This window comes from Lithobates pipiens, unplaced genomic scaffold (assembly GCF_037356315.1).
Source record: "Lithobates pipiens isolate NorthernLeopardFrog02 unplaced genomic scaffold, aLitPip1_a1.2 Scaffold_13, whole genome shotgun sequence".
In the NCBI taxonomy this organism is placed as follows: domain Eukaryota; kingdom Metazoa; phylum Chordata; class Amphibia; order Anura; family Ranidae; genus Lithobates; species Lithobates pipiens.
The window spans coordinates 139,276,261-139,420,439 of NW_027507718.1; the positions used below are offsets into that span (position 1 = coordinate 139,276,261).

Consider the following 144,179-nt stretch of genomic DNA (forward strand, 5'->3'; position numbering starts at 1 on the left):
ACACCACAGTACAGTAGCTATATATTTAGCTATGATGTTGACTCATAAATATTTTTTGCTCCTCAATGCAAGCATAACAGTTCCACTTTAATAACGTTTGACAATGCATATTACAATACAGTTACGCAACCGAGGAGCTATTAAAGATCTGTTTCTAGATTGTACTAATTCTAAATTTCCCCACACTGCAATATTAAAATTAGTCAGTAAACCATAAGGATGTGGAAATGTTGGGTATTTGTTAGTCAAGCATAATGTAGCAATGTTCAGTTAAGATTGTCAGTTGCTGTGGCTTATTGCCAAGTCAAATAGAGTTCAATGGAAAATGTGGTTTGTGAAAAAAAAAGCCAAAGAATATACAAGAACATACTTGTGAAGAGATAATACATTGGAAGCTATTGTGTGATAAATGTTCCTGGTGTAAATGATGAGCCCTAATTTACCTAGCTGCAATAGCAATTAAAGTGTCGTTAAACTCAAATCATGAACAACTGTAAAATGCATGCTATATGACATTGTGTTCATACCAAGGTTGCCACTTGTCCAGGATTCACCTGGACAGTTCGGGTTTAGAATCATGTGTTCGGGTTTCAGGTGGACTGAAACCCAGACACATTGTTCAGACTGGGCTGTGGCTCCTCAGAACCGAGATAGTTACACACAAATCTGCTACCATCTTGGAGCTGCGGGCAGCTGTCTGGCTGTAGGTTTGCTTCATAGGGGAGCAGGGTGATGATCTCAATAGCAAATTGGCCACAATTGCTGTTCACTGTGGCACGCAATGCGCACCACATTACTACTCTCCTTGGGGCACCTAAAGGTGTCCTAGGAGACTAAAGTGTTTGGGGTTTGGCTTGAAGGAAAGGTGGCAACCCTAGTTCATACTCAATTATCCACTAGAGCATTTGTTTTCTGTAGATTAAAAAAAATTATGGTTGATTCTGCTGTTCATTGTCCCTCCCTATCTGTGTCCCTGCTGCAGACTGAGATTGTGTAGGCAAGCTGTTAACATCTACTGAGCATGCTCCAGTTTGAGTTCCATTCCAAGCTGTTAATTTTCAGCTTTTTTAATCTGTGCAGCCCACATGATCATAGAGTCACACACAGTGGTAAATGACACTCCCCCTCCCTGCCTCTATGTTCTCATATTGCTAAGGCCCCTTTCAGACTTGTGCGACTTTTCCTGCGACTTGGGACTGCATAGTCACATGACAAGTCATACCCCATGATTTCCAATACATACCATTCACATCTGTGCTACTTCAAGTCAGTCCCTGCACTACTTTTGTCCAACTTTAGGTCCATAGACCTTAAAATTACACAGGCACTGCTTCAAGTCGTGTGACTTTCGCGTCCCTTAAGTGTGAAAGGGGCCTAAACCCTATGGTGGCACGATGGAGGCTTCTATTACTACCACTTAGTACCAGCACATACACGCCATAGGCACAGGATGGAGGAGTGTGGCAGAGCCGGTGATTGGTAGAACCTTCTCCGGATCTCTTTACAGTGTGAACAAAGTAAAAGCTATTGTCACTGAACTTAAAAACTCTGCCTACACCACATTATTGCAAAAAAATATATATATATATATATTTGCTATGACATATAGCTTTGTGTGAAGCTTAAAAAAACTTTGTTGCTTATAAGTGTCTATTTTTATTCTGTATTCTGAAAAACGTTTTTTTGTCATATAACCGACAGCACCAATCAATGCTACGCAGACACAGATACATCAGCAGTACTAGAAACTCCGCTCTCAGAACTTTCCCTTTGGACGGGAAAGACCTGGGAAACATCATGTGACCTCTGAACAGCAATGATTAAATAAGGTACTCTTATGGTATACTGCGCTGCACTCGTGATGCGGCCAAAGCACGGCAGAGCAGTGTGAAATCGCCCTAAAGCACCATTTAGAATGTCTTAATTTAATTGCAACATCCATCGCCATTGGCTGAAGCTGGTGAACAGGACCACACATCACTTGATAGATGAGGACACCTTGAATTAAGGTAAATATGCTTTAATTTATTAACCTTAATGTAATTGTAAAGGCATTTTTTTTTTATCTTAATGCATTCTATGCCTTCGTTGACCCCCAGTATCCAGGTTGAATAAAGTAACCATGACTCCTGCATTCAAGGACCCTATGGACAGGAGAGCCGAGGCAGTGGCCCGGTCCATATTTACGGTAGTGGAGTCAGCATTACGACCTATACTGGCCACGGTCCTGGTGTCGCAGATGCTTACTGGGTGGGCAAAGCTATTGCACAGGGAGTTGGAGAAGCAACAGTGCTCCCCAGTCTGCATAGAACTAGCAGACCAGTTGGTGCACGGCCTTAAGTATGTCTGTGATGCAGCCCTGGATACAGTCCCCCTGCTCTCTAGAGCATCAGTATCAGCAGTGGTGCTACAGTGCCTGATTTGGCTGAAATGCTGGTCTGCAGACCAAGCATCTAAAAAAGCTCTGGCGGATTTATCCTTCCTTGGTGAGAGGCCATTTGGAGCTTCGCTGGATGACATCATTAAGAATGTTACAGATGGGAAGAGTACGTTACTCCCACAGTCCAGGAAGGGTAAGGAGCCACGCCGTAGGCAAGGGCCCTCCTTTTCCGCTCAGAAACTACTTTTTCGCCCACCCAGGACGACAGGTAAGCGTTCCCAGTCCGACAGGGCGTCTGTTGATCGGCAAAAGTGTCCCTGGTTCCGCAAGGCCAATAAGCCTGTGAGCATGAACGTTTGCCCCCGCCCGACACTCAGGTGGGGGGGTCGTCTTCGGGAGTTTGCAGCTCGGTGGACCTCACTGCTGTCCGACCAATGGGTCTACGAACTGGTTTCATCGGGCTACAAGATAGTGTTTCTTTCTTGTCCACCAAACAGATTCCCTCCATCATACCTTTACTCCCGGCCCACCGGGGTGCCCTGTTGGGGGCGGTAAAGGACCTGCTTCTACATAGGGCGATAGTGCCTGTTCAAAAGCTGGAAAGGTTTCAGGGATTTTACTCCAATCTGTTTGTAGTCCCCAAAAAGGAAGGTTTACATCCAATCATGGACTTAAAAACCCTCAACTGCTTTTTGAAAGTGCAAAAGTTCATCTCTGGATATCCAAGACGCATACCTGCATATACCCATATGCCTCAAGCATCAGAGGTTTATGTGATTTGCAGTTGGGGAAGAGCACTACCAATTCGTAGCTCTGCCTTTTGGCCTGGCGTCAGCACCCCGAGTCTTTACCAAGGTGTTAGCTCCAATTCTGGTGCTGTTGAGGCAATGTGGAATCACAATCGTGGGTTACCTAGACAACCTCCTTCTGAAAGCAGCTTCTGCCTCAGAATTAAGGGAGGATGTGGCAATCACCATGCAAACTACAGGAGTTTGGTTGGGTGCTGAACCTAAAGAAGTCTGTGTTGGTGCCGACTCAGCGCCCAGAGTACCTGGGCTTACTGCTGGACTCCGTGGAAGCGAGATTATTTCTCCCTTCAGGCAAACTGCAGACTCTCTGAGCTGCAGTGAAGTTGTTGATGAACCGCAGGTGGTCGCCTCTGCTTTTCTGCATGCGAGTTTTGGGTCTCATGGTAGCCTCCTTTGAGGCACTACCGTATGCCCAATTTCACATCTTGAAGAGGGAGATACTGCCAAAATGGGACAAATCTCCGTTATTCCTGGATTGTCAAATTCGGGTGAGCCAGTTAGTCAGGGACTCTCTTCTCTGCTGGCTGAGGTCTCTGGCCCTATGGTCTGGGAGATCGTTCCTTCCTCTTCATTGGATGGTGATCACAATGGACACCAGCCTGACCGGCTGGGTTGTAGTGCTGGGGGTACAGTCGACCCAGGGCCTCTGGTCATGGGAGGAATCAACGTTACCAATCAACGTGCTCATACTTTGGGTGATCAGGCTATGCCTCTCCACATGGTCAATGAGGCTACATTGGGCGATCAGACTGTGTCTCTCCACATGGTCAATGAGGCTATAAGGGCGCCCAATCAGGATCCAGTCAAACAACACCACGGCTGTGCCATATGTCAACCATCAAGGAGGAATGAGGAGCTTGGCCGCAGCACGAGAGGTCACTCACCTCTTTTGGTGGGCAGAGCGACATGTGCCCGCCATGTCGCCATATACATCCCGGGCTTAGAAAACTGTCAGGTGGACTACTTAAGCCACCAGATGCTGGAACCAGTAGAATGGTCATTGCACCCAGAGGTGATTAGGCTTCTTTGCCTGTGGCGGGGCACACCAGATGTGGATCTCTTGGCCTCTTGGCTCAATCGAAAGGTACAGAGGTTAGTGTCCAGGACAAGAGACCCCTGGGCGGACGCATTAGAGGCTCCATGGGAGCAGTACCGGCTGATTTATGCCTTCCCTCCGCTAAAACTGTTACCACGTCTGCTTCGCAGAGTGGAGGCCGAGGGGATTGCAGTGATACCGACTGCCCCAGATTGGCCCCGGCATCCCTGGTACGCTGACCTAGTACGCCTGGTGGTGAATGCTCCTTGGCGATTGCCGATGCGAGAGGACCTATCGCAAGGTCCGATTCTACATCCTGCTTTACAGTTGTTGCTTTTAACGGCGTGGCTGTTGAAAGCCAGGTGCTAAAGGATCGAGGTCTGTTGGACTCTGTAATTTCCACTATGCCGAAGGGCACGGATATCGTCTTATCGGAAGATTTAACATCGTATGTGGTATGTGGAAGACCTATATCTCCGTGGCATGTGTGAGGAGATGGGATCTCATCCGCGCACCTATTCAGTTTCCAGAATCCTGCTGTTTTTACAGCGAGGAGTGGATCAGAAACTTGCCTTAAGCACCATCAAGGGAGAGATATCAGCCTTGGCTGTCTTTTTCCAACTCCCCTTGACATCTCACTCACTGGTAAACACCTTTGCCCAAGGGGCTTGGCATGTAGTCCCTCTGGTTCGACCACCTCTACCTCCGTGGGATCTGAACCTGGTGCTATCGGAGCTTCAGACCGCTGTTTGAGAACATCAGGGAAATTCCCTTGCTGACTCTTTCCCAGAAAGTTGTCTTTTTAGTGGCCATTACATCTGCCAGGAGGGTTTCTGAGTTGGCGGTATTGTCTTGAAAGTCGCCCTATCTGGTTATCTACAAGGATAAAGCGGTGCTTCGTCCGCAGCTCTTTTTTCTTCCAAAAGTGGTTTAGGCTTTTCATCTCAATGAGGACATTGTGCTACCATCCCTTTGTCCTAAGCCGACACATCCAAAAGAAGTTGCCCTACACTCCCTGGATGTGGTCCGGGCTCTAAGGCCGCGTACACACGCGCGGACTGTTTGCCCAACCTTGTTCGTCAAACAGTTTCGGCAAACAGTCCGCTCAAAATTTGCATGAGCGGACTTGCCCACACACGAGCGGACTGTTTGACGAACAAGGTTGGGCAAACAGTTCGCTCAACTTTTGAAATGAACGGACTCGCCCACGTAAGGAGGAGGCAAATCCGCCCATTTCGAGCGCGTGTACAGGTAGGCGGGGCCCGCGAAGGAGACTTCGCGGGCTCCGCCGCCTGGAATGGGCTTAAAGGGGAACCCCAACGCCGAAAAAAATTGGCGTGGGGGTTCCCCCAAAGTCCACACCAGACCCTTGTCCGAGCACGCTACCCGGCCGGCCAGGAAAGGCCGGCCAGGCTCGCTCGCCCCCCTTTCCTGGCCGGCCGGGTAGCGTGCTCGTACAAGGGTCTGGTGTGGACTTGGGGGGAACCCCCACGCCGATTTTTTTCGGCGTTGGGGTTCCCCTTTAAGCCCATTCCAGGCGGCGGAGCCCGCGACGTCTCCTTCGCGGGCCCCGCCTACCTGTACACGCGCTCGAAATGGGCGGACTTTCCGAGCGGGAACAGTCCGCTCATTTCGAAAGTACAGCGGACAGGCCCACACACGGGCGGACTGTTCGCTCAAACACAGTTTCAGCGGACAGTTTTTCGGAATTTCCGAAAGACTTTGTCCGTCCAACTGTCCGCTGAAACTGTCCGCTGAAAGCCCACACACGAGCGGACTGTCCGCCCAAACACTGTTCAGCGGACAAGGTTGGGCGAACAGTCCGCCCGTGTGTACGCGGCCTAAGGGTTTATCTGTCTGCTACGGTTCCCTTCCGGAAGTCAGACTCTGTTTCGGTGAATGGTCCAAAGAAAGGTCTGGCAGTCTTGTCGACCACCATTTCGCGGTGGATCAGACAGATCGCGGTCCAGGCTTACACTTTGAAGGGGCAGGTGCCCCCCTTCCCTGTCACAGCCCATTCCACCAGGGCAATTGGGACCTCCTGGGCTTTCCGACATCAAGCATCTGTTTCCCAGGTGTGTAAGGCAGCGACTTGGTCGTCCATTCACACTTTTACGAAACTCTACAAAGTTGATGTAAGCGCAACCTCGGATGCTTGCTTTGGCCGCAAAGTTTTGCGGGCGGCTGTGTAAAAGTTGAAATATACACTCCTTTCTTTTTAAAGTTACAGTTTTGCTGAAAGTGCATTTTTTGATGCATGCGTTGGCTGCAATTTCTAATGCGGTCATTTCAGGTGGCAACTTCTCCATTGAGGCGTTCTCCTGGTTGTGGGTGAAGTTATGGGTTTTTTTTTTGCGGTTTCCAACCCTCGTTTTGACACTGCTTGGGGACGTCCCTACAGTCAAGATTTAAAGGAGCTGTGTCCGCCAATGAATGAAAGAGAAAATATGATTTCATTGACGGACACAGCACCCACCCCTCCAATTTTTACGTTGTACTGCTTGTTGATGTACTGAGCTGCAGGAAGCAGGGTGAGGGGTTATAGCCAGAGGGACCACCCCCTGGGCGGAACTATGCAGTTCTGCGTTTTTTACATGTGTTACATGTTCTGTCTAGCCCTCTCCTGAAGGTGGCATGATAACCCTACAGTCAAGATTTAAAGGAGCTGTGTCCATCAATGAACTTCAGAGAAAAGGATTTTACGGCGAGTACAAAAATCCTATTTTTTTTTTTTTTACATACACAATTTCTATGTACATGGACATTAATATATTTACCACTGAAAGCTGAAATGGATAATCTCATGATTGGCGAGTCTAAAATCAGTTGAACGATCCGGCGGACTTGACAGACACCTCCATTTCACCACCCTGACAGGAATGGAGAAAGAACCAGTGCAAGGGAGGGAGGCGGAGAGGACGCTGACCAATTGGGCACCACACAGGAATCACAGGTAACACACATAAGCTAGATGGTATGAGGATCTCATTAAGATCCCATGCAACAACCAGGATGGACAGATACTACTATTACTTGGCTAAAAGTGAGTAATAACTCAACCTAATCTCTGTGCCTGACTACTTAGGCAAGATAGCAATTGACTTAATCTAATTCACATTCACCTTCTCGATTATTAGGTTCTTCTGGCTTCTTCCCATGAGAACCTATGTCCTACTTGCTATTTGCAAGTCTCATATTATCCTTCATTGCAATCTGAAGGCTCATTCCAGTCATATAAAAAGTTTAAGGTAAAATTAAGCCACTTGTAATTATATTCTTTTTTTATCTTATTTCACCTTTTGATCACTTGTATTTTTTGTTTTGACTACCCTTATTAGCACATTAAAATAATTCAACCCATTTGATTCCCCTTACAACGCCACATCAGCATGATTCATGCAACCCCCCTTTCCCCATTCTTTCACATAAAATTGTATATACTGTATATATTATATTAACACAATACTGACTACGTTTGTTTGTAACCAAGTAAAACAATTCTTTCACAACACTAAATAACCCAGTCAATATTGTTTTTATTTTTATTTTGGATGCTTTTCACTACATTTATAATATTCTATGGAATACACACGAACAGTTACACATTATGATATAGGAATTATACAATTTATTATTCATTATCATTTCAATATCACCTTTTGGCACACCAATATATAGAAGATGTATTGCCTCAAGGAATATTCTAGAAAAAGGAAGGGGTGGGTATCATCATCCTAATTGGAATAGTGGAAAGAGAAGGGTGGATTAACATGGACTACTCCATAAAAAAAGCTATGCAACACCTGTGGTGATTGGTGGACTCTCCCAATACCCAGTGATTGGACACAAAATGAAATAGATAAAATACAATATATTTATTAGAAAAAAAAAAATACATTTATAGCAAGACAGTCAAGGACTTTCTATAATAACATGGTTGCATACAATTAAAACATTACAGAAGACTGCACCCCATCTGATAAGGGGGGGGGGGGATTTCAAGTTAGACTTACCGGTAACTTGTTTTCCAATAGACTTTCAGGACAGCACCTGAGAGATCAAATTTTTTTTGTGTTGCGCTGCTGGGTTATATGTATCCGGGATGGGGGAGGCTAATGGGAAGGGGAGGGGGGGGAAGGGGGGGGGGAAAGAACAAAAAAAAGGGGGGGGGAAAGGGGTGGGATGGGGAGATAAGGGGTATATACTGTGACTTTGGTATACAGCAGTATTTGAATTTCCAATCTGGTATTTTAGCAGACTGATCCACAAAATTCTGCAGTTCTTAATAAGTATGGTAGATAATAGTCAATAGTTACCTGTGCAGGTTTTGATAAGAAATAGTAAGTTATAGCCAATAGTCAATAGTAGATTGCGCAGTTATTAAAATAGTAAGTTGTAGCCACAGGGAAAAGAGGGTTTCTTAGCACAAGCAGGTAGGCAGCATGTTCAAGGGTAGAAGACACCTTTAGGAGATATACAAACAGAAGACAAAAAACAGCGCCAACCTAAGTGCAGTATTTCAAATCACAGGTATTTATTCACAAAGTAATAGACTCACTCTCTGTTGGAGTAATTCAGGCATATCACGTTTACGTGGAAGAGAAGTTTGTGGGGGACATCACAGGGCTCCCGGGGAGAAGCGGTCCTCTTAAGCTGTGGGTTCCCGTCCGGTGGCACGGTGGTTCCCAGCGTCTCCGGCTCGGTGTCGCAGCGTCACGGAGGTCAGCTGATGGATTGTTCAGGGTCACGCTGTGATGACGTCGTTGCGCACGCGTTCGGAGCATGCGTGCTCCAGATGAAGGAGCACGCATGCTCCGAACGCGTGCGCAACGACGACTCATAAATAGAAATTCTCTGAATAATCAACATTCATTCAATTGTGCTTCCATGCAAATGTGAACATCATGTTCTGATCTTTATTGGGGAATGTTATTTTGTAAATAGAGTGTTTATGTAGTGAGTTTACACTTTTCATTAAACAGAGTATGGATAACACAGGGTAAAACGGAAAGGTCATAAATGAACTGCACGTTATCTGGACAAAATGCTTGGGGAGATAGTGATGTGCTCCTGCTTAGGAGATGTATGTTAGCTTGGGGGGCTGCAAACTCTGCAGGGCTCGAACACACTCTTGCTGCTATTCCAACTCTTCACATATTTCCACACAAACTTCCCTCCTGGCATTAAACTTTGCCAGGTATTGTGCTCAGCTTACCAGCCCAAACTGATGTTCCTCCCTCAGCTCACCTCTCTCCCTGCATGTCCTGTGAGCAGAATAGCTGTGCTCCTCCTCTGGGTCAGCTAGCTGTGATTGACAGGTAGATCGAAATGGAAGCTGTCATAGGGCCCCCTACTGGCAATGCCTGAATGGTCAGGTGTGCGGCACTTACTATTGCGAGCTGTGTCGGCAGCTGCTGGTGTAGCACCTGCCACACAGCTCACATACTGTCTTGCAGGACATGACTGCTAACGGGAACTGAGTTCCTGTTCTAGGAAAAAGTACAGGAACTCCGTTCCCATGCGTTCCCGCAGGACTTGAGCCCTGGATAAAAAACATTGTCATGAAACAAAAATGACAGTAATGCATAGAGTAATATGCAATATTCAATATAATGTATAAACAGTATAGCACTTCTCCTATAGCCCAACAAAAATTCAAGATAAATCCCTTCTTCAGGAGAATTGGAGAGATAGTAATTGGAGATGCTCTGAAATATACAGAACAGACAATTTCTAGATTTACAGAACCTGGCAAATGTTGAACATAGAAAACATCATGACCATAAAAACGTAGATACCAATACTGTTTCATGGAATAGAACATTAAAAGTTTTTTTAGAGGATACCAGATAGAAGTTGAGACATATATCCAGGCAGAAAAGATTTTTGTCCAAACATGGGACATTAATCCTCAAGACTTGAGAGATCCCTCACAAGGGTCCCCAAAAACGAAGTGAGTCCTCACAACAGGGGCATGCAAGCTAATATGGGTACACTTGTTGAAAAAGATCAGTCCTATAAAGCAAAAATAACCAGGAGTAAAAAAAAAAACTAAAAAATATTTTACATAGAGAAAAGGAAGACAAAACAGGAACATGAGATATGTAACATGCATCAAGCATTGTTTCCATTGTATCAATATTTTAATTTTCTTGGTATAAAAAAAACTAATATTCCTAGTTATTATAGAGAAACCAAAGAAGGAAAAGAAAAATTGTATAGTAGTTAACGTTGCATAGGATAAAAGGCTGTTTTTAGATACCTTGGTGGAGAAATGGCGGCGTTTGTCTCACACAGGAACCCCAGAAGGTAGCACCCACCATCACCCACTGTGGGGCAGCAGGTGACGGCAACGAGCAGGGTCCTTGATGCATCTCCTGCCTCATCTCCCGTCCTCTCCTCCTGACAGGCATCCAATAGCGGCACCTGTCGTTTCAGCCAATCAGGTGACAGGTAACAGACCCGAGCACCTGATTGTTGGCGAGGCGGTTCAGTGTTAGGAAAGCGAATAGTCACTTGTTTTCCTAACACAGCGGAGTGGACTGCGAGTGGCAAGCATGGTGCTTGCAGTTCACCTATTTTGCAGCCTATTAGAGCTTTGCGATCCACGGAGCTTCTGACATCACTTCCGGTTTACCACTGGCACAGTGAAACCGGAAGTGACGTCTTAACTCGGGAGAACAAAGCACCTCCGAGTGTAATTTTCCATTACAATTGCACAATTGATGGCCTGCTTAACTCCTGTATGGCCAGCTTTAGAAGGAAGATGGAGGACAACATATAGCATTGGAGGTAGTGACTGATGAGAAATCAGTGCTGGTCTCCCCTTATTTACATGCATACATAACAGATATATATGACAATTCAGAATTACCATTCACCACATTCCCTTCATCACCTATGCAAATGTATTCACAAAGAATAGATTCATGTGCCAACCATTTTTTTTACTCTGTGCCATTATAAATGTATGTTCTAAATTTTAAAAATGCATTTTTGTACAGCTGTTTTACCTGAATAAATTCCTTTTGTTGGATTGGGGGGCATAATCACACACTGTACAATGTAATAAAACACTAGTGTCGTGTGCAGTGCAGGAGGACAAGGCACATGGCCCTGGTATCTTGCTACATGATAGGGTGTACGCATTTTACGCACACACACATACAGAAAAAAAAAGAAAAGGGAATGGTTTTAAAAGAGCAATCATAAAAAATGCATTTTATATTTTACAGTAGCTGCTGGGAGTGTGTAAATCTGACAAGCCTAATACTGGCTGTCAGAAGGAAGTGATCTGCTGATTTTGCAGCCACTGGATTGCTTCCACACACCCTCGTCACTGTACCTACTCCTGCATGCCCCTGCCATTTTTCCTTAACTCTGCATGTCCATCCGCAGACCCAGGACAAGCATGGCAGGTCCTGCCAGGTAGAGGAGATAGAGACCAGAAAACATCCTTTTGCTGACATCCCCTTCCTGTTACTGACCTGGAAGCGGCATCACTTGTATACCCCGTGTGCACTGCATTAGACACACTGGAGGACAGGTGAGAAATCAGGGATCTTTTAAACCCCTGCAGTCTCATTAACCACTTAAGCCCTGGACCAATTTGCAGCCAAAGAACCAAGCCCCTTTTTGCGATTCGGCACTGTGTCGCTTTAACTGACAATTGCGCAGTCGTGCGACTTGGCTCAAAAATAAAATTGGCATCCTTTTTTTCCCACAAATAGAGCTTTCTTTTGGTGGTATTTGATCACCTCTGCTGTTTTTATTTTTTGCGCTATAAACAAAAATAGAGCGACAATTTTGAAAGAAATGCTAAATTTTTTACTTTTTGCTATAATAACTATCCCCCAAAAATATATAAAAAAAACGTTTTTTTCCTCAGTTTAGGCCGATACGTATTCTTCTACATATTTTTGGTAAAAAAAAAAAAATCGTAATTAGCGATTATTGATTGGTTTGCGCAAAAGTTATAGTGTTTACAAAATAGGGGATAGTTTTATAGCATTTTTATTAATAATTTTTTTTTACTAGTAATGGCGGCGATCAGCGATTTTTATTGTGACTGCGACTTTATGGCAGACACATCGGACATTTTTGGGACCATTGTGATTTATACAGCAATCAGTGCTATTTAAATGCACTGATTCCTGTGTAAATGACACTGGCAGCGAATGAGTTAACCACTAGGGGGAAGTGTAGGTGTTATGTTTGACGTTATGTGTTTTTTTTATTGTAGGGGGGCGTGGTCTGGCATGTGATGTCACTGATCGTCTTTCCCTATAAAAGGGAAGAGACGATTGGTGACAACCACAGTAGGAAGCACGAGGAGAGGTTTGTTTACACAGACCTCTCCTCGTTCTTCAGCTCTGTTACCCGATTGCGGGAGCCCAGCGGCGATCGGGTCCGCTGGTCCCGCGGCCACGGTCACGGAGCTCAGGCTAGGCACTTAACCCATGGCTAGGCACTTAAAGAGCAACGTACAGGTACGTGCTTGTGCCCAGCCGTGCCATTTTGCTGACGTTCATCGGCATGAGGCGGTCCTTAAGTGGTTAAAGAGAACCGGTCACCAAAAAAAATAAAAAATTATCACATAGGGGACTTTTTGTCCCGTGTGATAAAGAAAAAAGTTGATAAAAAGAAAATATGTTAAAAACAAAATTGTAACAAATTACAAACACCTAAAGTCCTCCTCCACCTACACATACATGCAGGTACGAACGTTAATGAATGCGTCAGGGGGCACCTATGCACAAAATTTTTTTATTGCATTACACATTACATATCACCACACACATGTCAGAGGGAGCAAAATAATTCCAGGCCCATTCATGGTTAACGCTATACTGATAACCTGAAGGGGTTTTTAAAGCATTGCCAATGGAAAAGATTTTGTACTGATGTTTGTCACTGCTTCACGTGCACACATAATTTTAAGGTTTGTCATGTTGGGTACCCTTTTACTTAGCGCAACCTTATCTTTTAAAATTGGGTAATTTATTGCGTTTATGTGCCCTACAATGGACTTTGCATTTTTACTGAAATCTTGAGATTCATAAACTATTGCACTAATAACGTGTGACACAAAAAATTGGATCTACAATAATGTTATTATTACAACTATGTTAGAAAGATGGAGAGATACTTGAACAACACTGATTAAGTCATGATCACTGGGCACAGTGTCCTATTGTTAGGCCCCATTCACACCTGAGCGTTTTGTAGCTTGAAGCCTGAAGCTCCAAAATGCTTGAGGGGAAAAAATCCATTATTCTCTATGGAGATGGTTCACATCTCCACTCCAAGTCACCTGAAGCCCTACACCTGAAGCTCAAACAAGATCTGGACCCTTTTTTTGTCGCACCAATCGGGCAGATTTGGGCATTTTTGGAGCAGGAAGCAGATGACAAAATCTAAAAACATAGCAACAAATGATGAAACGGATGATCATTTTTCCTATTGGCTAATAAAAAAAAACGCCAAAGCTCAAAAACACCACATGGAAACGCGCAAATACACGTGTCAAAATGCCTGTAAAATGCTGAAAAATGCTACGCTCAGGTGTGAATGGGGACTTATGGCCAGTTCACACCAGAATGCGGTGCCAGAAAGGCATGTTCCATGTGTTTCCTGCACCGTGTTCAAAGCACACTGCCTTTGTGATTTACTGCAGGTGAGAATACATTGTTAATCCCAAAACAGGGACCGCAAATGCAGTGGGTTTGTGGACACAAGATTTTATGGTACTGCAGTACCATGCAATTTGGCACAGTGTATGCACTGCATTCTGTGCAGTCTGATGCAATTTGCAGCCAGGGCCAGACTTACATCTCAGAAGCTTAAAGGCAGATACTGTAATTCTGACGCCCCCCTCCCAAAAAAAAAAAAAGAAGAAGAAAAGACCGTAAGACCAACCTTTTTTTCTTGATAAAAGATTTTTACTCAGAACAAACATTACAAGAGAGTGCAGAGTTTAGGAGTGTGTTTGCAGAAAGTGCAGGGTTCAGCAGTGCATTACGCACAGAATGTAGGGATCAGGAGTGCGTTGCGCTCAGAATGCGGGGATCGGGGGGATGGGAGGCGAGTGATGTGAAGGGCAGTAGAGTACATTGCTATAGGGGTGGCCCTGCCCATAGCAGTGTCCTCTGCCCCTTCACATCACCTCCCCCCCACCCACAAACACACACATTAGTGTCCTCTACCCGCAATAGAGTCCTGAGCAATGCTGCCTCCCGATTTCTGTTGTGTACACAGGTAGGACACTGCTGCTAAAGGGGAAAGGGGATACCATGGAGGGATGCATAGACCTCTACAGGCTAGACAATGGCACCCTAACTGACATTAGTTATTGGGATGAAATCCTTTGATGCATTGTCAGGCCCTACGCTGGTGCAGTGGGTCCTGGCACGACAATGCCCGGCCTCATGTGGTGAGAGTATGCAGCCAGTTCCTGGAGGATGGAGGAATCAATACCATTGAATGGCCCCCACGCTTGCCTGATATAAATACAATAGAACACCTCTAGAACATTATGTTTCGGTCCATCCGATGCCGCCAGGTTGCAGCTCAGTCTGTTCAAGAGCTCAGTGATGCCCTGGTCCAGATCTGGGAGGAAATACCCCAGGACACCATCCGTCATCTTATTAGGAGTATGCCCAGATGTTGCCAGGCATGCACACATGCACGTGGGGGCCATAAAAATTACTGAGTTCCAGTGTGAGTTGCTGCAATGACATTTCAGGAAAATGGACTAGCCTGCTGCATCATTATTTCACTTAGATTTTTAGGATGTCTTTGAATTCAGCCCTTCTGCAGGTTGATCATTTTCATATCCAGCTGATGTGGAATACTTTCATTCCGAACAAATTACCCAGTCAATATCATGATAGATATCCAGCATGATATATTTCCCCATTGAGATCTGATGCGTCTTCAAAGTGTTCTTTTAATTGTTTTGAGCAGAATATATGCTTTGGGGGGGTTTATATGTGCTTACAGTCAGTTTTATTTTATATGGTTTTAAACCTTTATACAAATAAAGATTGTTGCGCTGACTCAAAAAAAAAAAAAAACAAAAAAAAAAAAAATGGCAGCTCGCACTATATTGCAGGGAACAATATGCACAATATAAATAAGAAAATGTGGCGCACAAAGCAAAAAAAATTATATATAAACACATTTAAAGTAACACATTCATGTGTAAAAGTCCAAAACAGGTACTGAAAGTTCAGTGAATTCACAACAGATCTCCCTCCACCTCATTCAGCAGAGATAAGGATAGTAGGGGTCCCATCACCGTCGCCCAACACGACAGACCCTTACCATCAGTGCAACGATAATGCACAAATAGAAAAACCACTCTGCTCCACTACTCCTCACAAGCAGTACACTGGAACCAGAAATCTCTCCAATCATGAACAGATATTTAGATTCATATGCAGTTCAGCAGTCATGTGGATAGAGAAAAATAACAACGCTCATTAAGAAACGATGCCCAATTAAGGAAAAACAATTCCACTCACATTTAAGTTGATTAAAACAGGCAAACAACTGAAGCGTCCAGCGTTTCAGTGATAGTCGCTGTAGTGCAGTCTGTCCATGTCCCACGTTAAGGCAGGCTCTGCCCAACGTTTCGACAAAAAGTGCATAATCAGGGGCATATAAGAATAAACGGCTGCTGCACCTGCTTAAAAAAAGCCAAACTGTAGTGAGGGTTTCTGTTTGTCTTTCTTAAACCCATCAACATTACATTCAAGGCATACTGCGAATGATAACCGTCAAACTTGTTTGTGCTGAACTGTTATTCTATCACATAGCTTGTGTCATAGCTGATTACATGTGCAGCCTGGCAAATACAGACTAAACAGAGGCTAAGATGGCAGCTTCCTAGACTGGAAAATATAGGATAGTTTAATTCTGATTTAACCACTTGCCGACCACTGTACGCCGATATAAGTCAGAACAATGACAGCGGTGGGCAAACGGGTGTACCTGTATGCCCCCTTTAATTGGCAGGGCTAGCAGGCATGCGCGCCCGCAGCGTATAGCTTAACCGTGCCTGCGGAACTCTATGTCCGCCGGTCCCCTGGCGATCGTGTCACAGAGCCACAGAATGGGGAAGTAAACAAGGCAGTTCCCGTTCTGCCTTGTGACACTGCTCCCTGTCATTGAGAGCAGTGATCGCCATCATGTGAGTTGAAGCCCACCCCCCCCAGTTAGAATTACTCCCTAGGACACACTTAGCCCCTCGATTGCCCCCTAGTGTTTAACCTCTTCCCTGCCAGTGCCATTTACACAGTAATCAGTGCATTTTTATAGCACTGATCGCTGTATTTACACAGTAATCAGTGCATTTTTATAGCACTGATCGCTGTATAAATGACAATGGTCCCAAAATAGTGTCAAAAGTGTCCGATGTGTCCGCCATAATGTCGCAGTCACGATAAAGATCGCAGATCGTCGCTATTACTAGTAGAAAAACAAAATTATAATAAAAATGCCATAAAACTATCACCATATTTTGTAGACGCTATAAGTTTTGCATAAATCAATCAATATACGCTTATCACGATTTTTTTTTACCAAAAAATATGTAGAAGAATACATATCGGCATACAGGGGGCTTCACATACAGGGGGTTCTTCCAAAGAAGTGGGGTTCTTTAAATAAGTGCCACTTCTTCTCTTGCACTTCAGCGAAAGCAAACCACAACAGATTGCAGGTGACCTCATTTCCAAATTATCTCACCTGCCTCTGAAACATGCACTCTATCTCTCCTCCTTTTCACAATTGCAGCCTCTCTCCTCAAACTCACCTTTCTTCACCCCTCCTGCTCCACCCCACAATCTGTACATATCACCTTCGCTTCTCCCATCCCCCTATTACTGTACTCATCACCTCTTTCTAACTCTAAGCCCACTTGCTAACAAACACCCCAGGATTCTGAAGCATGTCCCCCCTCATACAAATCATATTCTCATATTACCTCCCTTACTTTTCTGCTTCTCCTAACTGCTGGAGATATTTCCCCTAACCCTGGGCCTCCCTTATTTAACTGCACCCACCACCCTACGGCAGTAGTCGCAATCTACACCCTCTGGCAGTAGTCGCAATCTAGCCTCCGTTCCTCTTCTTCCCAACACCAGCCTCCCCCTCTCTTGCAACCTCTGGAAGGCTCACTCTGTCTGCAACAAAGTCACTGCTATTTATGATCTCTGTCACCAATTCTTTTAATCTACTTGCTCTCATGGAAACCTGGCTCCACGAATCTGACACCCCTTCTCCTGCTTCCCTCTCCCAGGGTGGCCTTCACTGGACTCACTCCCTTAGGCCTAATGGACGCAAGGGAGGTGGAGTGGGATTCCTCTTATCGTCCCAAAGCACCTTCCAGGTTATTCAGTCCCCTCTCTCTCTTTCCCTCATCATTTGAAGCTCACCCTACGTTCTCTTCAGAAATTCCCACAATCCTTCTCAGTGATTTAAACATCCTGGCTAACACAAACACTCATGCTACTTAACTTCTTAGTCTAACCTCTTCATTTGCCCTGAAGCAATGGGTACATGCTTCTACTCACTCTGATGGCAACACCCTTGACCTTGTCTTCTCCTACCTTTGCACTCCATGCAACTTCTTAAATAATCCTTTTCCTCTCTCCGACCATCACCTTATTCGTTTCTCTCTCTCCCCGTTTTCCCCCACCTTTCCCTCCAATCGCCTAACCATCACCCGTAGAAAATTTTGCAACTTCAACTCTTCTCTCCTCTATTCTGCTACTGACCACCTCTATGACAAAATCTCTTCCCTGTCCTGCCCCAACCAAGCCACTACCATCTACAATAAATCCCTGTCTTCCACCCTGGACAAGCTCACTCCCCTCACTACATGCAGAATTAGGCCTCGACCCCTACAACCCTGGCAAACAGATGACATTAAAATTCTCAAAAACGTAGTCACGCTTTTGAGCGTCTGTGGCACAGGTCTCTCAAAGACTTCAACCAATACAAATCTGCCCTCCAAAAATACTATTCTTTCCTCCATACTGCCCAGCAGACCTATTTTACAACTCTTATTAACACCTTCTCGTCCAGTCCCCGCAAACTTTTCTCTACCTTCAACTCTCTACTTCTTCCTCCACTGCCTCCACCCACTGACTCACTCACTGCCTAGGAGAGTGCTATTCACTTCAAAAACAAGATTGATACAATCCGTGATGAAATCTCCACTCTACAGGTATCTCCCCCAGTTAAGACCCCATTACAACAGGTACAATTGACAATCCCCTTATTCAAATCTGCTACTACAGACAAAGTTGCTAAACTCTTCTAACGCTCACCTAACCACCTGCCCCCTGGACCCTATTCCCTCTCAAACACTACGGTCAGCCTCTGACTATCCTACACTCTCTAACTCATATCTTCAATCAATCCTTCACCTCTGGCATTTTCCCCAATGTTCTAAAACATGCACAAAAGCAGTCCTTGGACCCTACCAAGCTTAACAACCTATGCCCTATCTCCTTGCTCCTTTTCCTCTAAACTCCTTGAATGCCTGGTTTACAACCAACTGATTGACCACCTCATTAAATATAACCTTCTTGATCCCCTTCAATCTGGATTTTGCACTCAACACTCTTCAGAAACTGCTCTTTTAAAACACACAAATGACCTACTAACTGCAAAATCCAATGGATGCTATTCTGTACTCCTACTTCTGGACCTTTCAGCTGCGTTTGACACAGTTGACCAACCCCTCCTCCTCAAAAAACTTGACTCCCTTGGTCTCCGTGACTGTGCTCTTCAGTGGCTCTCCTCCTACCCATCCCAACGCACCTTCAGTGTCACTTACCATTCTACTTCCTCCACTCCTCTTCTCCGTCTGGGTCCCCCAAGGTTCTGTTCTTGGTCCTCTTAGTTTCAATCTACACCTCTTCTATGGGTCAGCCTCTCATGGCTTTCAATATCATTTCTACGCTGAAGACACAAATCTCTCCACCCCTCATCTCACTCCATCAGTCTCCTCACGCATCTCTAATTTACTAACAGACATATCTGTATGGATGTCACACCACTTCCTCAAACTCAACCTGTCTAAAACTAAACTTATAATATTTCCTCCCCCACGTGCCTCTTCCCCTGACTTATCTGTCAAGAGCAATGGCACAACCATCTACCCATCCCCATGTCAGCGTGCTAGGTGTTATCCTGGACTCTGAACTCTCCTTTCGGCCCCACATCCAATCAATCACTTTCCAAAGCTTGCCGCCTCAACCTCCGCAACATCTCTAAACTACGTCCCTTTCTAACCAATGAAACCACAATGCTCTTGATTCACTCCCTGGTTATCTCTCGCCTTGACTACTGTAATTCCCTCCTCATTGGCTTACCTTTAAATAGACTATTCCCCCTTCAGTCCATCATGACTGCTGCTGCCAGACTCATCCACCTTACAAACCATACAGTGTCTGCTACCCCCTCTCTGCCTATCCCTCCATTGGATGCCACTTGCCTAATGAATTAAATTCAAAATACTAACAATAACTTACAAAGCCATCCACAACTCTGCCCCCAGCTACATCACTAGCCTAGTCTCAAAATACCAACCTAATTGCGCTCTTCGTTCTTCCCAAGACCTCCTGCTCTCTAGCTCCCTTGTCACCTCCTCCTTCTCCTGAGCCTCGCCTATCCTCTGGAATTCGCTACCCCAATCTGTCAGACTGCCTCCAAATGTATCCACTTTTAGGCGATTCCTGAAAACGTTCCTCTTTAGACTGCACCATTTTCTCCATAAGCTCATCCCCCACAGCTATTACCCTTTTGTATAACTTGACCCTGCCTCCTAGATTGTAAGCTCTAACGAGCAGGGCCCTCTGATTCCCCCTGTATTGAATTGTATTGTAATGTCTTCACTAATGTTGTAAAGCGCTGCGTAAATTGTCGGCGCTATATAAATCCTGTATAATAATAAATAATAATTTCGGCCTAAACTGAGGAAAAAAATTGTTTTTTTTATATATTTTTGGGGGATATTATAGCAAAAAGTAAAAAAATTTTGCTTTTTTTCAAAAAGTGCTCAGGTCAGTAAGGGGGTAAAATCTTCTGGGGCTGAAGCGGTTAAAGTCCATTTAATCCTACATAAACACCTAAGATTACCCTGTCCCGTCAGGTGACAGCACTTCCATGCACTTTCACTGCAGAACATTGTTGCCACCCTATTAAAAGGAAATGGGGAAAATAGAACCAATAGCAAAACGTTATTTTGCAGGTGGGACAGTACCATGGTTTGGATTTGAACCAACAACCCTAGTGCTGCAAGGCGAAAGTGCTAACCAGTTAGCCACTGTGTTGCCCTAGTAGCGATTGCTGTTTTTTTTTGTAATGAATACAGAACTGTAGTACTTCATATTTTATAGATTCCTGGAGTTTAGCATTAAATGCCAATTGTTAAAGTGTAACTAAGGGCAAAACTTTTTTTTTTTTTATAATCTTGAATATTTACACTATATTTTAAAAAAGTATTGGCACATCTGCTTTTACACGCACATAAACGTTAATGTTATCTCAGTCTTTGTGCGTAGGGTTCAATATTGAGTTGGCCCACCCTTTGCAGCAATAACATCTTCAACTCTTCTGAAAAGGCTATCCACAAGGTTTAGGAGTGTGTCTATAGGAACGTTTGACCATTCTTCCAGCAGCGCATTTGTGAGCTCAGCCACTGATGTGGACTAGAAGGCCTGGCTCACAATCTCCACTCTAATTCATCCCAAAGGTATTCTATCAGGTTGAGGTCAGGCCAGTCAAGTTCCTCCACCCCAAACTCACTCATCCATGTCTTAATGGACCTTGTTTATGCACTGGTGCGCAGTCATGTTGGAACAGGAAGGGGACAACCCCAAATGGTTCCCACAAAGTTGGGAGCATGCAACTGTCCAAAATATCTTGGTATGCTTAAGAGTTCCCTTCACTGGAACTAAGGGGCTAAGCCCAAACCCCCCCCAGCACAAAATAATTTGGACCATTGCACAAAGCAAGGACCATAAAAGACATGGATGAGCAAGGCTTTTTTTTAATTTATTTTTAAACATAAATTTTAAGTTTCAAAATAAACAGAAAAAAAGACATTGGTGGTACATCCATACAGATGAGAATAAAACAGTCGGATTACACATCAACATCTAGATTTCTGCCAGCAAACAACCTGCAAAAGACAGGAAGTATACACGGGGGGGAGTCAGTAGCTGTAGAATAAAAGGGCACATAGCGTACTACAAGTAATACACCGACGTGATAAATAGTAGGTAGATAGAAGGGAATTCTAATTGTCAACTCAAACTAATCAGCTGACCTAAACATCCATCTGTCAGGACAACCATAGGAAAAAAAGAAGGAGAAGGAACCTCTGAACCCTACTCAAGAGTCAACTGTCTCGCCTTAACTCAAATGACGGCCAGGCGGCGCACCTATTGTGGCGGGAGGCCGTCATATGACGGCCTCCCGTTTAAACAGGGAATGCGCGCGATCTGTTTCTTCGGTGGCGGCGTGTCACGGAGACACCGCTCGCCACCGAAGGGGGTGAACAGCCATTCGTTATGGCCGTTTACCACGTGATCACAGATGGTCACACCCCAAACATGCACGGCGCATGCGCACGATCGCTCTGCGCGTGCACGTCGGTGGCGGCGTGTTCCCTGGGAACACTGCTCGTCACCGACGCTGGTAAACAGCCATTGGCCGGCTGTTTACCCACGTGATCGGCTGTGATCCTTTCACAGCCGATCACTAAAATGTAAACAAACCGCGGTAACGGGAGGTTAACGGGTTCTCCTCCTCACACACCGATCGTGTGTGAGGAGGAGATTGCGGTAACGTCTCGTTACCGCATACAGTGTACACCAATCATACTGATTGCCCCCCCCCCAATAAAGAGGACCTGTCACCACCCCTCATAGTACCTGTCAATCACAGTCCATCAGAGTACCTGTCACAGTCCATCAGAGTATTTGAGTACCTGTCCCAGCCCATCAGAGTACCCGAGTACCTGTCCCCACCCATCAGAGTACCCGAGTACCTGTCCCCGCCCATCAGAGTACCCGAGTACCTGTCCCCACCCATCAGAGTACCCGAGTACCTGTCCCGGCCCATCAGAGTACCCGAGTACCTGTCCCGGCCCATCAGAGTACCCGAGTACCTGTCACGGCCCATCAGAGTACCCGAGTACCTGTCACGGCACATCAGAGTACCCGAGTACCTGTCACGGCACATCAGGGTACCTGAGTACCTGTCACGGCACATCAGGGTACCCGAGTACCTGTCACGGCCCATCAGGGTACCCGAGTACCTGTCACGGCCCATCAGGGTGCCCGAGTACCTGTCACGGCCCATCAGGGTACCCGAGTACCTGTCACGGCCCATCAAGGTACCCGAGTACCTGTCACGGCCCATCAGGGTACCCGAGTACCTGTCACAGCCCATCAGGGTACCCGAGTACCTGTCACAGTCCATTAGAGTACCGAGTACCTGTCACAGCCCATCTGAGTACCCGAGTACCTGTCACAGTCCATCAGGGTACCCGAGTACCTGTTCCAGTCCATCTGTGTACCAGAGTACCTGTCACAGTCCATCTGAGTACCCGAGTACCTGTCACAGTTCATCTGAGTACCCGAGTACCTGTCACAGTCCATATGAGTACCTGTCACCGCCCTTCAGAGTACCCAAATACCAGTCACCAAACCATCAGAGTACTTGTCACCAGGCCGTCAGAGTACCCGAGTACCTGTCACCAGGCCATCGGAGTACCCGAGTACCTGTCACCAGGCCATCGGAGTACCCGAGTACCTGTCACCAGGCCATCGGAGTACCCGAGTACCTGTCACCAGGCCATCAGAGTACCCGAGTACCTGTTTGCAGCCCATGTCTCATAGAATATACGTTGGGGTGTTTGCTTTCCAAAATGGGGTCATTTTTTGGGTAATTTCACTGTCCTGTGGTCCAGGACCTTCAAAAGTGTGATGGGTTGGAATGAAATGAGATGTGTCATTTATGCTCCTAGAATGCCTGAACGTACTACTTCAATGTTCGGCCTCTCTATGTGGCCAGGCTGTGTAAAAGTCCTACACGTGGTATCGCCATACTCGGGAGGAGTAGCAGAATGTATTTTGGGGTGTAATTTTTGCTATATACATGCTATGTGTTAGAAATATCTTATAAATTGACAATTTTGTGTAAAAAAAAAATGCGTTTTAATTTTTTTCCACATATTCCAAAAACTTCTGGAAAAAAATTAACCATTCAAAAGACTCATTATGCCTCACAGATTATACGTTGGGGTGTTTGCTTTCCAAAATGGGGTAATTTTATGGGAAATTCCATTGTCCTTGTACTCCAGGGCCTTCAAAAGTGTAATAGGTGGTTGAGAAATGAGATGCATAATTATTGCTCGTAGAACGTCTGAAGGTACTACATCAATGTTAGTGCTCTGTATGTGGCCAGGCTGTGTAAAAGTCTCACATACGTGGTATCGCCGTACTCGGGAAGAGTAGCAGAATGTATTTTGGGGTGTAATTTTTGCTATATACATGCTATGTGTTAGAAATATCTTATAAATTGACAATTTTGTGTAAAAAAAAAATGCGTTTTAATTTTTTTCCACATATTCCAAAAACTTCTGGAAAAAAATTAACCATTCAAAAGACTCATTATGCCTCACAGATTATACGTTGGGGTGTTTGCTTTCCAAAATGGGGTCATTTTATGGGAAATTCCATTGTCCTGGTACTCCAGGGACTTCAAAAGTGTAATAGGTGGTTGAGAAATGAGATGCGTCATTTTTGCTCTTAGAACGTCTGAAGGTACTACATCAATGTTGGTGCTCTGTATGTGGCCAGGCTGTGTAAAAGTCTCACACATGTGGTATCGCCGTACTCGGGAAGAGTAGCAGAATGTATTTTGGGGTGTAATTTGTTGTATGCATATGCTGTGTGTGAGAAATAACCTGATAATATGACAATTTAGTAAAAAAAAAAAAAAAAAAAAAATCTTAATTTTGCAAAGAATTGTGGGAAAAAATTACAACTTAAAAAAACTCACCATGCTACTTACTTAATACCTTGGGATGTCTACTTTGTAAAAAGGGGTCATTTGGGGGGTATTTGTACTTTTCTGACTTGTTAGTGTCTCAAGAAATGAGATACACCTGATGTACTGAAGGCCTGATCAGAAGTGATCAATTTTCAGTGATTGGCACCATAGTTTGTAGACTCTATAACTTTCACAAAGACCAAATAATATATACTAATGTGGGTTATTTTTACCAAAGATATGTAGCAGTATAAATTTTGGCCAAAATTTATGAAGAAAAATTACTAATTAGCAAAAATTTATGACAGAAACGAAGAAAAAGGCATTTTTTGCACAAAATTTACGTTTTTTTTTATTTATAGCACAAAAAATAAAAAACCCACTAGTGATTAAATACCACTAAAAGAAAGCTCTATTTGTGTGTTTCATATGGATACAGTGTTGGATGACTGAGTAATTGTCATTCAAACTGTGAGAGCGCTGAAAGCTGAAAATTGGTCTGGTCAGGAAGGGGGTGTAACTGCACTGTATTGAGGTGGTTAAACCATGCGACCCATAGCTTATAGAACTTCTTTGGGCAATTTTTGCCTAAGTATATCAACTTGTAAAGTGGTAGAGCTGCATTCACTAGGGATTTCCAGAGTTGTATAGTAGGAGGTTGGGTTTGATTCCATTGGAGGATTGCCTTCCTAGCATAGAAGGCTACATAGAAAACAAATATTTTTTTCCTCTGGGGTGCCTCCAATGTGTCAAATATGCCTAATAGAAGGGGGATAGGACTACGTGGGACTTTCAGTTTCCCAAAATTATTAATATCTTTCACCACCCCCTTCCAGTATTCCTGCAATCTAAGACAGGACCATACTACATGGAAGAAGTCACTAGACATGTGCATTCGTTTTCGTCCGAATGCATTTTCGTCCGAATTTCAGCTATTTTCGTTTTTGTTTTGACAAACGATAACGAAAGCACAGAGTCCAAAAAACTAAAGATCCGACATAAATAAATGCTTTATTTTCGTTTTCATTGTTACAACAGTTCAATATAGAATAGGAGATTCGATGTGACTTTGACAATAACAATAACAATCTGTGTCTATAGAACCTGTGGTCGAATGTGCCTAACCTTACCTCTATTAATCCAAGATTATATAGAGAAAATATTCGACAGAGAAAAAAGATTTGACAGAGAGAAAAGATTCTGCAAGTTACTGTCCTAACAAGTGTTTGGGGACCCGGGTCTTGCCCCAGGGGACATGTATCAATGCAAAAAAAAGTTTTAGAAACGGCCGTTTTTTCGGGAGCAGTGATTTTAATAATGATTAAAGTGAAACAATAAAAGTGTAATATTCCTTTAAATTTTGTAGGGGGGGGGGGTCTATAGTATGCCTGTGAAGGGGCTCATGTTTCTGGTGCTTAGAACTGTCCCTGCACAAAGTGTCATTTATGCAGGAAAAAAAGTCGGCTCCGTAATACAGAGAACACTCATTGAAAGTCATTGATAAAAAAAAAAAAAAAGCGTGGGGGTCCCCCAAGTTCAATTACCAGGCCCTTCAGGTCTGGTATGTATATTAAGGGGAACCCTGCCTCAAATTTAAGAAAAAATTTGATGTGGGGTTCCCCCTAAATATCCATAACCAGACCCTTTAGGTCTGGTATGGATATTAAGGGGAACCCCGCGTCAAATTTTAAAAAAAAATTGACGTGGGGGGTCCCCCTAAAAATCCATACCAGACCCTTTATCCGAGCATGCAACCTGGCAGGCCACAGGAAAAGAGGGGGGGACGAGAGAGCGGCCCCCCCTCCCTCCTGAACCGTACCAGGCCACATGCCCTCAACATTGGGAGGATGCTTTGGGGGTCTGTGACCCCTCAAAGCACCTTGTCCCCATGTTGATGAGGACAAGGGCCTCATCCCCACAACCCTGGACGGTGGTTGTGGGGGTCTGCGGGCGGGGGGCTTATCAGAATCTGGAAGCCCCCTTTAACAAGGGGACCCCCAGATCCCGCCCCCCCTGTTTGAAATGGTAAGGGGGTACAAAAGTACCCCTACCATTTCACAAAGAAAGTGTAAAAAATAGTTAAATAAGACAAACACACTTTTGAAAAATTCCTTTATTAAAACTAAAAAAAAGATTCCAGCGGTGGTAATCCACTCTTGCTATCCAGCGACGGACGATCATCTCTCCAGCGATGGCTCATCTGAATCAGCACAGCGAATCCATCCTTCTTCTGTCCCCTTGTTAAAGGGGGCTTCCAGATTCTGATAAGCCCCCCACCCGCAGACCCCCACAACCACCGGCCAGGGTTGTGGGGATGAGGCCCTTGTCCTCATCAACATGGGGACAAGGTGCTTTGAGGGGTCACAGACCCCCAAAGCATCCTCCCAATGTTGAGGGCATGTGGCCTGGTACGGTTCAGGAGGGAGGGGGGCCGCTCTCTCTTCCCCCCCTCTTTTCCTGTGGCCTGCCAGGTTGCGTGCTCGGATAAAGGGTCTGGTATGGATTTTTAGGGGGACCCCCACGTCAATTTTTTTTAAAATTTGACGCGGAGTTCCCCTTAATATCCATACCAGACCTGAAGGGTCTGGTTATGGATATTAAGGGGGAACCCCACGTCAAATTTTTTCTTAAATTTGAGGCAGGGTTCCCCTTTATATCCATACTAGGCCTGAAGGGCCTGGTAATTGAATTTGGGGGACCCCCACGCTTTTTTATTTATTTATTTATTTTTTTATCAATGACTTTCTGTATTACGGAGCCAACAATTCATAATAGCTGCGAGTGATTTTAAAGGACTTTTTTTCCTGCATAAATGACACTTTGTGCAGGGACAGTTCTAAGCACCAGACACATGCGCCCCTTCACAGGCATACTATAGACACCCCCCCCCCTACGAAATTTAAAGGAATATTACACTTTTGTTTCACTTTAATCATTATTAAAATCACTGCTCTCAAAAAAAGTTCAAACGAAGTATGCTATATACTAGCTCCGTCGAATCTTCTTTATACATTCGACAGACACCATAAGCCTTCAAAGACAGATTCGACCGTAATTCATGTGGATTTTCGGACGAATGCAATTTTTGAACGAAAAATGTAATAAATAAAAACGAATTTCGGGAGTAACTAAATAAATTAATTTTTCGGACGAAAACGAAATTCCGAAACAAAATATTTTACTCTGCACATGTCTAGAAGTCACCATTATCCGAACCACATTTAGAGCAAACTGCTGTTCTGTTAGGATAGATCTTGGCCAACCGTGAAGGAGAATAGTAGGCTCGATGGAGAAAGTTAAGTTGGGTGAATCCATCTCGTACCAAGATCACCAGGGTAAGATACTGTTGAATACCCTCCTCACAGTCATCATCCACCAACGTGGGAATACCCGCTGCCAGAATGAGAATAAAAGAGACCTTAGACTTATCTAGTGTAACGAATATGTTATATAGGGTAGAAAGGGTTTTTTCACCATCGGGGGACCCGAGTACATTTTCCATTCCAGACATCTCCAAACATGTTAAAAGGCTGGCCGTAGGCCAGCCTGTATTTGTAGGAGGAGCCTGAGAGGGCTATTTAAACCTCCTCCTCTGTTAGGGCTGGGTTTGTTCGGATTTCTGGGTGGAGGCAGCTGCTGCTCATGGGGGGAGGGCGGTCAATCTATCCTCCACCACTCTCTTCCCTGCGTCCATGTCGGCTTCCAGTGTGGGGACGATTCTTCCGGTATGGGAGGAGGGGAGGGGGTGATCGGCTGCCCCCAGCTCCTCTCTCTCCCCATGTGTATCGCTCCGTCTGCCCGCCGTTTCTGCTGGTGTGGGGGGAGAGGAGGGGGGTGATCGGCCACCTCCGGCTCCTCTCTCCCCCATGTGCATTGTGCTGTCCGCCTGTCATGGCTCCTCTTTCTCTCCCCGCCCGCCCTCTCCCCATGTTCATGGCTCCATGTGGTTTTCTCCCGTTGTGGGGGGAGGGGGGGGGGTCAGCTGGCTCTGGCTCCTCTCTCTCCCAATTGTGCTTTTGCTCCGCCCACCGATTTTCCTGGTGAGGGGAGGGGGAGGTAGTCGGCCACCGCCGGCTCCCCTTCTCTCCTCGCAGGTTTGGAGCGCCCGCCATTTCTCTTGGCGGGGGGGAGGGGGAGGTGATCAGCCGCTGCCGGCTCCCCCTCTCCCCTCACACATGCAGAGTGCCCGCCGATTCTTCTGGCGGGGGGAGGGGGAGGTGATCGGCCACCGCCTCCCCTTCCCCCCTCACATGTGCAGAGTACCGGCCGATTCTCCTGGTGGGGGAGGGGGAGGTGATCAGCCGCAGGCTTCCCCTCACACGTGACCCAGCCTGTCCATGCCTTCCGCCCACAGTCTCCCCTCAGCTCTCCTGCAGGGGGAAGGGGGCGAGCGGTCATCCTCCTCCTTACGATCTCCCCTCAGATCCGGGTGGCCAGTGTGCAGCCGCCCAGCGCACATGGGTGGGGGGGGGGTTGGGGGATGTTTATCCACCTCCTCGCACCTACTTCCTGGGCTCAGTCCCCCACCCCCCAAGGAAAACAAAACAAACAAAAAAACAGGGTTTCAAGGATGTCTATGGAGGGTTCTGTCTAAACGAATTATTAGTTTGATATTTGGTTTTAATATACTTGCATATGCTACCTCATTCGTATGGAGAGAATATAAACGCGGGGGGTATGTCCGGGGTTGTTGGGATTTCCCCTAGACGCCTAGAGTATAAGTTTACAAACACACAATTAGCAAATTAAATCTATACTTGTTTTCAGTCAGCATTTTCCGTCATGGCGTTCTGCCCAGCTTTCTCCGTCATGGCATTCTGTCCAGCTTTCTCCGTCATTGCGTGCGGTCCAGCATTTCTATTATATCGTTCGGTCAGCATTTCCGGCATTGCGTTCGGTCCAGCATTTCTGTCACAGCGTTCTGTCCAGTATTTCTGTCCTATCGTTCGGTCCAGCATTTCCGTCACAGCGCTCTGTCCAGCATTTCCGTCACAGCGCTCTGTCCAGCATTTCCGTCACAGCGCTCTGTCCAGCATTTCCGTCACAGCGTTCTGTCCAGCATTTCCGTCACAGCGTTCTGTCCAGCATTTCCGTCACAGCGTTCTGTCCAGCATTTCCGTCACATCGTTCTGTGCAGCATTTCCGTCACAGCGTTCTGTGCAGCATTTCCGTCACAGCATTCTGTGCAGCATTTCCGTCACAGCGCTCTGTCCAGCATTTCCGTCACAGCGCTCTGTCCAGCATTTCCGTCACAGCGGTCTGTGCAGCATTTCCGTCACAGCGTTCTGTGCAGCATTTCCGTCACAGCGTTCTGTGCAGCATTTCCGTCACAGCGTTCTGTCCAGCATTTCCGTCACAGCGTTCTGTCCAGCATTTCCCGTCATAGCGTTCTGTCCAGTTTTTCCTGTCATAGCGGTCTGTCCAGCATTACTGTCATAGCGTTCTGTCCAGCATGTCTGTCAAAGCGTTCTGCCCCTGGACATCTGTCATAGCGTTCTTCCCCTGGACTGCTGTCATAGCGTTCTCACCCTGGACTTCTGTCATGGCGTTCTCACCCTGGACTTCTGTCATGGCGTTCTCACCCTGGACTTCTGTCATGGCGTTTTGAACCAGGATTTCTGTCATGGCGTTCTGAACCAGGATTTCTGTCATGGCGTTCTGAACCAGGATTTCTGTCATGGCGTTCTGAACCAGGATTTCTGTCATGGCAATCTGAACCAGGGATTTCTGTCATGGCGTTCTGAACCAGGACTTCAGTCATAGCGTTCTGCCCCAGGACTTGTCACATCATTCTGCCCCGGGATTTCTGTCAGTGTTTCACCCCCAGGATTTCTGTCACAGTAGTCCGCCCAGCATTTCTGTCACTGGGGTCCACCCCAGCATGCTTCCCAGCATTTCTGTCATAGCGTTATGCCCAAGGTTTTCTGTCTTTGCGTCTCTACCCCATTGTTTCTGTCATAGTGTTCTGCGCCAGTTTTTTCTGGCTCAGCGTTCAGTCTCAGTGTCCTGGCTCAGCATTCAGTGTTAGCATTTCGGCCATAGCGTTTTCTGCCTCAGGATTTCGGTCTTTGCATTTCTGTCTCAGCGTTCAGTGGCAGCGTGTTTTCAGGCATTGCATGTCTGGCCAGGATTCTGCTGTTGCGTCGCTGTCTCAGTTTTTCTGTTATAGCATTTCTGCCAGAGGATTTCTGGCATTGCATTTATACCTCAGCGTTTCAGTCTTGGTTGTTGCTGTCATTGCGTTCTGCCCCTGGTTCTGTTACTACGTTTCTGCATCAGCATTAAGTTTCAGCGTTTTCTGTCATGGTGTTTTCATCATGGCGTGTTGTGTTTCTGTCTCAGCGTTTTCTGTCACTGTGTTGCTGCCAGCTTGTCTGTCATAGTATTTCAGCCTTGGTGTTCAGTCTCAGAGTTTCTCAGAGGGGCGTCGTTCACTCATGGCATACTCTGGTAGTCTTTCGTCTTTGTTGATTGTCATGTCCCATCGTGTCTGTGTCATGTTTTGTACCTGGGTCAGGTAGCTAGGGCTCACACGTCAGGATCTGTCACGTCTATAGATCCATACGGGCTGAGGTTTCGTTTGTTAATTGATTGTTGTCCTCAACCTTCTCGCCCGTATACCACACGTCATACGTTGCATGTTCATTCACCACATCTATACGACTACCCATCATGGCCTGTGGGTACACTAGCCCGGGTTTTTTTTCAATTAATTACCTGTCTCTGCGCTGCAGGTTACTTGGGCTCATTTACCACTTACATGTGGGGGGGCGTGGTCCGTCGCCAGGTTCATTTTATGCGCAGTGGTCTTGACTTTTCTGCTCATGTTTCATTCTTAGTTAGGCAGGGGGGGGGGGCATTGTTGTTCTCATGTCTGGTTGTCTGTCATTTCTCTAGTTTGTGTTTCAGGTTGGGCCGTCTTGGCATCCATACTGATATCAACCATGCTTGCAGTCACTTCCATCAGCCCGGCCGTTGTTGGGGGCTAGTTGATGAATTGGTGCTGATGTCATTTCACCACTGGGCTCACCCTTGGGTCAGAAGCAGTCGCAAATTTTTCTTCAGTTGATGTCCTGTTGTGTTGAGGCCCTGGTTACCGCCCAGGGATGTATAGTCTTTCTAAGGGTGTGTGCTAAGCCACGTCCCCGTGACGGTCCTTGGGTGGTAGGTTGGGCAGATGTCATAATGAATCTGGATTCCGCTCTTGGCTCTGTTCTTGTCTAACATATTGCCTGAAGTTCTACTTAGGGACATCAGTCCAGTCGTCTTTTATGATCTCCAGTCTGTTCCATGTGGGGGGGGCTTGGGTATGTCTGTATTCTCTATTTCCCCGGGAGGGAGTCTGGCCCTCCTTGGTTCAGGATTCTGACTCAGCTGTTAGTTTCAGGCTGTAGCATGACCCGATCGTATCCGGTGGGACCAGGGTCCTGTGTCCGGCGTGGTTCTCCATGTTTGACAATATTATTGCCATGGTGCATGGGCCTTATCCGTTTACTCCATCACATCCATCAGGTATCCAGTTTTTCGCACTCCTGCTAGTGGTCTTTTTGCTACTCACCCTCTTGGGGGGGGGGGGGGGTATGTCTCTGGGCTATTTCACTGGTGTTCATTGAGGTATTTCGCCATCATTTGCAGGGGTTCCTTGGGCCAGGTCTTGTTCCTTTCTCCTCACGTATCCTCTCATTTCGAGCAGTTCATTCTCGGGTCTGGGTGTCGCGGGCATCAGGCTCAATTCAATCTTTCAGGGGATGTTCAGTTGGGTTCGGGGTAGTGTCGTAGGTTCGATGGGGGGTTCCTTCTCATCACCAAGTCAGGAGTCGGTGTGTTCTTTTGCCACAGCAAATACTTTCCGGTTACTTGCTGGATACTTACTGTTGCCATACGGGAGCACACCATTATCCGTGATGGTTCATTACCTTCCCTTCTTCACCTAAATTTTGTCTCTTTTTGCCCTCTTTTCAGGCATACTGACCAGCTAGGCCAAGGCACACCTCAGGCCTTGGTTCTTAGGAGTATCGTATTTCCCGCTTGAAGACTCTTATTTGTAGGAGGAGCTCGAGAGGGATATTTAAACCTCCTCCTCTGTTAGGGCCGGGGTTGTTGGGATTTCTGGGTTCCCACCCACCCATTCCCCCAGTCTTTTCATACATTCTCATAGCATTTTGTTCTTATTCTTACATGCAGGGTATGCCTTCTTTTCAGGCATACTGACCAGCTAGGCCAAAGCACACCTCAGGCCTTGGTTCTTAGGAGTATCGCATTTCCCGCTTGAAGACTCTGACTACAAATAGGGGTTAAGAATTGATCCTGGAAAGCATGGAGTATTTGAAGATATCTAAACAAAGAAAAAAAAAATGTGGTTGGGAAGGTCATGCCGCCTCTTAAGGTTATCGTAAGCATGCAATTCTCTCAGATTGACTATATTACCCAGGGTCATAATCCCGTATGTAGCCCACGGGACCAGATTCGAGCTAGAGCAGAAGTGAGGTAGTAAAGGGTTTTCCCATAGTGGTATATGCAGAGACCAAGTTTTTGGGCTCTCAATCTTCAACTGGACAGCATCCCACGCTTTAAGGGTTGATATTATAGGTATGGTCACATTCATGTTGGAGCGAGGACCTTGCTATATTAAATTGTGCAGCTCAAAATATGAGATGAGCAATACTGCCTCAAGTGAAAAAGCAGGATTGGGCGGCTCCTCCGAAAGCCACCACTTAAGAGTTACGAGGATAGCTGCCCAGTCATATTTAATGAAGCACAGTAAAGCAAGACCTCCCAGCACGTGGGGTAGTTGCAGGGTAGTATTTGCAACCCTAGGGAGCCCCCCCTTCCAGACAAAAGGACAGAACAATACAATGAAGTTTCTTAAAAAATGTATTAGGTATAGGGACAGGGGCCTGTCTAAAGAGGTAGGTAAACTTAGGCAGCACTGACATTTTGACCAGGTTGACTCGACCTACAGGGGTGAGTGGTAGTGACCTCCAGGCAGCACAACGGTGGGACAGTAGGGAGACCACTGGGTGTAGGTTGAGAGGGGTAAATTATTTCAGATCCCGATGGATTTCCACCCCAAGGTATCTAAACTGGAAAACCCTCTGCAGCTGTGTAGGTGCATGTGGAGAGTCTGTATCCCTAAAGAGAAGAGTATAGACTTGCCCCACTTACACATTACAGAGAAGCGCCCAAATCGGTCAATGACCATTAGGGCAGCTTGTAGGGAGGCTTCGGCATCCCTAATGTACAGCAGGGTGTCGTCTGCGATAACAAGATTTTTCTTGTATTGAACCCACCCCTATACCCCGTACCTTCCAAGTAGACCTTGCCTAGCCATGGGTTCGATTGCCAAGGCAAAAAGCCCTGGGGAGAGGGGACATCCCTGTCTGGTCCTTCTATGAAGAGAAAACAGAGGGGAGAGAGTAGTGCTGGTTCATACCCTTGCCATCGGATATCTGTACACAGTTCAGACTCAAGAGATAAAACCTGGTCCAAAACCAAACCTTTGGAGGACCTCTCATAGATACTCCCAATCCACAGAATCAAAAGCTTTTTCTGCATCCAGGAAGGCCACCACTCCTGGCTGGTTGACCCCCTCTGTAAAGGCCAGGACCACGTACAATCTCCCAAGGTTAACGTTGGTCCCCTTACCCGGCATAAATCCCATTTGATCTTCTGCAACCAGGTCATGAATAACCTCATTTAGCCCCTTAGCAAGAATTTTAGTAAGGACCTTGGCATTTGTATTGAGCAAAGAAATAGGCCTATATAAGGAGCACAGCTCCTTCCCGGGTTTAGGGATAACCACTACAATCACTTGAGCACCTTCCTGCAAAGTTTTACTCAGTAGGTTATGTAACCTAGGGCCCACCTCCTCCATATACTGCTTACAGAATTCTGGAGGAAACCCATCCTCTCCTGGGGCCTTCCCCGACTGCAATGAACCCAGGGCCTGCTGGACCTCCTCCACAGTGATTGGAGCATCTAACTGTTTCCTAGCTGAGGCAGAGAGAGCTGGGAACTGCACCTGGTTCAGGAAGCTATGCAGATCTCCTTAGGAATATTTGTGCTCTCGAGGAGTACAACTTGGTAGTAGGAGACAAAGCAGGTGTTAATACACACTGGGTCCATCACGGGCTACAGTAGCAATAGGTGACTGTTCTCTAGATAGCCAGGCCAAAAGCTTCCGTCTTCTCCTCTCATAAAACCTGTTGTGCCTGGGGCCAGTTTATGCTTTTTAGCCTTGGCTACCCTGAGGACCATCACCTCTCGGTATGCCACCTGCATGTCCTGGCCAGTAATAGGGTTGGAGGTTAGAGTAAATTAGGATTCAAGCAGTTGGGCCTTGGCTTTACCTGCAAGGATGATGGCCGCATTCCTGTGTGTCCAAGATATAGACATGTGGTAGCAGCCTCTAAGGTATGCCTTAAAGGCATCCCAGAGACCATCCGGCAAGGCAGTGTCATCATTCACCTGCCAGTATTCCCTGAACAGCCCAGCTATCAGTTTCAATAGAAGGATCCGACAACCAATAGCGGGAAAAATGCCAGAGTATGTCCGCTGGAGGGGGGGTCAAAATCTGTAGACAACACAGGAGTGGTGAATGATCGGATATACTGCATACACCAGGACCCCATTCATTTTGGGTAGTTTGTATGTAACATAAGACACCACCACATAACCATAAGCCCAAAAATATTCGCCCAGCGAGACAGGGCCGAATCTGGAGCAGGGTCAAGAGACAGTCTATCAAGGGAGGGGTTAAAGAGCATGTTGAAATCTCCTGCAAGAAGGATGTTATTGGTGGGGAATTGAGAAAGCATAGATACAAGGTTGTACAAGGAGGTGGTCGCCGAGGGAGGGGGGAGTCCATCTATCAACATGTTAATTATTGCATGAAGCAGTACATAGTGTCCCTCCAGGTCCAGTTTAACCGCCGGCAGTTCAAAATTAAGAAATTTATGGGCCAGGATACTAACCCCAGGGTTGTAATCTGAGTAGGCAGTATGTAAATGGTGAGCCACTCATTGCTTTTTAAGTGCCAGGACCTTACTCCCAACCAGGTGCGTCTCCTGCAGTATGCAGACGTGGGGGCTATACTTCTTGAGGTAGGCAAAAACCAATGAGCTCTTTATCTTATCTTTGAGTCCCCTGACGTTCCAGGACAGGATCTTTAAAGGAGCCATGGCATAGAAGAGCAGGGGTAATCAACGGGTAACACTCTATCCATTAGACCCGGAGTAAGTCCCAAAATAAAATGTGGGTGTGAGAGAATGCGCAGCCTGGAAAAGAAAAGTTAACCAGCAGAGCAGACAAACAATATCTGAGACCTAGGTCTATTGTTATCTGTGATATCAAGAACCATAAAAATAAACACCCCATCCCAACCCACTCCACACCCAGAGAATAGAAAAACCACAGAGTGTTTGAGTACCCAAACCATGATGAACTAAGTCTTTAGGACAGTTTCCTAGGGGGGCGGTGTGTAAGAGGAAGTGCACCAAGCACTCAGTTCCAAATGGTGGGAGCAATAGTTCCGCCAGCATGTAGGCTATAGGTAATGAGGGATCCAAAATTAAAAGGAGTATAGAAAGTATGTTTCTTCAGTTCACTTGGACTTTCACCAAGGCCACAAACTTAGTAACAAACAGGAATTCAGTAAGGGACAGGGATAAATTCTGTAGAACATATAGAACAGGGGAAGAGGGGGTGGGAAACCATCCCCCCTCTCTGCACACAACCAGCCTCCACCATCCACACTCAGCAAGGCCCAGAGCCAGCACCCATGGGTACATGCTGCATATTGGCAACACTATTCTGCATTGTGGCCTATTCCAGGCCACAAAGAGTGCGTGATACAGCTCACCACCCACCAGCAAGATAGATGGCATCCACTGGGAAGAGAGCATTGACTGGGGGGGGGGGAGCACATCCTGCTAGTGTAGCGTATTCCATAAGAAGAGATAGAGAGTCACCTGATAATAGCGGGTGCAATAGTCACAGCTCCAAAAGGGTCGATGGAGAGTCACAGACAGCGAGAGAAAGTAGGCCGTAGTGCTAGGACCCACCACCGAGCTGGGCGGACCAAATCGGTGCAGCACACCTAATCCAAACAACCCATTAGGGCCTCAGCAGTAAGGTAGGGTAGGACCATAGGTGTAAAATGGAGAGTACGGTAGCGCAAGCTAAAAAGGAGAGGGGGGGGGGGGACCGAGCGCTCCCATCCATACAGCAGGTCAATTCAGTGTATACGTGGAAGAGATTCTATCCCCTGCAAAGCCTCTTCTGGGAGGTAAAGTAATGGGTAGACTCACCATCCACCACTCACAGGCAAACCAGAAACAGCTAACTGTACTTCAGGCTTTTGGTGCAGACCTGAGCTTTAACTTGGTTGAAGGTTCTGCGGAGGCATTGAGTTTCCACTGACTAATCAGGAAAGATCATAATTTTTGCATTTTCGTGGCACAACTCGTCCGACTTCCATATCTCCCTCAGCACCAGGTCCCGGAAGTTCAGTAGACAGAAAATAAACGTGTGTGGAGAGGTACCAGGAGGGCCACGCAGGGACAGGATTCCTGCATAAGGGCATTAAATTGTTCCACTCCCAGCGGAGGTGGATCAGGCTGCTCCGTCTGAGATGCCATGCTGAGCCGAGTCAACACGTGCAGTCGGCATCTCTTGCAAGAGATACTGACAGCTGGAGAAGAGGGAGTGGACACAGCCTGCAGTGTCGGATGGACTGCTGCCTGTTAGGACACATCCACCTCATTGTACCTGGTAAGGAGAGCGGATTCCCCAGTAAGATCACTGCAGCCTTACAATTGGAAGTATTCTATAGGTCCATTTACCTCTGGTAAGCGAATAAACAAAGGGGTATGCATGAGGTGGAATGGTGAAGGCGTGATAGAAAATGATTCACAGTATAAGATTTTGTCTGGATCAGAAGCATATCACCACGGCTTGACTTTTTTTTTTCCACTTCACTGAACTGTCAATAGGAGGAGTGGGCTTTACACATTTTTTTTATGCTCATTGCTATTAGCTCTCCTATTTGGAACAGTTGAATATGAATACAAATAACATCAAGCTATCCAGTGGAGCAAGGACTATATTAACTTCTTGGATGTTACTATTTTCCGGGTTGGTGACCAATTGCAGACAAAAGTCTACTTTAAAACTACTGATAGGAACAGCTACCTCCCTATACATAGTGGTCATCACCCCCTCTGGCTGAGGAATATTCCTAAGGGGCAGATGATGAGGGTGAGGAGAAACTGTTCCACTTTAGAGGACTTTGATGAGCAAGTGATTGTGTTGAAAAATAGGTTTCTGGATAAGGGGTATAAGAGCTCCCACCTTGATACCGTAGTGGAGGAGGTTAGATCAACCCCTCGGGAAATTTGTTTAAGAAACGTACCAAAGGGTAAGAAAAACAATGATCATGAGTGGGGTTTTATTATGTCCTTCCATTCACAGTACAGGCAAATTGAAAATATTTTTGAGACCCACTGGCATGTACTGTGTATGGACAGCACATTAGGTCAGGTGTTGCCCCCTAGGCCTAAATTTATTTATCGAAAAGCCCCAAGCTATGGGGATTCTGTGGTGAAGAAAATATTAGATCCACCTGGACGGTTACCGTCCTTTTGGGACAAGGACGGGTTTTACACCTGTAGAAAGTGTAAACCCTGTAGGGAAATAGATAGTCCTTTAAGGGGAATTGAGACGTTTGTATCCCCGGGTAATGATCGGACATTTTCTATTAAACACTTTATTACATGTAACACCACACATGTGGTATATGCATTGACCTGCCCGTGCGGGTTAATGTATATAGGGCGCACTAAACGGCTATTAAAAATCAGAATAGCTGAACATGTACACAATATCCGTATCGGGTATAAGGATCATAACATCTCCCTCCACTTTAAATTACATCATGACCAGGATCCATCAGGTCTAAAATTCTGGGGGATTGACCATGTGGGACCCAATTGGAGGGGCTCCAATATGGTCAGGGAACTGTCCAAGAAGGAAACCCAGTGGATATATTTAACTGAAAGCCTCGCACCTCGGGGGTATTTTTATTTATTTATTATTATTTTTTTTGATTTTTTTCTGATTTTTTTCTTGATCTTTTCTTGATTCTTTCTCGATGTTTCTCTGTTTTTTTTCTTATTCTTATTTTTAATTTCATGTTGTTTTTTATGAGTATATTTTGGCAGTAGTGAGATATATATATATATATATATATATATATATATATATATATATATATATATATATATATATATATATCTTTTTAATAAATAAGATGCGTTGTATTTTATACATAGTACATTACATATGAAGAGCAGTAGGGTAGATTGTAGGTTGAGTAGTGGTATATTCGCTTCATTGGCGATCATGATAGGCAGGAGATGTAGATTGTGCAGCGTAAATGCAGCTGGATTTGTGGTCATTTTCAAGACTGCTTTACTATGCTGCTGCCTTTGTGACTTTTATCCCATCCGGTTATGTGTCACCTGAAGTGAATGTACACTGACATTATTTAATTAGATCTAATTATAATTATATTCTAGTTGCATTATTGTGACTGTAGATGTTTTTTTAGATGGCTCTTATCATCTTTTATAAAAAGGAAAGAAATACTGTACATTGAAATATATGTTGTATATATACTGCATGGAGAGCGGATGTGCCTCCAGGCAGAAGATCCACAGCCTGATGGCCGACGCTGTCTCTGCCCACCCTTGATTCTGATAGGATGAAGAGTTCGGGAGGATTGATAGGTTAAGAGCTATCCAGAAGGCGGGACTAACTGATATTTTAATCCGGAACACTGCACAGTTAAGCCACGCCCCTTTGACAAAGTCATAGTGACGAAACCGGTCAGGGATTGGCTTCACGGCGACCGGAAGTGATGTTCTAGCACGCTGAGACCAGGATAAACACAACAATGGAATAGAAGCCCTATTGCGAGCTTAAATATCGATCCAGGTATTTGCTTGATTAATGCAACAGACTTTTCAAACGGAGTAGGGCTGGCGGTCATTATTGTATGCCATCTGGCTGTGAGATCTGCTATGGGATCAGCTGTGCTTGTCAACTTGAATTGTGAAATGGTATATTGGCTATGTTAAGTGCCTACTGCATCTGCCAAATAAGAAACTGATTTTAATGTGAATAAACTGAAACAACATATAAAGATCTACTTGATGTGGAGCTTATCTTTTTTTCTATGTGCTGCTGCTATTGCTGACCTATGGAGCTATAAATATGGAGTGAAAGCGTGCGTTCAACACACACAACTATAGTCTGTATATCACTGGAGGACGGAATCATATAATCAGAAGTGATTGTGCTGATATTTGGAGTAAGGCTCATTATAGATGAATTTCTGGTGCGTTTAACCCCCTGTGGGAGGGTGGAGGAGTTTGTGTGAAGTGCACTTATTTTCCATCTATTCTCACTGGAGTCACCCACTACGCCCCTTTTATGGACTAGTTTACCTTCTTAGTCTTTGCTATGTTTAGAGCACTGGAATTGTTGGATTAATTTTCTAGTAACAGCGATTGATCAATTTTGTTTATTCCTATCCATGTGAAAATATATATGAATCTACTATGTTAATATGTAGAGCTGATGGGAGTGCTGCTTAGATTATTTTTGAATGAATTAATTTACTTGAGTAGATTGATAATCACTTATAATCTGTTTATTTATTTTTATGTACATTTTTGAGTAGCTGCTGTCTCAGGTGTAAACCTACTATTATTATTATAATTTTATGTTGAGATTTGAAACTGTTTAGCGCCGAGGTGGGAGAAATAGAGGAAGCGCAATTTTGAGATTTTCTCTCCAATTGTTTAATTGAGATATATATATATATATATATATATATATATATAAAAATTAAAAGCGCCCCTGTCCCACCATGCTTACATGCAAATGCGAACACATACGTTACTCCCGCACGCATATGTAAAAGGCGATCTAACCAAACTTGTGAGGCGAACGACAGAGCGAGAACAATAATTCTAGCACCAGAAGTCCTGTGCAACTTCAAACTGGTAACCTGTAAAGGCTTTGCCTATGGAGAATTTTAAGCACCGTAGTTTGCCGCTGTTCCACGGGCAGACGCAAATTTAAAGCATGGCATGTTAGGTATCCATTTACTCAGCGTAACATCATCATCAAAAAATTGGGCTAACTGTAGTGTTTTGTTTTTATTCATGAAAGTTTAGAAATGGCTTCGAAACCCTTCCTAGACCAACACATGTACATTACTTTCTTTCTAATCTGTTCTTGAATTATTATTTATTTTTTTACATTGTGGCATGATGTATGGCTTTTTGTGATCTGTTGTTAGTGTGCTTTACTTTGTCAGACAGCTTCTATTTATGTGATTTCTTGATTCAGCAGGTCTGGCAGTAATCAGGCCTGAGTGTGCCAAGTGAAATTTATCTCAGCTTTCCAAAAAAATTGTGGTTGACAGTTCATTCAGGATGGAAGGGAATTACTTTTTCACATAGGGCTAGGCACATTTGAACAGCTTTTTTACCTTAATAAATTAAATACTAATTTAAAAACTGCATCTTGGATTTACTTGGGTTATCTTTGTGTAATATTAAAATTCGTTTGATGATCAAAAACAATTAAAATGTGAGAAATATGCAAAAAAGTATAAAAAAAAAAAAAAAAAAAATCAGGAACGGGTCAAATACTTTTTTTTTCACACAATGGTGGCGTTGCTCATTGCCAATCCATCAAAGGATACCTAAAAGTGATGGAGTACATTATGTATTTATGGGGTTGTTTTTAACAGCTGGGTTCTGGCTCCATGCTCGGTTTTTAAAAGCCATGGGTAGAAAATCGAAAACACACCAAAAATAAAGTATAAGGGGTCAAGACAGGAAATCTGTACCATTTTTTTTGGTTAAGTCTACCTGGAATAAAAGCAGTAAGGGGTGGGGGGGAAGCATTAAAAAAAAAAGTATATTTTGAGAAGCCCTGAACTACAAGAACCTTACAAACACCCTCAAAATAACTCCCAAGAAAACTAGACCTCCACCCACCAACATGGCATTTATTATGGTATAATAGCTGGAGCTTAACTAGAAAACATTGCCATAGTGTAGTCTAAATTATTTTCTATAGTTCATTTTGTAAAGGCATCGTAACAAGAGCAGGTATGTGAAAATACTAAAATAGCGTTCTGTCGTATTAGAAATCAGGGAGGAGTTGATCAAAGAATCCAATGTACAATAACTGTCCACAGACTCCTGGGAAATTACGACTCACATTTCCCAGGAGCACAGGCGAGTGAGGGAGTGATGAGGAGCTCCGGACCAGAAAATGGCAGATTAGGAGGACTACATAGCAACATGACATGTCTGTCATGTATAAAAAATAAATCATTTCCTACAAATGTTTCTTTATTCACTTCACCCCCGGAGGATTTGCTGCTCAACGACCAGAGCACTTTTTACAATTTGGCACTGTGCCGATTTAACTGGTAATTACGTGGTCATGAAATGCAGTACCCAAAATAAATTTGCATCCTTTTCATCCCCCACAAATAGAGCTTTCTTTTGATGGTATTTAATTGCCTCTGCCATTTTAATTTTTTGCGATATAAATGGAAAAAGACCAAAAATTGTGAATTTTTTTTTTTATCTAATTAAAAATATCAATAAGCGTATATTTATTGGTTTGCGCAAAAGTTATAGCGTCTACAAACTAAGGTACATTTTCTGGAATTTATGCAGTTCTTATTTTATGACCATTTCTTGAGGTACTAAAACGGCAGGGCAGTAAACCCCCCCCCCCCCCCCCCCAAAAAAAATACCCCATTTAGGAAAGTAGACACCCCAAGGAAATTGCTGAGAGGCATATTGAGCCCATTGAATTGATTTTTTTTTGTCACAAGTGATTGAAAAATGACAAAAAAAATTTACACAAATTTGTCACTAAATGATATATTGCTCACACATGCTATGGTTATATGTGGAATTACAAAATACATTCTGCTGCTTCTCCCGAGTATGGGGATACCTCTTGTGTTAGACTTTTTGGGAGACTAGCTGCGTACAGGACCCTGAAAACTAAGCACTGTCTTCAGGCTAAGGGCATCATTTTTGATTTCACGCCTCACTACCTATCAGTTTCAAAAGCCCCCCCCCCCCCCCCAATTACCCTATTTTGGAAAGTAGACACAAGTTGCGGGAAAATTAAAAAACTTTTTTGCCCAAAGTTGTCACTAAATGATATATTGCTCAAAACATGCCATAGACATATGTGGAATGACCCCCAAAATACATTCTGCAGCTTATCCTAAATACGGGGATACCTCATGTGTGAGACGTTGGTTTTCGGTGTCGTGTACACGGCTAGGCTCCCACTCAGGCTTTCTAAGGGTGTAAAATAGAGATCTCCCTACCCATCACAGTTTCGGAGGCAATGAAATGACAAGATAGCACCCCCCCCCCCCCCAAATGACCCCATTTTGGAAAGTAGACACCCCAAGCTATTTGCTGATAGGCATGTTGAGTCCATGGAATATTTTATATTTTGCCACAAGTTTAGTGAAAATTAAATATATTTTTTTTCTTTTTTTGCACAGCATTGTCACTAAATTATATATTGTTCAAACATGGCATGGTCATATGTGGAATTACACCACAAAATACATTCTGCTGCTTCTCCAGAGTGTACAGGGATTCCACATGTGTGGAACTTTTTGTCAGTCTAACCGCGTACAGGACCCAGAAAACTCCAATCACCGCCTTCAGGCTTTCTAAGGGCGTACATTTTTGATTTCACTCCTCACTGCCTATCAGTTTCGGAGGCCGTGAAATGCCCAGATAGCACAACCACCCCCCAAATTACCCCATTTTGGAAAGTAGACACCCCAAGCTATCTGTTGATGGGCATGTTGAGTATATTGCAGATACATTTTTCTTTCCTTTCTTCATTTTCAAAAATAAATGAGATCTGCAAAATACTCACCATGCCTCTTAGCAAATACCTTGGGGTGTCTACTTTCCAAAATGGGGTCTTTTGGGGGGAAGGGAGGGGTTGTGCCATCTTGGCATTTTATGGCCTTCAAAACTGTTATAGGTAGTAAGGAGTGAAATCAAAAATTTTGAAATGCTGAAGGCAGGGATTGATTTTTGGGGTCCTGTTCCCAAAAGGTCTCACACTTGAGACTACTCAGGAGAAGCAGCAGAATGCATTTTGGGGTGTAATTCCACATATAACTATGACATGTTTGAACAATATATTATGATTTAGTGACTTTTTTTTTTTTTGTACAAAAAGTGTAATTGTCCCGAAACTTGTGACAAAATATAAAATATTCCATGGACTCAACATACCTATCAGCAAATAGCTTGGGGTGTCTACTTTCCAAAAAGGGGTCAAACTGTCCTGACATTTTATCACAACATTTAGAAGCTTATGTCATACATCACCCACTCTTCTAACCACTTGAAGACAAAGAAACTTTTTGTTTACTTTGAACCCCCAAACACATATTTTTTGGGGAAAAAACACACTTTTTTAAATTTTAATGCACTAAACCTACTATATTGCCCAAATGTTTGATGAAAAAAAAACAAGGATGATCTTTTGTTGAGTACATGGATACCAAAACACGACATGCTTTAAAACTGCACACAAAACGTACAGCGGTGACAAACTACATACATTTTTAAAAGCCTTTACAGGTTACCATTTTAGATTTACAGAGGAGGTCCACTGCTAAAATTACTGCCCTCAATCTGACTCTTGCGGCGATACCTCACATGGATGGTGCAATTGCTGTTTTGCTTTTTTTTTAATCATTTTTAGTGTTATCTCAGGGAATGTAAATATGCCCTATGATAGCAATAGGTAGTGGACAGGTACTCTTTTTCGAAAAAATTGGGGTCCATTAGACCCTAGATCTCTCATGTGCCCTCAAAGCATCTGACCACACCAAGATCAGTGTGATAAAATAGGAATTTTTGTACTCACCGTAAAATCCTTTTCTTTGTAATTCACCGACCGACACAGCTCCTCTCTAACAAATGGGTTGTTAGCCCTATCACTAGGAGAATACTAGGCACAGTTGTAATACAACACTCAGAACTCTGTTCCGCCCAGGTGGCCGGTCTCTCAGGCTACACCCCCCCACACTGCAAAGCAGCCTCAGTACGTCAACAAGCAGTATAATGTAAAGATAAAAAGGAGGGGCGGGTGCTGTGTCGGTCGGTGAATTGCAGAGAAAAAAAAAATTTACGGCGAGTACAAAAAAAATCCTATTTTCTCTTATATTCACCGACCGACACAGCTCCTCTCTGTAACAAATGGGATGTCCCCAAGCAGTGCCAAAAACGAGGGGCGGGAAAATCAGCATAAAACTTCATCCACCATGGCAAGTGGGAACTAGTGAAACTAAACCCACAAAAAAACAGAAGTGAGTGAAAAACCACCACACACACACACACACACACACACACACACACACACACACACACACACACACACACACACACACACACACACACACACACACACACACACACACACACACACACACACACACACCCCAGGGTATCCTCAACAGGAGTGATCCCCAAGACCGCAGCAAACTGCGGAAGTAATGCAACAGTGCATTAACATAACAGTACTGCGTTTTTATCGGAAAAAACAGGAATAAAAATATCTATTGCATATTCAATTGCAACTACACGGCTGCCTGCAAAACTTTGCGGCCAAAACAGGCATCACCCGATGCACTGACGTCTACCTTGTAGAACTTGGTAAACTTATGGACAGACGACCAGGTCGCCGCCTTACACGCCTGAGCGGCCGACGCTTGGTGACGGAAGGCCAAAGACGTTCCGATTGCCCTAGTGGAGTGGGCCGTGACCGAAAAGGGGGGCACCTGCCCCTTCAAGGTGTAGGCTTGTACTACAATCTGTCTGATCCACCTGGAAATGGTGGCCGACGAGACCACCATGCCTTTCTTTGGACTAGCCACCGAAACAAACAGTGAGTCTGACTTTCGAAAGGGAGCTGTGGCAGACAAATACACCTTCAGAGCCCTAACCACATCCAGAGTGTGAAGGGCCACCTCCTTATGGCGCTTCGGCTAAAGACACAGAGATGGTAATACAATGTCCTCATTGATATGAAAAGCAGAGACCACCTTCGGTAGAAAAGACGGTTGCAACACCACCTTATCCCTGTGAATAACCAGATAGGGCGACTTGCAGGACAAGGCCGCCAGTTCCAAAACCCTTCTGGCCGATGTGATGGCCACTAGGAAGACCACTTTCTGGGAAAAAGTCAACAAGGGAATCTCCCTGATATTTTCAAACGGTGGTTTTTGAAGCATCGACAACACCAGGTTCAAATCCCAAGGGGGTAACGGTGGACGCACCGGAGGGAATACGTGTCGTACCCCCTGAACGAAGGTACTCACTAAGGAGTGCGATGCCAGGGGTCGTTGAAAAAGACCACTAAGGCTGATATTTGCCCTTTGATGGTGCTTAATGCCAATCTCTGGTTAGCTCCTTGTTGGAGAAACAGCAGGATCCTGGATATGGAAAAGGAGCGCAGATGCCATCCTTTCTCCTCACATGGAGATGTAGGCTTTCCAGGCATGATGATATATCTTCCAAGAAGAAGCACAGTGGTGTAGTGGTTAGCACTCTCACCTAGCAGTAAGAAGGGTTGCTGGTTTGAATCCCAACCATGATACTACCTGCCTGGAGTTTGCATGTTCTCCCTGTGCCTGTGTGGGTTTCCTCCGGGTACTCCAGTTTCCTCCCACAATCCAAAGACATTAATTGGCTTCTGTCCAAAATTGGCCCTAGTATATGAATGGGGACCTAGAATTGTGGGCTCCTTGAGGGTAGGGACCCATGTGAGTGTACAATGTACAGGGATAGGGACAATTGTAGACACTCACTCAGGTTGAACTGGATGGACTGGTGTCTTTATTCAACCTTACTAACTATGAAACTATGAAGAAGATTTCCGTGCCCTCAACATAGTCGGAAACACAGAGTCCGACAGACCCAGTTTCCTCAACACCTGGCTCTCAATAGCCATGCCGTTAAAGCCAGCGATGGTAAAGCAGGATGGAGAATTGGACCTTGAGATAGGAGGTCCTCTCGCAATGGCAGTCGCCAGGGAGTGTCTGCCACCAGACGCACCAGGTCTGCGTACCAAGGACGCTGAGGAAACTGAGATCCCCTCGGCTTCCACTCTGCGAATCAGACGTGGCAACAGTTTCAGTGGAGGAAAGGCATAAATCAGCTGGTACTGATCCCACGGATCTTTTGTCCTGGACATGAATCTTGGCACCTTCCGATTGAGAGGAGAGGCCAGTAGATCCACATCTGGTGTGCCCCACTTCAGGCACAGCAACCTGAATATCTCCTTATGCAATGCCCATTCTCCTGGGTCCAGCATCTGTCGACTTAGATAGTCCGCCTGCCAGTTCTCCACTCCTGGAATGTAAATGGCCGACAGGGCCGGTACATGTAGCTCTGCCCACCTGTGAGCAACCTTCCGTGCAGCAGCTGAGCTTCTTGTTCCCCCTTGGTGATTGACGTATGCCACAGCCGTGGCGTTGTAGGACTGTATCCTGATCGGACGCCCTTGAAGTCTCATGGACCATGTGTAGAGGCACAGCCTGCTCGCTCTCAATTCGAGCAGATTGATCGGCAACTCAGATTCTTCCATCGACCAGAGGCCCTGAGCCGACTGAACCCCCACCACTCCACCCCAGGCGGATAAACTGCCATCCGTTGTGATCAGCGTCCATTTCAGAGGAAGGAACGATTTTCCGGACTGAATCACTGGGGCCCTTAACCACCAGATCAGCGAGTCTGACTGACTGGTTCACCTGGACCATTTTGTCAAAATCTCATTCTGCAGGACTCTGGTGTGGAACTGGGCATAAGGTACTGCCTCGGAGGAGGCTACCATGAGTCCCAGTACTCGCATGCAAAACCAGATGACCACTTGCGGTTCATCAACAGTTTGACCGCAGATCTGAGAGTCTGCAATTTGTCTGAAGGGAGAAAAACTCTTGCTTCCCTGGAGTCCAACAGCAAACCTAGGTACTCCAGATGCTGAGTCGGCACAATCACGGACTTTTTGAGGTTCAACAGCCACCCAAATTCTTGCAGGGTCCGCATGGTGATCGCCACATCCTCCTCTAATTCTGAGGTGGAAGATGCTCTCAGGAGGAGATCGTCTAGGGATCCCACGTTGTCGCAGCAAAGACAAAACTGGACCCAGTACCTTGGTAAAGACTCAAGGGGCTGATGCCAGACCAAAAGGAAGAGCCACAAACTGGTAATGGGCTTCCCTGACTGCCAAATGCAGAAATCTTTGATGCCGAAGGCATATGGGTATGTGCCGGTACGTTTCCCGATGTACAAGGACGCCAGGTAGTCCCCTTGATGGAGTGCAGCGACTAATGAGCGAACTGATTCCATTCTGAACCTCTGCACTTTTACAAAGTGATTGAGGGCTTTCAAGTCCAAGATCGGACGTACCCCTTCCTTCTTGGGAACAACAGATTTGAGTAGAACCCCTGGAAGCGTTCCAATTCCGGAACCGGTACAATCACCCCCTGAATCAGCAAGTCCCTTACCACCCCTAACAGGGCCTCCCGGCGAACCGGAGACGCGGGTATATTGGAGGGGGAAGAATCTGGTTGGCGGCCAAGAGAGAAACTATCTTTTAGCCTGTGGAAATCAGATCGCAGACTCATTGGTCGGATAACCGGGAGGTCCACTGGGCTGCAAACTCCCGAAGCCGACCCTTCATGAGGTAGCACCTTTGTTCGCAGGCTTGCGGTTCCAGGGACGCTTCCGACCGTCCGTGGGCGTCCTGTTGGGCTGGGGCAGTTTTGCCAAAGCACCGGGCGGACGAAAAAGCCGTTTGTGAGTGGAAAAGGAGGGCCCTTGCCTGCGGCGTGGCTCCTTAGCCTTCCTGGCCTGTGGGAGTAGGGTACTCTTACCACCCGTGGCATTTTTAATAATGTCATCTGAGGATCCAAAGAGCCGCTCGCCAAGAAAGGGAAGATCCGTCAGGGCTTTCTTGGATGCCTGGTCAGCTGACCAGAATTTCAGCCAAATTAGGTGCCTCAGCACCACAGCTGACACTGAAGCCTTGGATAACAAAGGGAGAGTATCCAGGGCCATATCACAAACGTACTTAAGGCCTTGCACTAGTTGGTCTGCTAGCTCCACGCAGACAGGGGAGGTGTTCCGTTCACTCAATTCACGGTGCAGAAGTTTTGCCCACTCAGTGTCTGCGACACCAGTGTGGATGCCAGTACATGTCGCACGGCTGACCCCACAACCATAAACAAGAAACGAGCCACGCCTCGGCCTTTCTGTTCGTGGGATCCTTGAATGCTAGAGTACCCTCAACCGGGATCGTGGTTACTTTATTTAACCTAGATACTGGGGGGTCCACGACCGGAGGAGCCAACCATTTTTTGAGAAGGCTTTCCTCAAAGGGGTAACGCACCTCCAAATTTTTGGGGACCGAAAAGGTCCGTTGCGGGCAACCCCATTCCCTGTAGATGAATTTGTCAAAGTAAGTCAAATACAGGAACACCTTAGGTGAACGTGCTGGCTTGCGGGACCCAAAAGGGACCGGTACGTCAGCAGAGGGATCCGCTGGCTCCTGAATCTTCAGGGTATCACGCACAGCTGTGATAAGTGCTCCAACTAGCTCTTTATCGCGCACGGACCCGGACAGGGACTCATCCTCACTGTCCGAACGGTCCTGGTCAGCCACGTCTGATAGGTCAGAGCAGGGATCACCAACCGCAACAGGGCTCGAGTCTGCCTCAGCGCTCCCCCCAGAGGACAGGGGGGGCAGGGGCCTGGATTTTAGGGGAAGAAACACCAGTTTCTGAAGCCATGCTGACCCTAGCCTGTCTGCCACCTGCAAGGGGACTTAGGACAGTGAAGGTCACACCCTCCTGCTGCCGGCGCCTGGGGGGGGGTACTTAGCGCCAGACTCGGCACCCTGGGGCGTTCTGTGATTGCTACTAGCAGTGCCTGTAGTCCCTAGGAGGTTCCCAGTTGCAGAGTGGAGAAAACTGTTGGCAGCAGCTTTTCAACAGCGGTGAAACGTTCTGCAGAGCCAGCTTCAGCGTTCAGCAAAGAGCCATCCAGCGTCCTGTACACACAGTGGACAAAAGGAAACAGCAAGTGAGAGCACATGTAATGCTGCCACAAGAGAACTGTGGCGAAAAGAGCGCTCAGGCTTCAAGAAAATGGCCGCCAATGTAACTAATAGGAGATCCTAAAGAAGATGGCTGCTAAGGCTCACAAGGGGAATACAGTCTTTCCCACATCCAAGATGGCCACCGGACAGCGCCATGCGGTGACAGAACAAACCTAGCACAGTGCTGCCTGCCTACAGCCAGAACAACCTCCACAGACCCCCTTTGGGACCCACCAGACCGGGAACAGTACCAACGCCAGCCGCACAGAGCCCCCACAGGTGAGAAACCCAGCGAACGAACACACCCATTGCCCGCAGCGCATGCAGCCACCCCCCTCAGAGGGGGGAATGAGAGGAGATAGGGACATGGGAGAAAAGATGAGGAGGTGAGGTGGCCCCCGAATTTACCCCCCAGGGAATGCCCAGCTGCTCACCCCACCAAAGCAGGGAGAGCCGTACTTACCAGTCCTGAAGAGCTGGGAGACATTCCATCACAGATCTACTCCTGCGCAGTTACAGGGTAGCTGCTGGCCTGGTATACTGTGATCCAGACAGCAGTAGCCTGGTTATATGTATATCCCGGAGCATTGAAGCTCACCGACCACCTCTGGAGCTGAGGCATGTCGTGGCCTGCCGAGCCTCAGCTGCGGCCTGCACACGCTCGATGGCTGGACTGGGGAGACTACAAGGAAATCATTAACCAGCCTGTCACCCAGCCGGCAGTTGATGGGTGATCCTGGGATCATCCATCTCGAGCAAAAAAAAAAAAAAAAAAAAAAAAAAATCAAACCTGCATCAAAAGAATGGACCACAAGGGCCCACAGGGTTCCTAGGTCCATCTCCTTACTAGACAAAATAAAAACTAAGTCTGCTGGGTACAGCAGGGAGGGTTGCTTAGCACAGGGTCCGCCCCCGGGGGTAAAACTAAAAGTTCTGTGTATTGTGTAACAAGTTCTCCTAATGGCAGGCTAAACAACCCATTTAGTTAGAGAAGAGCTGTGTCGGTCGGTGAATATAAGAAAAAATTCAGGGTCGAACTCCGCTTTAACAGCATGGATGGAGAAAACTCCCCCGCAGGCTACTGTACTCCGACTGCTGCCAACCCACTGGCTTGAACTCTAAATCACCAGTAGACAGAGATATGCAAGTATGCACTAATTAAACTTGCTGGATATCGGATCATGGCTAGAAATTGAATTGTTGAGGTCAGAGACAGTCAGGTGCCTACAATTTTCAGAAGGTGGTCAGGAATGGAACAAGTCACAAAAAGCAAAAAAACAAAAAAAACAAAAACAAAACACACAATGGCTTACAGAATAAACGTAATCATAATATAAAATATCACCATGTCACATTCATAAAGTAATAAAAACTAAAAAGGTAAATAATGGGGAAGGAATTTGCGCTAAATATTCAAATGAATTGACAAATGACAAGAGAGAAACAGCTGCTAGCACAGGTCAATAGCTATAACAAATAATAATAAAAAGGTGCAGCGCTATCATACATAATTGAATTGATATATATAAATGAACGTGGCAATCAAAAAATAAAAAAAGAATCATCTAATTTCAGGAAGCTGGACTTTCTTCCTATGTGCACCCCTGGTTCCTTTCACGTATGGCTGCATGGCTGTCATCCTTCTGGGATGACAGCCATGGAGACTAATTTGATGCAGTGTGCGGCGTATGGTCTGAGCATTGACAGGCTGACCCCCCCCCCCCTTTCAACCTCTGCAGCAATGCTGGCAGCACTCATGTCTATTTCTCAAAGACAACCTCTGGCTGTAATGCTGAGCACGTGCACTCAACTTCATCGACCATGGCGAGGCCTGTTTTGAATGCAACCTGTCCTGTTAAAACGCTGTATGGTCGTGGCCACCGTGCTGCAGCTCAGTTTCAGGGTCTTGGCAATCTTCTTCTAGCCTAGGCCATCTTTATGTAGAGCAACAATTCTTCTTTTCAGATACAGAATAAATGTATTCATAACCAAAAATATCAATGTCACATTTATAAAGCAATTAAAACTAAATGTAACAAATGGGGAAGGAATTCGCGATAAATATTCAAATGAATTGACAAATGACAAAAGAGAACAGCTGCTAGCACAGGTCAATAGTTAAAAAAAGTTGGAGCGATATACATGATTGAATTGAAGTCTATAAGACCCCTTTCACACTGAGGTGTTTTTTCAGGCGCTACAGAGCTAAAAATAGCGATTGAAAAAAGCCTCAGCTGCAAACCCAGCACCCTGCTTTCACACAGGGGCACTGTGCTGGCAGGGTATCACAAAAAGTCCTGCCCGCAGCTTCTTTGCGGCGGTGAATAAACCGATCCTGCTCATTGAAATCAATGGTGCAACGCTGCTATACCGCTGGCAAAGTGCCGCTGCCTTTTGCGGGTGGATTTAACCTTTTCTGCCCGCTAGCTGGGGTTAATAATAGCCCAGCTTTACCTCTGACACCCGGGGCAGCTTAGTGTGAAACTGGTCAAAATTAATTTGGCAATCAAAAAAATAAATATATTATCTAAAAGAGTTCATCAATAAAAAGTGAATATTCAAAAGGAAAAAAGGAATGGTAAAGATAAAATCCAGTGTTTCAATTAAATCCAGCATATAAAGGGTGAAAAACGTGAAAAGGAACCAGGGGTGCACATCACATAGGAAGAAAGTGCAGCTTTCCCAAATTCTCTGTGTAAACACCTCTCTAGGGACAAGGATGGCAGCTTGCCAGAACAAATTGGCTTCCAACCTAATGGAAAGGCCAACAGCGCAGTAGGGAGGAGTATACCAATGAATACATAGAGGTGCTGTCAGTCCTGGTGTATCTTTCTAGTCAGCCGCTCACAGATAAAATATGCACGAAAACAAAAAGAGGACTATAGCTCAATACCGTATAAGCAATTTAATAGGTAAAAAGGCAAAGTACACTCACATGGTCAATGATGCAAAAGAACATGGAATCAAGCAAATGCTGCATCAATTGCGAGACAGTGTGTGGAGCGGCCATATCTGGTCCCACCCAACGCATTTTGTCATATGGTTGATGCCAGGGGCTAAACCCTACACGTTTCTCCTTCACTGCAAAGCCCTGGCTTTTTGGAAATGTTGCTTGCCATTTTCAGCGTTCACGGAAAGGTTTAGAAAGTTTAGTTTCAGATCAGCAACTCAACTCAGAATTTGAGAATGGCAGCCATCATTTTTTGCTTGGTAAAAAAACATCATAAAAGCAAAACACCTATGTTTAAGGCTTCTTAAAGATGTATTCTATTTAAAATGGTTCTAAGTGCTGGAGCTCCCCAGCTCCCCCCTCACCCACCCCCTTATATTTACCTGAGCTCGATCCAGTGATGTGCACAAGAGCAGCGGTCTCTACCTCCTCATTGGCTCAGATACAGCAGCGGGAGCCATTTGCTGTTGCCAATCGCAGGCAGTGTACAGGTATGGGGCAGAGCTGTGCTTTATGTTTCTATGGACTGACTGGTTCCCAGAATTGCTAGCATTTCCTCCAAGCAGAGTCCTTGCAAGTCTAATTCAGGAACTTACTGAAGTTGCATTTTAAAATAACATTTTACACTAGAGTTTTTGTATTTGTCTGGAGTTCAGCTATATATGAGCACTTTTACATAATTGTCCTTGGGACACAGCTCATCAAAGATCAGGGTACAGGGTAAAGGGCCAATGACAGCGGCCCTTTACCAAGTGACCAGCTGTGCCCAATCCTCACGCTGACAATGTGGGGAGAAAATAGCCGGTAACCAGCTTGTGTGAAAAGTGGCATCTACACTCATAACCAAGGCACTGATGATCAGTGTCCCGATTATTAGTGCAGCCCCAACAGTGGCCAGTGACCATCAGTGCCGCCTTTCAGTACAACCTCATTAGCGCACACCAGTGAATGAGAAAAATTACCCATTTGCAAAATTTTATAACAAATTCTGGAAAAAAAAAATTCCTTCAAAATTTTTGGTCTTTTTTTATTTAGCAAAAAATAAAAAACCCAGTAGTGATTAAATATCACCAAAAGAAAGCTCTATTTGTATGGGGAAAAAAAAATGATAAAAATGTCATATGGATAGTGTAGCATGACCACGCAATTGTCATTCAAAGTGCGATAGCCTGGACAGGAAGGGGGTAAAAGTGCTCAGTAGGCAAGTGGTTAAAAAATGCACTTCATCCCTCTTTTTGGAATGTACCTTCAAACATATCTTTCTGTGTACCCCTCAACTGCTAAATAGGCAAGTGCTGAAAAGACAGGTTAAATCTGCGAGGTGGCATAGGTAAGTTGTAAGAATATATTTTTTCCTAAAGTTTCTTACACAGGTTTGCAATGTTGGCCATACAGTAGGCAATTTAGTGGCACAACAAAATGAGGCCAGTTCACCTTAATCTGAGCTTCCTTCATTCTTTAGGTTCACAATTTTATTGTTAACAGTTTATTTACAGTACAACTGGCATTTACAGGATGGTGTTCTTTTAGAAAAAAAAGAAACAAAAAAATAACCATGGCTGCAGAGGAATATTAGTCTCTGTACACAAAAGCGTTATCCCAGTTTCTTTGACTGTCATTCCCACTGTAGAAGTAGTTTGGATAGTAGACGACACGTGCTTTCAAGCAGCGGGGAAAAGGGTGCAGGCTCATATGCCACTTCTTTAGCTTCCCAAACCATTACGAAGGTTGAATTTTGCAAAAGAAATGTCAAGAGTAAGTATGGGGCATCTTTCGCCAAAGTCCGCCACATAGACAGGTTTTAATCCAACGCTGCTCCCACTGCTTCACTGCAGTCGCCTTATTTGGAGACTTCAGCATTGTTACACAGCCACACCTGAGCAAAAATGAGACAATTTCTTCCATAATGGTAATTATACTACAGTACTAAACATTACTGTATATACACACACACACACACACACACACACATCCTGAATAATACTAAAAATGATATGACCTAAAAATTAACTCACTTATACATAAAACCTTTACCAAGCTTAAAACAGATCTTTCAAAAAGGGGATACCAGGTTTCACTTGTTTTGGTATGACTTACAGCTTTAAGTGATGCAAGTGGGCAAGTCACAGAAACATGGGGTATGTTTGTATGGTTGTGTAGAGGTTGACTGATATGGGTTTTTCTCTGGCCGATATTTAGAAATTGCGGCGGCCGATGACCAATATATGATGCCAATTTTTTTGGGCCAATATGTCAGGCTGATTTTTTTTTTTCTCCCTTCAGCTCATATAAGGCTGCAACTAACGATTATTTTCATAATCGATTAGTTGGCGGATTGTTTTGATTAATCGATGAATCGGTTAACAACCTTAAAAAAAAAAAAAAAAAAAAAAAGAAAAGAAAAGGGGGTCGAATTGAGGTTTATTTTCAACCACAGTGACAGGAAAATTTGGAAATAGAAAACTTCAGTGTATGTGGTATTCGTTCAGAAATTACATTCATTTTAAAAACAGAATGTTAAAAACAAGTGAAAATTTCAAACAAAATTCTTTCATTCAGCGAATGTACAAAGATTTTTCGTCTGAATATTCTCATCTGAAAATTGATCTGTGTGACCAACATAAGGCTCGGTACACACCTATGCAGTTTGCTTTTGATCTGTTTCTGCAGTGCTTTTTGCTGTGTGTTTTTGATTTTTGCGCACGTGATTTTACTGCAATTTGCATTTTTTTGGGGCAGATTAAAACACACAAATTGCTGCAAAAACTCATTACATGCTTTTCTGCAGCTTCTCCATTGAAGTATATTGAACCAATAAGGCTGGATTCAGACCTATGCATTTTTAGTGCTTTTTGCAGATTTGCACTACAGAAAGTGTTCCATAGTAAACCATGTTAAATGGACTGTAGTGTAAACCTGCAAAATGTACTTAAAATGCATAGGTGTGAATCCAGTCTTAAGCACCATTTTGCGTTAAAAGTCCCTGACCCTTTCAGATGTGAACGTGTCCCATAGGAAACCATGTAAATGAACGGTAGTGCATTTCTGCAAAAAGCACCATAAAACGCATAGATGTGAACCAGGTCTAAGAAAAAAAAAAAAACTAAAATTAGCCCTTTATAGTAGAAAAAAAGCAGATCATTACTGTAAGGGGTTCATTTTTGCACTGTAGAACAGTGAAAGTAATATTTACAGTAGCGATAATTTGCTCTTTTTGTACTATAAAGGGCTCATTTTAGTTTTTGAACCCGATTATGTTACTGGCCAATTAATAGATTATGAAAATAGCAATCGATTAATTTCATAATGGATTAGTTGTTTCAGTCCTTATCTCATAAAATCTAACAGTTAGCCACTTTTCACACTGGGGCATTTTTCAGGCACCTGTAAAGTGCCTGCAAAACAGCTCCCCTGCAGTCTGTGTGAAAGCCCGAGTGCTTTCACACTGAGGCGATGCACTGGCAGGACGTTAAAGTCCTGCAAGCAGCATCTTTGGAGCGGTGTAAATGGATGATGCCTGTAGCTGCAGGCATTATTCAGCTATCCCCACTCAAAGTACATGACATATGACTGTCCTACCTACGTGTGCCCCCTAGTGCAGCATATATGAACGAACGCTCTTCAGATTTCTAAATGGAGAGCTGCAGCTGCCATCTACTGGATTATGTTTTTCTAGACTATTTCCAACTACTGCACAGTAATTAGACAGCCTTTAATCTTGTATAGATATCTACATTTTTAGTTGAGGAGAGGGAGAGGTCCCTTTTTTTTTAGATTCTGGGTATTTTTTTCTACTGTGGAACACACAAGGGTGGTCAATGCAAAACGAAATCTCCAAGAATATAACAGGCCAGAAACCATCACTGCTTGGCATAAAACCAATGGCAGGTCACAACTATGCCATACACTTACAGGAAAGAATACAAAATTGGGATCTCAAGGAATGTTTCTGGGACATCACTGGGTAAATGTATATTTTAAAAAGTAATTCCAGGCAGCCAGTAAATCTGAGAGCTACAGTGCCTTGCGAAAGTATTGGGCCCCCTTGAACTTTTCATCCTTTTGCCACATTTCAGGCTTCAAACATAAAGATATAAAATTATTATTTTTTGTGAACAATCACCATCAAGTGGGACACAATTGTGAAGTGGAACAAAATCTATTGGATTTTTGAAACTTTTTTAACTAATAAAAAAATGAATCCAGAATTCCCTGCGGGCAGGTCAACCTCCTTTTTGTCGGAATTTTGGCCCCATGACGAGATGCAGGCAAGACACTTCTTTTCTGCGGGGTCGTTTTTGGACCGGGCTGATATCCCCTCACGGAATGTTGATCGCGCTTGCCCAATGTGGACTTATTTCCAATTACGACACTTCTTAACTGATCCCCATAAGTGCAGTGACTTCTCTAGACAACCCACCTTGTTTGAAAATTTGTGCTTGCAAACGGAACAACAAAAACACTTAATTTCCAATATTTACCCGATGCTGTTTTCGACCCATGATCCTAAATCTAATGTGGCCGTTCGAAGCTGGGAAAGAGATCTTGCCCTTAATCTTTCCCCAGATGAGTGGGAAAATATCTACACGCTGATTCATAAAGGTTCTATTAATGTGTCAGCCCAAGAGAATGGCTTTAAGATCTTTTCAAAATGGTATAAAACTCCGACCAAATTGAACAAGATCTCCCCGACTATCTCTCCCAAATGCTGGCGTTGCTCGCAGGATACAGGCTCCATGCTACACATATGGTGGTCCTGCCCTAAACTCCAACCCTTTTGGCAAACTGTACACCGACTGACTTCCAAGATCACGACTTACCATTTAGATTACACTCCAGGGCAAATGTTATTACATCACTCCTCGATCCCCTTTAATCATTATCATCGTTCATTATCTCTCCACCTAATCAATGCGGCCAAGATGTGTATTCCCACATTTTGGAACTCCACGAAAGTGCCATCAATTGCGGATTGGTTCAACCGCATTTCTAGAATTGCGGAAATGGAAGATCTCATCCACCAAGCTAAAGACACAGCGTCTAAATTCATGAAGATATGGTCCTGCTGGAACCACTTTAAGTTATCTGATGAATATAAACTTTTACTTTCACAATGAGAGAATGCATCCCCAGCGTTCGAAAGCTTAGGGTAAATGCGGCTTAACCCCCCCTACCACCCTCAGGCTGGCTCTGAGGGCAGCTGTCATCCTTTAGAAGTGGAAACATACCTGGCGTGTACATGTGTAAGTAGGGCAATTACTTTCTAGTCGGGGTACCCCCCTTGCATGCGCCACTCTTGGATCTCTCCATGTCCCTTCTCTTCCCGTTCCCCTCCATCTTCCCTGTTTTGTTGTTTGTTTGTTTTTCTCCTTGTTTTTCTGGTGTTTAGATATATGTGTAATCTCGGGTAGCATTCACAGGGGGGTCGCTAGGGGTCCGTGACCGCACCCCCACACCTCTCTCGGCATGGTAATACGGCACAATTGCTACCAATTAAATCCCCAAGATCCTGGGCATTAAAGTTTACAGTCACCTTAAAGCTTGACACATGAAAACCCATTGTTGAGTTTGTTACGCATGCCTTAGCACGTATTTTTCTTGTTTTGTTCTATCAACATGCATTGCTCAAATTTTCCTTGTGTCAGTTCTTGACCTAGAGGAGCTTTTAGGTATACGGGGCAGTTTGTTCATGACCCTCGTCTCCTCTAAAGGTATTTGCCTTAACTTGTAGACATGTGTTTTGTTTCATTCATTGTTCCTTGGTTATTATTCGACTTTGACATCACTGTGCTGTACTGCTCTGATGTGCTGAATTGTAAGTTTTCTGCAACTTTTACAATAAAACTTTTCTTGGAAAAAAAAAAATGAAAAGTGGGGCGTGCAAAATTATTCAGCCCCCTTGCGTTAATACTTTGTAGAGCCACCTTTTGCTGTGATTACAGCTGCAAGTCGCTTGGGGTATGTCTCTCAGTTTTGCACATCGAGAGACTGAAATTCTTGCCCATTCTTCCTTGCAAAACAGCTCGAGCTCAGTGAGGTTGGATGGAGAGCGTTTGTGAACAGCAGTTTTCAGCTCTTTCCACAGATTCTCGATTGGATTCAGGTCTGGACTTTGACTTGGCCATTCTAACACCTGGATACGTTTATTTGTGAACCATTCCTTTGTAGATTTTGCTGTATGTTTGGGATCATTGTCTTGTTGGAAGATAAATCTCCGTCCCAGTTTCAGGTGTTTTGCAGACTCCAACAGGTTTTTATCCAGAATGGTCCTGTATTTGGCTGCATCCATCTTCCCCTTAATTTTAACCATCTTCCCTGTCCCTGCTGAAGAAAAGCAGGCCCAAACCATGATGCTGCCACCACCATGTTTGACAGTGGGGATGGTGTGTTGAGGGTGATGAGCTGTGTTACTTTTACGCCAAACATATCGTTTTGCATTGTGGTCAAAAAGTTCGATTTTGGTTTCATCTGACCAGAGCACCTTCTTCCACATGTTTGGTGTGTCTCCCAGGTGGCTTGTGGTAAACTTTAGACGATACTTTTTATGGATATCTTTGAGAAGTGGCTTTCTTCTTGCCACTCTTCCATAAAGGCCAGATTTGTGCAGTGTACGACTGATTGTTGTCCTATGGACAGACTCTGCCACCTCAGCTGTAGTTCTCTGCAGTTCATCCAGAGTGATCATGGGCCTCTTGGCTGCATCTCTGATCAGTCTTCTCCTTGTCTGAGCTGAAAGTTTAGAGGGACGGCCAGGTCTTGGTAGATTTGCAGTGGTCTGATACTCCTTCCATTTCCAATTGATCACTTGCACAGTGCTCCTTGGGATGTTTAAAGCTTGGAAAATCTTTTTGTATCCAAATCCGGCTTTAAACTTCTCCACAATAGTATTACGGACCTGCCTGGTGTGTTCCTTGGTCTTCATGATGCTCTCTGCGCTTTCAACAGAACCCTGAGACTATCACAGAGCAGGTGCATTTATACAGAGACTTGATTACACACAGGCGGATTCTATTTATCACCTGTGTATCACCATCAGTCATTTAGAACAACATTGGATCATTCAGAGATTCTCGCTGAACTTCTGGAGTGAGTTTGCTGCACTGAAAGTAAAGGGGCTGAATAATTTTGCATGCAGCACTTTTCAGTTTTTTTATTTGCTAAAAAAAGTTTAAAATATCCAATAGATTTTGTTCCACTTCACAATTGTGCCCCACTTGTTGGTGATTCTTCACAAAAAATTAAAATTTTATATCTTTATGTTTGAAGCCTGAAATGTGGCAAAAGGTTGAAAAGTTCAAGGGGGTCGAATACTTTCGCAAGGCACTGTATAAAAGTAACCTTTTCTGTGAGACACACAGGTGCTCCAATTTAGAATTCCCTTCTAATGATGCTGGTTATCTGGCAAATGCACTCACCAAACCTTTTAAGTTGGATTTGATTTAATGACTAAGAATGAGTATCCACTTTAGGAAAGTCAGAAAAAGTTAGACATCCATGTAAGCAAAATGTATTCAAGAGGAAAACATGGTGCCCAATAAAAATAGCATGTTCAAAATGTGAAGTATCAATGGCAGCCTGCCTCTCTCTCAGAAAAGGTTTTTTTAATGCCACTCAGAAATACAGAAGTCTCATTTTACTTTAAACTGAATTGTGTTTAATACACTCCAGCCATATTCCAGAGAGCTCCCCAAACGCAGAGTGGATTTACAGATGCAAAGAGCTCTCTTGGCATGCTTAATATATGAAACAAACATTTTAAAACACACATACTATATTAGAAAGATAATACCGAACTGACCGTGTACAGGATTTGCAAGGCTCTGTGGGAAATGTTCCTAAATGTAATCTTCTCAGATGGTCAATTTTTGGCTGGGAGGGAGACCTGGATAAAATCAAAAGTGTATCAGCAGTTTATAACAAAGTCTGTCTTTATTCCACAAAAGCATAACCTATTTACAACAGAGCTGGTTAGACCTACCTTGTATATGCTTCATACTGTACAGATGCATGGCTGGGTGCCCCAGGAGGTTTTCCAAACTGCAGACGTAGAGGAAGCTTTCCCTGTAGCCGACTGATCAATCCATTCCCCAAAGGCAACCAATCCATGTTTGGGATTAGAAGCTGGCTGGGAAGAAGGCAGCACTCATCGATCAGTGCATCGTCTGGTTCACAGGGGTGATTTTCATCCCGACCTATATGCCAAATACATTAGTCATAATAAACTCAGAATTATACAATATATCACAGGGAGAAGAGCAATCCTTACAGCACATCCAGAGGCGGGTGAGCAGACGAAAAAGTAGAGACATGCTATCCTGTGTATCTGATGTGGCTGTGTATACGGGTAGACAGCTGGGTTTCAGAAGGCCCCAAATTCGAATCATCACCATCATTTCACGTAGTGTACCCATTGAGGCTCCATCACGTAAAAAACTGTGCCCAGGCCGGAATGAAGATCCCTGTTGAATACAGTTACTGGGTAAGGGGACATTTTATACTTTCAAAGCAATAATGTATTGCTCAATTTGCTATGACACTGGCAAACAAGTGTAAAAAAAACAAAACAAAAGTGCAATTACTTTGTGAATTCTTCCCTCTTACTGTACTTTCAGGAGAACATCCTAGCATGTTGTCAAGAAAAATAGCCTATCCTACACCAAAGCAATGAATGGCTGAATGTTAGCTGTACACGGGTATATGCTGTGCTTGTGTAAAATTACACAAGCGTGGTGTATACCTGTGTACAGCTATTTATTATAAGGGATGGCTGTTCACTTCAGCTGTGTCTCCCAGGTATGGTAAAATGCACAAAAGCATGCATGTGCATGAGACCTAGAGGTACCCCAAGATGTGAGGTGGCTATTGCATTGATCATAGAGTTTTTGATCAGCTAAAAGACCCCCACCCTCCCCTTTTAGGACTGTAGCACACGGACTGATAGTTACAAATTTAGTCAGGTTGAAAAAAGTCCATCCAATAAAATAAAAAATATCGTACAATCCAATATACCCAATTTTATGCCCACAATTGATCCAGAGGAAGGAAAAAAAAAATCGTTCTTGATCCCCCGAGAGGCAATCGGATTTTCCCTGGATCAACTTTACCTATAAATGTTAGTACCCAGTTATATTATGTACATTCAGGAAAGTATCCAGGCCTTTCTTAAAGCATTCTACTGAGCAGGCCAGAACCACCTCTGGCGGGAGTCTATTCAACATTTTCACAGCTCTTACTTTCCGTATTTGAAGATGAAATCTCTTTTCCTCTAGACGTAAAGAGTGCAACTGTGTCCTCTAGGTTGACCGCACAGAGAATAACGCAACACCAAGTTCACTATATGGACCCCTTATATATTTGAACATGTTGATCATATCCCCCCTTATTCGCCTCTTCTCAAGAGTGAATAAATTCAGTTCCTCTAATCTTTCCTCATAGCTGAGCTCCTCCATGCCTCTTATCAGTTTGGTTGCCCTTCTCTGCACTCTCCAGTTCTCCGATATCCATTTTGAGAACTGGTGCCCAAAACTGAACTGCATATTCCAGGTGAGGTCTTACTAATAATTTGAACAGCGGCAAAATTATCTCTCTCTGGAGTCCATACCTCTCTTAACACAAGAAAGGACTTTGCTCACTTTGGAAACAGCAGCTTGGCATTGCATATTATTGAGCTTATGATCTACAAAAAAAACCCAGATCCTTCACCATGGATTCCCCAGTTGAACTCCCCCTAGCATGTATGATACATGCATATTCTTAGCCCCCAAGTGCATAACTTTACATTTCTCAACATTAAACCTCATCTGCCACATAGTCGCCCAATTAGACAGTGTATTGAGGTCGGCTTGTAAATTGGAGACATCCTGTAAGGATGTTATTCCACTGCATATCTTGTTGTCATCTACAAAGACAGAAATTTTACTTTTGATCCCAGACCCAATATCATTTATAAAGATGTTTCAGTATCTGTTTTATAGACGTCATTTCAGGTGTTTGTTTTGTGCACATAATACAATCCTAGGGAAAACGTATTAACATTTATGCTCACATGCTCTTACCGGTGCAAAATATTGACCGGGAGCGCCGTTTTTTTTTTTTACTCATGATTACACACCGCATGTTTTGTGCACAGGCACTTTGTAAAGAATGATATGCATTTTAGATCAGTAAAATAATGCTGTACTGAGCTTTTTCAAGCTGCAGTGTGTAAAAGGCCTTAAACCTAACTGGGCTGTGAAGGGCTACAGGTTTAGCCCATTTGGATTTTAGCCAGTAATCAGATTGTAAAGGCTTGTCTGACTACCCCCTCTTCTGTTTATGGCTTAGTAAAGTACCTAAAGTAAAACTATAGGCAAAAGCAAAAATTACATATACGATTCAGTCTGTCAATAGTAATAACAGAACATTTATTGTTTAGCAGAGTCCTCCCTTTAACAAAGATTACCCGTTAATACAACTGATCTTTGATCTTCCCCTTGCTTTAAATGGTGACAAAATTGTTAATTTTACAGCGAAATGAACAGCAATTTTAATCACCCAGTGGACAGAGTAGTCTTGAATAGACTTTTAAGCAAGCAACAATCAAAATGAAAGGCTCATCACAGCTAACAATTTTACAGTTTATTTTCCCCATTTGGAGGAAAATTTTAAATATATAAATAAAAAGATGACCATTATAAGCACCTCCGGCATCCTTATACGGTTTGTTTCAACTCCTGTATCTGTATTTGGGCCTGCATGATAGGGTGGCTTCACACATGCACTAAAGAGGAAGGCGTTTTGGTGCACTTTTTGAAACTGCACCAAAATCACCGGACCTCAGACAAGTCTATGGGAAAGCGCAGCTAAACCGCATAAAACTGGTGGGTTAACTTTGCTTTAGCCAAAGCGCTGTGGGGCAGTATGAAGTCACCTTCAATGTGTAGAAAATACATAAAAAAAGATAAAAAAAAAAAAAAAGAAGAAAAAAGAAGGAAAAACAGGAATTCATATATTAAAAGCGATTAACTTCATACAGTAACAAAAATTAGGCGTTTTGGCTTGCCTGTAAAATCTTTCCTTTGAGTAAATCAGGGGACACTTTTATTTGTTATTGTTTGGGTTATGCTGCCACCTACAGGTGAATGGATTTTCAAAAAAAAAAAAAAAAAATAGGCAGGCTTCCCACCCAGTTATCCCAGCATGGCCTCAATTTTGTAGCTGCTCCAAGAAACTCCTAAATTTTGGTTACTAGTAAACTGAAAATCCTACTTTCTTAAATGTAAATCACAATATGCAGGATTTCTTTTTTCGTGACTACTTGGTCATTGTACAAGAGGGGTGGGCAACGCAGCAACAAGTCCAAAACCTAAGAACAGAACAGGGAAGAAACCAAACTACAGGACTGCCTAAAGGATCTTCCATCCAAAACTGCTGCCGCAAAAGTGAAAATATCTCCTTGAGCTCTAGTTAGTGTGGCTGGCTGAGTCAAGGCTTTCACAGCAAAAGCTCTAGTACTGGTGAGTGGAGCAAGAAGAGAAGGTTACACTGCAGCCTTCACCACTGCTTCCTGTCCACCTGCACAGCACACTCCAGAGCTCTCCCCGAGTGAAGATGAGAGGACAGATGGCAAACTGCATCTTCTCCCCATGAGTCCCGACCTCTGCCCTCCACCCTGCACTATGCTGTCTGTAAACTTGCCCTGCACGGCAGGTTTACCAAGTGAAAAAACTGTATTTTTGAAAACAGCTTACCTGTAAAACCCTTTTCTGTGAAGTACATCAGGGAACACAGAGCCATAGTAGTTACTATATGGGTTATAGGCCACCTTCAGGTGATTGACACTGGCACGCCCTAAATTGAAAAGTGCACTCCTTATATAACCCCTCCCACTGATGGGAGCAACTCAGTTTTGTAGCAAAGCAATTCATGTGTATACCAAAGCAGGAAGGGACCTCTGTGTCCCCTGATGTATTTCAAAGAAAAGGATTTTTACGGGTAAGCAGTTTTTAAAAATCCTGTTGTTTTCTTTTCATACATCAGGGGACACAAAGCCATAGTAGTTACTATGTGGGATGTCCTATAGCAATGCCAACTGGAGGGAGACAATAGTAGGGTACAAAGAGACTAGAGGACTCATACTGTAGCCTGCACTACACTGCGCCCAAAGGCGAAATGCCTTCCAGACTCATTAGTATATGACACTGGAGGCCGGCTTCCTAGCATAACCAAAGTAGAAACTACTGAAGCTGACAGCCCATGGTCTTAAATTTAGAATGTGGGTATCAATAGCCAAACTGTTAAATTTAGCGTTTGTAAGGAAGGAAGAAATACCGGACCTTGTAAAAGAAGGTCTGGCCATAGTGGTAGGGACCAAGGGTCCCCTACCACCATCTTTACGATCATGAAGAAGGCGTGGAATCAGAACAGGAGGGAAAGCATAGATCAGTGAAAACTGATCCCATGGAAATAAGGAATCTGTTTCGCGTGCCATCGGAGCCCTTGTACTTGACACAAAGTTGTCAATCTTGTTGTTGAACCCGGACGCCAATAGGCCCACGTCCGGGTTCAACATGGCATATTGACAGAATGATGCAGGGGAGAAGGAACAATTCTCCCGGGAACAATAGTACTCAAGTAGTCCGCCTGCCAATTCTCCATTCCTGGAATGAAATTGCTGATAGGCAAGGAATGCCCAAGACAGAAAAAAAAAATTCACCTTTTTCTGGGCCGCACGACTTCTCATGCCTTCTTGGTGATTGAGATAAGCCACAGCTGTGGCGCTGTCGGATTGAGTCTACGGCACCTGGTATTCCCTGGCAGTCTCCCATCCAGGTACTAACCAGGCCCAACCCTGCTTAGCCTCCGAGATCAGACAAAATTGGGTGCTTTCGGGATGATGTGGCCGTAGGCTGGATCCTGACAGGACAATAGTCTGAGCATCCAGGCCCCCAGGGCCAAGCGTACTGCCCGAATCTCTAGAATATTGATGGGCAAAGGCATCTCTGATCTGGACCATTTCCCTTGGACAGACGCTTCTTCCAGGATTGCTCTCCAGCCCAAAGGGCTAGCATCTGTTACCACTTTCCAGGTAACTGGTAGAAAGGATCTTCCTTTTAGAAGATTTTTGGATATCGACCATCAATTGAGGTTCTGACGCACCGTGGTGGAAAAACACAACAGGAAGTCCAGAGTTTGGATCTTGTTCCAAATTGACAGGATACTGTTTGCAGCAGTCTTAAATGGAACTGCACATAAGGAACGGCCTTGAAGAAGTGACCATCTTTCCTAATAAACACATGCAGAGATAAATAGAAGGTTCAAAGATTCTTAGTTTTGATCCACCGAATCAGTTCCTTTAAGGAACCAATTCTTTCCTGGGTTAAAAATACCCTTTAGTGGACTGTATCTATGATCAGCCCTAAGTATTGCAATCTCCTTGATGGTTTTAAAGGAGGATCTTACTAGGTTGAGGAACCAAGTATTTCAGGTAGCAGACTGTGGCATCAAGGACGGAATTCCCCCATGAGAACTGGAGAAGAATTGACCCATATTAAGATAGGGTGCCTCCTGATAAAGGAGGCTACAGTATCCCTTAGGGTTAAACCTGAGGATTACCCATTGAACCTGATGGCGGAAGACATCATGAATGCCTGGAGGCTGATGCTCCTGGCACAAACAGATGGAGCTTTTAAAAATAAAAATGTATTTACTCATTTAAATGAAAAAAAGGGGGTACTTTCCCTAGAATTTCTTTGGATGAATTATCCAAACATCCTCAAATACTCAAATAGCTGTTCTACCGCAAAGGAAGACTAGTCAGGAGTTTCTGCATGGTGAAAGGAGTTTTAACCTCCACTGATGTGACTTCCTGCACTCCTGCGTTTTAGCCGTTTGCGTTTAAACAACAATGTGCACAGAACCCTGTATAGCACCTGGTATTCCCAGGTGGTCTCCTATACAGGTACAAACCACCGTAGGCATCTCAGCAGTTGTGCGTTTGGCTAGTTTATAAGCCAGCCAGCACCTGCTTGAGGACCTTGTGGAAGTGCTACAAAAAGGAACTCACAAGCAAGAATTCTGGGCCTGCTGAACAGGACACCTAGAACACCTGTTAAACTGGCCTCACAACGATTAAGCAATTGCTGTTAGCAGGCTGCTCAATCTGCCAGAGTTTTTTTTTTTTGACAGGAATTACAACTTTATTCGTTGGATGTCTAAGCATTTAAGTATTGTCTGCCAATAACAGCTCTTATTTACAGAGGATTGTTAGAAGTTTTTGAGTTAATATTTTAAGTGATAAAAGTTTCTGAAAATATATGTAAGTTATATGTACAGTAATAAGTGATGTTCTCTGAAGGTCACAGAACAACACAGTACAGAGAGGAGTGGTTTTGCTGAGTAGGTACTTCTATTTTTGAGTTACTATGTCAGGACAATGGGTGGAGTTATGCTACTTATCTTTAGACTGAACCATATTAGGTATATATGCAAATATGGGTGTTATTAGGATATGCTGACATAACATCATGAAAGAGTATAAGAATGGAGTTGGATTACAAGAGTGAGGAAAGAGGTGGGAAGAGAAAGAACTCTATACTTTGGAGAATGTAGATCAGATGTCCCTTTCCTCCTTCTGAGGGTATCATCGTGCCATTTGTTACCAGATGTCAGTCTTGTCTTTGCTTATCTTTCTGAACAATAAAACTACTATTGTTGAAGTATTGAACAAACTAAGGATTCTTCAATTTCTACTCCAGAAAGTACGTTGGAAATGCGGCCTTGGATGAAGACATACATATTTCCACTACACACCCTTTAGGAGAAGGGATACCGATTCACATATTACACAAAGACTTTGCTATTCATTCAGAAACCCCCTTGTGAGTATAGTAGAATACTAGAGTAAAATGTATTTTACTAGGAAGTGTAGAGTATGTAGAGTTTTTTTTTTACTACATCTACTCTCTACACCTTTCTTTCAAGGATATACTGCATTAAATTGCTAGTATACCGTACTTAGTAAATTTCCTACACCATAGGATAAAGTGTAAAAACTTTCTTAGGAGGAAAATAACATTTATCTGGGAGATCTTCACAGATACAAAAAAGGCTTTCCAACAATAAATGGACAGGAAAAAGCATGCACAGTCTGAGGAGGCTTTAACAAACACAAACATTTAAGGGAGCATACATGTGGGGGCATGGTGTCAAATGCGAGCGAGCCAGCTGGTTTCAGAGCCATAGTAGTTACTATGTGGGATGTCCCATAGCAATGCCAACTGAAGGGAGGGAGTCAACAAAAGTAGGGCACCAAGAGACTATAGGACTCATACTGCAGCCCATAGAGCCCAAAGGCGATATACTCATGATCCATTACATCTACTTAATAGAATCTGGTAAATGTATGTACTGAAGACCAAGTTGCGACCTTGCAGATCTAAGCCATGGAGGCTTGGTGATGCACTGCCCAAGAAGCACCAACAGCCCTGGAGAAGTGCTCTTTAATATGAAAAGGTGGAATTTTCCTGCTTAAACCATAAGCTTGAGCAATCACTTGACAAATCCGTTTAGAAACAGTAGATTTTGACACTGCCAAGGGTTCATGGGTGACCTAACTGGAGGATTAATCCGCGTTACCCCCCCCCCCCCCCTGAATAAAGCTACGAACCAGAGAGAGTGTGAAGCAAGTGGTCGTTGGAAAAAAATAAATAAAAAAAACACTAAACACTGATAAGGCCGACACCTGGCCTTCGATAGAACTCAAGGCCAGCTTCATTTCTAATCCCATCTGTCGAAATTCAAGGATCTTACCTATGACATATTTCCTGGGGTGCCAACCCCTGGGTTCATACCAGGAGACATATGCCTTCCAGACTCTATAGTATATGACTCTGGATGCCAGCTTCCTAGCATTAACCAAAGTAGAAACTACTAAAGCCGACAGCCCATGGTCTTTCAGAATGTGGGTCTCAATAGCCAAACCGTTAAATTTAGCACTTGTAAGGTAGGATGGAATACCGGACCTTGTGAGAGAAGGTCTGGCCATAGCAATAGGGTCCAAGGGTTCCCTACTGCCATATTTATGATCTCTGCAAACCAAGATCTCCTGGGCTGCAAGAATCACCTCCTGCCCTTCCTGCTTGATCCTGCGAAGAAGGCGCAGAAGCAGCAGAACAGGAAGGAACACATAGATCAGTGAAAACTGATCCCATGGAAAAAACAAGGCATCTGTTCCGCATGCCATCAGATCCCTTGTCCTTGACACAAAGTTGTCAATCTTGTTGTTGAACTTGGGCGCAAACTAATCCACATCCGGAATTCCCTATCTTTGACATATTGACAGAAAGATGTTGTGGGGTGAAGAGACCACTATCCCTGGTACAACTGTTGATGACTCAAGTAGTCCACCTGACAATTCTCCATTTCTGGAATGAAGACTGCCAATAAACAAGGAATGTTTTCTTCTGCCCAAGATATGCTATGATTCACCTCTCTCTGGGACGCACAACTTCTCATGCCCACTTGGCGAGTTGCCGGATTGGGTCCTGACAGGATAATTCCGTAATCTAAGCATCCAAACTTTTTTCAAAGAGTGCCAGATTTGATGAAGTGAACATGCGCGAGGGCCGACCATTATGCCCTACATTCTTTGAATCATTAAAATTCGGTCTAAGTTGTTGGCCGATTTATGTGGGATACACACAAATACTGTGAGTGTGTGTGTGCATGTGCGTGTTAGTGGATAGCACTTTCACCTAGCAGTAAGAAGGGTTGCTGGTTCAAATCCCAACCACAACACCACCTGCCTGGAGTTTGCATGTTCTCCCTGTGCCTTTCCTCCGGGTACTCCAGTTTCCTCCCACACTCCAAAGACATGCTGGTAGGTTAATTGGATCCTGTCTAAAATTGTCCCTAGTATGTATGAATGTGAGTTAGGGACCTTAGATTGCAAGCTCCTTGAGGGTAGGGACTGATGTGAATGTACAATGTGTATGTAAAGCACTGCATAAATTGACGGCGCTATACAAGTACCTGAAATTTTATATATATATATATATATATATATATATATATATATATATATATATATATATATATATATATATATATATATACACACACACACACATATACATACACAGTACAGACCAAAAGTTTGGACACACCTTCTCATTCAAAGAGTTTTCTTTATTTTCATGACTATGAAAATTGTAGATTCACACTGAAGGCATCAAAACTATGAATTAACACATGTGGAATTATATACTGAACAAAAAAAGTGTGAAACAACTGAAAATATGTCTTATATTCTAGGGTGTTCAAAGTAGCCACCTTTTGCTTTGATTACTGCTCCGCACACTCTTGGCATTCTGTTGATGAGCTTCAAGGAGGTAGTCACCTGAAATGGTTTTCACTTCACAGGTGTGTCCTGTCAGGTTTAATAAGTGGGATTTCAAGCCTTATAAATGGGGTTGGGACCATCAGTTGTGTTGTGCAGGAGGTGGATACAGCACACAGTTGATAGTCCTACTGAATAGAGTGTTAGAATTTGTATTATGGCAAGAAAAAAGCAGCTAAGTAAAGAAAAACGAGTGGCCATCATTACTTTAAGAAATGAAGGTCAGTCAGTCAGTCCGAACAATTGGGAAAACGTTGAAAGTGTCCCCAAGTGCAGTGGCAAAAACCATCAAGCGCTACAAAGAAACTGGCTCATATGAGGACCGCCCCAGGAAAGGAAGACCAAGAGTCACCTCTGCTGCGGACGATAAGTTCGTCCGAGTCACCAGCCTCAGAAATCACAGGTTAACAGCAGCTCAGATTAGAGAACAGGTCAATGCCACACAGAGTTCTAGCAGCAGACACATCTCTAGAACAACTGTTAAGAGGAGACTGTGTGAATCAGGCCTTCATGGTAAAATAGCTGCTAGGAAACCACTGCTGAGGACAGGCAACAAGCAGAAGAGACTTGTTTGGGCTAAAGAACACAAGGAATGGACATTAGACCAGTGGAAATCTGTGCTTTGGTCCGAGGAGTCCAAGTTTGAGATCTTTGGTTCCAACCACCGTGTCTTTGTGCAACGCAGAAGAGGTGAACGGATGGACTCTACATGCCTGGTTCCCACAGTGAAGCATGGAGGAGGAAGTGTGATGGTGTGGGGGTGCTTTGCTGGTGACACTGTTGGGGATTTATTCAAAATTTAAGGCATATTGAACCAGCATGGCTACCACAGCATCTTGCAGCGGCATGCTATTCCATCCGGTTTGCGTTTAGTTGGACCATCATTTATTTTTCCAACAGGACAATGACCCCAAACACACCTCCAAGCTGTGTAAGGGCTATTTGACCAAGGAGAGTCCACAGTCACCAGACCTGAACCCAATCGAGATGGTTTGGGGTGAGCTGGACCACAGAGTGAAGGCAAAAGGGCCAACAAGTGCTAAGCATCTCTGGGAACTCCTTCAAGACTGTTGGAAAGCCATTTCAGGTGACTACCTCTTGAAGCTCATCAACAGAATGCCAAGAGTGTGCGGAGCAGTAATCAAAGCAAAAGGTGGCTACTTTGAAGAATCTAGAATATAAGACATATTTTCAGTTGTTTCACACTTTTTTGTTCAGTATATATATGTATATGTATATATCTATACACACACACAAGATTAGGTCAGATTTCAGTTGACTATGAGTGACCTGTCCGAGCCAACTCAATTACACACATCAAAAGGGAACTTGTTGATCAAAAGGGTGTTAAGGCGGTATCTGTTAATCTAATTGCTCATATTAAAAGGAAACTTGTGGATGTTAATATGCAAGAATATAAAATTAGGGCAGTTTATGACTACAGCTGTTAAACGGCCAATCACATTGCTCAGCCGTTCAGTGTGCTGGGGATATAACGTGGCATTCAGTCTGGTCTGTGTAATGATGGAGGCACAGGTTTAGGAGACATGGGACTCTGAAGGCTGGTATTCGTTGTCATATATACGCTGTTGGATTTTGTCATATGTTGCAAGACTGTGTTCTGTGTTGGAAGTCAATAAAGTGCATCTCTCTGGAAGAATTGGGTTGCTGCGGAAGATTAGAATAACTAAATTATATACCCACGCTATATACTATATCACTACATAAGTGTGTTAGTTTGAGCACTAATACACTGCTCAACAAGAATTCTCTTGCCTCTGTGGGCTGTGTGTGGTGAAGAGATGAACTTAGGTGTATTATTTGGATATATCGAATTTATTGGCGTATAGCACGCACCTTCACTTTAAGAGGTTTAAGAAAAAGTAGGAAGAAAAAAAGTAGATGTTTCAGTGAAAAAAATTTTTTAAATTTTAAATAAAGAACCGTGAAACAAAATAAGGGTCAGTGCCCATCCACAGACCCACCATTGCCAGGAATGCAGCCTTCACAATTGCCAGGAATGCACTCACCATTTACCATCAGTGCAGCCTTGGAGGGGGCAGGTTGAGCGCCAGACATCCTACAGGAGAATCTCCTGTTTACACAGCGGCCTCTTTAAGAGAAAGTCCCGCCTCCTTTGACGGACAGAACAGTCGCCCAATGGCAGCGTCAGAGACAGGACTTCCTATTACAGAGGCTGCCGTGTAAACAGGAAATACTCCTCCTGTGTGCATGGGAATCGTCCCACCTCCTCCCTCCGAGGCACCCGGACTAATTTTATATAATTTTTATATATTCTCTTTTGTGGCCCCGGTGCTGGGAGACACAAAAGAGATACAGGTTTAAATAACCAGGCAGGTGATTGGCCCGCGGGCTGGACTTTGGACATACCTACTCTAGAATATTGATGGGCAAGGTCATTTCCGATTTGGACCATTTTCCTTGGACAGACGCTTCTTCCAGGACTGCTCCCCAGCCCAGAAGCCTGGCATCTGTCGTTACCACCTTCCAGGTAACTGGTAGAAAGGATTTCCCTTTTTGAAGATTCTTGGATATCAACCACCAATTGAGGCTTTGATGCACTTTGGAGGATAAACGCATTGGGAGAGCTTGAACTAACTTGATCAAGAGTAGATTATCTAAGTAGGCTAGAATAGTTATACCTTGAGCCCTTAATCTGGCTAAAGGAGGAGCCAGGACCTTTGTAAACACTTGAGGTTCAGTAGCTAGACCGAAAGGCAGAGCCAACAACTGAAAATTAATATTTTCTATCTTGAAGCGTAGAGATTTCTGGTGAGCGGAAAAATAGGCACATAGAGATAAGCATCCTTGATGCCAATTGACACTAGCAGCTCTCCACCTTGTAAAATGGAGACCACTGATCGGATTGACTCCAAGTGAAAAGAAAGGATATTCAAAAACCGGTTTAGATTCTCGAGCCCTAAAATGAGTCTGACATCCCCGTTTGGTTTTGATACCGTGAAAAGGTTTGAATAAAACCCTAATCTTCACTCTTCCAAGGGGACCACTGATATCACTCTGAGACAAAGATGATCCAAAGCTAGAGAGATTTTTTTTACTGGATCTCTGGGAACGTTTGATCTGGGAAAATTAGGCGATGGGAATTCTCAGAACTCTAATTTGTAACCTAGAGATATTGAGGAAGCCACCCATCTGTCTTGACATTGTTCCTGCCAAACCCTTGAAAACCGCAGAAGTCTTCTCCCAACTCGAGCAAGCAGGGGCACCCCTTCATAAGGAGGTTTTAGTATTTTGTTTTGTGGGTTTCCTCCCCCAGGGCCTCTTTTGACCCTGGGACGGACCATGAGGTTTACCTCTTGAACCTGACAGTGGAGGCCGTCGTGATTGCCTGGAGGCTGATGCCCCCGGCACTTAAGAAGCTTGTCTAAAAGAAAAACGCTTAAACTTCTTCTTAACTAGTAAAAGGGAACTTTTTCCCATTAGAAATTCTTTGGATGTATTTATCCAGATCATAAGCCAAGAGCTTTTTGCATGGTGCTTCGGCTGACCAATTTTTCAACCATAAGTTTCTACGCACATGTACCAGCCCTAGCATAAGCCGTGAGGCCTGGAGAATATAATCTTTTATAGCGTCTACTGTAAAACAAAGCCTCTGATATCCTGGCCAAATCTTGCTGCTGATCAGGAAAAATTTGGAGTACCTCTATAAACTGGTCCTTTAAGGACTGAGATACCACAATCGCTGCCACACAGGCTAAACCACTGAACCTGCGAGCGAAATATAGGTTTTTTAAAAAGGAATTCCAACTTTTTATCTGTTGGATCGTTCAGCATTTGAGCATTGTCTACTGGACAAGTCAGGTTTTTGTTCACAGAGGATATAGCAGCGTCAATTGCTGGAATCCCTAATTTCTTATTAAACTCTTCCTCCATAGGATAAAGTGTTGAAAACTTTTTGGAGGAAAAAAATGTTATCTGGCTATTCTGAGTGGGAGCACATAAGCTTTTTTAGCCATGAATGGATAGGAAAAGCATGAATAGTTTGGGGAGCTTTTCATGAACCAACCCAGAATTGGGCTCACCGGCTAACTGCGCTGCTGGCAGCAAAAATGTGGAGCGGACCAATTCTGTGAGAGATTGTACAATCTTTCTTGTGAACCTGATCCTTCTTATTAGGCTCTTTGGAAGAGGAGTCACCAGCCTCTGCCTGGTCCCCTGAGAGAAATGTGTCATCTCTCGCCACTTGTTCCTCAGTTTGAGCGTCATGAGTAATGGACAGGGGCCCGTTACGTTTATTCCCACTCTGGGATGCGATTAAAGGATACATTTTTTGCTCAAAGCCTAAAATGATTGAGGAAAAAAAACTCCTTAGTAATATATAGAGGGGCTGCAGTGTTAAGAGCAGCTGCAACACCTGACGTCCCTGATGGCTCACTCCGAGGGGAGGATGCCATCTTTTTCGAGATGGTTCGAGGCTTCCACATGACTGTAGAAGTCTTTCTATAGCCCTTTTTTGAGGTGCTTTTACCCCCCCCTTCCGACCATAGTCCGATGCACAAAGCAGAGGTACTACCAGAAGGAACGCATCCACTGGTTGAGCAATAGTCCAGCCCTGCCACTGCTATTAATGCTCAGTCTGATGCAATAGTAAATGTGTCAACCAGAATGCCCGTGTCACCGAACCTTTCATGCCCCTCTTGCTCTTGTGTCCCTCCGCAGCTTGCAGCAGTAACAATGATGCTTTTAAAACCCTTTCCCATGGTGGAGGATGCCTAAACCCTGCCTCCCTCCGTCGCCTACTGCCCCCTCCTCTTTTTTTCTTTAGCGATTTTTCTTTGTGAAGAGGGGGAGAAAATAGCACAGGTGGGGGGCATCTGATGGGGAGAAAAACCTCCCCCCAGACTTACCGGAGTTCTGCTGCTGGCTGGAGGAAAATGGAAGCTGCTACTCCGGACACAAAGGAGACATTCATAAGAAAAGTAAAAAGTTTTTTAGAAAAACTCCACTTACCCTTCCCGCCACAGGGTTTTCTGTGGAAAAACCAACAGACCCAATCTTCACCCTTCACAGTGGGTTCCGTTAACAAACCTTCAGGAGCTGGGGATCCTCTGGGAAAAACAATCCTGGACCTGTTATAGCACCACCGCCAGTAAAACTTTATGGCCTTAATACCAAAAGCACTGGAACCTGGGGTCAAGCTCTCTAAAAAGAAAAGCGTTTACAGACAAAAAACTGTTTCTTCGGACATGAGGCCCGGGTACCATTCAATTCGACCTAAGACACTTTGAATGGATCTGGCTGCATGGCTATCCCCAGCAAGAATTGCTCCAGTGGAGCTCAGCACAGCACATCTTTACTCGTGAGTAGTGGACTTTTTGTCTTAGGGCATGCAAGTGTCCATCACCTGAAGGTGGCCTATAACCCAAATAGTAACTACTATGGCTCTGTGTCCCGTGATGTACTATAAGAAAGTGTAACTGCGGACTTTTAATAAACACACACTCACCTTTCCCAAGGTCCAGTGATGCGGTCGCCCAAACCCTCAGTTCTCTCCCTCACCTCTCACCAGTGCTGGCATCACAAGTGTGACCTGAAGAAGGAGCATGCGTCAAACGAAAAGCCGCATCCCCCGCTCCAGACCCGGAAGTGACAACATCTCCCAAGCCTCCAGTGCTCTTCAACCAGGCAGCCAGTGTGGGATGCCACCTGCATCAGCCACTAACTGGACACTAGGAAATGCACACAGAGCTGGACAACCCACAGAAACACTGAGTGGGGGTCACCATGTGATACAAAGTGCTGTTTTTATATTGCTTTGTGAGTACTCTTCTTTGGATTTAATAGTTTCCATAATTCTACACTTAGAGGTGTTGTGTTGTTCTCCCCTTTGTGTTGGCAGAGTTTCCTTCTAGCTCCTTTACACTGGCTGCCTCTATGGTCATTGAAATATGCACTACAGCCCAGAGGCTGATTTAAAACTTTATATACTGAATGTTTAATGACCTTTTAGATACTCAGAGATCCTGACCCTCCAGCCCCATTCATACTAGGCACCCCCATATGAGGCTGCGCAGCGTACATTGGGCTTACTACATCTGTACGCACCACCTTCCTGATACCCAACCATTCTACATGGTCAGAAAAATACAGTATTTAAGCCAATTGTACCGACCGTGTGTGCAAGAGCCTGACATTGCACGCATGGTCTGATGATCATGGGTGCAATACTTTGTAGGCTACGGTTTAAAAAAAATAAAATGGACTTTTTTTGCTGACAAAACATGTGCAATTATTGTTTAAAGGTGAGCCTAGCATTTATAACTTAATCCTCTGCCCTGAGACTAAATGAGAATTTAACCCATGCAGTATGAGGGCCCTACTGCAAGGGTGGATTTTTTTTTTTTTTTCTTGGGATTTTTAAACCTTTATTATGAACAATAATGTCAGAGAAGATACTTGGGTCAGGCAGGAACCTAAATGGTTGACTTTATGTATACTGTATTTGTGAAATGGCTCATTGGGGGTACCGCGGTGCACATACTTATTTTTGCACTCTGTAGTTTACCCACTGACTTCTGCACTTTGTAGATTACATAAACCATACCCGTACACCCTGTACCTTTATCCACTCCTGAATGCTGCACTTTGTACATTATTTTTGCTCCTGACCCTTGCACTTTGTAATTTATCCAATTTTGACCTCTGCACACTATGCTCGTACATAAAACGGGGTGGGGGGTGCACCTTGGCATGTTCTCCCCGAGTGCTGGGTGACCTTGTCCTGGCACCAGTCAGTATACACCTCATTTGGCATATCCCCTTATATTTCAGCAATGTTTTAAGTGCTGCAAGTTCTGCTTTAATATTTTTCCTGCAATTTTCTTGCAATTGTGAATGAGAATAACTACTAACCTTTAGAGAAGGAATAGGACTGAAACTAGATTAGTCAAGTAATGGTTAAAGAAGGACAAAAGGCTTTTGTCGGGCTTTCAAACATTTTCCTTAACACTTGCAGTATAGGTAATTTAGAGTTTGTCTTGCCCCTTAAGTACATGTTTATGTAACCATTATAACTAGATCTTAACATTATACTACAGGAAAAAAATGGAGCTGTAAAATTGACAACAAAGAAGATACCTCAGGGTAAACAAGGGTTACCTGGTTGGGAAGGCTGGCCAGCAGATACAGCACAAAGTCACCAATCCACTGAATAAGTTGCTGTAGTGACTGAAGAGTTGGCATGTCCAAAACAAACTCCTCTGTTTTCAGGTTGATCATCACTTTGTCTATATCTAAAAGAAAAATTGTGGATTACAGGGAATACCAAGCACAGCAAAAACATATATTTCTATTTGTACTTCAACTTTGCATTAAATGTACCTGTATCAGGGTACTTATTGCAGATCTCAGTAAGCCTGTCTCCTGGGCTTTTGTCAGGGGTGTTAAGAAAGTGGGGTCGCAGCAAAGACTTCAGAGTGCAGCTGACTGAAATAAGGAACAACTTGGCATGATAGTCACAGACTCGAGTGATGGTGCTGGGTGACAGTTTACAAAGTGATGCTTTCATAGCCAAGATCCGGGTGGAAAGGACCTAAATTATCATTAACAAGGTTATATTTCATATGCTAAACACACCTGCTTTTAAATGATGATGTTGTGCTAATTTTTATGTACCCAACCAGTTCTCACCTGCTGCAGCGCTGCATTTTGTTTGGTATACTCTTCGTGTAGTTTCTCTACTAAATTGTGTACCATGTTAGGCTGTACATGTAGCAGGATATCCCACCAGTCATACCCAGTCACCATGCAGTACTCCAACAAGAACAGGAGATGACGAAGGGAAGTAGTCATATCAAGTGCGTGACCCATAGATGGGGAGACTCTCAGCATGCTGAGCTGTTAAGGCAGAGAATTTAAATGACTAACAAATAAGTATATTCTCATTTTACTATAGCATCTAACTGCACACATTTTCACAAACTTGTTAGACATCCTTATAGTAGGTTTATTTTACACTAAACTTTGCCTATGGTGCCTTACAACACAAACATCAGTCCTGGTCCACCAAAAGGAACATATATACACACACACACACACACACACACACACACATTCCCCACTTAAGGTTCAGATTTGAATGACTAATCCCTTGTACACATGGTCGGAAATTCCGACCACAAAATCCGTTGGATTTGTTACAATGGATTTTGTTCAAAACTGGTGTTGCATACACCCGGTCGGACAAAGTTGTCAGAAAATACAATTGTTCAGAACGTGATGACGTTCGTTCCGACGGGACTACGTTCAGCCTAGTAGCCAATAGCTTTGCTCTCATACTTTGATCTGAGCATGCATGGCACTTTGTCCGATTGGAATTCTCTACAAACGATCGGAAAAAGTCAGATCGGATTTTGTTGTCGGAAAATTTTAGATCCTGCTCTCAAATTTTTTCCGATAGAGCTCACACACGATCGGATTTTCCGACAAAGTAATCCGATCTGACTTTTCCATCGGAATTTCCGAGCGCGTGTACAAGGGCTTAGCCTACCACTGTTTTTTGGGGTGGGAAGAAATTAAATCATCCGGAAGAAACCCATGCAAACACTGGAAGATATACAGTATCTCACAAAAGTGAGTACACCCCTCACAGTTTTGTAAATTGTTTATTATATCTTTTCATGTGACAACACTGAAGAAATTACACTTTGCTACAATGTAAACTAGGGAGTGTACAGCGTGAACAACAGTGTAAAATTTGTTGTCCCCTCAAAATAACTCACTTTTGTGAGACACTATAGATACTCCATTCAGTCCTATTTATACAGAAAGTGACTTCTATAGCAATAAGTAGAGACTGCAGAATGGAACATAGAAAGGATATACAGTAGTTGCATTATGTTTCTCTTAATTAGAGCTGCACAATTTGGGCTAAAATGAGAATCACAATTTTTTTGCTCAGAACATCATCTCCCACATTATACAATTACATAATATTTAGGGGTTCTGAGTAATTTGCTAGCAATAAATATAGATTTTAACTTGTAAGCAGCAAGTGCCAGAAAAAAGGTTTAGTGTTTAAGTGGTTACATTTCCCTCACCTACACACAGAAGTTAATTCCTTTGATCTAAGAAAAGGTTACTTTGTTTACTTATCCCAGATGTTGTGATAAAACGTGTCAGGCTGCCTGGATTTTTTTTCAGCTATCAGAACTGTCTGCACTTGTTAGAAAAAAAATCATGACATGCCGTTTTGAAGATCAGGGAAGGAGGAAAAAAATAAATAAAAAAATAGCGATTTTGATTCTTAACGATTAATCATGCAGCTCTACTCTAAATCTGTACAATCGTGAATATTCATGGGAATGTTACCTGTACTCATTGGGAGAATAAACCTACATGTGACGCACATATGTGCTCACCGACAAGGGCTACAATGTTAAAGTGACAACAACAACTAAAAAAATTCTTATATCGAACTGTAAATGCTTTTCATTTCTATACATGCCAACACAGGCAAAGAGGTCAATAGAATACAGTCTAAAAATGTCTTCTTAACCTTGCCCTGGGTGTCTAATCCAACTAATGCCAATGAGGTCCATGACATCTGCAGGGCCTTGAAGTGAACACACGGGGTAGGTGAACGCTGACGTTTTAAACTGGGTTCCTCAGAGGAACGCATTGATGAACCAAATAAGACAGCCATTGTCTGCAGTGATAATCTGTGCACAATGTGAACATTACCATCATGGAACGCCAGTGCTAGACCTGAAAAAAAAAAAAAAAAAAATCATCAAATTCTGATTACTAGACAACATGTACTTTGATTTTAAGCCATATACTTCAACTAGCCTGCTATGGTAACAAAGGTACAGAATAATAAATGTATCATACCTAACCCAGGATAAAATTTTGTCTCATTTGCCACTTTGATGTCCGTATTGGTAAGGGAAATTGGCAATTTGGGTAGAGCTACAGCAGACACACGCTCAAGTTCATTAGTGGCTGACAATATGCGCCACTTTAGTATCATCGGCTGTTTATCACTCACTGGAAAAAAAAAAAAAAAGCTCAATTAGCAATTTATTTATACAACACAGTCAGCATATTCCACAAATGGTTAGAAAGCACCAGATGCCAACACAAAAATATTATATATTTTTCTGAGCACAGCTAAGCTTACTGCACCTAAATTGCAAGTAGATGCTCTGTGTGAATTGTACCATTGAAAAAATAAATTCATATGCACTTCGAAATATCCTATAAATGCAGATAAAACAGTTTTATTACCTGTCAATCCTGTTAGGAGACCCATTACCATTATTTATCACTTTCTTTGACACACCAAGCTGTCCAGAAATAAATGGCAGTCAGTTGGGGCAAAACTATATGACAAGAACACTGCAGCAAATGCCTTTAAGCCAGCTATTTATTCGTAATACCGTTTTCCAAATGAAAGAAAACCAAAAAAAAAAACCTGCACATCGGTGTCGATTTACTAAAACCAGAGAGTGCAAAATCTGGTGCAGCTGTGCATGGTAGCCAATCAGCTTAACTTCAGCTTGTTCAATTAAGCTTTGATAAAAGTCAAAAAAAAAAAAAAAAAAAGCCTTGAAACCGATTGGTTTCTATGCAGAGTTGCACCAGATTGTACACTCTCCAGTTTTAGTAAATCAACCCCATTCTGTTTACTGCCTAAAAGTGTTATCTAGAGTCAGGCTTTAATTTGTTTATCTTTTGCGCATGGAAGACGACGTTCACGGCACAGGGCTCTGAAGGAACGGCACGGGAGACCGTTCCCTCAGAGCAAATGCGCAAGTGATGTCACTGGCTGCATGTGCACTAAATATCTCCTAAACAGTGCATGGTTAGGATGTATTTACACTACCTATTAGGTATGTGTTATTATGGGCTGACCAATAAGTAAAATTTAATGTTGGAAGTTTACTTCCACTTTAAAGTCCATTCAAAAGTCTACCTAATGCCAGGTACACAAAGGGAGGATTTTTATGTTCATCACAGCGGACTGCATGAAAAAATAAAAAAATAAATAAAAAAATAAAAAAAAGAGAAAAACCAACAGATCGCAGTACTAACACAAGCGATGTTAGTAAAGCGATCTCCTCCGCTGAGCTATTGTGTTCTGACAAGGAACTAATTGGCAGCGAGCGCCGATTGGATGCTGGTTTTTCCAGCATGCCCATTCGAAAAGCCAGTGTTTGACCAGATTCTGTCAGACAGGCTGCTATACACACGGGCCGTATGTCGAACCCGTGCCTGTTGAATCAATTGATATTTGGGCTGTGTGTACCAGACTTGAGACTCTCCTGTCCATAGAGTGACAGCACAGCTGTGCAATTTCACTACATAAGTGTTGTCATCCTAATAAAGGAAGAGTAAACATAACAGACAAAACTATGCTACATGTGGGGAGAAAAAAAAAAGGGCAAAAAACAAAACAAAATACTGTTGTGCTAACAAAAGACACAATTACTAGTTCTAGTAACATACTGAATCACATTTATGATTTTGTCCATAGTTTTATTTTAATGGTAATTTCTTGATGTACAAGTATGCAAAAGTACAAAACAGCTTATTTAACTGTCTGTTGAAAGAGGAGCTGAACTTTGGAAGGTGCGCCTAAAAAATGGAGGCAGAGAACAAAGGACTAGTCACCAGTATTGCCTGTGGTCTCCCTGCAGCCGATATTTTCTCCATGACTGACATACAATGCTTTGCCCTGCACTGTGTCTGTGTGCAGGCACCCATATTGGTAGAGCAGGGATTTATTTCATCATGTCAAAGCCTACAGTAAGGAGAACAGTGAACAGCACGTGTGACATCAATAAATCTATCTCTGAGATTACCAATCCGAGGCAGCAATAACAAAGCTCATACCCACAGATTTACAACTATTACAACTACGGGGCAGTAGGCACTGCATAAGCACAATTAAAGTGGTGTTGCCACCAAAAAAAAAAAAGAAAGAAAAATACTTAAAATTCATAAATAAATAAGTAATTGGGGGGGAAAAATAATTAATTTACTCACCTCTAAAGGCCTGTTGCTAGGGGGTACCTCGTAGTCTGCCTCCTTCATTGCCTGGGCTGGTGACATTACTTCCCCTCGTGCCGCACACGTGTGAAGCCACAGCCGGGTGCCCACAGTAAGAATGCCGGCACCGCGAGTGGGGAACGAGGGGGGGCTTCGTTCCCCCGCAACGCTAGACCCTGGGACAGGCAAGTGTCTGATTATTAAAAGTCAGCAGCTGCAGTATTTGTAGCTGCTGACCTTTAACATTTTATTTTTTATAGGGGGCACCCCATTTAACATTTGTAAATGAACCCCTGAAAAAGCCCTCCAGTTTATGGGAACCCTTGCTAAAAACAATTTTGAGTCAGTGGGGAAAAGCCACCTTACATTACTATACGGTAGGAAGAATGCCCTTTGCATTGGTGGCCTTTAGAAAGAATGCACCCCCTTATAGTTCTGGTTAGCATGCCACCCTTGAAGACAGCTAAGAGATCATTAGTGGCTTTCATGTGGTGTTGGCCCACAAACTATGCAGTCACTATTAGATGGGAAATCAGTCAAAGCCCAAGGTAACCTTTGTAGCCTCCGAAGCAACCCCATGGCTCCACAGAGCCAACATTACTTGGCCAAACCAGCAGCCTGGCCCGATTATTATTTTTTTCACTTTCCCCATTAGTTGGTTTTAGTAAGATTTCCTCAAGATCTGAATATTTTCTCTGGGGTAAAAAGGGATAAGAAAGGCTGATCTAAACACTCATTGTGTGACAACACACAGTCCCAATTAACAGGCACTCTGATAAAATGAGGCCAATTTGTAAAAAGTGAATTTGGGTATCTAGAAATCATACAGCAGAAAATTTACCAACCCGATAAAGAAATGGGTTGGAGCAGTGGTCAACTTACAAGATAAAAGGGGCCTCAAATGTGTTTCCCAGACATCAAAGGAAAACCATACATCAAAAAAAAGAAAAGGGAATAGCAAAGAAAGTGTGAAACCAAACCCTTTAAAATTAGTAAAGGGGATTCTAATAAATATATTCTATCACTCGGGCTGAGTGAGCACCTAGGCAGGACAAGCACTGACTACTGGGGGTCCAAGAGAAACCACCAAAGAGAAGTACCAAAGAAACATTTGACCTTTGTTCTGTAGTTTGGGAAGTTACAATGAGGGCAGGCAGAGGCTGAACCTGTAGACAAGTAGTCCAAATCTAGAGGCTATAATAATGCTATTTTACCTCCAGGAGAAAGTTGCTGGAATATGTTATTGAGAGGGAGTCCTTCCTTACGCAAGGACCAGCACTCTGCTACACTGGAACACTGATTAGAGGCACATAGGAGAACCTAATAGAAGGAAATAAAATTAGTTACAAGTTAATATACACGTGTTATCAGAGAAAACAAAAAAAATAAAAAAATAAACCACACACACACACACACACACACACACACACACACACACACACAAACCTTCCAGGATGGCACACCCTACAGGAGAATCAATTGACAACTTGTTATAAGGTACTCACCACCTAATGTTCAACAATTTTCCCTTCTCCAATGGGTGGGAAGTAGGCCTGCCGTCCTGGAAGGTTCATAGAAATACTGTTAAGTCTAACGCAGGTTCTCGCCTATCTCCTCCCAGGACGGCACACCTGAGAGGATAACAAAGTAACCACAGGCCTACCTTAGGGTGGGACCCCTGCCTGCAAGACCTTTCAGCCAAATGCCTGGTTTTGAACTGAGTTTTAACTCCACTCCATAGTGCATGATGAAGGTAGCTAGCCAGATCATGTCCCTGCCTTCTCTTCAGATGCAGGATATAGGTGGAATAGGCTCTTAAAGATGGAATCTGAGAACCTATGAATTTAAGTTAGGAGGATTGACTGCCCCAACCTTCTCACAATCGTGGTCTATCATGCCTGTAACTGCTGCTTAGCAACACTAAAAAGACTAATCAGACTTGTTCTGTGAAACAAGGAACTACTTTGGGCAACAAAGAGGATCTGGTTTTAAACCACTAGCCTGTTCAGGAGAATGATTTAGAAAAGGCTCCCTGGGAAACAATCCTTGCGGGTCCCCTTTTATTTATTTGCCATTGCCATGGTCAAAAGGAAAAACCTACTTAAGGATAATAGATTAAGGGAAGCTTATTCACTGGGCTCAGAGGACTGGACAGGCATGTACCCAAGCATACCCAACATCTGGTTTTCCTCCCATCTGAATGCTGACATGTCAGATGTGAAGGTGTTCTATATAACCAGGCTCCTTAAACCCCTGCAGGTAGATGCATTAAAATTAAGCACAAATTAGCCTGGTAAGAACTGAGCTATTCCATAAATATCAGGTGTCCGAGACCATAATCCACTTCAATTACCAATGGGTGCCTCTTGGTACCAATGAGTGTCAAATTAAGCAGATCCCTACTACAGAGGATTAAGTCTATAATACGAGTAGAAGACTAAAATTGGCTAGCTACATCCAGTTCGTCCAAGGGGGTGACATGAAGGATACCTGCCGAGCCGCAAACCTATCGGGTCGGGTAAACAGGTCAAATAAGTTCTGATCCTGCATCTTCAAGCCATAATACTCCTATGAACATAACCTCCTAAGTTCTTACAAAAAAATCATGATAGATGATTTTATGACCTTCTACCAGTGTCCTATAACCCCACTGGGTTAAAGCCTAGGGGATGCCTCTGGCATGCCTGAATGTAAGGGACTGGATTTTTTTTGCAGTCAGAACTCCTGTTCCTTCCATGTGCATGGAAAATAAGGTCTGAAATAAAACACCCCCTTTCCTCTCTCTGATCACAACCTCATTAGTTTCACTGTATCCTTGCCTCCAACCACCCATCCCTCCAAGCAGCAAACAATTACTTGTAGGAACCTTCGCCACCTTAACCCTCTCTGCTCTATTCTGCTACTGAACACCTATATGACATAATTTCTCACCTGTCCTGACCTGGCCAACTCTGTCTACAGCAGTTCACTCTCATCATCACTAGATGCACTTGCTCCTCTAACCACACGCAGAATCAGGCTTTGACCGTTACAACTCTGGCAAACTGACAACACTAGAAATCTCAAGAGACATTGTCATGCTCTTGAAAGACTGTGGCGTAAAACCAAATGCCTGCAAGACATCACCCTATATAAATCTGCCCTTCTAAAATACAATTCCTGCCTCCATGCTGCCAAACAAGGCCACTTTGTTTCTCTTAATACTTTGTCATCCAATACCCGTCATCTCTTCTCAACCTTTAACTCTGTTTTGTTCCCCACCCCCTCTACCCGCTAACTCACTCACTGCCCAAGAGATTGCCAATCACTTCAAAGACCAGATTGATGCAATTCGTGAGGACACCTCCACTGTGCATACATCTTTCTCATCCAACATACCTTGCCTAACAGCATATTCAACACTCTCCTCTTTTGAATTGGCTACTACTGAAGAGGTTACAAAACTTCTCAGATGCCCACCTAACCAATTGTCCCTTGGATCTTGTTCCCTCACTACTACGGTCACTCTTCTTCTATCCTATGCTCCCTCACTCACATCTTCAATCTCCCCCTCCCCTCTAAAACATGCGCAGATCACTCCTATACTTAACCGCATGCCGACCAGCCACCGCATTTGCACTGCGGCAGCATGGTTCGGCTGTGCAAATCGCCGTTATGCTAGGTCAGTAGCATAAACGGGCACTAGGGGGGCGCGTGCGCTCGCTCCACAAGTGACCGGTGGTCTCAATCACCGCCAGCCTCCCTTCATCACTCGGGGCACATGAAAAACTGGCAGCTGTGTGTGTAAACACAGTTAACGGTTCTCTGAGCAGGGAACTGACAGATCATCTGTCCATACAGAGTAATGCCTTTTTTTCGAAATTGTCACTTTTTTGTTTATAGCGCAAAAAATAAAAACCGCAGAGTTGCTCAAATACCACCAAAATAAAGCTCTATTTGTGGGAAAAAAAGGACGCCAATTTTGTTTGGAAGCCACATCGCACGACCGCGCAATTGTCAGTTAAAGTGACGCAGTGCCAAATAGCAAAAAGGGGCCTGATGCTTTGGCTGCAAATTGGTCCAGGGCTTAAGTGGTCAAATAAACAGAAGTGTCACTAACAATTCAATGTTGTGCGTTTCTGATAAACAGCGTACAGTCACATAACCCACAGAAATGTCACTAATAATTCAATGTTGTGAGCCATAAGATAGTTATATAATAGAAAAGGCACAAAAACAAACAGAAAAAAAAAAAAAAGGACAAACCAACTTATTGTGCATTACTGAGGAGCAGTAAACCAACCAGAAAAGACAAACTTCCACGTTGTGCGTTTCTGATGTGTGGTCAGACAAGCATAACCTATCCTAGGCATAGCCTGAACTCCAGATACTAACCCTTCACCCACCAGCGAACGAACAGGGTAGTTCCAAATAATGGAACTCTGAGGTGTGTGACTAAAACCACAGTAGTGGTAGCTGTTACCCTACTACTGCATAATTATGAGTAGATGTAGTTGGCCCACACACAGGTGGGAGCAAGTCCAAGCCTCCCAAGCATCTAAGGTCTTAACGAGCACAGACCCAGAGATCAAGTCATCCTCAGGAAAAGGTGATCACAATCTTAGCCTGGAGGCAGACACTTGTAGGGCTTCACACTAAATACAGGCAGGTCTACATAGCTCTAGCAGAGGTTTTCTCCAAGAACCTGTTAATTGAGGGTTGCAGGATAGCATATTATGATTCTCGTTCAGCCCACAGGTGGACTGAAGCCCAAACCAGAAGAGGTCTTGATTAACCGCTTCCCTACCGCCTCGCGCAGATATACTGTGGCAGAAGGGCACGTACAGGCAGATTAACGTACCTGTACGTTGCCTTTTAAGAAGCAGCTTGCGGGCGCGCCAACCGGGAGCTCTGTGTACGTGATCGTGGGTCCCGTGGACTCGATGTCCGTGGGGATACCCACAATCGTCTCACGGGGAGGAAGAACGGGAACATGTTAATGTAAACAAACATTTCCCCGTTCTGCCTATTGGGAGCGATGATCAGTGTCGTGCAACACACAGCCCCTCCCCCCTACAGTTAAAATCACTCCCTAGGACACACTTAACCCCTACAGCTCCACCTAGTTGTTAACCCCTTCACTGCGAGTCATATCTACACAGTAATCAACGCATTTTTAATTGCACTGATCACTGTGAATGGTCCCAAAAATCACAGCAAAATGTTGCAGTCCCGATAGTTTTATGGCATTTTTATTATTAAAAAAAATAAAAAATTATCCCCTATTTTGTAGACGCTATAACTTTGGTTTGCGCAAAAACGCTTGTGATTTTTTTTTACCAAAAATATGTAGACGAATACGGCCTAAACTGAAGATAAAAAAATTTTTTTTTTTTTTTTATATATTTGAGGATATTATAGCAAAAAGTAAAAAATAATGTGTTTATTTCAAAAATTTCGCTATTTTTTGTTTATAGCGGTAAAAAATAAAAACCACAGGAGGTGATCAAGTACCACCAAAATAAAGCTCTATTTGTGGGGAAAAATACATCAAGTTTGTTTGGGAGCTACGTGGCACAACCGCACAATTGTCAGTTAAAGTGACGCAGTGCCGACTCGCAAAAAACACGCTGGTCTTTGGCCAACCCAATGGTCGGGGCTTAAGTGGTTAACTCGCACACACCGATAGATAAAGCAGCAGTGCAAGGAAGAAATAATAGGTTGGAACTTGTTGAGATGTTACACATAACATGCAACCCCCACAAACATAATATGATCACAAGGGTACATCATACTGTGCTTTCCCACCCTATGGGTAAATATTAGGAGGCAGGCTTTTAAGAGCATAAAACCTCTAAATTAACCATCTTGGAGCTACCTGCCAGATTCATAGCAGCTGGCCTGAGATTTAGCATTACCTGATGTGCATTTGCTGACCAGGAAAAAAAGAAAGATTTTTATAACATCTTACCTGTAAAATCCTTTTCTTTGAAGTATATCACGGTACACAGAGCCATAGTAGTTACTATGTGGGTTATAGGCCACCTTCAGGTGATGGACACGGCACACCCTAAGACAGGAAGGCCACTCCCTATATACCGTATATACTCGAGTATAGGCCGACCCGAGTATAAGCCGAGGCCCCCAATTTACCCCCAAAAAACTGGGAAACCTATTGACTCGTGTATAAGCCGAGGGTGAGATATGCCTGTCCATCCCTGTGTGTGTCCGTCCATCCCTGTGTGTGTGTCCATCCATCCATCCCTGTGTGTGTGTCCATCCATCCATCCCTGTGTGTGTGTCCATCCATCCATCCCTGTGTGTGTGTCCATCCATCCATCCCTGTGTGTGTGTGCGTCCATCCATCCATCCATCCCTGTGTGTGTGTGTGTGTGTCCGTCCATCCATCCATCCCTGTGTGTGTGTGTGTGTCCATCCATCCATCCATCCCTGTGTGTGTGTGTGTGTCCGTGTGTGTGTGTGTGTGTGTGTGTGTGTCCGTGCAGCCTTGTGTGTCCAGCCTACCTGTGTCCCGAGCGGTCCCGTCCGGTCCCGTCCCGAGCGGTCCCGTCCGGTCCCGTCCCGAGCCTCCGTGTCGTCCCGTCCCGAGCCTCCGTGTCGTCCCGTCCCGAGCCTCCGTGTCGTCCCGTCCCGAGCCTCCGTGTCGTCCCGTCCCGAGCCTCCGTGTCGTCCCGTCCCGAGCCTCCGTGTCGTCCCATGCCAGGATCGCCGCTCTTCGTCGGCGTCCTGGCGGCCATTCCCCTGTTCAAAAGCCCCGCCTCCGCCTGTGATAGGCGGAACACTCAATTTCCCAGCAGTCAGTGTTCCGCCTATCACGGACATCGGCTCATCCGAGGATGAGCCGATGTCCGTGATAGGCGGAACACTGACTGCTGGGAAATTGAGTGTTCCGCCTATCACAGGCGGAGGCGGAGGCGGAGGCGCGGCTTTTGAAAGGTAGAATGGCCGCTGTCTGTCTGCTCGACACGCTGTTCGGGCAGTCAGACAGCGGTGACTCGAGTATAAGCCGAGGGGGGCACTTTCAGCCTCAAAAAAGAGGCTGAAAATCTCGGCTTATACTCGAGTATATACGGTAACCCCTCCCACTACTGGGAGTACCTCATTTTTTTCTAGCAAAGCAACACATTTGTATACCAGAAAGAAGGGACGGCCCACTGTGTCCCGTGATGTACTTCAAAGAAAAGGATTTTACAGGTAAGCCATTATAAAAATCCTGTTTTCTTAATCGTACATCATGGGACACAGAGCCATAGTAGTTACTATGTGGGGATGTCCCAGAGCAATGTCAACTGAAGGGAGGGAGACACAACAAAATTAGGGCACCAAGAGACTTGCAGAACACTGCGCCCAAAGGCGATATCCTCATGACTTTTACATCTACTTGATAGAATCTGGTAAATATATGGACAAAAGACTAAGTTGCTCCTTGCAGATTTGAGCCATGGAGGCTTGGTGATGCACTGCCCAGGAAGTACTAACAGTCTTGGTGGAGTGTGCTTACTAGTTACATAGTAAGGTTGAATAAAGACACAAGTCCATCCAGTTCAACCTGAGTGAGTCTCTACAATTGTCCCAATCCCTGTACATTGCACACTCACATCGGTCCCTACCCTCAAAGGAGCCCACACAGTACCCGGAGGAAACCCACACAGGCACAGGGAGAACATGCAAACTCCAGGCAGGTAGCGTCGTGGTTGGGATACGAACCAGCGACCCTTTTTACTGCTATGCAAAACGTGCTAACCACTACCCCACTGTGCCACTTTAAATTAAACTTTAAAAAGGTGGAATTTTCCTCATTAAACCACAAGCTTGAACAATTACTTGTCAAATCCATTGAGAAACAGATGTCAATGCTGCCTGTCCTCTTTTAGGACCTTTACGCAAGGCAAACAAAACATCCGTTTTCCGAATCTGAACAGTCGCCTTCAAGTAGACCTTGATAGCTCTCACATCATCAAGAGAATGTAGTGATTTTTCTTCCGCAGAACAGGGTTCTGGGAAAAATTAAGGTAGAACAATACACTGGTTTAGATCAAAACCTAATACTACCTTCGGTAGAAAATTAGGATGAGGACACAATACAACCTTATCCTTGTGAATAATTAAATATGGCTCTTTACAAGAAAGAGCAGCCAACTCTGATACCCTTCTTGCAGAAAATATGGCTACCAGAAAAGCTAGTTTCCTTGTCAGGAGGACCAAGGGAATGCGTCGTATCGGCTCAAAAGGCTGTTTCTGTAATGCCGACAGAACTAAATTCAAGTCCCACGGGTTCAGGGGTGACCTAACCGGAGGATTAAGCGGAGTTACCCCCTGAATAAAGCTACAAACCAAAAGAATGCAAAGCAAGTGGTCGTTGAAATAATACCATAAAGGCCGAAACTGGGCGTTTGATAATACTCAAGGCCAGCTTAATTTCTAACTCCATCTGTAGAAAGTCAAGGATTCTACCTATGACATATTTCCTGGGGTGCTAACCCCTGGATTCACACCAGAAGATATATGCCTTTCAGACTCTATAATATATGACTTTGGAGGCTAGTTTCCTTGCATTAACCTAGGTAGATACCACTGAATCCGACATCCCACGCTTCTTCAGAATGTTGGTCTTTAAAGGAAAATTTTTCTAGGTCGCGAACCCAACCTAGGTATTCCAGGTAGCTGATGGTGGTGACCAGACTCTGGTCTAAGCAGGCTAATGACTGGTCTATCAAGAGCAGATTGTCTAGGTAAGATAGTATCGTTATAGCTTGAGCCCTTAATCTGGCTAGCGGAGGAGCCAGGACCTTTGTAAACACTCGAGGTACAGTAACTAGACCGAACTATGAACTGAAAATGAAGATTTTCTATCTCAAAGCATAGTGTCATCTCTGGTGAGCGGGAAAAATAGGTACATGGAGGTAAGCATCCTTGATGCGAATTGACGCTAGAAGTTCTCTACCTTAGTAGAATGGAGACTACTGATCAGATTCACTCCATGCGAAAGGAGCGGATATTCAAAAAAACTGTTGTTTCGATCTTTGAGATCTAGAATGGGTCTGACTCTTCCATGGGGATCACTGATATCACCTTTTGAGACAAAAGATGGTCCAGTACTTGAAATAGACTTATTTTTTCCCGGTTCCCTGGGAATGCTTGATCTGAGAAAACGAGGAGACGGGAACTCCCAGAACTCTAGTTTGTACCCTAGAGTTATTGAGGCGGCCACCCATTTGTCTCGACACTTCCTGCCAGATCCTTAAGAACTGCAGAAGTCTTCACCCCACTCGAGTGAGCGGGGGCACCCCTTCATAAAGGAGGCCTTCGTACTTTGTTTTGTAGGCTTCCTTCCCCAGGACCTTTTTTGTTCCTGGGGTTGACTGAGGTTTACCGCTTGAATTTGACGGTGGAGGCCATCGTGACTGCCTGGAGGCTGACGCTCCTGGCACTGAAGAAGCTGGTTTAAATGAAATACGCTTAGTCCTTTTCCTAACTGGCAAAAGGGAACTCTTTCCAGTAGAAAGTCTTTGGATGCAATTATCCAAATCATCCCCAAACAGCCGTTCACCGCAAAAGGGAAAACTGGCCAGGAATATTTTGCATGGCGCTTTGGCTGACCAATTTTTCAACCATTGTATACGACCCATATGCACCAGCCCAAGCGTAAGGCCTGGAGAATAGAATCTCTTATAGCGTCTATTGCAAAACATAACACCCCTGGTAGCTTGGCCAACTCTTGGGCCTGATGATCAGGAATAATCTCGAGTACCTGTTTAAACTGGTCTCTCAAAAATTGACTAATTGCTGCCAGTGCAGGCCGAGTTACTGAACCTGCCAGAGAAAAAAAAAAAAAAGTGTTTAATAGGAGTTCCAACTTCTTATCTGTTGGATCCTTAAAGCACTGTCTACCGGACAAGTCAAACTATTATTCACAGAGGATATAGCAGCGTCAATTGCTGGAATTTCCAATTTTTTATTAAATTTTTCCTTCATAGGATAAAGTGTTGAAAACTTTTTAGGAGGGTAAAAGTGCTTATTTGGGTGATCCCACTCAGAATACATAAGCTTTTCACGCAATGAATGGATAGGAAAAGCATGAACAGCTTGGGGAGGCTTTAGTGAACGAGAAAGTAGTAAGCTTATCGACCGACTCAGTTAAAAGGTAGCATGAATGTGGAGCGGACAAACTTAGTAAGATTGTACCATCAATCTTTCAGATTGTGAATCTGATGCTTCCACATTTGACCCCTCACAAGAAGAGTCATCAGCCTCTTCCTGGTCCCAAGAGAAATTCCATCATCTCCTGCCCCCGGTTCCTCTGTTTGAGGGTCGTGGGTAAAAGAAAGGGACCCATCGCGCTTAGTCCCATTCTGGATGAGATTAAAGCCGCTATTCTCTGCTCCAACCCCAATATGGTTGAGGAAAAATCCTCTTCAGTAGAAGACAGGGCCTGCAGTGTTGGAAACAGTTGCAACACCTGATGGCCCACTCTGACCAGCCACCCCAGAACTCTCAGGGGAGGATGCCATTTTTTTTTTTTTTTTTTTTTTTTTTTTTTAGAGACGGTTCTAGGCTTTGAGGTTGAAGGAGTCCCTTAAGCCCTTCTTTGGAGTGTTTCTAGCACCTCTTCTGACCATAGTCAGATGCACAAATGCAGAGGTACTACCAGAAGAAATCGCATCCACTGTCTGTGCAACAGTTCAGCCACTGCCGCTGCTATTAATGCTCAGCCTGATGCGTTTAGTAAATGTGCCAAGGGAATGCCTGTGTCACCAACCTCTTTACATGCCCCTTTTTGCTCGTGTCCCTCAGACATCTGCAGCCAGCAAAAATTGAGCTTTTAAACATACTCCCACGCTGGACATTGCAGGACGCCAATGCCGTGCTAATCCCCGCCCCTTCAGTCACTTCTCGGCCCCCCTCTTTTCAAGAGGGTTTTCCCGCGTGGGCCTCTGATCCGATGGGAACGGCGTGTGTGTGGAGGGGACGGCAAGGAGGAGACCTGAGACAAGCTGTTGTGCAGGGGTAATAAAAGAAAACGGAGTGGCATTGCCGATCCTTTTTGGCTTCCCCCTACCCAGGGAGAGGTTTGCCCAGGTGGGGGGTTGATTAGTGGAAAAAAATCCCCCCCCAATCTTACTGGAGGGTCTGAGCTGCTCGCCAGAGGGAAGCATGCTGTTTTTACTGCACAGCATGATCTTTAACCACTTCCCGCCCAGTCAATAGCAAATTGACGTCCGGGAAGTGGTTCTGTTATCCTGACTGGGCATCATATGACGTCCTTCAGGACAACACGCCGCCGCGCGCCTGTGGGAGCACGCATCACAGTGATTGGTGGAGTGGTCTGTCATTCTGACACACCGCTCCACTGATCTTGGTAAAGAGCCCCCACCGGAGGCTCTTTACCACTTGATCAGCTGTTTCCAATCACCGCCGATCACAATGTAAACAGAAAAAGCCAGTGATTGGCTTTTCCTCACTCGCGTCTGACAGCCGCGAGTAGAGGAGAGCCGATCGGCGGCTCTCCTGATAGGAGGGGTCTGCACTGATTGTTTATCAGCGCAGCCCCCCTCAGATGCCCACACTAGACCACTAGGGAAGCCACCTGGACCACCAGGGAAGTGGGCAAGATGTGGGTGGCCAGGTATGTACCTCATGGCCATCCACATGTGCAAATGATGCCCAATCTGTGCTAGCCAGTGCCCACAAATGGGCACTGACTGGCACCATCATATACCAAAATAAAAACAGTGATGCCCAGCAATGCCACCCATCAGTGCCACCTCATCAGTACCACCTAATTGGTGCCCAGTGCCGCCTTATCAGTGCCCGTCAGTGCAGCCATATTAATGCCCATTATTGAAGAAGAAAATGTACTTGACAAAAAATTTTAACAGAAATAAAAGGAAAAAAAAAAAAATTCTCTAAATTTTCGGGTCTCTATTTGTTGCGCAAGAAAAAATAAAAATAAAAAAAAAAAATCACAGAGGTGATCAAATACCACTAAAAGAAAGCACTATTTGTGGGAACAAAATGATAAAAAATTTGTTTGGGTACTTGGAAAATTGGCTTGGGTAGGAAGGTGTCCAAGTGCCTGGTATTGAAGGAAAACATGAAAAGATACTGCTCTATACAGCCCCCAGTGGTGACTCTTAGGCATGACAACATTATTATTATTATTTTTTTTAAAAGGAGACATTTCATAAGGAAATTTTAAAAATTCCCTAGAAACCTCCACTTACCTTTCCCACAAGGTTTTCTGCGGTAAAGCCAACCGACCCAATCTTCACCCATCACGGTGGGCTCCATTACCAAACCTTCAGGAACCAGGGACCCCACACTCCTGGACCTGTAAAGCACCCCACCAGTAAAACTTTATGGCTAAAAACACCAAAAGCACTGGATCCCGGGGTCCAGCTCTCTAAAAAGAGAAGCATTACAAGCAAAACCTTGTTTCGTCGACACAAGGCCGGTTACCATTCAATTCGGCCTAGAAAAGACACTTTGAATGGATCAGGTTGCATAGCTTGCCCCAGCAAAGGATTCATCCAGTAGAGCTCAGCACATCTTTACTCGTGACCAACACCTAAGACACTGGCGAAAAAACTGAGATACTCCCAGTAGGGGGAGGGGTTATATAGGGAGTTGACTTCCTGTCTTAGGGTGTGCCAGTGTCCATCCCCTGAACTTAGCCTATAACCCACATAGTAACTACTATGGCTCTGTGTCCCGTGATGTACGATTAAGACATTGTTCCTGGAATCTCCAATTTCCTGCAAACCACCTCACAACCCTTCCTTTAGGAATGTTTAGGGACAGGAACAGCCTGTAAGAGACTGTGTTTAACCAGTTGCCGACCGCCGCACGCCGATGTACGTCGGTACAATGGCACGGGCAGGCATAAGGACATACATGTACGTCCCTTGCCTCCCGCGGGTCGGGGGCCCGATCGGGCCCCCGCCCGGTGCCTGCGGCGGTCGGTATTCGTTCGGGAGCGATCCCGGACGAGGGGACGGCCATTCATTCATGGCCACCCCCTCGCGATCGCTCCCGACGAATAGAAATCCCCGGTGACATCACTTCCTCTCCTGTAATGTAAACACAGGAGAGGAAGTGATGTATTCTCTCCTCCGTGTCGGTATTTTTCGTTCCGACACGGAGGAGAGCGGATCAGTAAGTTGCACCAACACTCACACACACAGTAGAACATGCCAGGCACACTCACACCCCCCCTTTACCCCCCGATCACCCCCCCAATTACCCCTGCCCCCCAGTCACAGTGACACCAATGTCATTTTTTTTTTTTTTTTTTTTTTTTTTTTTTGCATTGGTGTCATTTGTGACTGTAATAACTGTTAGGGCAGTTAGAGTTAGCCCCCTTTAGTTCTAATGTACCCCCCTAACCCCCCCAATAAAGGTTTAACCCCGTGATCACCCCCCGTCGCCAGTGTCACTAAGGCTGGGTTCACATTGCAGCGGTTTATGAGAACGGATGTGATTCGCACCGCACTGCAGTGCAAATCACATCCGATCTCTGTGCGATTCGAGTTCAGCCATTCGCCGCACCCGCCGCAAATTCACACGGGACCCTTTTTTTGGCCCGCAGCAGAATCGGATCGCATGGGTGTTCACACCATGCGATCCGAGTTTGCAGATCGCACTGCGATATGCGAACTGATCTGGGGGTGTCAGTAACATTTCACTGACACTCCCAGCAGTTCGCATAGGGCAGTGTGAACTGCCGCCGGGAGGCATGCGATGCGGGAACCCGCCGCGCATTCGTGGCGTTCCCGCATCGCTCCAGTGTGAACCCAGCCTAATAAGCGATCGTTTTTCTGATCGCTGTATTAGTGTCACAGGTGACGCTAGTTAGGCAGGTAGGTATTTAGGTTCGCTGCAGCTTTTTATAGCGCCAGGGACCCCCATATACTACCGCATAAAGCCCCCTAATTGCCCCCTAGTTAACCCTTTCACCAGTGATCACCATATAACTGTTACAGGTGACGCTGGTTGGTTAGTTATTTTTTTATAGTTTCAGGGCACCCGCCATTTATTACCTAGTCTCACTAGTGTACCCCTAAATTTAGGGGTGTCTACTTTCCAAAATGGGGTCATTTGGGGGGGGGTTTGTGCCATCTTGGCATTTTATGGCCTTCAAAACTGTAACGCCCTTAGAAAGCCTGAAGGCGGTGCTTGGTTTTCGGGGCCCCGTACGCGGCTAGGCTCCCAAAAAGTCCCACATATGTGGTATCCCCATACTCAGGAGAAGCAGCAGAATTTATTTTGGGGTGTCATTTCACATATGCCCATGGCATGCGTGAGCAATATATCATTTAGTGACAACTTTGTGAAAAAAAAAAAAAAAAAAAAAAAAAAAAAGTTTGTAATTTTCCCGCAACTTGTGGCAAAATATAAAATATTCCATGGACTCAACATGCCTCTCAGCAAATAGCTTGGGGTGTCTACTTTCTAAAATGGGGTCATTTGTGGGGGTTTTGTGCCATCTTGGCATTTTATGGCCTTCAAAACTGTAATAGGTAGTGAGGAGTGAAATCAAAAAATTACGCCCTTAGAAAGCCTGAAGGCGGTGCTTGGTTTTCGGGGCCCCGTACGCGGCTAGGCTCCCAAAAAGTCCCACATATGTGGTATCCCCGTACTCAGGAGAAGCAGCAGAAATTATTTTGGGGTGTCATTTCACATATGCCCATGGCATGCATGAGCAATATATCATTTAGTGACAACTTTGTTAAAAAAAAAATAAAAAATAAAAAGTTTGTAATTTTCCCGCAACTTGTGGCAAAATATAAAATATTCCATGAACTCAACATGCCTCTCAGCAAATAGCTTGGGGTGTCTACTTTCTAAAATGGGGTCATTTGTGGGGGTTTTGTGCCATCTTGGCATTTTATGGCCTTCAAAACTGTAATAGGTAGTGAGAAGTGAACTCAAAAATTTACGCCCTTAGAAAGCCTGAAGGCGGTGCTTGGTTTTCGGGGCCCCGTACGCGGCTAGGCTCCCAAAAAGTCCCACATATGTGGTATCCCCATACTCAGGAGAAGCAGCAGAATTTATTTTGGGGTGTCATTTCACATACGCCCATAGCATGTGTGAGCAATATATCATTTAGTGACAACTTTGTGTAAAAAAAAAATAAAATTTTTTTTTTGTCATTATTCAATCGCTTGAGGCAAAAAAATAAAATATTCAATGGGCTCAACATGCCTCTTATCAATTTCCTTAGGGGGTCTACTTTCCAAAATGGGGTCATTTGGGGGGGTTTTGTACTGCCCTGCCATTTTAGCACCTCAAGAAATGAGATAGGCAGTCGTAAACTAAAAGCTGCGTAAATTCCAGAAAACGTACCTTAGTTTGTAGATGTGACAACTTTTGCGCAAACCAATAAATATACAATTATTGACTTTTTTTTTACCAAAGACATGTGGCTGAATACATTTTGGCCTAAATGTATGACTAAAATTGAGTTTATTGGATTTTTCTAATAACAAAAAGTAGAAAATATCATTTTTTTTCAAAATTTGCGGTCTTTTTACGTTTATATCGCAAAAAATAAAAATCGCAGAGGCAATCAAATACCATCAAAAGAAAGCTCTATTTGTGGGAAGAAAAGGACGCAAATTTTGTTTGGGTACAACATTGCATGACCGCGCAATTACCAGTTAAAGCAGCGCAGTGCCAAAGTGTAAAAAGACCTCTGGTCATTTACCAGCAAAATGGTCCGGTCTGAAAGTGGTTAACAGATCACACCTCTTCACCAGATTCACCCATATTGATGTACTCTATTAAGGCTTATAGTGGGAGGCTGGTAAGCTAGTTTTGCAATAACCACAGCATCTGAGTTACAAGGAAGCTGTGTACATTGGTCTAGCTGAAGCTTCTGGGCTATTTGTTCCCAGACATGAGGAAAAGGATAGTAGCACCCTGGATTGAGGGAGGGAGAACTCGCTCAATGCCCTAAACCCACCTGGCTGTTATTAGGGATTTTGCTGCTAAGCTCCCAAGGCAAAGGGAAGTACTCCCCACTTGTTGCATTTCCCCTTTTTTCGCTTTCCCAACCTCAGGGTCACACAGGAGAATAGCAAGAAAAATCACCGCTTTTCAATTCGTTGTCCCGCCTGAAGAGATGCAAAAATAGGCTGTGTGTCTCACACTGCACCAGCAGACACAATCTCTCCTGAGATCTACACTATTTCAAAGGGAAGGGGGAAATGCCAGGGCCATAAAAGCCAGGGGTGGCTAGCAGACAGCCTTGCTCTTATGTTGTCCCCTTTCTTGAACTCCCCTCAGGGAAGGCACTTGCCAAGACCCCACGCTGCAGCCACTGGCAATGCCTTTCCCTCCATTAGGGGTTGTTTAGGTAGTCACTCACTCCCCTGCACCATTTGCTCACCCAGTAGCGATCTGGTGCCTCATTGAGCTCTCTTCAGCAGTCACGCAGGTCAGAATCTCCTCCAGCGAATGTAGCCACCCTCCCCTTTGCGGCCCACCCTACAAGGGACTGGCAATCAGGCTCATCTGCAGGAGGAGAGAGATAGGAGGAGGAGACCGAGAGGCAGAAATTGTTGAGTGGCGTGTAGCAGCAGTGGTTCATACTCTCCTGTGACCAAAACGCTACCATTTTGGGGTGACCCGTGAGAGCTGAAGGGTCCAGCTCTAGCAGGTTAGTTCAGCCCTCCCCGGCCTCCCTATGCCTGCCTCACAGGGTAACCATCCCCGGTCATCTGGTAAAAAATAAAATAAACATGCTGCTTTGTTCGGGAGAAACACAATCAATACTGAGGAGCAAGGGGAAGGGTGGGGACTTACAGCAAGCTGTCAATTGATGGTTTCCTGTAGGAAGGAGCCCCTCATCTCTCAGGTGTGCTGTCATGGAAAATGACAGGAGAAAACATTACCTATATAAAGAGCATATATACACTTGCAGACCCTTTACTGCCATCGCCATAGCTGGACTTGCACTGACAAAGATGATTAGTCAGCTTGAATCCTGGATTAAACCAAGTCGGTCTGTCTCTTTAAAATTGTCCTACATACCCTATGTATAGCCATTTTTTCCAAGCATAGGACAGGGTAGTGAAGGATTAGACCCCTGTCAGGTTTCTTTGCTGGACATGTTTCTGCTGAGAAGCACCTTCACCGTTTTTTCCTGGTGACTCAGACGGGAACGGTAAATTAAAAAAAAAAAAAAAAATACAAATCAGCATAGTCACCAGAACAAGAGAAAAGAGTTAATCTTACAATGGTGACATGTATTTCTCTTACACCTGTCCAAAATGTGAATTACTTTCAACTTTTAGAGATTTTCTGCTGCATCTACTGGATAGAAAGTTTAGAAAAAATGTCCCCAACAAGACACAAACAAACAAACTAATAGCAGTGGCAATGGCAGTTTGTTTCCTACAACATCAAAAAACTATCCTATATGTAAAAATATCTGTCATGACTGGTTGAAAACCGTCATGTAAATTCTGCACAAAAGGTCACCACAGGTAGGAAAACTCTTACATATCAAAAAAAAATAAAAAATAAAAAAATACACAAGCCCATACAATGCAACAAAAAACATGAACACAAATAGAAAACCTCTATAATATATATATATATATATATATATATATATATATTTATTACACATATACACACACACACACACACACACACACAACTCATCCAGTGGAAAGCAAAACAAACCAATTAAGGATGATCCATTTTGTTACAGAGAGGAAAAAAATCCTTCCTGATCCCCCAAAGAGGCAATCGGATATTCCCTGGATCAGCTTTACACATTATAAATATCTATAAAATGTTAGTATTCAGTTATATTATGTGCATTTAGGAAATAATCTAGGTCTTATTTTTTAACAATCTACTGAGCTGGCCAAAACCAGCTCTTGAGGGAGTCTATTCCAACTTTTCACATCTCTTACCGTGAAGAAGTCTTTCTGTATATGGAGGTTAATGTCTTTTCCTCCAGACATAAACAGTGTCCCCTTATCCTCTGTGATGACCTTAAAGTGAATAACTCAACACCAAGTGCACTGTATGGACCACTTATGTATTTATACATGTTGATCATATCCCCTTTAATCCTCAATTTCTCAAGAGAGAATCACATTTGTTTCGGCTAATCTTTCCTCGGGAAATTAGGAGCAAAAACAATAACTTTTCCATTTACCTGCTCGGACATGTCTCTGGCAAGAAATTTGAGATGAGTAACAGCGGGAAACTTGTCTTTTCGTGCTGGATCCGTAGTGCATCGCATGAAGAGTGAAGGTAAAATCTCAGTGTCAATTTTGCACTTTTCACTCACAACAGACACACAGACTTTGTAGAATTGTACAGGGGATGTGCTGCTTCCATCACAGGTGGCTACAACAATGTTTCCGCCACCAGTAAAAGCAATGTCAGCCAACGCAACCCGACATCGCAGACGACACAAACTTTCTGTAGCTGTCAGCACTTGTCCATTGGGCTTTAACAAAGACACAGTGACAAGTCCACTGATCGTGACAGCAATCCATCCTTCCATTGGCTTTCCTCCAAATAAGGTAAGAGATGGAGAAAACTTCACACGAGAGAATTTCTCCCCAAAACTGGAGACACCAGACTATAAGAAAACAGAATGGATAAATGTAAGGAGGAACTACTGCAGATGTAAGCATACTGACCTATACAGACATAAATGGTTGGAAAAGAGTGTATGGAGGTAAGATAAGGTAATGTTACTATTTACCTTTTCCACGTGCAGTGCCAGTTTCACCCCATTGTGAAGCCAAGAAAGTGCCACAATTGGGTCTCCATCTACCTCACTGCTTACTATACACTGCCAGCTATTTGCCAAGTGATCCGTCATGCCCCAACACTTAATCCTGCCATCAGCATCAGCTGACAGTAGACGAGATCCTAAAAAAAAAAAAAAAAAAAAAAAAAAAAAAAAAAAAAGAAGAACAGTACATATATAATTTCAAAATTAAAATTTGCAGAGGTCTTTTAAAACATCTTCTCATCTATTATCTACAACGCTTACCAGATTGGTCCCACTCCAAGCTTGTGATGACTTCTTGGTGTCCAGAGTTGATAGAATAGACATCCCAAGGATGCTCTGTGTCCAGGATGTGGATCATATGGGTAAGATCTTTGTTAAAAAAAATAATAAAAAATAAAATATGTCAGCTCAGTCATAAAGCCATGGAATTTTTTGAACTAGAGAGTGTGCATCTCCATAGAAAACAATACAAGGATAAGTGGGGGGGGATGTCCCCAGTGAGGGTCACTGCCAAATAATGACTGGAGTGGGATTTATCTCTGTAAACCTTCTTTGAAGTTGAATAGGATTCTCCTTGATCATGCTCTTACACCTCTCAATGGTTCCCTTTACTTCAACTGGTGGGGAGATCTGTCCACTTAGAGCAGAACCTCAAGTTTAATGTGAAGGTGTGAATAGGGACTTACAGAACAGAACGCTTTCCTGTGTGGTTAGCATGAACATGTCCTCAATTGGGTTAATTTGCTAACTAGCTTCTACCCCTTCATTCCATCATTTAAAGTGGATTTTCACCCTCTGAATAGACTTCCCTCTAATCTACCCCTGCACTACATGAATAGCACTGATTTTTATCTACTTTTTTTAGTGGAAAATATACAGTTCCGCCTAGGCGAATTACAAGCGCAGTGTTCACTTTGTCTCTTGGGATATGCACGTCACATTCAGATGGGGGGGGGGGGGGGGGGTGTGCCTAGTGCCACTGTTCTGTTAAAATAGCCAACTTGCCAAAAACTCCAACTACTTAAAGAGGAGGGCCGGTTTTGAAAAAAAAAAAATTTAAAAGTCAGCAGCTGCAAACACTGTAGCTGCTGACTTTTAATAAGTAGACTTACCTGTCCAGGGCGCCCGCGATGTCGGCCGCCCGAGGCTGACCCGTCCCTCTGTCTCGGGGCCACCATTTTGGGTAAGGGAAACAGGCAGTGGAGCTTTGCGGCTTCACTGCCCGTTTCCTACTGCGCATGTGCGAATCGCGCATCGCTTTGTGAATGGGACGCGCTGTGTAAACAACATTTCTCCATTCTGCCTAGCAACTAGTGACGCTGACCTCTGCTCCATGTGATTGGAGCAGAGATCAGTGTTCACTAAATGAAAGCCCAACCCTCCCACAGTTAGTAACACACCCCTAGGAACACTTAACCCCTACACTGCCTCCCACTGGTTAACCCTTTCACTGCCAGTGTCATTTACACAGGAATCACTGCATTTATATAGCAGTGATTACTGTATAGATGACAATGTTCCCAAAAATGTGTCAAAAATGTCCGATGAGTCCCCCACAATGTCGCAGTCACAATAAAAATCGCTGATCGCCGTCATTACTAGTAAAAAAAAAAAAAAAAAAAAAAAATTATTAATAAAAATGCTATAAAACTATCCCTATTTTGTAAACGCTATAACTTTTGCGCAAACCAATCAATAATCGCTTATTGCGATTTTTTTTACAAAAAATATTTAGAAGAATACGTATCGGCCTAAAATGAGGGAAAAAAATGTTTTTTTTTATACATTTTTGGGGGATATTTATTATAACAAAAAGTAAATAATGCGTTTTTTTCACAATTGTCGCTCTATTTTTGTTTATAGCGCAAAAAATAAAAAACGCAGGGGTGATCAAATACCACCAAAAGAAAGCTCTAATTGTGGGAAAAAAAGACGTCAATTTTGTTTGGGAGCCACGTCGCACGACCGCGCAATTGTCAGTTAAAGCGACGCAGTGCCGAATCGCAAAAAGTAGTCTGGTCTTTGACCAGCAAAATGGTCCGGTCTGCAAGTGGTTAAATGATTTTTTTCTAATTTTTAATGTATTTTCTTTTTTCAGGGTGGCCCTCCACTTTAACTTCCGGTTTCTTTAAACCAGTGGTCATCAATCCTGTCCTCAGGGCCCACTTACAGGCCAGGTTTGCAAGAGAACTGAAATACATTACAGGTGATATAATTTGCTGCTCAGTGATTGCAGTATTCTAGTCTGCATCTCCCCAAGGTAATACATAAAACCTGGCCTGTTAGTGGGCCCCGAGGGCAGGGTTGATGACCACTGCTTAAACCATCAGTAATTGGAGAGTTTGAAGAACTGCTGTTTGGACACAACACCGGCAACTGAATATAGTCTGATGCCCGATATTATGAGTGGAGATTGTTCCTGCGAGGCAGCAACATTGTCCTTGTTAGCCGCTGTGCTGTCAAAACAGCTAAATCTTCCTGTACCAAACTGTATTCCATTGTCAGTGTTGTGTCCAAACAGCAATTCGTCAAAATCTCAAATTACTGATTGTTTAAATAAACTGAAGTGACATGATTGAAGTTTTTGACTAGCTGGCTGATTTGACAGAACCACAGCATCAGGAGGCATGCTGGCAGACCCCTCAATGACATTACAAGCAACATGGCAGAGCGGGACTGAGTGATGACAGAAGACAAGGGCTCAGTGGGACAGCTGTGGGTGGGTAAGATCTGCTTTGATAGTGACAATCTCAGCTGTGTTCAGATTCTAGGCTGAACCCACCTGAGTGAGCCCAGCAGGAAGTGGTCACCCTACTGGATCAGTCATCTGCAGTTGGGGCATTCCCACCTGGTCAGTATACATGCTGCTGCAGGATCAGGGAACTAGGATCCCAATATACCTGAGTCCATCTCTAATACTGAATACAGGGCCAGCCCTGACAGATGAATGAATGAAAAACCTCCCTGTTGCTGCAGCGTCCAGTAGGTTATAATAATGCCTTTTGTTCCATTCTACCACACCACTAAGTGATATGCAGCACATGAACAGCAATCTGGATAAAGCACTTCATTGTGAAGGTTTCCATCCGGAAATTCGAAAATGATAACAGGTGATATGGGGACAGAAGAGTACCTTTCTCATCCTCGCTCCTCTGGTCTGACGTGAAGGCGATCAGGTTACGGCAGGACCAGGCGCACACCGGCGGACTGGAGGGACAGTGACTGCTCCGGGGCTTCCTGTCCCACTCACAGATGTAGGCCACGTCCATGGCGACCCCCTTCCCGGGCCTTATTACGCCAGAGGAGCCGAGCTCACCCTCTAATGATGGTCACACCGGCACCGGAAGCTCCAACATGCCATTCATGTATACAGTACCAAGGAAGTGTACAAAACAGACGCTCCGTCTCATGCTACTCGGGAAAGTCGCCTTCTAATGACGTCACGTCTGTAGTTGCATGCTGAATCCTCCTATAATGCAACGAAAACAAAACCAAACTACAGTTATTGAAAATGAACACTGCAGGGGACTTACGAAACATAACGAAGTTTCAATAAAAATAAATAAAAAATTAACATCTTCAATCAATAGTGTGTGTATGTATGTGTGTATATATATATATATATATATATATATATATATATATATATATATATATATATATATATATATATATATATATATATATAATTATAATTTAGTTCCCGCAAAGTGGCCTTTCTTTCACTTGGAATATTATTTCTCCTCCTTAATACTTTGTCACTACTTTGAAATGTATCTAAACCCAAGAAGGAAAATTGGTAGTATTGTAGCTCATCGGTCCTTAAATAGGGTTACTCCTAGCTCCCAACTGTCCCTGATTTGGAGCACTGTCCCTCTTTCCTCCTCATATGTCCCTCATGTTGGTCTGATATATAAAATGCACTTTTTATCTTTCAAAAAGTGTTTTTCACCACTAAACCTTTCTTTTATAATTTATTTATTTCAAGAAGCAACAAAAACACATATTTTCTCCAACAAGAAAACAAAAAGAAATAATTACAATTCAGGTATTACCAACTAACATCATTCAAGTAGAACATACCAATACAGAGTATCAAAATGATATGACATAAGCGCTAAACCTTTCATCTAATTTCTAAATTGCTTTATTTGTAAATTACAAAAGCCAATATAAATGAATAGCAGGGGGAAAAAAAGCAAACAAATCTTTTTTTTTTTGTTTGTACAATTCTCCCTTAAGGGGGCGTGACAAGGGGTGTGTCCTATGCCTGCATACTTTTGCTGATAGGTGTCCCTCATTCCTATCTCAAAAAGCTGGGAGGTATGGGGTTGTCACCTGTCTATGATTCACCCAGACAATCCAGGTTTTGAATCATGTGTCCAGGTTTCAGTCCACCTAAAACCCGGACACATTATTCAGATAGGAATGTGGCTCGGAAACAGGGCTTGACAGGAGGGTGAGGGGGCACTATGTGTGCCGCATTATTATTCTGTTTGGAGTTCCCGAAGGTGTCTCAGGTCTGTTAAAATCCTTTAGTGTATATTAAAAAAAAAAAATAATTGCTGCTCGCCGCTAAAGTGTTTGGGTTTGGCTTGAAGAAAAAGTAGCAACCCTATCCTTAGATGGGGTGTCTGCAATGGTTTTCTCTTTTGTCACACTTTTTTTTTCCTTCATCTTACTCTGGTGATCCTATCATTCAGCCTAGGTTCACATTAAGGGCAGGTTTGAAATTGTGCAAGTTCAGCTGAATCTGCACGATTTCAAACCAACAATGCAGTCCGACTTTGGGGCAATTTGACAGACATCTGCGTGGGTTCATGGGTTGCCACCTCATCCCTTTAAATCTGAACACATATGAATTACACAGGTTCTGAGGCTAATTTAATGCAGATAAGGCACCAAGTGAGTTTAATTACCATCTTAATCAGCCATAGAACCTGTGTGATTAATATGTGTTCGGTTTTAAAGAGATGAGGTGGCGACCCTAGTTCATGCACAGATATCTATTCAAATTGCCTCCGAAGTTGACAAAAGTTGTATAAAAACTACTTTTGGGAATTCAGGCGGTGCCGTTTCCGGCAACAGCCAGCGATTTGACATGTCAAATCGCATGTCAAAACGGCCTGATATGAACGTGGGCTAAGGGCCCTTTCACACTTATGTGCTTAAAAATGCATATCACATTTTTAATGCATTTTAAACCACTTGTCTGCTGGGCACCTTCACTCCCTTCCTGCCCAGGCCAATTTTCAGATTTCACCATTGTCACACTTTGAAGGACTATTGAGCAGTCATGTTACACTGTACCCATATGACATTTTTTATCATTTTTTTTCACACAAATATAGCTTTTTTAGTGGTATTTAATCACCACTGGGTGTTTTATACATTGCTAAACCAAACAAAACATTTTTCATATTTTTTTAAATAAAATTTTGCATACAGGTCATTTTTCTCCTTCACTAAAGTGAGCTGATGAGGCTGTACAGATGGGACTGCCCTGCGTTGTCACCAGTGATGAGCTCAGGCATGTTGGGACTAGGATCCAAACCCACATATGTCAGCCCTCCAGGAAGCTGTCACCTTTATGGGCAATCATCTATGGCCAGGGCATTCCCCACCTTGAAGCCACACGTATCATATACAAGGTGTGAGTATTTGTGTGGCTAGAGGGCAGGGGTTCCCCAGGCTGCAGATGATTGGCCCATACAAGTAGCAGCTTTAGGGCTCTTTCACACCTATGGACTGTGCAGGTCCGGCGGTCAGCTTTTCAGGCAGACCTGAACGGACGCTCACTGTACTCCTATGGAGTGACAGATGTCAATGGTGACATGTCCGCTGACATCCAATCCGCTCCACTAAATCCAGACGGATGCAAACCCTATTTTCCATCCATCTGGTGGATCGGACCAGATGAAACTGGACAGGCGGATCTGTTTTCATCCAATTCCCCATAGAGAAAAGCAAAGATCTGACAGGTCCATCTCTGCACAGTATGCAGAGACAAACTTGTTATCTGCCGACTCAGCAGGGATCAACAGAGCGATCCCTGCTGAGCAAGCGTAGTCCATGAAAACGGACATTAAAGTGTGAAAGGGGCCTTATGGTGAGCTCACACCTGGGTTCAGAAGCAAATCCAAACATGTCTAAGCTCATCACTGGTGACAAAAATGCTGCTTCAACAGAACGGTTGTCAGCATAGGATAAGAAATGTGGATAACATAACACCTCCCTGTCTGTTTCATAACAGGGAGGGGTTTTGTTGTTCATGGAGATAGCAGGGAAAAATGATAACTCATAACAGTCTTAAGACAGAGAATACAGGAAGTTATCAGCTCACCGGATTTCTGGCTGGCCAAACAGCAACTTGTATTGTACTTGTTGAAAAGATATAATAAAATGCATTCAATTGTATATTTAACGGCTTTTTATTTGGTCATTGCACATAAATGGCCAGACAGGTGCTTTTTTGATGCTGCTTGTGCTAGGCTGCTAGGGCACGCAGCAGTGCACCCTAAGGACACAGCAGTTGACAAGGCAGGCTACAAGGCTAAGGAAACAATGTGATCGCTCTGTCCCATCAGTTCTGTTTCCCCACACAGAGAGTGAGACGGAGCCGATTTGCTAGGGATCAGAGAGTGTAATCAGAGTTGTTTAACAGTGTTCTACACAAAAAAAAAAAAAAAATAGTGCAGCCATCTACAATGTCCCTGAGCACTAGCCACATCAGTGTGAATCATCAGTAAACAAGTGCAGACAGTCACAGTGGGGAAAATGTACTAAAACTGGAGCACTTACAATCTGGTACAAATGTGCATGCCGGTAGCCAGTCAGCTTCTACATTTAGCTTGTTCAGTTAAGCTTTGACAATAAAACCTGGAAGCTGGTTTCTATGCAGAGCTGCACCAGATTTTGCATGTTCCAATTATTGTAAATCTCCCCCAGTGTTCCTAACAACTGGTCACACCAGTCTCAGTGTCACGAGTGCAGCCAGCAACAGAAGTCACACACTCTCCAGACCAGTGCAGCCAGCCAGTGTCCCCGATTGCTGTCATACCCATGTCAGTGACATCAGACCACTGTACACCAGCAACAGTGTTCCTGATCAGTGTCACACCTGTGTAGATGTCACCAGCCACAGCATTTCTGATCGCAGGGTTAGGAATGGCAGACCAGTGTACTCTAGCAACAGCATTCCTGATTGCAAGGTTAGTGGTTTCAGACTAGTTTATGCTAGCAATATATTCCTGATCATTAACACACCAGGGTAAGCATCTCCAGCAACAGTGTTCCTAATCCTTGCCACGCCAGTTCTAGGATCACCACACCAGTACAGACAGCAACAGTATTCCTGATTGACACCACACCAGTCACTGCTTCATCAGACCAACATACCGTATATACTCGAGTATAGGCCGACCCGAATATAAGCCGAGGCCCCCAATTTACCCCCAAAAAAACTGGAAAACTTATTGACTCGTGTATAAGCCGAGGGTGAGACATGGCTGTCCATCCCTGTGTGTCCGTCCATCCCTGTGTGTGTGTCCGTCCATCCCTGTGTGTGTGTCCGTCCATCCATCCATCCATCCCTGTGTGTGTGTCCGTCCATCCATCCATCCCTGTGTGTGTGTCCATCCATCCATCCATCCATCCCTGTGTGTGTGTCCATCCATCCATCCATCCATCCCTGCGTGTGTGTCCATCCATCCATCCATCCCTGTGTGTGTGTCCATCCATCCATCCATCCATCCCTGTGTGTGTGTCCATCCATCCATCCATCCCTGTGTGTGTGTGTCCATCCATCCATCCCTGTGTGTGTGTGTCCGTGCAGCCTTGTGTGTGTGTGTCCGTGCAGCCTTGTGTGACTACGACTAATGTGCACTGCTTGCTCCAATCAAAAAGATATGGGGGAAAGGAAAGATTTGGCATTACAAGGAAGCAAAACCCACAGTGAGAAACTATTTCATGAAAAAATAGATCACCGGCCATTATGTAGGGGATTTGTATGGATTATTATTGGAGAATAAGGACATAGTTTATAGTTTGTTTGTTTTTGAATCTACAATGCCAATTAGTATGTGTAGAAATCCTGTATGGACTTGCTGCACTTTAAAGCTTACAAGTGTTTATGAAATCATTTTACACTTATACCAGTCACACAATACAATGCACACAGAGGTTGATCAATTAACTTCTAAAACAGCCCTTACTTTTCTTAATCGCTATCAGCAAAATAATTAAGGAGAACTTGACGGGAGGATCCCTTTTCTTACCTTTATACTGCTCCTTGCACAGAGCTCTGCTAGACTAATACCCACAAAGTCAATTCCCGAGCCTCCGTCCCGAGCCGCCGTCCCGAGCCTCCGTCCCGAGCCGCCGTCCCGAGCCTCCGTCCCGAGCCGCCGTCCCGAGCCGCCGTCCCGTGCCTCCTCCGTCCCGAGCCGTCGTCCCGAGCCTCCTCCGTCCTTCCAGGATCGCCGCTCTTCTCGGCGGCCATTCTAAAATTCAAAAGCCGCGCCTCCGCCTTCGCCTGTGATAGGCGGAACACTGAATTTCCCAGCAGCCTGTGTTCCGCCTATCACGGACATCCTCTCATATTCGTCGGTAGTACGAGGGTGAGCGGATGTCCGTGATAGGCGGAACACTGACTGCTGGGAAATTCAGTGTTCCGCCTATCACAGGCGGAGGCGGAGACGGAGGCGCGGCTTTTGAATTTTAGAATGGCCGCTGTCTGTCTGCTCGATACGCTGATCGAGCAGTCAGACAGCGGTGACTCGAGTATAAGCCGAGGGGGCACTTTCAGCCTCAAAAAAGAGGCTGAAAATCTCGGCTTATACTCGAGTATATACGGTAAGCTATTACCAGTGTCCTAATTGCCCTTACACAAGTGCCAGTGTAGTCAGCAATACTATTCTGTTCATTAGTCACACCTAGGGTTGCCACCTTTTCTTAAAGCCAAATCCGAACATTTTAGCAATGTATATACTGTGCCTTGCGAAAGTATTCGGCCCCCTTGAACTTTTCAACCTTTTGCCACATTTCAGGCTTCAAACATAAAGATATAAAATTTAAATTTTTTGTGAAGAATCAACAACAAGTGGGACACAATTGTGAAGTGGAACGAAATCTATTGGATATTTTAAACTTTTTTAGCAAATAAAAAACTGAAAAGTGGTGCGTGCAAAATTATTCGGCCCCTTTACTTTCAGTGCAGCAAACTCACTCCAGAAGTTCAGCGAGGATCTCTGAATGATCCAATGTTGTCCTAAATGACTGATGGTGATAAATAGAATCCACCTGTGTGTAATCAAGTCTCTGTATAAATGCACCTGCTCTGTGATAGTCTCAGGGTTCTGTTGAAAGCGCAGAGAGCATCATGAAGACCAAGGAACACACCAGGCAGGTCCGCAATACTGTTGTGGAGAAGTTTAAAGACGGATTTGGATACAAAAAGATTTCCCAAGCTTTAAACATCCCAAGGAGCACTGTGCAAGCGATCATTTTGAAATGGAAGGAGTATCAGACCACTGCAAATCTACCAAGACCTGGCCGTCCCTCTAAACTTTCAGCTCAGACAAGGAGAAGACTGATCAGAGATGCAGCCAAGAGGCCCATGATCACTCTGGATGAACTGCAGAGAACTACAGCTGAGGTGGGAGAGTCTGTCTATAGGACAACAATTGTACACTGCACAAATCTGGCTTTTATGGAAGAGTAGCAAAAAGAAAGCCATTTCTCAAAGATATCCATAAAAAGTCTTGTCTAAAGTTTGCCACAAGCCACCTGGGAGACACACCAAACATGTGGAAGAAGGTGCTCTGGTCAGATGAAACCAAAATCGAACTTTTTGCCCACAATGCAAAACGATATGTTTGGCGTAAAAGCAACACAGCTCATCACCCTCAACACACCATCCCCACTGTCAAACATGGTGGTGGCAGCATCATGGTTTGGGCCTGCTTTTCTTCAGCAGGGACAGGGAAGATGGTTAAAATTTAGGGGAAGATGGATGCAGCCAAATACAGGACCATTCTGGATGAAAACCTGTTGGAGTCTGCAAAAGACCTGAAGCTGGGACGGAGATTTATCTTCCAACAAGACAATGATCCCAAACATACAGCAACATCTACAAAGGAATGGTTCACACATAAACGTATCCAGGTGTTAGAATAGCCAAGTCAAAGTCCAGACCTGAATCCAATCGAGAATCTGTGGAAAGAGCTGAAAACTGCTGCTCACAAACGCTCTCCATCCAACCTCACTTAGCTCGAGCTGTTTTGCAAGGAAGAATGGGAAAGAATTTCAGTCTCTCGATGTGCAAAACTGATAGAGACATACCCCAAGTGACTTGCACGTGTAATTGCAGCAAAAGGTGGCTCTACAAAGTATTAACGCAAGGGGGCCGAATAATTTTGCACGCCCCACTTTTCATTTTTTTATTAGTTAAAAAAGTTTCAAAAATCCAATAGATTTTGTTCCACTTCACAATTGTGTCGCACTTGTTGGTGATTCTGGCAAAAGGTTAAAAGTTCAAGGTGGCCGAATACTTTCGCAAGGCACTGTATATATTTTTTTGTAGTACATGCTATAGGATTGTAAAAGACCTGGGACACCTTTGGGTTACCCAAGGAGAGAAGTAATGAGGCGCGCATAGTATTCTGCAGTGAACAGTGGCTGTGGCCAAATTGCGTTAACAGTGGAGGGAACTTAAAGGGGCATGGCTAAATAAAACAAAAGCACCTATAAAATATCATTAGATTAATAAAATACATTTCAATTAAAATATAAACCTAGCCTACCTTAAAAGTGGACACAGTCAGTAGAGCAGTAGACAGTGTCAGTGGATCAGTGGACAATGTCTGTAGGGCAGTGGACAGTGTCAGCAGTGCAGAATATGGTGTCAGTAGAGCAGTAGACAGTGTCAGTAGGGCAAAATACAGTGTCAGTAGGGCAGAATATGGTGTCAGCAGGGCAGAATACGGTGTCAGCAGGGCAGAATACGGTGTCAGCAGGGCAGAATGTATGACAGTAGAGCAGTGGACAGTGTGAGTAGGGCAGTGACCAGTGTCAGTAGGGCAGAGGACAATGTCAGTAGTGCAGAATATGTCGTCAGTAGAGCAGTGGACATGACAGTAGAACAGTGGATGGTGTCGGTAGAGCAGTGGACAGTGTCAGTAGGGCTGAATATAGTGACAGTAGAGCAGTGAATGGCGTCAGTAGGGCAGAATATGGTATCTGTAGAGCAGTGGACGGTGTCAGTAGGGCAGAATATGGTGTCAGTAGGGCAGAATATGGTGTCAGTAGGGCAGTGGACGGTGTCAGTAGAGCAGTGGATGGGGAAACCCCATCACAGAGTCCCCCATAATATGGGACTCCTCAGCCGGGTCGGAATAATGTGTCCGGGGTTCTGGTGGACTGATTCCCGGACACATGATTCAAAACCCATACTGTCCGGGTGAATCCCGGAGAGGTGACAACCCTAGCCACACCAGTGCTAATGTCAGTCATGCTGGTAACAGTGAATGGTACAGTGTCACCAGCTAGAACCACTATCCTGAACGCTAACCCCTGTTAAACACGTCTAAAAAAAAAAAAAGTTTACAAATGAGATTCTGAGCATGACAGATGAGAGTTATAGGGAAAAGCTTTTAATGTCAGATACTGATTCAGAATATGAACCTGTGGAGAGTAGTAGTTTAATAATGGCCACCACTGATTCAGAGGATGAAAGGTTCGCCTATAAAAAGAATCAGGCATACTGAACATCCTATGAAACTGCAGGAAGCAAACATCAGCAGTGCATTTTAATTACATGTCCCTGTGCCCTTCCCAAAAGTCACCCCAAATACATCAGGCTTTATAGGATGACACCTCTTATCCATTTTTTTTTCCCAAAAAAACTTTCCCAAATATATACCCCCAGTAAACATTTCTGCATTGATGGGTCCCTCACACTTTTACAGGCAGAGCATTGAACAATCCTCTAAAGACTGGTGGATTTTGCAAAAATGTCTCCCATGTATTCTAATGGTCCGTACACACACACAATACCAAAATCGGATGGAAAAATTCCTATGACTAGCTGTCTGCCGATTTTCAGATTGTTAGTATGATGCTTTTGACAGCTGATTTCGCTTTTTCATCAGACAAAAGCTGGATGTACAGACTATAACATTTTTGTCAGATGTAAACTCAACATCCGATTTTCGTTTCATTAGTACAGTTTTCATCCGAAAAAAAAAATCATAAGAGCAAGACTACGCGTGCTCAGAAACAAAAGAATGCATACAAACAGGGCCGATCGTAGGGTCACAGACGCCTGGGTGCAGAAATATTTCTGGCGCCCCTACATGGGCGTGGTCATCTTACCAACTCCTCTTCTTTACAAATGTTTCTATGACAACGACTCAAACACAGAGATGTTCCCCTAAGAAGTCTTTGTTACCCTAGGAACAGAAGAAAAAACAGCGCCGATCTAAGTGCAGTATTGTTGAATCAAAGACATTTAATTTGTGAAGTTATGCACTCACACTCTACCAGAAGGTTTCAGGCACATCATGTATCTAGAGGGCATCGCAGGGCTCTCGAGGAGAAGCGGTAACTCGTTCGGCTGTATCTCTCGTCCGGTGGCGCCGGTGGTTCCCAGCGTCGCACGGCTTGGTGTAACAGCGTCAGGGAGGTCCGTTCGTCCATTCGTTGTTATGTTGAGGGGCGCACTGCGATGACGTTTCGTTGTGGTTTACGTTGCACGCGTTCGGAGCATGCGTGCTCCTTCATCAGGCATCTGGGTTACTATGTTTGGAGTGGTTTAAATAGGGAAAGGGGGCAGTTCTAATTAGTCGTTTAGGTTCCACCTTATGGGGCGGAGCTGTTCCGACCAAAGCATGGTGTTGATTGCTCATGTGTTGCAGGCTGGTTGTATGTGATTATTGTGTGTGTGTCCATCAATGTATGTGGATACAAGTTGGATAGTGTGGACAAGATGTGGGAAAAAGTGATAAGAGTTGGAACTTTTTTATTTATTTAATTGTTTTAAAAATTGTTTAAAAAAATTATGAAAATACTTGTTAAAGGTATAAAATAGAAGTGGATTTTGCAAGAATTAAAAGAAGGTTGTTAAAAATTGAAAAAATACATAGAAAATACATATAAAGAATATATATATATATATATAAAAAAGAAATTTTTTATATATAAAAAATATATAAAGAATCAATAAAAATAGAGGTAAAAATAAGGATAAAATTACAATAGGAATAAAAATAACAATAAAAAAACAATAAAAATAAAAATAAAAATAAAGATAAAAATAAAAATAAAAATAGAACTAGGAATAAAAATAAAATTAAAATGAAAAAGGGGCAAAAAATTGTTAATTAAATTGCTGAAGGTATATTTCTATGGTGGGTATTATGACATAACATGGTGAGAGACATGTATATTGATAGGATTTGATATTGTGAGAATTTGGTACTGTAAAATACAATAAAATGGTGTTAAAATGAGACGTGGATGTTAGAGCAGAACATACACATACATATATATATATATATATATATACATACATACACACACATACATATATATATATATATATATATATACATACACATACATACATACATACGCATGCACACGCACTCGTACGTGTGTGAACCCACTTATAGTGGGATCAGAAAAAGGCGCGTGTATACCGATTTGTGGAGGTGAGGGCGGGGGGGGGGGGGGGGGGGGAGGGGAGGGGGGGAGGGGAGGGGGGAGGGGGGGCGGGGGCGGCTAAGCAATTTTAAGTCTCATTAAAAAATCTCATGGAAAAAGTGTGATGGGTAAAAATTAGACAACTGAGTTGATTTCTATGTCCTCGTTGAGGCCTCCAGGCAAACATAGTAACCCAGATGCCTGATGAAGGAGCACGCATGCTCCGAACGCGTGCAACGTAAACCACAACGAAACGTCATCGCAGTGCGCCCCTCAACATAACAACGAACGGACGAACGGACCTCCCTGACGCTGTTACACCAAGCCGTGCGACGCTGGGAACCACCGGAGCCACCGGACGAGAGATACAGCCGAACGAGTTACCGCTTCTCCTCGAGAGCCCTGCGATGCCCTCTAGATACATGATGTGCCTGAAACCTTCTGGTAGAGTGTGAGTGCATAACTTCACAAATTAAATGTCTTTGATTCAACAATACTGCACTTAGATTGGCGCTGTTTTTTCTTCTGTTTATATGTCTTTTACAAGGTACCTTCTATCCTTGAACATGCTGCCTACCTGCCTGTGCTAAAGAAATCATCCCCTTTCTATGACTATTTTCCACAACCAGTAACTGTGGACTATAATTTGTGATCCTGCCAGCTATCCATTACTTCTGCTGCATTTACTGACATACACAGCAAGGATTGCAAAACTCTGTGATAAGCAGACTTGACATCCCTAAATCCGCCACACCAATTTATCAACTTCAGCGTTTTTTTTCCCCCAAACCTTTTTCCCCTCCCCCATAAAAAACCCCCTCTTTTTTCCTTCCTCACTCCCCCCATCCAGGACATATATAATCCAGCAGCGCAACGCACAAAAAAACAATTTTTTCTTACTCTGTACTTTCACTAGAAGTTTGTGCCTGCAGCTCTGCTTTATGGACAAAAAAACATACACACATGCGCCCACGTGTGTATACACATACCACTCACATCAGAAGAGTTACACAAGCGCATCGACCTGCCCAGATACTCCCATAACAATACCACATACACACATCCACATCCCCCTCCCCTAACAATCAATCAATTTGTTGTTTTTATTATATATATATATCTTTTATATTTTTTTATATATCTCTTTTATCTTTTATCCACTATTATTATTATTTTGTATATATATTTTTTTATATATATTTTTTATACTTCTCATTATTATTCTTTCCAATTTTTCCAGTTTTCCCTCCCCTTTTTTTTTTTTTTTTTTTTCTACAATGGACATGCTTCAATCAGTAGAGCATTCCAAATACGTTTTTTTAGATGAATTATTTTCGCAATTCCCAAAAGACTTTTTCAAGGTACATTTCAAAATAGGAGAGAATGTATATATGAAATTATGCACACTATTTAGAAAAATTGAGGATTCAATCATAACACTTAATCACCAAAAATGTTTTTTCTTGAAAACTACCTTTCCTCCAAAATTACCCCGAGGGGCCTCAGAATAAAAACTAGATGTGCCTTCCTCTCACCCGATCTCCAAACCGAATGGGAACATATCTCTGAATTTTGTTCCCAAAAATGGATAAACATCATTTTGAAACAGCGTGACCTCAAAAGCACGTCTCTTTCAGAAAAACTAAAAAATCAGATACTAAACCTCACTAAGGAGACACCAAACCTTCCCAGCACATGGCTAGATCTACTAAAGAAAAAAACAAAATTAGATGAAGATAAACTAATTAAGGCAAAACTCCAAAAAATGAGACGAGATGTGGATGACTACAACAACAAAAGGGTCTTCCAATGGAAAACCAATAACTCTGCTCCAGTGCCTCTAATGCAGATCCAATTTCCACCGTCCTTTCGGCCCTTCAAAACCCACCACCCTCCTATACTTCCCTCCCAATATCCCTCCCAACATCCATACTCAAAACACACCAACCAACCAACACATCACATATCGTCCTACAATCCAGAACCCATAAGGGAGAACAGCCCCCACACCTCACAACCAAAACCTAAACGGTATAGAAAACCAAAAAGAAATATAGAAACCCTACAAAATAGAAAATATACCACTACTCCTATTGACAGTGCAATTAATAACAAACCAACAAACACCCCCAACCAACACAAAAATAGTAATAAAAATAATACCAATAGAGGTGATAATACCCCTCCAGGACACACAAAAAAGAGTAATCAGGCTACCTCCAATACAACCACTCCGGATGTTCCTGTAAAACAGTCTCTCCAAAGCACACATGATACTAACATTCCAATGGGTCAATATAAAACCTATTCACAAATAGTCCAAAATTGCCCTCTCGAGTTTCCCACACAGACAGACGACCAGTCTTTTTTAGTCCTAACCCCTCAACCTGCACAAAAAAGAAAACTAGAAGAGGCAGAAGAGGGGGGAGAAGAAACAAAACCCAAAGAAAAGTTTGCCAAACTATAAAAATCTACAACCTTTCTTCACATACCCTGGTCCCAGATGAAATCTCTCTACTTAATAAAGGACTCAACTTCGCACCCACCAGCCAGCCCAACCCTTTCACTTTATTTGTGGATCTAAACAAATTTATACGTAATCTCACAGTGAAACGCTTTTTCAATATCAAATCCAATAAGGAAAATCCCAACAATACCACAATACCCAGTATGTACAATACCTCTCCTTTATGTACAAAAAATATATACCAAGATGATCCCTGCCTAGCCATTTTGGAAGAATTATACAATATGAATGAAGACCCCGCCGTCACCACCATTAGTCTCTCAGACACTTCTTGCATTTATTATCAACCAGATTCCCCCCCAATAAAACACACTTCTCTTAGGCCAAAATCCATCTTCAACCCCAGCCAGGCAAAAGGCCCTTACATACAAAGTTTCTACCAGGTTGTGTATGCAGATATCAAACGACTTTGTAAATTAAGGCCACCCCCCTCCCCCCTGCATCACCACAGGAACAACCTCACCCCACAAGAAGCCCGGGCTCTCCAAAGTCTAGCAAAAAATAACTCTATTGTCATCAAAACAGCAGACAAAGGAGGTGGCATAGTAATCCAGAATTCGGAAGACTATCTAAATGAGGCCAACAGACTACTCTCCGATAACAACACATACAAGCCCTTAAAAAGTGACCCGCTCCCCCTCTTCTCTATAGAAGCTGAAGCACTCATAAAACGAGCCCTTGGAGATAATATTATTACAAAAGCAGAAGCTTCCTTTCTATCCAAAACATATTATAACACTCCCTATTTCTATCACCTTCCCAAAATACATAAAAATTCTGAGAATCCCCCGGGGAGACCAATTGTTGCCGCAATGGAAAGTATAACCAGCCCCTTTTCTATCTACATTGACCATTTCCTGCAACCACTGGCACAGAATCTCCAAACTTACATACGAGATGGTACACACCTACTAGAGATCCTAAAAACCTACTCCTGGGAGCCCACCTACCAATGGGTGTCCTTAGATGTCAATTCCCTCTATACTTCAATTCCCCATGCTGTTGGCCTTCAGGCAGTAAAACACTTCTTAGCCCTAGACCCATCCCTAAAAACTGCACAAGCAGAGTTTATCTTAGATTCCACAAAGTTCTGCCTCACCCACAACTACTTCTCCTTCAATAAAAAATTCTACTTACAAACCCAAGGGACAGCTATGGGTGCCAATTTTGCACCTAGCTATGCAAACCTGACAATGGGCTTCTGGGAAACTCTTTACATTTGGAACAACAATCCATATACAGAGCATATTATATACATAGGTCGCTATATAGATGATATTATCATCATATGGGACAACACCGGACCACCCATAGACCACTTCGTCTCACACTGTAACGCTAATGATCTAGGCCTATCTTTCACTTTTGAATCCAGTCCAGATACCTTACCCTTTTTAGATCTTGAACTCTGTCATATCAATAAAACCATCTTCGCAAGAAACCACATAAAACCCACTGCAGGAAATTCATATTTACACTTCCAAAGTTGCCACCACCCAAGGTGGATCACCAATATCCCAAAGAGTCAATTTAATCGTTTAAAACGAAATTGTACTCACAACTCAGATTATATCGAGCAGGGCACTCTGTTTAAAAGAAAATTTGAAGACAAAGGCTATCCCCCCACCCTAGTAGATGAAGCCTTCACCAAATTCCTGGACACCCAGCCAGTAACACACCCGGTCACACCCCAACCACATGAAACCACACCGAACAAACCGACTGTCCATTCCCAAACTCACAGCACCAGATTCATTACTCAATATCACTCCCAACACAAAAAAATGGAAAAAATCTTAAAAAACCATTGGAGTATCCTTCTAGAAGACCCTCTGTTAAAAACCTCCATAACAGATACCCCCAAGATAACATATCGTAGAGCACGCAACATAAAAAGTTTTATCGCCCCGAGCAAATTAAAAACCGATAACAAACCAAAGCCACTCAGGACATTCCTCACCCTGAAGGGCATGTACCAATGCAAGAAACAAAAATGTCTCACCTGTAAATTTGTCCAACACCGCCAAAAATCTTTTACGACAAAGGGCAACACATACCAACTAAAAGAGTTCTACAACTGCTCCTCTGAGTTTGTAATATATGCAATCCGCTGCCCTTGCAATCTACTTTATATAGGGCGTACCATTCGTACCCTAAGAAAAAGGTTTGGCGAACATCGCCGATCAGTAGAAGGGGACTCCAATCTCACTATCCCACGACACTTTAAAGAACACCATCAAGGGTCCACAGAGGGCATGCAAGTATGGGCCCTTGAACAGATACCTGGATCCTTCCCCCTCGCGGAACGTTTCAAACGTCTCTGCGAGAGGGAAACTTTTTGGATATATACGTTAGACACCCTCACGCCTGGAGGCCTCAACGAGGACATAGAAATCAACTCAGTTGTCTAATTTTTACCCATCACACTTTTTCCATGAGATTTTTTAATGAGACTTAAAATTGCTTAGCCGCCCCCGCCCCCCCTCCCCCCCCCCGCCCTCACCTCCACAAATCAGACCCCCAGGACAAACCACCCCCCCAGGACAAACCACCCCTTCAATAGTACAGACCCCCCAGGACAAACCACCCCCTCCATTAGTACAGACCCCACAGGAAAAACCACCCCCCTCCATTAGTTCAGACCCCCCAGGACAAATCGCCCCCTCCATTAGTATAGACCCCCAGGACAAACCACCCCCCTACGTTAGTATAGACCACCCTCAGGACAAACCACCCCCCTCCATTAGTACAGACCACCCTCATGACAAACCACCCCCCTCCATAAGTAGAGAACAACCGCCCCTCCATTAGTACAAACCACCCCCCTCAATTAGTACAGACCCCCCCGAGGACAAACTACCCCCCTCCATTACTTTAGACCCCCCAGGACAAATCACCCCCCTCCATTAGTATAGACCCCCAGGACAAACCACCCCCCTACATTAGTATAGACCCCCCAGGACAAACCACCCCCCTACGTTAGTATAGACCACCCTCAGGACAAACCACCCCCCTCCATTAGTACAGACCACCCTCATGACAAACCACCCCCCTCCATAAGTAGAGAACAACCGCCCCTCCATTAATACAAACCCCCCAGGACAAACCACCCCTCCATTAGTACAGACTCCCCCCAGGACAAACCACCCCTCTCCATTAGTACAGACCCCTTCAGGACAAAACACCCCCCCTCCATTAGTACAGACCCCCCAGGACAAACTACCCCCCTCCATTAGTACAGACCCCCAGGACAAACCACCCCTCCTACATTAGTATAGACCCCCAGGACAAATCATCCCCCCCTCCATTAGTACAGGACAACCCCCCTCTATTCGTACAAACCCCTCAGAACAAACCACCCCCCTCCATTAGTACAGACCCCCCCAGGAAAAAACACCCCCTCCATTAGTATAGACCCCCAGGGCAAACCACCCCCCTACATTAGTACAGACCCCCCTCAGGAAAAACCACCCCCTCCACTAGTACAGACCACTCTCATGACAAACCATCCCCCCTCCGTTAGTAGAGTACAAACTCCCAGAACAAACCACCCCCTCCATTAGTACAAAACAACCCCCCTTCCATTAGTACAAACCACCCCCTCAATTAGTACAGACCCCCCCCGAGGACAAACTACCCCCCTCCATTACTTTAGACCCCCCAGGACAAATCACCCCCCTCCATTAGTATAGACCCCCAGGACAAACCACCCCCCTACATTAGTATAGACCCCCCAGGACAAACCACCCCCCTACATTAGTATAGACCCCCCAGGACAAACCACCCCCATATATTAGTATAGACCCTCCAGGACAAACCACCCCCCCACATTAGTACAGACCCCCCCAGGACAAACCACCCCCCTCCATTAGTACAGGCCCCCCCAGGACAAACCACCCCCCTCATTAGTACAGACCCCTCTAGGACAAACCACCCCCCCCTCCATTAGTACAGACCCCCTAGGACAAACCACCCCCCCTCCATTAGTACAGACCACCCTAGGACAAACCACCCCCCTCCATTAGTACAGACCCCCCCAGGAAAAACTATCCCCTCCATTAGTTTAGACCCTCCAGGACAAATCGCCCCCTCCATTAGTATAGACCCCCAGGACAAACCACCCCCCTACGTTAGTATAGACCACCCTCAGGACAAACCACCCCCCTCCATTAGTACAGACCACCCTCATGACAAACCCCCCCCTCCATAAGTAGAGAACAACCGCCCCTCCATTAGTACAAACCACCCCCCTCAATTAGTACAGACCCCCCCGAGGACAAACTACCCCCCTCCATTACTTTAGACCCCCCAGGACAAATCACCCCCCTCCATTAGTACAGACTACCCTCATGACAAAACATCCCCCCCTCCATTAGTAGAGAACAACAGCCCCTCCGTTAATACAAACCCCCAGGACAAACCACCCCCCCTCCATTAGTACAGACCCCCAGGACAAACCACACCCCCTACATTAGTATAGACCCCCAGGACAAACCACCCCCCTCCATTAGTACAGACTACCCTCATGACAAAACATCCCCCCCTCCATTAGTAGAGAACAACAGCCCCTCCGTTAATACAAACCCCCCAGGACAAACCACCCCCCCTCCATTAGTACAGACCCCCAGGACAAACCACACCCCCTACATTAGTATAGACCCCAGGACAAATCACCCCCCTACATTAGTATAGACCCCCCCAGGACAAACCACCCCCCCTACATTAGTATAGACCCCCCGGGACAAATCACCCCCAGCATTAGTATTGACCCCCCAGGACAAACTACCCCCCGACATTAGTATAGACCCCCCAGGACAAATCACCCCCCACATTAGTATAGACCCCCCAGGACAAACCACCCCCCCCTACATTAGTATAGACTTCCCGGGACAAATCACCCCCAGCATTAGTATTGACCCCCCAGGACAAACCACCCCCCTACATTAGTATAGACCCCCCAGGACAAACCACCCCCCCTACATTAGTATAGACCCCCAGGACAAATCAACCCCCACATTAGTATAGACCCCCCAGGACTAATCACTCCCCTACATTAGTATAGACTCCCCAGGACAAACCACCCCCCCTACATTAGTATAGACCCCCAGGACAAATCACCCTCCCTCCATTAGTACAGAGCACCCTCATGACAAACCATCCCCCCTCATTAGTAGAGAACAACCGCCCCTCCATTAGTACAAACCCCCAGAACAAACCACCCCCCTCCATTAGTACAGAACAACCCCCCTTCCATTAGTACAAACCCCCAGAACAAACCACCCCCCTCAATTAGTACAGACCCCCCCAGGACAAACTACCCCCCTCCATTACTTTAGACCCCCCAGGACAAACCACCTCCCTTCATTAGTACAGACCCCCCAGGACATTAGTACAGACCCCAGGACAAATCACCCCCCTCCATTAGTATAGACTCCCCCAGGACAAACCACCCACCTACATTAGTACAGACCCCCAGGACAAACCACCCCGATCCATTAGTACAGACCCCCTAGGACAAACCACCCCCCTCCATTAGTACAGACCCCCTAGGACAAACCACCCCCCCTCCATTAGTACAGACCCCCAGGACAAACCACCCCCCTACATTATTTTAGACCCCCAGGACAAATCACCCCCCTACATTAGTATAGACCTCCCAGGACAAACCACCCCCCCTACATTAGTATAGACCCCCCGGGACAATTCACCCCCAAGATTAGTATAGACCCCCCAGGACAAACTACCCCCAGACATTAGTATAGAACCCCCAGGACAAACCATCCCCCTACATTAGTATAGACCCCCCAGGACAAACCACCCCCCAAATTAGTATAGACCCCCAGGACAAATCACCCCCCCTACATTAGTATAGACTCCCCAGGACAAATCACCCCCCCTACATTAGTATAGACCCCCAGGACAAATCACCCCCACTCCATTAGTACAGACCACCCTCATGACAAACCATCCCCCCTCATTAGTAGAGAACAACCGCCCCTCCATTAGTACAAACCCCCAGAACAAACCACCCCCTCCATTAGTACAGAACAACCCCCCTTCCATTAGTACAAACCCCCAGAACAAACAACCCCCCTCAATTAGTACAGACCCCCCCAGGACAAACTACCCCCCTCCATTACTTTAGACCTCCCAGGACAAATCACCCCCCTCCTTTAGTATAGACCCCCCAGGACAAACCACCGCCCTACATTAGTATAGAACCCCCAGGACAAACCACCCCCCTCCATTAGTATAGACCCCCCTGGACAAACCACCCCCATACATTAGTATAGACCCCCCAGGACAAACCACCCCCCTCCATTAGTACAGACCCCAGGACAAATCACCCCCCTCCATTAGTATAGACTCCCCCCAGGACAAACCACCCCCCTACATTAGTACAGACCCCACAGGACAAACCACCCCCCACCATTAGTACAGACCCCCTAGGACAGTGATGGCGAACCTATGACACGCGTGTCAGTGCTGACACGCGTAGCCATTTGGGGTGACACGAGCAGGATTTCATGCGATTCATCCTCGGCTCCTGCACAGCCGCCGAGGATGAAAGAATCTGTGCTGGAGGAACGGGGGGGCGGGACGTGTGATCTCCCCCACCCACACTCACTTACTGTATTGCCACCGCCACCGCCTGACAGTAAAGCACAGCCCCTTTCTGAGCGCAGGGGCTGCTGGTAAGGCGTGCGTGCCGTGCGCACACACGTCATCAGTGCGGCGAGGACGTTAGGGAGGACCCGCAGGAGAGGAGCGCGGGAACAGTGCGCGCTTCTCTACAGTCAGGCCGCAATGCAGTCGCTGCCAAACTGACCTTCACAGTAAGCAGGGGAAGGAAAGTGGGGAAAGATTATCATTATTAGCAATAATGCTACTTAGGTTTGGGGTCTGCAGCAGACCCCAAACCTATCAGGGCATGCTGGGCGTTGTAGTTTTGGCTCAGCTGAACTGCTGCAGAGCCATAGGCTGTATAAGATCATGCTGGGCATTGTAGTTTTGGCTCAGCTGAACTGCTGCAGAGCCATAGGCTGTATAAGAGCATGCTGGGCATTGTAGTTTTGGCTCAGCTGCACTGCTGCAGAGCCATAGGCTGTATGAGGGCATGCTGGGAGGTGGAGTTAGTAACTACAATTCCCAGCATGCCTTCGTGTCACTAGGAATATTCATAGCAGGGGCGGGCTGGAGCGGCCTGTTGATGAGGACGTGGAGCTGGAAGCAGCCGACTCCACAGCCCTGGTTCACGGCACCCCAAACAAGTTCAATAATATCAAGGGCAACATATGAAATCGACTGATGAACAAAGAAGTTACTAAGCAGGTATGTTAAATAATTAGTTTTTGGTTTATTAAATACAATTATATATTGCAATTATACATTTTTGTAGTTGAAACTATAAATTGCGCAAAATTATGTTTTTTTGTCGAAGTGACACACCACGCGAGTTATGCTCGATTTTTTGCCGATTTTTGACACACCACGCCAAAAAGGTTGCCCATCACTGCCCTAGGACAAACCACCCCCCTCCATTAGTACAGACCCCCAGGACAAACCACCCCCCTCCATTAGTACAGACCCTCCCAGGAGAAACCACCCAATAGTACAGACCCCTCCAGGACAAACCACCCCTTCCATTAGTACAGACCCCCCAGGAAAAACCACCCACTCCATTAGTACAAACCCCCCAGGAAAAACCACCTCCCCATTAGTTTAGACCCCCAGGACAAATCGCCCCCTCAATTAGTACAGACCCCCGGGACAAACCACCCCCTTCCATTAGTACAGACCACCCTCATGACAAACCACCCCCCCCCCCATTAGTAGAGAACAACCGCCCCTCCATTAGTACAACCCCCAGGACAAACCAACCCCCTCCATTAGTACAGACCCCCAGGACAAACCAACCCCCTCCATTAGTACAGACCCCTTTAGGACAAACCACCCCCCCCCCCTCCATTAGTTCAGACCACCCAGGACAAACCAACCCCCTCCATTAGTACAGACCCCCAGGACAAACCACCCCCCTACATTAGTATAGACCACCCAGGAAAAATCACCCCAACATTAGTATAGACCCCCCAGGACAAACTACCCCCGACATTAGTATAGACCCCCAGGACAAATAACCCCCCTAAATTAGTATAGATCCCCGAGGACAAACCACTCCTCCACATTAGTATAGACCCCCCAGGACAATGCCCCTACATTAGTATAGACCCCCCAGGACAAACCCCCCTACATTAGTATAGACCCCCAGGACAAACCACCCCCCTCCATTACTACAGACCCCCCCAGGACAAACCACCCCCCTCCATTAGTACAGACCCTCCCAGGACAAACGAGTCCCCCTCCATTAGTACAGACCCCCCAGGACAAACCACCCCTCTCCATTAGTACAGACCCCCCTCAGGACAAACCACCCCTCCATTAGTACAGATCCCCCAGGACAAACCACCCCCCACATTAGTATAGACCCCCCAGGACAAATCACCCCCCTACATTAGTATAGACCCCCCAGAAACCCCCCCCCCACATTATTATAGACCCCCAGGATAAATCACCCCCCCTACATTAGTATAGACCCCCAGGCCAAACCACCCCCTACATTAGTATAGACCCCCCCAGGACAAGTCACCCCCAACATTAGTATAGACCCCCCAGGACAAATCACCCCCCCTACATTAGTATAGACCCCAGGACAAATCACCCCCCTACATTAGTATAGACCCCCAGGACAAACCACCCCCCCCCACATTAGTATAGACCCCCTAGGACAAACCACCCCCTACATTATTATAGACCTTCATTAGTATAGACACCCCCAGGACAAATCACCCCCCTACATTAGTATAGACCCCTCAGGAAAAACCTCCCCCCCACATTATTATAGACCCCCCAGGATAAATCACCACCCCTACATTAGTATAGACCCCCCAGGACAAACCCCCCCACATTAGCATAGACCCCCCCAGGACAAATCACCCCCCTACATTAGTATAGACCCCCAGGACAAACCACCCCCCACATTAGTATAGACCCCCAGGACAATTCACCCCCCCACATTAGTATAGACCCCCCAGGACAATTCACCCCCTACATTAGTATAGACCCCAGGACAAATCACCCCCCTTACATTAGTATAGACCCCCCAAGACAAACCACCTCCCCACATTAGTATAGACCCCCAGGACAAATCTCCCCCCCACATTAGTATAGACCCCCAGGACAAATCTCCCCCCCACATTAGTATAGACCCCCAGGAAAAAAAAACACATTAGTATAGACCCCCCCAGGACAACCCCCCCTAAATTGGTATAGACCGCCCAGGACAAACCACCCCCCAAATGAGTATTAGGACAAACCACCTCCCCCCACTGGTACAAACCTCCCAGGACAAACCACCCCCCCTACATTAGTATAGACCCCCCAGGACATATCACCCCCATACATTAGTATAGACCCCCCCGGGAAAAAGCACCCCCACATTATTATAGACCCCCCAGGATAAATCACCACCCCTACATTAGTATAGACCCCCAGGAGAAACCACCCCCTGCATTAGTATAGACCCCCCAGGACAAACCACCCCCTACATTAGTATAGACCCCCAGGACAAATCACCCCCCTACATTAGTATAGACCCCCAGGACAAACCACCCCCTACATTATTATAGACCTTCATTAGTATAGACACCCCCAGGACAAATCACCCCCCTACATTAGTATAGACCCCTCAGGAAAAACCTCCCCCCACATTATTATAGACCCCCCAGGATAAATCACCACCCCTACATTAGTATAGACCCCCCAGGACAAACCCCCCTGCATTAGTATAGACTCCCCAGGACAAACCACCCCCTACATTAGTATATACCCCCCAGGACAAATCACCCCCTACATTAGTATAGACCCCCCAGGACAAACCACTCCCCCACATTAGTATAGACCCCCCAGGACAAATCACCCCACTACATTAGTATAAACCCCCAGGACAAACCACCCTCCTACATTAGTATAGACCCCCAGGACAAATCACCCCCCCCCCTACATTAGTATAGACCCCCCAGGACAAACCACCCTCCTACATTAGTATAGACCCCCCAGGACAAACCACTCCCCCACATTAGTATAGAACCCCCAGGACAAATCACCCCCCCTACATTAGTATAGACCCCAGGACAAATCACCCCCCTACATTAGTATAGACCCCCAGGACAATCCACACCCCCACATTAGTATAGACCCCCCAGGACAAGTCACCTTCCCACATTAGTATAGACCCCCCAGGACAAACCACTCCCCCCACATTAGTATAGACCCACCCAGGACAAATCACTCACCCTACATTAGTACAGACCCCAAGGACAAATCACCCCCCTACATTAGTATAGACCCCCAGGACAAACCATCCCCCCCACATTAGTATAGACCCATCAGGACAAACCACCCCCCCACATTAGTATAGACCCCCCAGGACAATTCACCCCCCCACATTAGTATAGACCCCCCAGGACAATTCACCACCCTACATTAGTATAGACCCCCCAGGACAAACCCCCCCCCTCAATTAGTACAGACCCCCCAGGACAAACTACCCCCCTCCATTAGTTTAGACCCCCCAGGACAAATCACCCCCCTCCATTAGTATAGACCCCCCAGGACAAACCACCCCCTTACATTAGTTAAAAGAGCTAGCAGAAGATAGCAGAGGAGTACGGCGAGAAGACCCCCCAAGGTGCTTTATTTAAATTTTTTTCACAGGTGAATGGGTAGGGGTACATTGTACCACATACTCATTCACATAGAATGGGGGGCCGGGATCTGGGGGCCCACTTATTAAAGGGGGCTCCCAGATTCCGATAAGCCCCCTGCCCACAGACCCCAACAACCAACGGCCAGGGGGGGCTCGCTCGTCACCACCCCCTTTCCTGACCGGCCGGGTAGCGTGCTCGGATAAGGGTCTGATATGGACCTAGGGGGGGACCCCCACGCCGTTTTTTCAGCGTAGGGCTTCCCATTTAAGTCCATACCAGGTGACGGGGCCAGCGACGTGTCAATCTCACCGCCGAAGGCGGTGACATTGACTTCCTTCGCTAGTCCCGGCTACCTGGAGCCGCGCTCAAAATGAACGGACTTTCCTCCGTGTGTGTGGGCAAGTCCGTTCATTTCAAAATTACGCCGGATAGTCCAGCGGACTGTGTCCGCCGGAAAAGTCCCGTGTGTGACTCATTCGGACAGTCCAGCGGACTTTGCGGCAGTTCGTCCGCCAGACTAAGTCCGCCGGATAGTCTGATCGTGTGTACGCGGCATTAGTTAACCAAAATGGTGTCCTCAACCTTGGACAGACATCATTAATCATAAATTGTGATATGTTTTTTGGAAAGGGGGCTCTGGACTGGAAGAAGTGACTAGTGACTGGAAGAAGCTGGGTCATCACTGGCAGTGCTGGGAGCAGGCCTAGCCTCACCAGGTTGACTTGGCACATACATACCAGGATTTTGGGGGGGGGACCCTGATTGAAGGAATTGGGGATGGGATGAGATAGGGAATGTTACTGTGGGGCACTTCATATCTGGAGATTGCCTTTTCAAAACTAGAAGGATAGGATGGGGGATTATAGGGGTAAGGTTGGTGTTGTTGTTCAGGGTAGTGGATGTATCTGGGGTAGTTAACGGAAGGTCTTGGTGGTGGCACATATGGCACTTTAAATGAAGCTTCCTCACATGCTGTGAGAAGGAGTGTAGCACTTGTTCAATAGTGTTTCGAATTTCAAAGTAGCTCTCTGGTGGTACCTTGTTAATTAGAGGGACAAAACTGAGCGCCAGTATAGTATCCAGACATAAAAAAGAATCCACCTTTTCAGACATGGTTTTCAACATTTCAAGTAGGTGCACACTTATGTCAGGTTGGGATTGAGGTGCTCGCCTCCATGGCACTTTGGCTAGCAGAACAATCTCTGCAGGAGCAGAGGAGGGCCCAGGGATAGCCACTGCAGATTGTTCATCTGGATTTGTTTCCCAAAGATTGGAAGAGCTTTAGTTTGTGATAAATCCCCTGTGCCTTCTTGAAATTCAATCTGGGCTTGTGCCTCCGGTTGAGCCTCTGGTTGGTCCTCCATTACATCTTGTTCCTCCCAACTAGCTTCTGTACTGTTTTTCAAAAATAAAGAGTGGAACTTAACTAGGCATAATCAAAGTTAAGAGGTTATCAGATACATATATGATATAGATGAAAACGTACTCCCTCATCTCCACAATGGGTTGCAGAAAATCGAACTCCCTGGCAAACATATAGGGTACCCTAGGGGCTGCCCCCGAGCCACTCCTTGCTTCTTTGAGGTGATGTATATATTTTCAATAAGCATCACGCATGCTACGCCACTTTGTCTGTAAGTAGTGCACGGAAGGGAGCCGAGTCTACCAACTGAAAAGGAAGCAATTGAAGTGCTAGCAATTCAACCGCTGGGCATGTGGATGGCTGGGAGTGAACTTCTTTCGATGGTCCAGCAGCTGGGGCAGGGAAATTTGCCTGGTACAATCAGACGTTGGTGTACTGCTAGCAGAGTGCCCACAAGTACTTGGCTCTGACAGACCTAATTCTACACCTTCATTCCTCTCAGTGCAGGTTTCAGAGAGGACAGAAGGTATAGAGGGGTTGGAGATCCCAGCTGATGAGGAGCAAGGAGAGGTCCGCTTTGTTCTTTGGTGTGGGTCTTTAAGGTATGCTTGTCAACGAGCTGCATGGCAGGTCAACATATGTCTAGTCAAGCATGTGGTGCCCAAGCGGCTGATGTTTTGGCCATGCGAAATACACTTGAGACATATGTTGCAAATAGCAGCGGTGCGATCTGATGCACTCGTCTCAAAAAAGGCCCACACCACAGAATTTTTGGAATAACGCGCAGAGGCAGCGCCCTGCACAGGCGGAGCTCTGCGGTGTGATTCAGTCGGTGTGCTGCCCTTAAGCTGGCCCCCCGCTACTGCCTTCCTCTAGCTGGGTATCATCAGAGTCTTCAAAACGCTGGGCATCCTCCTGGAGCATGTACCCAACACTGTGCTCAAATAATTTGGGGGACTCCTCAGGAGGACATGGTGGGTCTAGGGAAGGAGTGACTGATGACATTGAGACGAGGGAAGAGGACGCATTGGCAGCTGCTTTGCCAGTACATTGAGCCTGGGTGAGAGAGGATGAGGAGGGCTTGGTCATGCACTCTACCAAGGCTTCGGCATGTTGCGGCTCAACACGTCCAGCTGCTGAAAATAAGGACAAGCGTGTCCCATGTCCACGTGCTGATGAGGATGCACCGCGTCCACGACCAGCATTGTTGTCTCTAGACACAGAGCCTGCTTGCCCTCTTTTATTGGCTTGTGACTGTCTCCCTCTCCTTGTTGGCCTTCCAGACATACTAATGGCCTGCAGGGAGATGAGAACACCAGCAATTGGGTAGCTTTAGATGCACACTGAGCAGATGACACAGTACACCCCCTGTAATTACTGCAGCTGCCTGCCTGTGGTATAGGATCTGAAGAACACGAGCAATTGGGGTAGCTTCAGATGTATACTGTGCAGGTGGCACAGTACACCCACTGTAATTACTGCAGCTGCCTGCCTGTGGTATAGGATCTGAAGAACACGAGTAATTGGGGTAGCTTCAGGTGTATACTGTGCAGGAGGCCTGTGGTATAGAGGACGGCCAGGAAAGTCTGTGTGCATTTCCGCCGATCATATAATGCCAGTGCTCGCTGGCTGAGCTCCAAAAGGCGTTGAATCTGCCCAAGAACCGCTTTATCTGTGACATGCCCACCAGGTGCACACGCAGCAGAGGGCATTCTCCTTGTCACCCACCCCTAGATTATTTTGTAAAGGGACTACATGTTCAGACCTGACCTTTTTACTATTCATACATTTGAAGATTGCAGAAGACAGTAGAATAAACCCCAAAACAATGTGTGTTGTGTTTTGGGTTTTTGCAGCCCTGATTTCTTTTTACATATCTTATGTATCAATGCACATATTTTGCTGTATCGGATGTCTCTCTTACATCTGACTACCTGCATTTTTCTGCTATCTGATGTCCTGTGTACTGACCATTTTTCTGTTTTCTCAACCAAGTTTCTGCCCGTTCCTGATCTTTTTCCTACATACTGACCACATCTCTGCTTGCCGCCTCAACTGACCCTGGTCTGTTAATTGACCATGTGTCTGCCTGCTGTCTGGACTGATCCTTTACTCGCATACCGACCACATCACTGCTTTCTGCCTGAACCTTCTCCAACCTGTTTTATTGACATTTCTGGCTGGTGCCTGGACCTTTCTTGAATACTGATGTGTCTGCCTACCACCTGAACTGACCCTGGCCTGGTAATTGACATTTTTGCCTGCCGGGTGGACTGATCCTTTGACTATTTGCTGACCATGTCTCTGCCTGCAATGATACTGGTGTAATTATCGAACATGATTTGCCTGCCACCTGGACTGATCTTTTTCCTGCATACTGATCGTGTCTGCTTGTTGCCTGACCATGTTTCTGTCTGCTGTCTGGACTGGTCCTTTACCTACATATGAACGACATATCTGCCTGAACTCACCCCTCCATTTTTTATTGGCCACAATTCTGGTTGCTTCCTGGACCGACCCTTTGCATCCTGACCAAATGTCTGCCTGTTGCCTGAATTGACCCTAGTCTGTTAATTGCCCACATTTTTGCCTGAAGCCTGGATCAATCCTTTAGTTATTTGCAGACTATGCCTCTGCCTACCACCTGTACTGACTCTGGCCTGCTCTTTCACCATGTTTTTGCCTGGACCTTGATTGTTTGATGGCCATGTCTTTACCTTTAGTGATCTGCACGCCCCCCCACCCATTCTCTGCAGACAACTGCACTCTGCACTACTGAAGCCACAGGTAGTCTTTTATTCACCCTTTGTTCAGCCCCCTTTACTTCCTGGCCAGTGAATATAATAATGTGCTATGGGGGCTGCCGCATACCAACAGGTTAGGTCTCCTTGGAATGGCGAGTCTTGTAGGTAAAGCTACACTAAGCTATATTCACTGATCGTCTGTTCAGAGTTGACCATTATGGCACATTGATTTTTATAGTGTTGGTTGGTTTCTGTGATACACAAGATGCAATATTGGGTACATAATCAGTACAAACACTGAAAAGTTCCTATTCATATGTAGTGATGGACGAACTTCCGACGGGACGTTTCACGAACGCGGCGAATAGTTCGCGAACGGTAACGTTTGCGGCTGGCCCCATTGACTTCAATGGGAGGCGAACTTTACAAACCTACAGGTCAAATTTGCAGGCACAAAATAATTACTAACTGTGCACACATAGTCCCACCACATGGCCAATGACATAACACATGTATGAGGTGAATCTGGGATCGACAACTACAAGCATTCTTTTTTTATATGTGAAATTGTGACAATTCAGGACTGTGGAGCGCACGAAGGCAATGGAGGAGAGGGAAGGTCAGGGTAGGCAAAGAAGAGGGTGCAGGAGATGATCACCAGCAGCGTGACATACAGTAATGACACCTGCACCGTGATAGAGTGATCTGGCACCAGCACCGTGATAGAGAGCACTGACATCAGCAGTGTGACATACAGCAATGACACCTGCACCGTGATAGAGTGATCTGACACCAGCACCATGATAGAGAGCACTGACATCAGCAGCGTGACATAAAGCAATGACACCTGCACCGTGATAGAGTGATCTGACACCAGCACCGTGATAGAGAGCACTGACATCAGCAGAGTGACATAAAGCAATGACACCAGCACCGTGATAGAAAGCACTGACATCAGCAGCGTGACATAAAGCACTGACACCAGCACCGTGATATACAGCACTGACACCAGCACCGTGATATACAGCACTGACACCTGCACCGTAAGCAGCCCCAGGAGTAAGTCAGCATAGCACAGGGGTGGTGGGAGCCCCTCAAAATGAGCATAGCACAGGGATGGTGGGAGCCCCTCATAATATGCACAGCAGAGGTACAGCCCCAGGAGGAAGTCAGCATAGCACAGGGATGGTGGGAGCCCCTCATAATAAGTAGCCCCAGGAGGAAGTAAGCATAGCACAGGGATGGTGGGAGCCCCTCATAATGAGCATAGCACAGGGATGGTGGGAGCCCCTCATAATATGCACAGTAGAGGTACAGCCCCAGGAGTATGTCAGCATAGCACAGGGATGGTGGGAGCCCCTCATAATAAGCAGCCCCAGGAGGAAGTCAGCACCGCACAGGGATGGTGGGAGCCCCTCATAATAAGCAGCCCGAGGAGGAAGTCAGCACAGCACAGGGATGGTGGGTGCCCCTCATAATAAGCAGCCCCAGGAGGAAGTCAGCACAGCACAGGGATGGTGGGAGCCCCTCATAATAAGCAGCCCCAGTAGAAATATGACACCGCTCAACCTCTTCAAACAGGAGGGTACGGGCATATAGGACGGTGTGCTTTTTTAGTACAAGGAAGTGAGCCAAATGAAGAAAGAAGGTCTGTGTGCTCAATTAAAAAAAAACATTTCTGTTTCTATGTGTTGAATTCCTCCGGGATCCATGCCTCATTCATTTTTAGAAGTGTGAGGTAGTTAACACTGTCGTGAGCTAGGCGAGTACGCTTATCGGTCACGATCCCCCCTGCTGGGCTGAACGTCCTTTCGGACAGGACACTGGATGAGGGGCAAGCCAACAGTTCGATTGCAAATTGGGCAAGCTCTGGTCAGAGGTCAAGCCTGCCCACCCAGTAGTCCAGGGGTTCATCACTCCTCAGAGCGTCCACATCGGCCGTTAACCCGATGTAGTAGGACACCTGTCGGTCTTGGCCTTTCCTTGATGCTGGATCCGGATGACACCTGTCGATGGGTCAGCTGAAAGAATGACCTCATATCAGAAGTCACCAACACATCTTCAAACCGGCCTCTTCTTGCAGGCGCTGTTGGATTGGTACCTGCAACTCCTTCTCTGGGAGTGGGAATTGCTCCTCTGCCAGCGCACGCAAAAGCAGAATGCAGCATTTCTCGAAGCAAGGCCTGGAAGTGCTCCATTCTGACAGCCCTCTGTGACAGCGGTAACATTTTGTGTTTGTACCGGGGGTCTAAGTACGTTGCCACCCAGTACTGGTCCTTGACCCTTATGCTTTTTATACGGGGGTCCCTGTTAAAACACTGGAGCATGAAGGCCCCCCATTTGCACTAAACTGGAAGCGGTGTGGTGGCCTGGCTCCTGCTCATCATCCAGGATAATGTCGTCCTCTTCATTCTCCTCTCCCCATCCACGCACAACAGGGATCCCAGAAAGGTTTAAAGCATGCTCTCCTTGCTCCTCCTCATCCGCCCCAGCACCATCCTCCTCTCACTCCTCTTCAGACTCCTGTTGTTCACTTGTCTCAGATAGAGTAGCCCCCCTGGGAATTCATGCAGCATTGCGACTTCCTCATCTTCCCGCTCCTGCTCCTCCACAGCTTGATCAATGACACGACACAATGCATGCTCCATAAAGAAGGCATAAGGTACCATGTCATTGATGGCGCCATGACTGCGACCGACCAGTTTGGTGATCTCCTCAAATGGCCGCAGAAGTCTGCATGAGTCGCGCATGAGCAGCCACTGGCGCGGTGAAAAAAACCCTAGCTCCCCAGAACCTGTTCTGCCGCAGAGTTCATACAGGTAGACTTTAACTGCACGTTTCTGCTGGAGCAGCCTATCAAGCATATAGAAGGTTGAGTTCCATCGCGTCAGGCAATCGCAAATAAGACGTCTGACCGGCAAATTGTGTCGCCGCTGAATGTCAGCAAAGTGAGCCATGGCCGTGTAAGATCTTCTGAAATGGGCCGAGATTTTCCTTGCCTGCCGCAAGATGTCCTGGACCCCAGGGTATTTGACAACGAATCGCTGCACGACCAAGTTTAAGTCGTGTGCCATGCATGGCAAGTGCATGATTTTGCCCTGTTTCAATGCGCTAAGCAGATTGGCACCGTTGTCACACACCACTTTACCAACTGTCAAATTGAGCGGTGTTAGCCACTGATCTGCCTGTGAACGCAAAGCTGAAAGGAGTGCCGGGCCAGTGTGGCTCTTGGCTTCCAGGCACAACAGACGCAGCACGGCATGGCAACGTCTTACCTGGCATGTCGAATAGGTTCTGGGGAGCTTGGGCGGCGCAGCGGAAGAGACGCTAGCAGCGGAAAAGGAGGAGTCAGCCGAGGAGGAGAGGGAGGAGGAGGAGAAGGAGGAGGAGAAGAAGAAGAGCCAGGCCTGCATGCAATCCGTGGCGGTAAAACCAAATCTACACGGGTGCCACGGGTTACATGCTTGACGGCCGTCAGAAGGTTCACCCAGTGGGCAGTAAAAGTGATATACCTTCCCTGCCCGTGTTTGCTAGACCACGTGTCTGTGGTCAGATGTATCTTGGCACCGACACTGTGTGCCAGAGATACATTCCCTAGCCGCTGAACATGGCCATATAGCTCTGGGATGCCCTTCTGTGAGAAATACTTCCTTCCTGGGACCTTCCATTGTGGTGTTCTGAGTCCACCAGTTTATATGGCAGTAGTTGGCGGGCTATCAGTTCTGACAAGCCAGCCGTCAACCATTGGGCAAGAGGGTTATCCGGCGTCATCATTTTTTTACACTCGAGCATTAGGCCCACGGAAGCCTGCCTTTTTGCAGAAAAGCGTGAGCTTGGCGTGATGGAAGGTGGAGTGGAGGACAATTGTGAGGAGAGAGGAGAAGGAGAAGTAGAAGACGAGGCTGGACGGTAAGAGCCTGGAGTGTGGCTTTGTGTGTTCCGTTGCTCCCACTGTGCTCGGTGATGGCAGCTCATGTGCCTTCTTAAGGCGGTCGTCCCTAGGTGAGTGTTGGGCTTACCGCGACTAATGCGTTGACTGCAAAGATTGTCAGCAGCGGACACGTTAAAAAAAGCCCACACTGCGGAGCCATGTGCCGGCGTCCTGGGAGCGCCAGATGTGACCGTACATGGTCGATGACTCGCTCCTGATACATTAGCAGTCTGCTTTGTCCCTCCTGTGCAATGTAAGTTATTCCTGCTTCTCCTTCCTATCTGATGGTCCATATCTCCCTCTGAACTCCCCTCCTCTTCCTCTCTTGTGGGCACCCACGTGACATCACTAGACACGTCATCATCGAAGTCACCTTCCCCACTGCTATAAGTAGAGATCTCTGAAGTAGGCAGCAACACCGGGGACCAACCTCCTCCTTGGGCTGATCTGGGTACTGTCGTTAGACTGCTGAGTGGTGGTTCTTGCTACCTCCTCTTCCTGATCCAATGCCAAGAGTGGCTGCGCATCAGAAATGTCTTGATATGGATCGGAAAATAATTCCTGTGACTCAAGCGGAAGGTATGTGGTGGTGGTGGTGTTGTTGGTGGTAGTGTCTTTGGGGGTGCACATAGAAGAGGGTGCAGATTGAGAGGATGAGGAGGGTGCAGAAGAGTGAGCCACTCAACCAATTCTGGTGCTTCCTTTGACGTAATCGCATGCACCTTCTGCAATTTCCCACTTTGGCTCAAGCCTGTTGCTCCTGCCCTACCCCTACCACCCCTGCAGAAAGGCCTGCCTCTTCCTCTGCCTGTCATTTTTAAATGACCCTGTGACAAAACTCTCTAGAGACGTGCAGTATGTATGTGGAAGAAGGTATATAACACCCCGCTTCAATCTGTTGTTTTTGGGGGCCACTGGTCTATCACACCAGTTACAATACTTTTTTTTTGGATTGCGTTTGTCACTTTGTAGTATCACTGCAGAACCGCTCAGCAGTCACAATGCTGCACAGTGGAAACGCACTATACTATGCTTTCTATATGTGCAAGTATTTTATACGTGTATTACACAACTATATACTGCACACCAAATAGTACACCCTTACCAGTCCTTATAAGGACCTTTGTGGAAGTCAGTCACTAGTAGGTTGTGATTAGCAGACTGTACCTCAGTCCCTATACTGATAAAGGACTGCTGCAGAATAGGGCAGCAGTCAGCAGTAGTGCACCTCAACCCTATATATTGTGGACCTATACCAGTCCTTAAGGATTAGCAGACTGTACCTCACTCAACCTTATATGCTCTAGTATGCTATACCTTACCAGTCCTTAGAAGGACCTTTGTGGAACTAGTAGGTTGTGATTAGCAGACTGTACCTCACTCAACCCTATATACTGTAGTACACTATACCTTACCAGTGCTTATAAGGACCTTTGTGGAACTAGTAGGTTGTGATTAGCAGACTGTACCTCAGTCCCTATACTGATAAAGGACTGCTGCAGAATAGGGCAACAGTCAGCAGTAGTGAACCTCAACCCTATATATTGTGAACCTATACCAGTCTTTAAGGATTAGCAGACTGTACCTCACTCAACCCTATATACTCTAGTACGCTATACCTTACCAGTCCTTAGAAGGACCTTTGTGGAACTAGTAGGTTGTGATTAGCAGACTGTACCTCAGTCCCTACACTCATAAAGGACTACTGCAGCAGAAGGGCAGTAGTCAAGTATAATATTCTTTCTATATTTGGAAGAAAGAATATTATACGTGTACAACCCTATTACCATACCAGTCCTGAAAAGGACCTTTGTGGTCCTAATAGTAACAGCTACTGATTAAACTGACTGTCCCTCACTGCCACACACAGCTTCCTGTCTGTCGCTATTTAAACTGACAAAACACAGGCTGCTGCAACAATAACTTGAATAGCACTCAAAACTATATCCTCTACTACTACACCATACCAGTCCTGAAAAGGACTTTTGTGGACCTAATAGTAACAGCTAATGATTAAACTGACTGTCCCTCTCTGCAACACACAGCGTCCTATCTGTCCCTCTCTCAGCACTGACAAAAGACAATCTGCTGCAACAATGACTTGAATAGCAGTGACTCAAACCTATATCCTGAACTACACCTATACCATACCAGTCCCTAAAAGAACTTTTGTGGACCTAATAGCTAGCGATTTGGGTCACTGCAGTCTCTCCCTGCTCCACACAGCAACCTCTCCCTATAGCGACAGTAGAAAGAATGTAAAATGGCCGCTGGATCGGGTCTATTTATAAGTTAGGGGGAATGTCCAAGTGTCCATGTGCTGTAATGTCTCAATTGGCTGTCCTGTACCCCATGATGGATGTGTCATCATAGGTCAAAGTTCTTTTACACAGTAAATACGGAAGTCCGCCGGGCGAACAGCGGCAATAGTCCTCCGATCGGGCGGACCGCGAACAGCCGAAATTCGCCGCGAACCGACCGCCAGGCGAACAGTTCGGCCATCCCTACTCATATGGTATACCCATACTGAAGAATAGCAGAGTGCAATTTGGAGTGTAATGCCAAGTATGCCTATGCTGTATGTTAGAATTATCTGATTAACTGACAACTCTGTTTAACCACTTCAGCCCCAGAAGGTTTTACACCCTTAATGATCAGGCCATTTTTTGCGATACAGCACTGCATTACTTTAACTGACAATTGTGCGGTCGTGCAACGCTGTACTCAAATAAAATTGATGACCCTTTTTTCCCACAAATAGAGCTTTCTTTTGGTGGTATTTGATCACTTCTGCGGTTTTTATTTTTTTGCTCTATAAACAAAAAAGACTGACAATTATGAAAAAAATAAAAATAATATATACTGTATATATTTTACATTCTGTAACCATAACCATACAATAAAAAAATAAAAAGTAAAAATCGAATTTCTTCATCAATTTAGCCATTATGTATTTTGCTACATATTTTGGTAAAAAAAATCTCAATAATCGTATATTGATTGGTTTGCACAAAATTTAAGCCCCATACACACGATCGGACTTTGTACAAACTCTTCCGTAGATTTTTGTACAAAGGGCATCGGCCGTGAACTTGTATTGCATACACACAGCAGGACTTTTTCAGCCAACTTTCACCAAATCGTGTTTTTTCTGCTCTTTACCACCACCTTTGGTCAACTTCTGTATTTTTGTCTGATCTTTTGCATTGGTTTTGAGCATGCATATTTGTACTTTGTACAACAGTCCTATGGTTTTCTGTACACACAATTGGACATGGCTCCATCGGACTTTTGTTGCTGGAAAGTTGTCTGTTTGCAGAGCCAACAAAAGTCCTATGAAAACCAAAAAAGTTTGTCCGATGGATCATACACACGTCAGATGTTGCCTTAAAACAGCTAATTTGCATGTTTGTTGTCAAAAAGTCAGATTGTGTGTATGGACCTTAATAGTGTCAAGCAAAGTACAAACTATTCAATAGATTTATAGACTTTTCATTTTTTTATTGTTTTTACTGGTAATGGCGGCGATCAGGGATTTTTAGCGGGACTGCAACATTGCGGTGGACAAATCTGACACGAACTGACACTTTTTAGAGACCAGTGACACCAATACAGTGATCAGTGATAAAACTAAAATGCACATTATTACTGTTTAAATTACACTGAAAGGGAAGAGGTTAACATCAGGGGCAATCAAAGGATTGTGTTCCCTGGGAGCGACTTCTGACTGGGTAGGGGATAGACTGACAGGAAGAACACAGAGATCCTTGTTCCTGCTTACAAGGAACAGAAGATCTCTGTGTACTTCCCTTTTAGAACAGGGATCCGCCTTGTTTACATAGGCAGATCACAGTTCTGCATCTCTGGGGAAGATTGTGGGTAGCCGGCTGACATCGGGAGGGGGGGCCCACAGTCCTGCCTGAATTTGTAGGAGTCTCGTCTTTAAAAGGCCAGCCCCTAATCCTCCTATCCCATCAGCATTCTTCTCGCATTAAGCGCTCATTACATGTAATTTCCATTACATGTAATTTACCTTCTGACGTCATTTTCAGGTTTTCAGCCGAGGTGAACGTGCAGCTGCAGCTAGGTTCCATTTCTCCCTGCTCTCTATTGCAGGCACAGGTATCGGTCGGGGGAATTACGGGTGGAGGGGGGCCAACTGCTTCTGGTCTGTTCAAGCCACAGTGGTAGCTTTTAGGGGGGGGGGGGGGGGTGGCGGGGCTGTGGAGGGTTTTCCCGCGGTGAGGAGGTTGAGGCAGGGGGGTGTGTGTTATTTAGCAGCAGATGGTTTGGGTCAGAGGAGTCAAGCAATCTGGTCATATACTGCGTTTCACCACATATCCCCCAGTCTCTGGTACCTTACCGCATTTCACAGCACTATGTAGATTCGGGGGACGTTTTCACAAGCTTTTCTGAATGCCGCATTTCACGCATATTCTCTTTACCCCTAGGAGCTGGTTGGAGTGTGTATGTGATCAGCAAATGAGCGTTTCAATTATCAGTAAGCGCAGTAAGTGCCCGCACTTTCTTTTTAAATGCTAGGTATGAACTGCTTACATATATCTAGCCACATGATCTGGATTGCAGGTTTCACATGCAATATGTTCACATAGAGCGCATGCTTTCCTCCATGGTAACTGACACATGGGTAGTCAGGCAGAATGAAGACACGGGGTAGGACTCAGGATGAGTAGTTTGGAGGTTGTTGTGGGGGTGGTGTCTCACAGTATCCATGGCCACATAGGATAGGTGTTGGTTCAGCTGGGTGTGTTTTTCCTACATCTTATCAAATAATTTACCCAGGGTTGTTGCCACATTGTTTGTTCAGCTGCTTGGGCCTCATCCTTGGCTTGTGTTGCATCATGGGCCAGCGCTGCTCACCACATTTGTTCAACTGTCTGCACAGCTCGCATCCCGTCCGTCACTTGGGAGTGGCTGACAAGGGTACTTACCAGTTTACAACTGGGTACCCCACGTTTAACTTGGAAGAGGTCACACAGTGCACGGTATGCGGACCTCCACCACCCAGATGTCACTTTCCACTATTCCACAAGTCTGGCTATGGTTCAGTTACGTTGCTTTTTTATTTTTTAGATCTGATTTCTACATATCCATGTGTTGTTTTCCGAGGGGTAGCTTTGGTACTTTTATGTTTTGGTACGTTTACATTTTGTTTCATTGTTTTGTTTCTGCATATAACCAAGGATTTTCTGTATGACCATCAGGACCCAGGGGGTTCATATTTTTTCCACAGTTTCAACCTGTTACAGGTAGGTATAATATTGTTCACCTAAACTTTAATTTCATCAAAACATGGGTAGGTTAGTCTTCAGTCATTAGGTTTCACAGCATTACACCTTCACATTGTTACTTGTCATGTTTATGGGTATGAACAAATTGAGATAATCCTTTTAATGCACTTGTGTGTTGGCAAGTCCCCCTCATCCGTTACACACATCATATGTTTTAACATTTCACTACTCTGATATCTTTCCTGATACGTTTTCAGGTATCCGTGGCCTGAATGTAAATTTTTTTATTTGCCTGCTAAACCTCGGATAACTCAGCTTCTATCCATTTCACAAACTGACATGTTTTCAGTCTTTCTTCTACACAAATTTCACTTGACTAACCCACTTTCACCATATGGTATACCCTCGATAAAAAAAAAAAAAAAAAAAGGGAGGGGTATATAGTTTTCGTGAATTTAATTATTCGTTAACTACAAGTTTGTTTTTGGTCAATTAGGTCATGTCTCAGGCGGTGGATATCAAAGAGTTTGCCTCCAACCCGCCTTTCTGGCCAGGGGTTCTGAACAAGGCAGCATGCCCTCTCAGATTTCCTGGACCATCCCCAGGTTGATGGCTGAATTACAGCATAGGGGAATCTCCTAACCGGCTTCGGCATGCAAGGCAGAACTTTTCAGACTTTTATTTCCCAGTGCATCAGGTTCCATTCCTGAGCAAGGCACCCTTCGTTCGGTCGGGTTATCGCTCTCACAGATTCACGCCACCTTGAGCTTTTTGGCAACATTCTGTCAGGAGTTACGGGCCAGGGCCGAGGTCTTGGAAAGCCATCCATGCCCGGCTCCGGAAGGAGCTTGATCTCTACCTTTATGCGGTAGTGGAATTGGGACAAAAATACAGGGAATCAGCTTTTTATGATTATCATTGTTCTTTTTCTGCTAAGGCCGCAGCTATTTTTGCTCAACACCAGGTGGTGACTGGAGCAACATGGGTACAGAACGGTTTTGTCACCATTTTGCTGGGTTATAGTCACCAGTTTGTGTGACATTCCAGTCTTCTATGCATACTACTTACTCCCTCAAGTTTACTACCGATGCCAGCTCATTCAGCTACTTTTGATAAGCTTGGCCGTCCAATTTAGTTTTTAGGCAAATAAAAAATTTGTAATAGTGATGGACGAACTTCCGATGGGACGTTTCGCGAACGCGGCAGATAGTTCGCGAACCATAATGTTTGTGGCGGGTCCCATTGACTTCAATGGGAGGCGAACTTTGCAAACCTACAGGTCAAATTTACAGCCACAAAACAATTACTAGCTGTGCAAACATAGTCCCACCACATGGCCAATGACATAACACATATATGTGGTGAATCTGGGATCGACAACTACAAGCATTCTTTTTTTATATGTGAAATTGTGACAATTCAGGACTGTGGAGCGCATAAAGGCAATGGAGGAGAGGGAAGGTCAGGGTAGGCAAAGAAGAGGGTGCAGGAGATGATCACCAGCAGCGTGACATACAGCAATGACACCTGCACCGTGATCTGACACCAGCACCGTGATAGAGAGCACTGACATCAGCAGCGTGACATACAGCAATGACACCTGCATCGTGATAGAGTGATCTGACACCAGCACCGTGATAGAGAGCACTGACATCAGCATCGTGACATAAAGCACTGACACCAGCACCGTGATATACAGCCCCAGGAGTAATTCAGCATAGCACAGGGATGGTGGGAGCCCCTCATAATGAGCATAGCACAGGGATGGTGGGAGCCCCTCATAATATGCACAGCAGAGGTACAGTCCCAGGAGGAAGACAGCATAGCACAGGGATGGTGGGAGCCCCTCATAATAAGCAGCTCCAGGAGGATGTCAGCATAGCACAGGGATGGTGGGAGCCCCTCATAATAAGCAGCCCCAGGAGGAAGTCAGCACAGCACAGGAATGGTGGGAGCCCCTCATAATGAGCATAGCACAGGGATGGTGGGAGCCCCCCATAATGAGCATAGCACAGGGATGGTGGGAGCCCCTCATAATATGCACAGCAGAGGTACAGCCCCAGGAGGAAGTCAGCACAGCACAGGGATGGTGGGAGCCCCTCATAATAAGCAGCCCCAGTAGAAATATGACACCGCTCAACCTCTTCAAACAGGAGGGTACGGGCATATAGTACGGTGTGCTTTTTTTGGACAAGGAAGTGAGCCAAATGAAGAAAGAAGGTCTGTGTGCTCGATTAAAAAAATCGTTTATAGACATATACATGGTCTACTGGTCACATGTGTTGAATTCCTCCGAGATCCATGCCTCAATCATTTTTAGAAATGTGAGGTAGTTAACACTGTCGTGAGCTAGGCGAGTACGCTTATCGGTCACGATCCCCCCTGCTGCGCTGAACGTCCTTTTGGACAGGACACTGGACGAGGGGCAAGCCAACAGTTCGATTGCAAATTGGGCAAGCTCTGGCCAGAGGTCACACCTGCCCACCCAGTAGTCCAGGGGTTCATCACTCCTCAGAGCGTCCACATCGGCCGTTAACCCGATGTAGTCGGACACCTGATGATCTAGGCGTTCCCTGATGCTGGATCCAGATGACACCTGTCGATGGGTCGGCTGAAAGAATGACCTCATATCGGAAGTCACCAACACATCTTCAAACCGGCCTCTTCTTGCAGGCGCTGTTGGATTGGTACCCGCAACTCCTTCTCTGGGAGTGGGAATTGCTCCTCTGCCAGCACACGCAAAAGCAGAATGCAGTATTTCTCGAAGCAAGGCCTGGAAGTGCTCCATTCTGACAGCCCTCTGTGACGGCGGTAACATTTCCGCCATTTTGTGTTTGTACCGGGGGTCCAAGTACGTTGCCTCCCAGTACTGGTCCTTGACCCTTATGCTTTTTATATGGGGGTCCCTATTAAAACACTGGAGCATGAAGGCCCCCCATTTGCACTAAACTGGAAGCGGTGTGGTGGCCTGGCTCCTGCTCATCATCCAGGATAATGTCGTCCTCTTCATTCTCCTCTCCCCATCCACGCACAACAGGGATCCCAGAAAGGTTTAAAGCATGCTCTTCTTGCTCCTCCTCATCCGCCCCGGCACCATCCTCCTCTGACTCCTCTTCAGACTCCTGTTGTTGACTTGTCTCAGATAGAGTAGCCCCCCCCTGGGAATTCATCCAGCATTGCGACTTCCTCATCTTCCCGCTCCTCCACAGCTTGATCAATGACA

The 144,179-nt window shown here is 44.9% G+C and overlaps 1 protein-coding gene and 1 pseudogene across 1 annotated transcript; both read right to left on the minus strand.

Annotated features, from left to right (window-relative positions):
* Positions 1-52,436: 52,436 nt before the first annotated feature.
* MED16 (mediator complex subunit 16) lies at positions 52,437-104,112 on the minus strand. The gene is made up of 14 exons (XM_077475647.1): positions 103,806-104,112; positions 100,934-101,041; positions 100,640-100,809; positions 100,082-100,513; positions 83,121-83,226; positions 79,747-79,902; positions 79,412-79,620; positions 77,545-77,751; positions 77,236-77,446; positions 77,014-77,147; positions 60,763-60,955; positions 60,475-60,688; positions 60,295-60,378; positions 52,437-54,372 (listed from the first exon to the last, which is right to left on the minus strand). Exons 1-14 carry the CDS (start codon positions 103,939-103,941, stop codon positions 54,246-54,248), a joined length of 2,487 nt encoding a protein of 828 aa, XP_077331773.1. The 5' UTR covers positions 103,942-104,112; the 3' UTR covers positions 52,437-54,245.
* LOC143979261 (5S ribosomal RNA) lies at positions 65,266-65,384 on the minus strand (annotated as a pseudogene).
* Positions 104,113-144,179: the final 40,067 nt, after the last annotated feature.

Excerpts from the sequence above, each read along its gene's own strand:
- MED16 (XM_077475647.1), bottom strand. The coding sequence starts at position 103,941 with ATGGACGTGGCCTACATCTGTGAGTGGGACAGGAAGCCCCGGAGCAGT. Across the intron at positions 83,227-100,081 it reads CCAGAGACATGTCCGAGCAG|GTTCTCCTATGTGCCTCTAA; the intron begins GTAAATGGAAAA and ends TCCTTCTATTAG. Across the intron at positions 79,621-79,746 it reads AAAATTTTATCCTGGGTTAG|GTCTAGCACTGGCGTTCCAT; the intron begins GTATGATACATT and ends TTTTTTTTTCAG.